This window comes from Prionailurus viverrinus, chromosome D2 (assembly GCF_022837055.1).
Source record: "Prionailurus viverrinus isolate Anna chromosome D2, UM_Priviv_1.0, whole genome shotgun sequence".
Classification (NCBI taxonomy): Eukaryota; Metazoa; Chordata; class Mammalia; order Carnivora; family Felidae; genus Prionailurus; species Prionailurus viverrinus.
In genome coordinates, this window is record NC_062571.1 from 40194224 (window position 1) to 40311858 (window position 117635).

Here is a 117635-nt window from a genome sequence, read left to right on the forward strand (position 1 = left end):
AGTTCCACCGGCCTCGATCTTCTGAACCCAATTAAAACTTTTATGGTTAATCTGATTGATCACATTCGACAAATACAATAAACATTCACTGTGCCTGGCCCTAGAAAAACAGGACCAAAAAAGAGACTTTGTCCCTGTCCTCTGGTCCCCCTCTGGAGGACCAACTGGGGAGAAGGCAGCAGGTGAGCACTTTATTAAGTAACTCTAAGCAAGACAGACTGAGAGGTGTCTGCAAAAGAAACACAAGGGCTGAGGCTCAGGGACCAGATCTGACAGTTACAGGAACTTGTCATGTTAATGGCCACATCTTTGAAATGCCTGTCACATCCTTGGGAATGTTTCCAGAAAAAAGTATAATTTAAGCGGAGCCATGGACAATGATAGGGACTTTAAAAAAATGTTTATTTTTAAGGAGCATGGGTTGGGGGGCGGAGATGGGGAGGCGGACAGAGGATCCAAAGCTGGCTTTGTGCAGACAGCAGAGAGCCCGATGCAGGGCTCGAACTCGTGAACTGTGAGACCGTGACTTGAGCCAAAGTCGGACGCTTCACCGACTGAGCCACCCAGACGCCCCAGGACTTTTTTTTAATTTTTAATAGGTTTTTTTCCAATTTAAAAGTAATATATTATCCTAAAAGAAAATTTGGTAAATACATAGAAAGATAAGGAAGATAATGACAACCCTACTTAATCCAGAGATACCACTGTGAACATTTTAGTGAGTAACCTTCCAGACTTCTTACCTAAATCTAACAACATTGAAATCATTGCATACATAGATGTGATTTGGCCTCACTCCCTTTTTTTCATTTCATGTGTAAAAAATTCTTTCCCATACCGTTATTCTTCAAAAGCATTTTTTTTAAAAGCCCGTTGATTTTATACTTTAATCATGTGTGCAAAATGCCTTCACAGTAACGCCTGCATTAATGTATGACAGAGAAACCAAAAAGCTTAGACCCGTCATATTGACACATCCACCAGATCATCATATTGATGGTAAAAAATATGTTTCCAGAAAAGCTGAGGCAAAGTGAAAAATACAAAATGAGGCAGACATTAAGCAAGTCCAGCCAGCATAATTAGGAAGCAAGAGAACTTGAACGTACCCGAGAACAAAGTGTCTATATACTGGTTTATAGTAAACAGTTCATAAACTGGAAAGCACAGAACCCAAGTCATATTTGGAAGGATTTTATGATAGATGCAAAATTACGCAGTAGAATTTGTACTCTCACTTAAAATTCAACTTCCCCTTCATCCGATTTCTTCAAAAGTCTTTCTAAAGACATTAAACAATTAATGACACAATTAAATAGAAAGGTATTTAAGAAATGGGTGGGGCATCCTAGGTCTTATTAATACTGTGTCTTGGGAGATGCTTAATGGGCCAGCAGTCTCTGGAACGTAGGTGACTCTCTTTTGTTCAGCACATCAAATGATTAAGTTCCCCTCAGCCTCTCTGCTGTTTTCCTTTATGATGCCAAAGGGCTTAATTACTTCCCAGAATTTGGGACCGTTTAAATCACAGCCATGATCGGAGGGACAGGTTTTTATTTTATTTATTTATTTATTTATTTTTTCAACGTTTATTTATTTTTGGGACAGAGAGAGACAGAGCATGAACGGGGGAGGGGCAGAGAGAGGGACACACAGAATCGGAAACAGGCTCCAGGGTCTGAGCCATCAGCCCAGAGCCCGACGTGGGGCTCGAACTCACGGACCGCGAGATCGTGACCTGGCTGAAGTCGGACGCTTAACCGACTGCGCCACCCAGGCGCCCCAGAGGGACAGGTTTTTAAATGGTAAACTGGGAGTGGCGATTGATGAGTGTTTTGAAACTAGATACTGGAATTTCAAATGTAAGATGACAGTTAAGGGTCCCCTATATGAATGAGTCTTTAACCTGAAGTGTTATTTTAGTTGGAGGAAAAAATGGAGTTCTTCGTGTTTTATACTTAATTTTCTTAAACTGCGTTATTTATTCCAAAGGACCATCTTTTGGTACATTAACATTTAAGTTTTTTCATGATATTTACTTGTTTCATTTAGTTTCGTGAATTTTCCTAGTTTCTATCGCTTCCTCTTTTCTTTGCATGTAATACTGTGGATTTGCTGTACTCTCTTGCTTTGCACACTTACATTGTTGATTACCATCCTTTCCAAAATATATGTTTGTACTAATATGTCCATGTTAACATGGCTTAATCTGTATCCCTAAAGTAAAAATAGATAGTCGTTATTATATGTGCAGAATATTAGATGTGCAGAATAAACAAAGTATGTGCTCACACCAGTTTTTAATTTTTTTTTAATGTTTATTTATTTTTGAGACAGAGAGAGGCAGAGCATGAACGGGGGAGGGGCAGAGAGAGGGAGACACAGAATCTGAAACAGGCTCCAGGCTCCGAGCTGTCAGCACAAAGCCAGATGTGGGGCTCGAACTCACGGACTGTGAGATCATGACCTGAGCCGAAGTCGGAAGCTCAACTGACTGAGCCACCCAGGCACCCCTCACACTGCAGTTTTTAAACTGTAAACCTATCCTTCATTCTCCTTTATCACTTTTTTCTTCATCAGACTCATTACAAAGAGAGCTCAGCCCAGGAGGATTGTTTTGAACCCGAGACAATAGGATACTCTCCAGTCACGGTGTGAACAGAACCCCTTTCCCAGAATAGCTCCCCGGGGACAACTGGTTAAAGAAACCGGCATTCTGGGGTCTAGAATTCAGGTTGGCATTAATTGCTATTTCATTCTCCCTCAGAGTCAAGGTAACAAGAAAGCTATGCTAAAAATATTTGAGCAATTCTTTTAGGTCAACTCTTTGCCAACAAGTTTTTTTTTTTCCTGTCGTCTAATGAAAAAATAGCACACAAAACCAAGAATTCTGCTTATAATTTTTAGTAACAGTGGAAACATTGCTTGTGTGTATTCACTGATGGGGGAGGGATAACAGACTGGCTCAGGCTTTCCCCATAGGAGAGAATGAAATCATAGGGATTATAGAATTATAGAATAGAGATTATTGCATCAGCACGATAATGATGCGATGTCTTTAATGATTATATGTAGCAAAACAATTAACATTATAGTTTTGAGAAAACCAGGGAGTAAGAACTCCTGAGAATTCCCAGTTGATAGGCTAGTCTTTTTGTAGTTAATGTTTCAAACATGATTCACAAGAGTGTTTGAAATAAAATTCTATACTGAATTATTCTGAATAAAAGTACTTAAAAAAACCTTTTTGTAATGCTTGCAATTTTCTCTCTTCTCTCCCTCTCTCTCTCTCTCTCTCTCTCTGCCCCTTCCCCACTTGCATACACTCTCTCTCTCAAAATAAATAAATAAGCTTAAAGACAAGAAGAGAGATGATAATATCATTCCTAAAGTGACATTCCTAAAGGATTCCTAAAGTGATATTCCTAAAGGAATATCATCCCTAAACTGCCTATCTCTTATGGATACTATCCCACCAGGAGATGCCAAACCAGTTTTGTCCGATTGGCTGGATGTTTGGAGTGACATAGACCGAGTGACTCACATTCTTTTCCACTTAGATTTGGTTTGAAAACCCCAGGGACAGGACGGCGTCATCTTAGGACTCACTGTAAGAACTCTTCAGTTGTAATGCAGTTCAGCAACAGCGCTCCTCGAGAGGGTAAACAGTTCTGCATGTTTTCCAATTTTCCGTGAAGAATGCTTAGCATAGGAACCAATAATAACATATTTCGGGCTTCCTAGTGTCAGAGGTATATAACATTGTCCCACTGTGTGCTGGGAAAGGCAGGTTCTTAGCAAGAAGGCTTTGGATTTTCTGTTTCTGCTCTTGCTAAGTAGTGCCACATCCTGGTCTTTTGTCACCTCCAAGGTTTTATCCAGAAATTTAAAATCTATTATATTTCTATACATGAGCAATGAGCAACGCAAAGTGGAATTAAGAAAACAAATCTATATGCAGTTGTATGAAAAATACTTAACAGCCGATTTAACTTGCACAACGAAAACTACAAAACGTTATTAAAAGAAAGTATAGAAGCTATAAATAAATGGAGAAACATCATGTGTCCCTGTAAGGGGAGACTTCATATTGCCAAGACGGCAACACTCCCAAAAGAAATCTACAGATTCAGTGAATTCGATATCAAAATTTCAATTGCCTTTTTTGGCAGAAACTGACAAGCTGATCCTTAGATTCATTTGGAAAGTCAAGGAATCCGGATTAGCCAAAACAATCTTGAAAAAGCACAATGTTGGAAGACTTACACTTCCCAATTTCAAAACTTACTACAAAGCTACATTAGTCAAGACGGTGTGGTCCTGACACGGTTCTTATATAAATCAACTGAACGGAATTTTGAATCTAGAAATAAACCCACTTATCTATGGTCTATAGAGTTTGATGCCAGTGCAAGATAGTTCAACTGAGGAATGTCGACTTTAGGGGCACCTGGGTGGCTCAGTCAGTTAAGTGTTGGACTCTTGGCTTTGGCTCAGGTCATGATCTCATGATCTGTGAGCCCCACTTTGGGCTCTATGCTGACAGTATGGAGCCTGCTTGGGATTCTGTCTCTCCCCCCTCTCTCTTCCCCGACCCCACTCATGCTCTCTCTCTCTCTCAAAATAAACTTAAAAAAAAAAAAAGCATAGACTTAAAAAGAAAGGGCGTTAGGGGAACTTGGATATCCACATGGAAAAGAATGAAAGGACACCTGTCTCACCCTCTATACATAAATTAAAAATTAAATTATTCCAATTGGCAAATATCAGATTCGTTTTCGTAACTTGTAGAACTCTTTCTACATATATGCTGCAAATCCGGGAAGGGGTCTTGTGAGTGTTATGCCAAGAGCTCCCACCTCTGACCTATCTTGAGAATCACCCCCCGGGGAACAGAATCATCCCAGGAAACAACTTAAAAATAAGACTGATGGCACGGTATCCATGGGGTCAGATAATCACATCAGAATCTTTTCAGGTAAATCTGTACCATTAACATCTGGGTGTGCATGCACATCAGCACATGCATGTCTGTTTTCATTTCCTAGATGATTGACGAATGTGAAGTTTACATGAGGCATAATAACTATTGCCGATTGGACTTGGACAATAAATACTACAGTTGGGATATCCCGCCGCTTCTGTTTTAGCGTATAAACGCTTGCACACAGGTGCGCACAGATGCACCGTAAACGATATCTGCTGCACGCTGTTTGCAATGGTGTGAAACTGGTATGTTTGCAGATATAAGCGATGAGCTAGCTAGTTCTGTGTGTACTGGCCTCATCCTCACGTCTTCAGCTGCAAAAAAGAGAAAGCAAAAGACTGAAAAGGTTGAACAGTGGGCAGAATGCAATTTGAGAACACGAAGTAATATTTATCTTTCAAGGATATTTTTGTTGTGCAAAGGTAGAGCCACATACCCCTTGCTGTATGCAAGAATGTATTTTGGAAATGATCACTTCCAAGGAAGGGAGAAAGTAGAAAATAATGATTAGTTTTAAAAATTGAGATATCATTGGGGGTGCCTGGGTGGCGCAGTTGGTTAAGCGTCTGACTTCGGCTCAGGTCATGATCTCACGAGGTTCATGGGTTCGAGCCCTGCAGCAGGCTCTCCGCCGTCAGCACAGAGCCTGATTCGGACAAATCCTCTGTCCCCCTGTCTCTCTCTCCCCCTCCCCCACTCTCTCCCTCTCTCTCAAAAATAAATAAACATTTAAGAAAATAAAATAAGTTGAGATACAATTGACATGCAGCATTGTGGAAGTAAGTGTCAAGGTATAATGCATTGAGGTGATACGTTTGTACTGCGGTAAGATTGCCCTTGTAGCAGTAGATAACGCCTCTATCATGCCACATAATTATCATTTCTCCTAGTGGTAGGGACGATTGAAATCTAATCTCTTATCAAGTTTAAGGCTTACAGTAGAGTTTTGCTGTCTGTATTCCCTGTACTGTGAATTAGATCTTCAGGGCTTACGTATCTAGTAGTTTCCAATATGTACCCTTAAACCCTCCTCTTTCCCGTCCTCTCCCTGCCCCCAGTCTTTGGTAACCACCATACCACTGTTTTTTCCTCTTTTTTTTTTTTTTTTTACTGTTTATTTATTTCTGGGAATGAGTGGGGGGGGGAGGGGCAGAGAGAGAAGGAGACAAAGAATCCTAAGCAGGCTCCGGACTGTTAGCGCAGAGCTCAGTGTGGGGCTCGAACTCACAGACCGTGAGATCGCGACCTGAGCTGAAATCAAGAGTCAGATGCTTAACTGACTGGGCCACCCAGGCGCCCCAAGACACTCCTATTTTTAAAGCATAGCCTACCTAACACTACCTCCATCCGTGCGTTGATCATGAAATTTTGCTTTTCTCTGCAGCCTACTTTCTTGAGGAAGCAAATGAAATCGTGTGATATTTGCAGATATAATTCTTTCTGATTATTTTATAATCTGTCTCTGTTGAAATCTCATAAATGCCAAAAACAATGTTCCCTTATATGTACCATATAGTGTTTGAAGAGTGGGGGTGGTTTTTTCTTTGCCTCTGGTAGAATTTTCCACTGTTATTTAATTTTCTGTGCACCAATCGATTTTATCAGCTGATTTCTAATTCTACTTCTAGGTATTTGTGGGCCTCCCTAGGCGTTGTTTCCAATTCTAACAAAAACTCAAAAGATGTTTGCGAGTAACGTGGCCTTTGGAATTGTGTTCCTTTCCCAAACTTGCGTTGGGATTTCAGGGAACTCAATGCCGCTCGTGGTTTATGTTCATATTTCCCTAGTTGACAGATGCCAGAAGAAGACCACAGATAATATTCTCACCCATCTGACTTTTTGTAATATGGTTATCGTAATTGGTAGAGGCGCCCCAGAAGTGCTGTTTGCTTTTGGAGTTAAGTGTGCTCTAGATGATGGTGGATGTAAGGCAGGGATGTTCACTTACAGAGTCACACGTGGATTTTCTATCTGCTTCACATGTCTCCTGAGTATATCCCAGGCCAACGCTGTCAGTCCCAGCACGTGCAAAAATGTGAAATATCCAATTTGATTGTATCTTCTTTCTTCTTCAACATGTGGCTCAACATCAAGGTCATCAGAGGTAGTGCGGCACCAAAAAAAAAAAAAAAGTCACTTTTCTTGGACATGATTTTCTCTGAAATGCTGCATAACAGAGGACTCCATGTTACATTTATAAGTATCATACCCACCTGTGACACTCTCTTTGTGTTCCTTACGGTCTCGACCAGTATTTACGTGGTGATTGTCCTGCACAGACATCAGAAGAAAGTTCAGGGCTGGCACAAGAGCAAGAAAGCCAAGAAACTGTCCCCAGAGAATAAAGCTGCCCAAACCATCCTTTGGCTGGTGACATGGTTTGTTTTCTTTTATTTAGGCACTTCCTTCCTCATCGCGCACCTATCCTTTTCACATTACAAAGATTTTAATCAACAGAACACTGGTGAGTTTTTCTCATCCTGTTACCCAATGACCTGCCCTTTGGTGCTGATCAATAGTGACAGTAGGGTTTTCAAAGTGCTTTGTGCTCTTCCAAAGAGAGGAAAGACCTCAAAAGCAGATAATTGATGGATGATACCCAAAATATGTTACACTTAATGGGTCGGGAGCAAAATTCTTCTTTGTCATGGTAAGGAAAAGTTCTGTACACAGAATTCTAATGCATAGCCCTTTCCCTAATGTCTCTGTTTATTTAATTCCAATAGAGATGTTTTCATGAGGTTATTATATTTTTCACTCGCCGACAGAATTAAAGGTAAATTTGGGGAATGGTACAAGCAATATTGTCTGGGTAGCCTCTTTGAAGCAATTGAGCGAAATATTTAAAGGTTTTATTATTTTATGTCAGTGGAAGATCACCTTAGATAAATTGTTGCATCATTATTGAGTTATGGTGAGAAAGGACTAATTTAGTGTTCTCTAATCTTACCACATAAATATGCGTCAGAGTGTACATATATGTATATATATATATATATATACATAATTTTTAATTTTTAGTTATTTTAAGAGAGAGATAGAGAGCAAACAGGGGAAAGGAAGAGAGAAAGGGAGACAGAAACCCAAGCAGGCCCCATGCTGGCAGCGCAGAGCCCAATGCGGGGCTTGAACTCGCAAACCATGAGATCATGCCCTGAGCCGAAATCAAGAATCAGATGCTTAACCGACTGAGCCACCCAGATGCCCAAGGTAGACACAATTTTTAAGGAAATACTAAGAATTTTTCAGAACTAACAAAAGAAATCAAGCCACAGATTTATGACAAAAACAATTTCCATTTTAGTGAGGATGCATGTGAGAAGGCTGTTCATAGAATTACTGACCTTAATTTTTTTCTTAAAGACAAGAAATCACACATGCACACACATCAATAGCTACCTATCAATAATTACTGATGTTTTCCTAAGTACTTTAATCACTTTGATACTAATATAAATGGACTATTGCTTGATTTCATTTTCAGATTATTTATTTATTTATTTATTGCTAGTGTATAGAAATACACCAATATTTGTATATTGATCTTGTAACCTGCATCCTTGCTGAACTAGTTTATTACATGGTTTTTTGTTGCTGTTGTTCCTTAGGATCTTCTGCACATTTGATCACAGCATCTGCAAAGTAGAGACACTTTAACTCTTTCTTTCCATTATGAATGCTTTTCATTGAGGAATCAAGAAAAAAGCTTTCAAAAGGGAAGGCTGGAAAAATCTGAGCAACAAAGTAAAGAAAGTAGTTGGACTACAACTCAAAGTACACAATAAATATACATGAGTCCATATTGATGTAAATAAATGATTGAGTAAATAAATGGAGAATAGACAAATATCCCATGCAGAAGAATTATAAACAATTTATGTAGATACTCCATCCTCAAGGAGGTGAATCATAACCCTCTACGTCTTTTAAGTTTTTTTTTAATGTTTATTATTTTGAGAGAGAGAGAGAGCAGGAGCAGGGGCGGGGCAGAGAGAGAGGGAGAGAAAGAATTGCAAGCAGGAACTCTGTGCTCACGCACAGAGCGCGACACAGGGGTCGAACCCACGAATCGTGAGATCATGACCTGAGTTGAAGTCAGGAGTCGGACGCTTAACCGACTGAGCCACCCAGGCACCTCTGTAACCCTCCACTTCGTAAGTGTGGGCTGCTAATAGTGATATTCTTCAAAAGAATACAGTAAAGAATGGAAACAATAGTTACTTTTCAGTTAAGAAACCTGAGAAACCTGACTTTAGCCGGGTGATCAGAATCACCACCAACAGTGAAAAATCCTGTTCATAGTAAGTACCTTGGAAACAATATGATGAAAAAGGTAGTTTACCTCTACAGTATTCCTCCCCAAAAGTCATTAGCCCAAGTCTAATCCTGAGAAAAATATAAAAATATGCAATAAAGGGACGTTCTACGAAAAACCTGGCTAGGAACTCTGAAAACTGTCAAACTCATCAAAAACAAAGAAAGTCTGAGAAACTCTCACAACCAAGAGGAGACTAACAAACCTAGGCATGACTATGAAAACAATGACGTATCCATGGTGAGCCCTAGGGATACAAAAATAAAATTACTTAAAACCTAGGGAAAATCTAAGAGTGTGGACTTTAGTTAATAATGTATCAAATTGGTTCATTAACGGTAACAAATGTACCGTGTGAATGCAAGATATTAATAATAGGGTAGACTGCTGAGGAGTAGATGAGCATTCTCTGTACTAACTTTGCAAATTTTCTCTAAATCCAGAACTGTTCTAAAAAAACAAAGTTTGTGTTCTAAAAATGGTGTATCTTGTACAAGTGAAAAGTAATATATTGCAGTCCCTGTTTTTTTTATGATCAAGGGATGTTGGTCTTTATCAAATGCCTGTTGTCTGTCCATTGAGCGATCATGCAGTTTATGTCCTTTGTCCTGTAAATACATTAACATGTTAAAATTATAACAACCTAGTTTGAAGTGATACCAAGGTAGTTTCAATTGCACACCAAAACTCTGCTCCTATACAGTCCCATCCCTCCTTATTTATGTTCATTTTGTAAATTACATCTTTATACATTGTGTGTTCATTTACTTATTTTATGATGATTATTTAATATGTCTTTTATAAACATTTTTTTGTAATGTTTATTTATTTTCAACAGAAAGAGGGACAGAGTGTGAGTAGGGGAGGGGCAGAGAGAGAGAGGGAGACACAGAATCCGAAGCAGCCTCCAGGCTCTGAGCTGTCAGCACAGAGCCTGACGCGGGACTCGAACCCACACAATGTGAGATCATGACCTGAGCCGAAGTTGGATGCTTAAGCGACTGAGCCACCCAGGCACCACATTTGGTTCTTTTTTTATAATCCCAATCTCTTTAGTAAATAACTCCTTCTGTTCATTTATTTTATTCTTGAGTTCATTGAATTGTCTTTCTGAGTTTCCCTGTAGCTCATCGAATCTCTTCAAAACAGCTATTTTGAATTGTTTATCAATTAGATTGCAGTATTCCATGCCTTTGAGTTTGGCTGCTGGAGAATTATTATTTTGTGCGTGTGTGATACTATATTTCCCTGAATTTTTCAGTGTTTGAAGATAGGTGCTTCTGCTTTTGTACTTGAAGTAGCAGACGCCTTTCTTACTTAAGGTTTTATACTTTTATTATTGCTGTTCATACAATTCAACAAGCTGACTTTTAGAAGCCTTTCCTCTGAATTCCAGAAGGTGGCCCTATAGCTTAAGTTTGTGCATTCTTCCTACATGAGAAGGTGTTCACGCGTGCATTCTGCATACACAGGGATCAGCCCTTGGGGCTTTGAGGGTGCCGTGGGCCTGGTGGGAGGATCCTTGAGTGGCCACACACTCACCCCCCATCCCCACCCGTGTGCTTGTGAGTGGACCTCCTGCTCCTGTCTCAAAGCAGACGGCAGGAAATGCATTCCCTCAGTGTTCTTTGATATTCTCACCTGCTTCCTTCCCTGTCCTCTCTCTCCATTTCAGAGGTCCCTCCTCCGAAATCTGAGTGCTGGTGGAGAAGAGCGGATCTTTCCAGCCACAACCCACGCACCTGGAACAGCCGGGCAGTCACTCGCTACGTTTGCTTTCCACTTCCTCTATGGGAGAGGTCAGTGCTTTCCTCCCCTTCTCCTGAGGGAGGTGGCTGCTATGCTGGTAAAAGCCTTGTAGTGTTGCACTGGGGAGGGCAAGGAGGTGGGGGGGGGGCTACCTTGGTGAGTTCCTCCCTCTCCTCTGCCTCCTGTTTGACTCTGTTGGCATACAAGACTCTCCCATCAGTCAGGCTGGACCTCCAGAAACTCTTTCTCTAATGGGTGCTCATTTTAGTACTCTCCAGATGCCCCTTTTCTTCCCCAATTGCAGTGAGTGGGGTGAGGCAGGCTCAAGGACTCCTTTGGACCCACTGCCCCCACCCAGGTCTTACGCTTCCACTTTCAGATGCACGGGTGGGTAGAAACCTCTCAGGGGTCCTGCTGTAACGAGCAGGGGCACTTTTGTTTGGTTATGGATGTTCAGTTAGTTGTTAATAAAAAAAAAAAAGATGGGGTGCCTGGGTGGCTCAGTCTGTTGGGCGTCCGACTTCGGCTCAGGTCATGATCTCACAGTCCGTGAGTTTGAGCCCCGCGTCGGGCTCTGTGCTGACAGCTCAGATCCTGGAGCCTGCTTCAGAGTCTGTGTCTCCCTCTCTCTCTGCTCCTCCCCCGCTCATGCTCTGTCTCTCTCTGTCTCAAAAATAAATAAAAACATTTTTAAAAAATTTAAAAAAAAAGAGGGCAACTCTTGCCACCATAATGCTGACATCACTTTTCTTGAATGTAAATTCTCTTAAATAATAGTAATCAACAATTGTGTTTTCCACTCAGTTTTGTTTCCTATTTTATTGAACTATAATTGACATACAATATTATATTAGTTTCGTGTGCACAACATAGTGATTTGACACTTGTGTACATTACAAACTGATCACCACCATGTTTAGTTACCATCGGTCATCATACAAAGTTATTACAATATTATTGACTAGACTCCCCATGTTATACTTTACCTCCTGTGACTTATTTATTTTATAACTGCAAGTTTGTACCTCTTGATTCTCTTTACCCATTTCACCCTCCATTCCCTACCCCTCTGGCAACCATCTTCTGTTCTCTGAATTTATGAGCTTGGGTTTTGTTTTGTATTGTTTACTTGGTTTTTTTTAGATTCCACTTGTAAGTAAAATCTTGCAGCATTTGTCTTTGTCTGACTTATTTCACTTAGCATAATATTGTCAAGTTCCATTCTTGATGCTGCAAATGGCAAGATTTCACTATTTTTTAATGGCCCAGTAGTATTCCACTGTATGTATATATACCACATCTTCATTCATTCATTCATTCATTCATCTGGCTGTTTTCATGTCTTGGTTATAGTTCATGATGCTACATTGAACATGGGAGTGTATATATGTTTTCAAATTAGTGTTTTGTTTTCTTCAGAGAGATAACCCGGAAGGGGAATTGCTGGATCATATGGTAGACCTATTTTTAATTTTTTGAGGAATCCTCATACTGTTTTCCATAGTGGTTGCGCCAATTTACATTCCCACCAACAATACTCGAGGGTTCTTTTTTCTCCACATCCCCATCGGTCCTTGTTATTTCTTGTCTTTGTGACACTAACCTTTCTTTTTTTTTTTTTTTTTTAATTTTTTTTTTTCAACGTTTATTTATTTTTGGGACAGAGAGAGACAGAGCATGAACGGGGGAGGGGCAGAGAGAGAGGGAGACACAGAATCGGAAACAGGCTCCAGGCTCTGAGCCATCAGCCCAGAGCCCGACGCGGGGCTCGAACTCACGGACCGCGAGATCGTGACCTGGCTGAAGTCAGGCGCTTAACCGACTGCGCCACCCAGGCGCCCCGACACTAACCTTTCTAACAGGTGTCGGGTGGTATCTCATTGTGGTTTGGATTTGCATGTCCCTAATGATGAGTGATGTTGAGCATCTTTTCATGTACTTGTCGGTTACCTGTATGTCATCTTTGGGAAAATGTCTATTCAGATCCTCTGCCCATTTTTTAATTGGATTGTGGGGTTTTTTTGTTATTGAGTTGCATGAGTTCTTTATATATTTTGGATATGAACTCCTTATCAGATATATCATATGCAAATATCCTCCCCCATTTAGTAGTTTGTCTTTTAGTTTTGTCGATGGTTTCTTTCACGATGCAGAACCTTTTTAGTTTGATGCAGTCCCAATTGTTTATTTTTGCTTTTGTTGCCCTTGATACGGAGTCAGACCCAAAAAACAAAACAAACAAACAAAAAAAAAACCAATCAAATCCTAGCGCTGAAGAATACAATGGCTGACCTGAATAATTCAAGAGATTCAACAAAAAACTTGGCCAAGTACGAGAAGAAATCAGTGAACTTGAAGGTAGATCTTTTGAAATTACCCAGTCAGAGAAGGAAAAAAAAAAAAGTGTAAGTAAGTAAGTAAGCCTATAGGATCTATGGGACATCATCAAAAGAAATAATATATGCATTGGGGGAATCCTAAGAAAGAGAGCTAGATGGAGAAACAAAGTCTATTTAAAGAAATAGTGATGGAAAAAAAAAAAAAACCTTGCCAAATTTGGGGAGAGAAATGGAATCCCATGCTGATCTAGATCTCTAGGAGCACATGAACATCCTAGAATGGAGAGGGTTGTGTGTTAATAATGAAAGAGTTCTGTCATTAGGGGCTCAGGTAGCTCTATTATGGATCCTGCCTCAAAGAAAAAAATTCAGCATAGGAAACAGAAGACCTTTCCCTATGAATTGAAGCATTATAGATTCAGCAGTACACAAGGGGACGCCACAGGAGCATCAGAAGCCGAAAACAAATCAGCACCACCAATGGAGGGGCCAAAAGAGAAGCTTGGACACATGGGGATGCTGGCATGTGGATCTAGGAAAAGAATTCATGCAAGAGATAAAGACACAAGAATCTAGAAGCAAGCAGAGATGTCCTTTGCTATCAAAGGCAGGAGGGTGGGCAACTGGACATTAGAGTTTCTTTGGACATGGCTACAACAGTGTACCAGCAACTCAGGAGTCCAAACTGGTCACCTGAGCAATGCACAGGGCAAGCTCCAGCCAAGAAGGTGGGAGATAAGGTCAAGGAAGTTAAGGGAAGGCCATCCCCTAAAAGGCAAGTGGGGGTGTCTCCAAGATCTAAAGTAGGAAGCAAAAGAGTGACCCTGCAAGAGTGGCCCCACAGGCTGCAGCCTCCACAGCCCCTCCACTTGCCCCACCCCTGCCCGGATATGCCAAGGAACTGCCAGCTCTTTCCCAATATCTGGGCAGTAAAGTTGAGGTGAAGGAGGAAGAGAAGGGGGCACAGCAGGTCCTGGATCTTGGAATCTGCAGACGCGGGGCGCATTGACAATAGACATAGATCATTGTGCCGCTTGCCGGTCTTCTCTGGAGCTCAGATTTTCGGACATCTGTAAAATACAGACACTAATAATGCCATTTAACTCACAGGGCTCTAGGGAGGTACAGGTGAGATCACGGACTGAGAGTGCCGTATAACATTTAAGGTGATATGTGTGCAGTGTTATGAATATCAGTGGCAGGTTTCCAGAACCCAAGTGGGGTGAGAGTGAGTCAACAAGGAAGAAATGGCCCCACTTCTTGAAAAGAGCTCTTCAAAGACCAGGGCTGGGCAGCTCAGGTGACAGGGCAGGCATAAATAGCCAGTGCCTGCCAAGGAAAGGCTAATTTGCCTGGAGATCCTGGAGTCCGAGAGGCAGCATCTGTGAGTCTCTATACTTGCCTTCATTTTGTTTTTTTTCAATGCCCGATGAATATCTCTCCGCCCATATGGCTGGTTTATCCAACTGGTGCTGTGGAGGCAGGGTCTGGTCTGTTCTGGTCTAGGAAGTGTGAAAGGTGGGGGACGGGGTGAGGCGATGAGGAGTGCTCTTTCGCCCCTCACTGCTCCCTATGCTCAGTGGGAGATTTGCTCTCCGGGCTGTGGAAGGCGGTCAGTTGGATGATACCCACCCAGATGCCAGATGCCATTGTCTGGAAGCCCCAGGGGAACAGTCAGTTTCAACTTCTCTCTTGTTCCCCTCCATTCCTGATTTCTTTAGAAAGGAGGGTGGTAGAGGAGAAACAGACCACAATTTTAAGCCCATCCGGGTACCAACTGCCTGTAGGACGTGGACATTCATGCTTCTCCCTTAGCCTCACATCTTTACTTTAAAAAAGAGACTGACTGGGCTAAGTCACTAATTTTCCAACCAGTTTTCAGAGGAGTCATTTTTTTTTTCTCAATAAAATCTGAATCAGAAAGCTTGGCGTGGACACCGTGGGCTGAGGGGGCTGCAGCTCTGCCTACTCCCTCCGTAGCCCCAGCTAAGATGCCGCGTCTGAATTGTGGGTCTGAAAACCTGTGAGTCACCTCTCTTCACGGCCCCTTCCGGCTACAGTGGGTGCTGGTGCCTTGAGCTGCTGGGCAGAATGTCGATTGTTTATCATTCTTCCTCCGATTCGGGGCGCAGAGCCCCAGAGGTGCTGTAGCTGCGGACCAGGGGACAATGCCCTCGTTCTGGCCTGGGTCCTTCAGTGCTCATGACTGAGCCTCTGCCGCAATAAGGGAGCTCACCTGGGTGTTTCTAGAGATTCCCAGGAAGCCCAGGCAGGTGGTGAATTCACAACTGAAAGAGGCTCCTGCAAAATAGGGATCGTCCAGCCCAGGGTCACCAGCAACCTGGAGAAGGCACTTCTCTGGCCAGGAAAGCCCCTCCCCTGCCACCACCTCAGCCTGCCTGGTGACCCCCTTCTCCTTTGCACGTGTCCCCCAGGCTTTGTCCCTAGCCTCTGCCACTCCCACAAACTCTTCCCATGCTCATAACCTTACCGTTTCTCTCTGAGAGAGGAAAGAAGTCCAATAGTGGAGGTGACCGAGGCCCTGTACCTGCCCCGGTCTCACTTAGTCCCTAAGTCCCAATCAGATGGTGTCTGGACGCCCTATTGGACATCTGCTCTCCCTATCCCCGAACTAGCCTTCCCTTGACTGAACCCACCTCACGTGGCCCTTTCCTCCATGAGGGCCTTTCTCTCAAGTTCTTTTAGGTGGTCGGAGCAGAATGCCGCATGCCCCAGGGGCTCTCCAGCTGCTAAGTTAGCTTCTCTGAGAACTTTCACTTGGGTTCTGCGTGTGAATTTCCTCATGGAGATGGTGTCCAGTCCAGGGATGGCAAATCGCTTGGAAAACACGCAACCACACACCCATCCTGTGCTCAGGACAGACATCACTAAGCGTTCAGGATCCTAGCTCCTTTCCAGAACCGCACTGCAGACAGCAAGAGTGTTAGTCCATCCAAGGCAGCAAGTGAGAGGAAAGGGGGTTGCCTTGTCAGAGCTAAGCCAACCACCTTGACGGTATAGACAGGGAGCTGGAGGTCCAAAGACGGGAAAGGTCCTTCCCGGAAGCACCCAGTGAATCCTTCCTGATGTGACATGTGGCCTCAGTGAGGATTTCTACATCCTACCCCTGTGCCGACGGCAGTCCCCAAGGGAAGTCACAAGAAAGGACAACACGGGCATTTGAGAATAGGTGGATTCTCCTGCGAACTTATGGTTGAGTTCCAGCTGGGTAACTCATGCTTTCCCAGACCAGACCATATGCCCACCTGGTCCCTAAACTGCTTTGGGAGACTTGCTTCTCTCAGCCCCATGGAGGGAGGGCAGGTGGGGAGGTGCTTCTCCTGACCTTCAGGAGCTGGGCCAAGCCCTAACCCATGTCCTGGGACCAAGAACATGCCCTTTCTCGTTCTGTTCACCTGCCTAGGCCATGCTTCTCCTCTCTCTCTCCGTGCTGATGCTGCTCACACAGCCCCTGAGGTCACTGGGAACAGAAATGAAGACCTATTTCCAGAGAACAGCAGCCAGCGCCTGCACCTTGGTCATGTGTAGCCCCATGGAGAACGGCCTGCCTGGTCGCGATGGACGGGATGGGAGAGAGGGCCCCCGGGGCGAGAAGGGGGATCCAGGTAGAGCTGGGACCACTGGCTTGTCCTAGTGGAAAGGGGTGGGCATTGGAATTGTAACCAACCCAGAAGTACTGGGATGTTCTGCTATGGAAGGCTCAGAGGTGGACTTCTTCCTGAGCAGATGGGTTTCCCCCAGATGTTTGGTCCATCTGAAACACTGCCTTACCGATTGGAAAATGCTGCTCTGAGCCCCCAGGTGCCTCCCTCCATTGCCAGCTGCCTTGTCTCCTTCTTTGGCACCTTCTCCTTCCTCCCACTCCCAAAATGAGGAAATGGTGGGTAAATCGAATCTGTGGCTCTCCAGAACCCTGCTCCAGGACTTAACAGTTGGTCGCCTGGATTAAATAGGGTCGGTGCAGGGTGTCAAATATTTTCAGTATCATATGCCTTGACTCATATGTGGAATTTGAGAAACACAACAGATGAACACAGGGGAAGGAAAGGAAAAATAAGATAAAAACTGAGAGGGAGGCAAACCACAAGAGACTCTTAAATACAAAGAAGAAACTGAGGGTTGCTGGAGGGGAGGTGTGTGGAGGGATGGGTTAAATGGGTAACGGGCATTAAGGAGGGCACTTGTCGGGATGAGCACTGGGGGTTCAACGTAACAGATGAATTATTGGGTTCTGCTCCCCAAGCCCAGACTCCACTGTATGTTAAGTAACTTGAATTCAAATTTTAAAATATATATTTTTTTCAATAGTCATGAAGGACGGGAAAGAATGAGGTTCTGTGACCCCATACTCAGATCTGATCACAAGGATCTGTCCTAATACATTACAGAGAGAGTGAAAGGGAGCTCACGTTCCTTTGTCCAGCCTTGTGCTTGGGCGTTCACTGAGTAATTCATTTAATCCTACCAGAAGTCTTACAGGGAACATAGGAATCTCATTTGACAGGTAGGAAAATTGTGACACGGAGAGGCTAAATGACACCCAGTCTGGAGGGGAAAGGACACGGGCTTCTGCATCAGACAGATCTGTGCTTGACTACCAGCTCCATTTCTACAGCAGGGACCCACCCTGGGACAAGCCAGTGCCCCTGAGTCTCAGTTTGCTCATCTATAAATGGGAATAATATCTACTACATAGTGACAAATAACGGAGCCAAGGCTTTCTTTTTTGTCAGGTTGTTAGGATAAAGTTACATCTTTCTGCTGGACCAATTGGGTGAATTCTCGTGAGGTTTCCACAGGTACTGATTCTTTAAGGGAATCATCTGAGAAGTACTGTCCCGTAGGGGAGGATCTGGGTCCAGTGGCAAGGAGTCAGAATTCAGTGAGCCAGCATCTAGGACAAGGGACCCCCAGGTTCTGGGCTAGGGCTATGGAGCTATCAACCGTGGTCTTTATCTTTTGGGAGTTGGCATTTTGGTTGGGGAGGAAGGAAACTAACAACATTTAGGTTGGAAAGAATAGGTAGCATCCCCAGGCTTTGTAGGATAAGGGACAAGTGAGTACCTATCTGTCCTTTACAGACAGAAAGTGGCTACCGACATGAATGGCCCGGGGCTCAGGCAAGGCCCCTGGAAGTGAACTCGGAAGGCGTATTCAAGGTGTCAGCATCTTGGAGAATCCCCACTCTCTCTAGCTCTCAAAAGGGCCCTGAACTGAATCCTGGGGGGCCCTTTCCTATGGTCACACTGTGAGCCTAAGCATAGAGTGTGGCTGAGACCTCCCTCTCTTCTGCAGGTGGTTCACCCCATGCACATTCCAAACCCGGCCTTGGGTTGGTGCTTGGAGACAGAACCATGCACAGATGGGCCAGGGGACCAGTCTGCACTCTGGCTCCTGAATTGCAGGCACGTTAGTCACTCAACCATTATGGGTCTGAGAATTTCCTAGCGAGCTTGGAGCATCTCAAAATCCTGACCCATGTAAGTCTGACTGGGGCCAGAGTCTGCCCTTGTGACAATGTCCCCTGCAGATTTTGATGCACAGGGTTCCAAGAACCTGCTGTAAAGGACAAGATAAGCCTGAGAGAAGAGAGCCTTGAGCAGAGGTAGGGGGTGGAGCGGGCTCAATGCGCTAATGCCTCAGGTGTATCATGGAGGTCCAGTAAGACCCCACACTGCTTTGCAGCCTGTATTTCCAGGGACAGTCCTCTTATTCCTCAGCATCTCCAAGATTCCTGCCCAGAAGTATTTGGTGTATATAGGCATGTATCTCCCGGAGTAGAACCACACACCCCTCAGCAGCTCACAAGGACACTCTTCACCCTTGCATACTCCTCTGGCCACACTGGCTCCTTGCTGGTCCCTAACCACATCCAGCCCCCTGCCACCCCAGGGCCCTATCACTGCTCGTCCCATAGCTGTCCCTATGGGTCACTCCTCGGCTCCTTCACAGCCTTACTTACAGACCACCTTCTCCACGAGTCTGTCCCTGACCACCCTACTTAGAAGACACTACCCCCGCCTTCTGACACTCTCTGTGCTTTATTTTTCCTCACTGGCACTTATTCTGCTCTAATAAACCATATGTTGTACATTTTAATTTTTATGATCTGTCTCTGTGCAGTTGGGTTTCAGCCCCAAGAGAAAGAGGGATCTGATGTTGTGTCTGCTTTTTTCACTGTTGTATCCCCGCATTGCCGATGGTATCTTGTGCACAGTAGAAGTTTCGAGTGAGTACTTGTGGAATGAGTGACTGTAAGATATAAGGAAAGGAGGAATTTAGTGCAGTTCAGACTGGCCAGACTGCGGGTCCACAAAGCTTCACTTCAGGTGGCGTTAAGGCACAAGGCTGGCCTTTGGGGGACACCGGGATGCAAAATTAGCGCTTCGGGAGGCATGGGTGCTTGCTGTTGAAGAGGGAGTCCTTTCATGGTCTCCAGGACTTCTACACCATGGATGGGAGACCTCTAACACTCTTTCTACCGGCTGCCATCCCAGCCAGGGTGGAGCCCAAGGGGACCTCAGCCTAGGGATGGGACATCTCTGCCCAGCATGATGCCCTATTGGATATGGGGTGAGGGGCCCATCCTGTAGCCCTCCATGCTTCCATTTCATTCCTGGTGAGGATCATAACTACAGGCAGGATACAATGCCCAGCACAGAGCCTCTCAGTCACCCATCACAGGCACCCACCCCACCACCAGCACAGTGTTACCCAGGCAGGCCTGGCCCCTCCTGGAGCACAAGTCTCCAAGTCTGACATGTCCTCTTCCCTCTGCGAGTCTCTCTAAAGCCTCCTCACCCTGAAGTCCCATTTGCTCCCTCAGGAAGACAGCTCTGGCCATATGTGTGTGCACTGGGGTGGGGTGATGATGTGGCAGGACAAGGGGCATCTTGCGAATCTTCTTCCTCACTCATTACTTGTGCCTCACCGTTCAAAATCCTATTGCAAATCTCTTGCAGACCGGGTTCTGATGCTAATATTTGCATCTTGCCCGGTTATATTCCACAGATGGTTTCTCAGTGAACAGATGAGTGAATGAACAAGTCAGCGGCACCTGTCAGGTGTCATTCCTTCTCTTTTTGCACATGAATGTTCATAACAGCTTTATTCCCAACAGCCTAGAGATCGGAACAGCCCAGATGTCCATCAACTGATGAGTGGATGAACAAGACGGGTTCTGTCCACACAGTGGAATACTACTCAGCCACACAAAAGAATGAAACCCTGAGACACACTGCCAAGTGGATGGACCTCAAAAATGTCACTCTGAGTTAAAACAGCCAGACATAAATGGTCATCTATTGTCTGATTCCATTTATATGAAATGTCCAAAATAGGAAATAGAGACAGAAAGCAGAGTAGTGCTATCCAGGGGCTGGGGAGAGGGGAGGTTGGGGGTGATGGCTTAGTGGCTATGGGTTTTTTTTGGGTGACGAAGTGATTTTGAACTAATTGCACACCACTGCGGATGTGCTAACTGCCAATCAATGGTATACTTTACAACAGGCTAATGTTATATTATGTGAATTTCACCTCAGTAAAAACACAAAAAACAAACAACAACAACAAAAGAATTACCAAATGAACAGAACTGAGTGTAAAACTCTATTTTTAATTTTTTGGGGACCCTTCATTCTGTTTTCCACAGTGGCTGCACCGATTTACGTTCCCATCAATAGCGCATGAGGGGTTCCCTTTTCTCCACATCCTAATCAACACTTGTTATCTCTTGTCTTTTGGCTAATAACCATTCTAACAGGGGTAAGGTGACATCTCATCGTGGTCTCGATCTGCATTTCCCTGATGATCGGTGCCAGGTGTCATTTCTGACATAAACTCTGGTTCTGGGAAGGGGAGAACAAGGAGTCCATGATCAAGGCTAAATCAAGGCTAAGACTGCCTGCTGTATATACTGTAGTCTTGGGGCAGGGGGAGGTGCCCTGCATGGAAAGTCAGATGGGTCTTGGCTTGAGTTCACAGCCAGCTCCAGCAAGCCTGGTTTCTCACCTGTAAAATAGGGGTGTGGACACCCATTTCCTGGATCACCACTGTACCAAGGAGTGTGGAAGTGGGACGTCTACACCCTGTAGAACCCTGAAGGAATGCAAGGGGCCCGACCGTGCACGCAGCTGGCTCGTCTCTGGGCCTAAGGTTTGTGCCCATTTCTTCTGCTGCTACAGGTTCACCAGGAGCTGTAGGGAGAGTGGGGACGCCTGGACCGGCTGGCCCAGTTGGGCCCAAAGGGGAGAATGGCTCTGCTGGAGAGCCTGGACCAAAGGGAGACTCTGGACCATCTGGTGAGCAGCTGGGCATTCCAGCAGGTGGTGCTGCAGCCTCTAGAACATGCCAGTAGATATTCACAGATCCCACCCCAGGAAGAAGGAAGAAGGTTGTTCTGAAGGTGGTACCGGGTTATTGCAGGGGAGACTGAACTCCTGTTGACATCACCTTTTATGACGATGCTGCCTCTCTTGACTTCTATCACTGCTCTCCTCTCTTTGGACGCTCCCACTTCCAGCAGGATTTAGTGTCACTGACCATGCTGGTCCTTTTCCCCAGGACCTCCGGGACCTCGAGGTACGCCTGGTCCAGCTGGCAGAGAGGGTCCCTCAGGGAAGCAGGGAAATGTAGGACCTCAAGGCACACCAGGCCCCAAAGGAGAGGCTGGGCCCAAAGGTAGGTGGTTGGTAGGTGGCCGGTCTGGGAGGGAGAAGGGAGGAATATGGCACAGTCCAGGGTGTGACCCAAGGCCGGCTCGAGTGCCGGGAAATGCCCAGACCATCAGCGCTGGGCAGGCCTTGTCGTGGCCCCTTCTCCCCCACATTCCCACGTTGACTGCGTTTTCCTGCTCGCCTCCACGGAGGAACCCCGGCCAGTAAGCAGCACCTTCTTACCGGTTCTCTGTCCCCTTGGAGCGAAGGCTGAAAAGTCCACTCTCGGCAGCTTTTGCTCCAATTTGTTCCTTCCTCAGGAGATGGGGGTGTGCCTGGCATGCAGGGCTCTGCAGGGCCGAGAGGCCCCCCAGGGGTTAAAGGAGAGAGAGGTGCCCCTGGTGAGCGTGGAGCCGCTGGAAATGCTGGGGCAGTGGGTGAGTGACGGAAGGAGCTAGGACGGGGCTCCGGTTCCCTTGTGCATCCCTGATGCTGGTGATGGCCACCCCTCCCCCACTGCCACTCATCAAGTTGGAGCTGGTGTTACTGGGTGGTAGGGAAAGTCTATGTCCAAGGAGGGTGCATGGCTGGGTTCTGGGAGCAGTCTGTATCGGGGAGGGGGGACCACAGGTGGACAGCCCATGTCTTGGGAGGGTGACAATGCTGGAAAGTGGATACAGAGCTCACCCAGTTCTTCTCTGATCCCAGGGCCTGCTGGAGCCACGGGTCCGCCAGGACTTCCAGGTGCCAAAGGGCCCGCAGGACCGAAGGGGGACAGAGGTGCTCCTGGGGACAAAGGAGCAAAGGGAGAGAGCGGGCTTCCTGGTAAGGCAGCATCTGCTAGATCTGGGAGCTGCCACAGGGTGGGGACAGGGGGAGGGAGGTGGCCTTCTTTATCTCAGGACAGCCTATTTGGGCCCCATTAACCGCAGGGAGTGGGTGGGAAGCAGGGACGCTAGAGGGCAGGGAGGCAGGGGAATGAGGCTCTGGTTTTAGACTCTTACTCACAGGAGGGCAGCTCTGAGCAGCTTTTCCATTCGATCACCGGAGAAAACACAGCTCCCTTCCCAATTCAAAGGATAGCTCTGACTATCAAATAACCCAGTGGACAGGAAGTACTGATGAAAGTATATTCCTGCCCCCCCCCCAAAGAAGGTGCTGTGAGATCCCCAGAATATGGAGTTAAATTTTCACAGGGTTCAGTGTCAGTGATGTGCAGGGACCTGCTCCGGGGACAGTTTGTTCATAGAAGTATAGGAAATCTGGGGGCAACAGGGGCTAGTTGTGTTAGTGGATATGGGCTTGCTAGGGCCTGGTCCCAGCTCCTTATCCCGTCCCCTATATGTGCCTGCAGCTGGGTACCTTTCCCTTAAGGCCCAAGCTCTGAGCTGATCCCAGGCTATGCTGGGCTTGCCTTCACTTGACCTCTCTCTTCTGCAGACATCACTGCTCTGAGGCAGCAGGTGGAGACCTTACGTGGACAGGTCCGACACCTCCAGAATGCCTTCTCTCAGTATAGGAAAGGTACGTCCCTGGATCCGAATCGAGCCAGGCACCAAGGCTAGGCCTCCGACTGGGCCTGGGCCTTGGTTTGGAGTTGGCTGGGTCTGGGTCTGGGATTGGAACAGGTTGGGACCATATTTAGAGCCGGATCTGGCTCTGGGGCAGGGTCTGGGGCTGAGAGTAGTGCTGAGACAGAGCAGGCAGCCCTATACTCCAGGATCTGGAAGTAGATGCAAGAGACAGAGAGGAGGGTGTAGCCATATCACCAGTTCAATGGGGGTGATGGAAGCCTGGTGGAGGTTATCAGGCTCCAGGATGCCCCCCCCCCCCACATCACAGCCACCTATGACCCGATCAGTGCCCTGAGACCTGTGCAGTTCAACAGACCTTCACTCCTGCCTGCCCTGTGCTGCTCCCTGTGATAGACAGGGGACATCCAACCCAGGATGCATTTCTTACCTCTGTGGGACCCGGCGTGTGGGTACCCAGATATTGTTTCACAGCCCAAGGCAGCAGAGAATCCGGACACTGTCCTGAGGGCTGGGGCTGGGGTGCTGCTCTCGGGGTTCAAGGCTGGTGGGGGCCTAGCCTTGCTATGTGGCCATCAAGTATGTCACCTTGGACATGCCCATGGTTCTGGAAGGGGACTGGCCGCCTCTAGGCTCCAGCCAGTGCTGGGCTCTCCCTGCACACTGCTGGGTGTTTAAATCAGGGATTCTTCCTAATCCTGGAATCATGCAGAGTACCCTGTGCCTTTTGGAATCTCCACCTTGGTCCTTGACTGGCCCTCCTCATCAGCTCTCCCTGATGTCAGCTTTGGGTCTCCATCATTCATCAAATCTCCCTCATCCAAAAAAAGAAGCGATTTCCAAAGGAGTAGATCCTAAAGGGGCCTCACTGGGTAAGACACAGGTTTGGCTCCTAAGTACCTAAGTACCAAGTACCTAAGTACCAAGGATGGGAGTTTCAGGTATTGGGTATGTCTCACTCCCTCCACAACAAATTTGCACATGTGTTCACTCACCCCTTTGCACTCCGCTGCGAAGTGGAGCATGTCCAGAGATGCCAGCCACATGTGTATACTCAAATACCATCACTCACCCCACACCATGACATACATGAGCACACGCATACGTACGCGCACACGTCCAGACGGTAAGTACTCCCAGGTACCTCCAGACAAATACAGGGACATGTTCATGTATGCACACGTGTGCCCACCCAGATGCATGGAACATAAAACCCAGTAGCGGCACACAAACTCTTGCACTGACCTTGTCCAGGGCTGCTCTGAGTGCCGTCTGTCCTGAGCCTGTGGAGAATCTGCCCCCGAGCCCTAGTTGAAGCTACTCAGAGAAGGGCAGGGGGTCGGGGTGCACCCTGAGGTCTAACCAGCCCAGTGAGGCCAGGGCACAGCCCTCTCGGGGGCCCTGAAGATTTCCGTGCCTGAGCCCAAAAGCCAAAGGGATGGGGATGGGATGGAAGATTAGACACGTGATATGTCACATAGTTGATGTTTTTGTGAAGCGTACCCCCGCTTCGGAAATGAGGAATTAGAAACCCTGAAAAGGGAAGGAACTTTCCTTTTTCCACCTAAGCAGTCATTGCCAGGATGGGGTGGAACACCTGGCTTCCGATTCCCAAACAGGGCTCTCCCAGAATTGATCCCCTCTGCCCCCTGCCACCTCTCAGGTGCCTTCATCCCCTCACCCAGCACCCTGGAGAGGCTGACTGGCTGGGGCATCACCCACATGCATCCCGAGGGGCCAACACCGGGCTGCAGTGAGTGCAGAGATTAGCACAGTGAGGCTCTCAGATGCCCCTGCCCCACCCCCAGCACACGCACATCAGAAACTGCCCCAGCCATCACTCACCAAAGTCATTGCAATTCCCACTGACCCCAGCACACAACGTGGGGTGAAACAGAAAGAGCACGTTCCAGCTCGAGCGTCCCAGCAAACAAGGTTCAGTCCTAAACGTACATTTGATGGGTATGTGACTCCGGGCCCCTTACTTAACCTCTCTGGGCTCTAGTGTCCTCATCTATAACTACGGACCACAGGCGTTCCTCCCAGGCTGCATTGTGAAGCCAGTGCACTGGAAGCAAGTGCCTCAGTTTTGTCCTATCTGGTGCCCTGATATCCCACATGGGTGCTGGGCGGGGCGGGTGGGGGCTGTCACACAAAGGTCACAGAGTCGCGGAGCTCTGGCCTGGTGCTGCCATAACCCCAACCTGACTGTCCTCTTCTCCTAGTGGAGCTCTTCCCCAATGGCCGAGGTGTCGGGGAGAAGATCTTCAAGACAGGAGGTATTGAAAAGAGTTTTGAGGACGCACAGCAGGTGTGTATACAGGCCGGGGGACAGATGGCCTCCCCACGCTCTGCGGCCGAGAACGACGCCCTGCAGCAGCTGGTCACAATTGAGAACAAGGCTGCTTTCCTGAGTATAACCGACATCAAGACGGAAGGCAAGTTCATCTACCCCACAGGGGAGCCCCTGGTCTATTCCAACTGGGCCCCAGGGGAGCCCAACAACAATGGCGGCGCAGAGAACTGTGTGGAGATCTTTACCAATGGCAAGTGGAACGACAAGGCCTGCGGAGAGCAGCGCCTGGTGGTCTGCGAGTTCTGAGCCACCGGGGTGGGGGGCCGTGCTCCACCCGGGAGCCTGGCCAGCGAGTGGGGGCCTGGCCAACGAGTGGGGGCCCAGACCTGTGTGCTGCCGATGCCCCAATAAAATGGCGCCGCCTCTGCTGGCCAGGGCTTCTCCACAGAGCAGTCGGGGAGGTCCCTGCGGAAAGCCTCTCTCAGAGTCAAATGGCTTCACGTGGGAGACTTGTCAGAGGAAGAAGGGGCCAGCTGCTTTCCCAGTCGCAAGGGATAAACTTGGGTCCCCAAGACCTCCCCGTGGCAAAATCGGGTGACCCCTCTAGGCCCCTCCCCCTCCCTCCTCCTCTCCTTTCCCCCCTCCTCCCCTTCCCCAACTGTCAGCCATGTTTGACCAGCTGACCACCCCCGGACCTTCACTCTTCCTCCTCTGGGCTTCCAAGGCAGCACTCTTGCTTGCCTTGGTCTCACCCAACTACCTCTTTTCCTCCTCTCTCCTCCCACTTGACCACTTAATGGTGCAGGGCTGGCCTCTGCTCTCCATTCTCTTCAGGCCGGACTCTCCAAGTGGAGCTCGTTTTGTCCAAGGCTTCGAATTCCTTCTCCTGACAGCTCCCCCATGCACATCCCTCTTCCGGGCCCCTCCCTGAACTCCAGGCTCCTCTAGCCAAACGCAAGCTGGGGCCCCTGGGCTGACAGGCCTCAGTGGCTGCCTCTGGCTTCAAGCCCGGGGCTGGGGAAGCAGCAGTGGGATGGACGCCTGGCAGGGAGCATCTGCCTCCCCTGGCTGCCCAGCCTTATGCCCAGTAGACTGGTCCTCATCCTTGCACGGCCCAGGATCTCTCTCTCTCTCTCTCTCTCTCTCTCTCTCTGTGTGTGTCATACGACCACCTCTTGGTTCACAGGAGGGAGTTCCATCCGCACCACCTAGTTCCATCTGAGGTCTCAGGCATGGAGGGTGTCCAGCCATGCTCACATTTATCCCCAACCCTCCTCTTGCCTGGCGGTTGCAGGAATGTCCTTTCCCTGCTTTGCGCCAGAGGTAATCTAGTCAGAGCCTCCTCATTTTGTGGACGTGAAAATCAGGGCACAGAGTGAGCAGGGACTTACACATGGGCACAGTCAGTATCAATGCTACAGCTCGGTCATGACAAAGGACACTGACCTCAAAGCTTATACTTTTGGCCTGTACGTTTTTAGGTCGGAGCTTAGTTTGATTTTACTGACACAGTAACGGCAAAATTTTTTTTTTTGTTGTTATTTTCGTTGTTTTAATGTTGGTTTATTGATTTTGAGAGAGAGTGAGAACGGGGCAGGGGCAGAGAGAGGAGAGAGAGAGAGAATCCCAAGCAGCCTCTGCACTGTCAGCAGAGCCCAACTTGGGGCTCCATCCCACGAACCACGAGATCACGACCTGAGCCTGTATCGAGAGTCGGACGCTTAAGCGACTGGGCCACCCAGGTGCCCCTTCTTTTCTTTTCTTTTTTTTTAATGAAGTATTTATTTTAATTCCAGTTAGTTAACGTGCAGTGTTATATTAGTTTCAGGTATATAGTATAGTAAGTAATTCAACAGTTCCATACATCACCCCATGCTCATTGTGACAGGTACCATAAAAACGTGTAACGAAACTGGAATGACACCTGGGGTGGAGCACAGGCTCCTAGGGGAGGGCAGCAGATGCCCTTCCCCTACTCAGGAAGCCAACCACTCTCTCCCTTGTTTCCGGGACCGTGAGATCTGCCCTGACCGGCCTTCCTGAATGGATCCCCCAGTCCTCTGCCCACCACCCCCGTAGCCTCATCTGGTAGGTAGGACAGGGTGCCTAAAAACAAAAGCAGGCAGGTCAGGCTCTCTGCCAAGATCTTTCTCCCCCACTCCTGGCGGCTTCTGCGATATGTCAGTTCCACAGGAAGGCCACACCGGACACACTCACTGAGGGAGCTTAGAAAGGCCTTTTATTAATTATTCTTATTATTACTATGATTGCAAATGAGAGCAACTGGATCCAGCTTAAGCGAAGGAGAAGCATTTTTTTCTTGTCGTTTATTTTTTTGAAAAATGCTTATTTTATTTGGGGGGAGAGTACAAGCGGGGGAGGGGGACAGAGGATCTGAGGCAGGCTCTGCACTGACAGCAGTGAGCCCGGTGTGGGGCTCGAACTCACACACCATGAGATCATGACCTGAGCCGAAGTTGGATGCTGAACCGACTGAGCCACCCAGGCGCCCCAGAAGTATTTTTTCTAAGAACAGAGAGCTCTGAATTGGCCCAGGGAGGATGGGGGCGGGGGGGAGCGCAGGCAACATCGAGCTGTCTCCTTGGCTTCTACCCCTCTCTGCATCGTCCTCCTTTGTCCTCCTTTACACACCAGCTTCCTCTTCTTCCCAGTCTCTCGACCGCCCAAGCGTGGGGAAACGTGTGTCACACAAATTGCCACACGGAGATTAGAAACTCTTGCTTGATATCAGTTCAAAACTCCTGTAAAAATAAGTCTGTCTCAGATGCCCACCTCCAGTCCAATGACCTAGTCCCGGAAGGTGGGACCGCACAGGGCAATATGGCTCCCGGGATCCATGCAAGGTCATGGTGGTGTGGGCAGACCTTCTAAAAGTAATCACTACCCATCCCAACACTTAAGCCCAGCCTGTTTCTTGACAAGAGGGAAGGAAAGAAGAGTGCAGAACTATGTGACTCAGTAGGAAGGAGGGAAATCTCCTGTGGTGTTGAAGGCCGGAGATGCTGAGACCCCACACCCTATGGGAGGAGGCTTCAGATCCACTGTGGGGCTGCGGGGGTCTGGTTTGCTCTCCAGCACAGAGAACAAGTAAGGAGGTCCAGCTGGGCTCTATATGCACCGCTTGACTAAGGCAGAGAACTGAGGCAAGTTTTTCAGAAAATTCAAGCCCTAACCCATGCCTGAGCATAGAGGCCTCCCTTGCACCTACATCATGGGCAAAGGTCAACACAGATTTCAACCATTCTCGGCCTCGTCCCAACCGTAGTAGCCATGGTCCCTGGCTTGGCAGCCTAGGTGCCAAGTAAAGCCAAGGCTGTGTGACTCTTAACGCTGTCGTATCTTGTGACCCTCCCAATGCCAGGTCACATCACGGGAGCAGGCTGGGCCCTTCCACGTGTGGAGAGGTGACAACCATACATTTTCTTAGGGATGCCCCTGTTCGGTTTGATAGAAGATTCTCAAGTTACCGCCTGGTTCTCAACCCTCCTGTCACCAAACCAGCCCCCATCCCCCAACGACCAGGCAGTGGGGAGCCCTCTGCTGTTTGCCTTTCCAGGATCCTATCTTTGTTCGGAATCCCCTTGATATAAAACCCTGACAGTGAAGTTGTTTAAGTTCAGGGCATTCTCTGTCACTCTTACCTTCTGGATGCCCTCAACCCAAGGCGAATGGTGTGCTGGACTTTTCAAGTTGCCTCTGCCTTTGACACAAGAGCAGAGAAACCAGGTATCTATTAGGAGGAGTAAAATACGAATTTATAGGTCAAATATTTGTCCAGGCACTGGGTACAGAGGTGGAGATGGCTACTTATGCCCTCAGAGACGCTGTAGCCCTGCACATCCATGACATCAGAGATAAGCTGTAGAATTGTGTCCCAGCAACAGGCCATCGAGATGCTCTATAAGTAGGTGAAGAATGAATAGGCAATAATAACACCCGTGAACCAGGGCAATAGGGAGCCGTCTTCTGTGCAGTCCCCAGGCTACTCAGACACTCATCGTTCAGGCAAGTTGTCTGTGATTCTTAGGCCTGTCAATGGCTACTAGCAGGTATTTTGTGGTAGATTTTACTGTTTTTCACCAATATTTCGATACAAGAGGCTCTATGAAGGCAGGCCTGTGACATGTGTCACTTCTGGGTAGACACAGATGAGGACCAGTGTCCATTTCCCAAATGGCCTCCCTTCTGCTGCCGCCATGATCACAGAAGCATTGGCGGATGTAAAGTCGCGCAACCCAGCATTCTGGAAGCCTGAGCAAATGCACGGAGAACAACTATCCTTGTTGACCCAAGGGGATCACTTGGATCCACTTGGACTCTGAGTGAGATTTGGGGGTTGTTACTGCAGCGCTTGTCGCCCACCCTTATCCATGACACTTTGAATATTAACCTCCTTGCCCCCCATTTACTTAAGCAGTGTGGTCTCTCTCGGACTGCCTGGCTTGAACGACTCTGAGCCACAGAGGGACTCGTGAGGGCCCTGCCTGAGCAAAATCGTACTTTTCATATATTTTAGTACCTTGACACAATGAACGGAGTAAGTAAATGAAAGAGTTGAGTGAATGAAATCCTTAATTCCTACTTGTAAGTCTGTTTGTAGGGCTGAATAAAGTGTTTTCAGGATGTTTCCAGGCCCTTTGATCTGAGGAAATAGTGCCGTGCCTTCACCGCCAGCCTCTCTGCCCTTTTATGATTTCCCAGAACATGGCATTTCGGGTGTGAGTGACTGGGCCCAGGCCAGGGCCGGAAGGTCAGGTGGAAACCTCAGGCCAAGCAAAGGCACTCTGTGACCAGAGGGCTGGGTCAGCACAAGAAGAGGAGGAAAAACCCGAGCTGGGTTTTGAGCAAGCCCGATGCCTGGCCGCCCACATGCCTGACCTCCCGCCCACTCACCCAGAGAGATGTGAGTTTTCCAAAGACGCGATCCCAAGACTTTTGAGGAGCTCATCAAGTGATTCCCAGGCTGTTGGGAAAGTATAAACATTCTAGAAGAGTGAGGAAAATTACTTCTAAAAATAATGAGAATGGACCTGGTCATCTTATGTCAAAGGGTGTTGTATAGCTAAGCTTTGTATAATACTGACACAGGGATAGACAGAACAATGTAAAAACCCACAAAGTCCAAACCGAGGTCCGAGGATGCACACATATACGAGTATTTCATCTACGCACGATAAAAATAGAAGACCGAAATAGTAGGAAAATAGTGATGCTCAATGAATAATGCTGAGTTAGATGGTTAAACACTTAGAAGAAAAATAAAATCAGATTCTTTTAGTTACATATAAAATCAAAACCAGAAAAAAATGCAAGCGATGATTTATATAGTCTTAGAGGGGACAAGAGCTATCTAAGAATGACGTCAGAGGGGCACCTGGGTGGCTCAGTCCGTTGGGCATCTGACTCTTGATTTCGGCTCAGGTCATGATCCCAGGGTCATGGGATTGAGCCCCGTGTTGGGCTCTGTGCTGAGTGTGGAGACTGCTTAAGATTCTGCCTCTCTCCCTTTGCCCCACTCCCCTGCTTGTGGGCTCTCTTTCTCTCTAAAATTAAAATTGAAAAAGAAGAATGATGTCAGAAAAGAAAACCCAAAACAATAATTTTGATACATCAGACCACACAAAAAATTACATAAAACTTTTCTGCCGAAAAGTAAAACCCAACATACATGAAAATTAAAAATGTTGATTTATTTGCAAAGCGCATAATAGGAAAAACAGTAAGAAACTGATGAGTAAGTAGGAAAAAAAATGGGATAAGAATGAGAAGCAAAAATCCAGTAAAGAAGGAATACTGATGTCCAATGGTATTGAAATGTCCAATAGAATTAAAATGCACAATCTTAGTAGTAATTAAAACAACTAAATTCAACAACAGTAAGTGCCCAAAAATCTATGAACTAGAATTAAAGCTATATTCAAAGGACAATATACTTCACTTTCATTATTTAAAAAAAATTTTAAAGCACGAACTGAAAATAATTGAACTAAATGTTCATCTCTTTATTTTTATTTAAAAAAATTTTTTTAATGTTTATTTTTGAGACAGAGAGAGAGACAGGCAGAGTGTGAGCAGGGGAGGGGCAGAGAGAGAGGGGGACACAGAATCTGAAACAGGCTCCAGGCTCCAAGCTGTCAGCACAGAGCCCGATGTGGGGCTCGAACTCAAGAACTGTGAGAGCATGACCTGAGCCAAAGTTGGACGTTTAACCAACTGAGCCACCCAGGCGCCCCGTAAGTGTTCATCTTTTTAATTTTTTTTTAAAGTTTATTTATTCTTGAGAGATAGAGAGAGACAGAGCGCAGGCAGGGGAGGGGGAGAGAGAGGGGGAGACACAGAATCTGAAGCAGGCTCCAGGCTCTGAGCTGACAGCACAGAGCCCAGTGGGGGCTCGAACTCAGGAACTGCAAGATCATGACCCGTGCCGAAGTCAGACGCTCAACTGAGCCACCCAGGCGCCCCCCAAGGCCATAGGTTCTTACGTGAGCAGGAAGCTGGACGTGTCAGGAGCGCGAGGCAGGGGTGGACATTTTCCGCACACCGTCTCAGATCCCTTGGTAACAACCACAGGGCTAAACGGCTTTCAGGGTCTCATCCAGGCCGAGGAGGAGGCAGTTGATTAGTTTTGTCTGCCACCAACATGAGGGAGGAGAGGGGCAGCCTGCGCGCTAATGGTTGCCATTCTTGCCTTAAGAGAACGGCGCTCTGCACGCCCTGAGGGAGCCCCACAAGAAGTCTGCCCCTGAGCCCCATCAGCGAGCCAAGCGAAGGCCCCTCCTGGGACCTCTGCAAGGATCCTGGTGCCTCCATCAGCTGGGCTTCCAGCTTTGGGAGAACAGCATTACCATACAGATTGACAGGCAGCAGGACGTCACTGTCTTCTCTGTTTGAAACCTGCAGGAGGTCCCCCATCGCTGTGTGCTGGGGTGCTCTGCTGGTGCCCAAGGGGCCCCCCAGGCAGTTTCTCAAGCCTCCTGACTTACAGGTCCTCAGCCTGATTTTGTGGGGTCACCACCAAAATCACAAGTAAACCTCTCTGCTGATAGTGGATGGGGGGGGGGGGGGGCAATAAAAAGCCCAGGGCTTGATTCTTTTTTTTTTTTTTTTTATGAAAGGAATATTTTGTTTATTTTGTTTTTTATTTTTTAATATGAAATTTATTGTCACATTGGTTTCCATACAACACCCAGTGCTCATCCCAACAGGTGCCCTCCTCAATGCCCATCACCCACTTGCCCCTCTCCCCCCCCCCCATCAACCCTCAGTTTGTTCTCAGTTTTTAAGAGTCTCTTGTGGTTTGCCTCCCTCCCTCTCTGTAACTTTTTTCCCCCCTTCCCCTCCCCCATGGTCTTCTGTGAAGTTTCTCAGGATCCACAGATGAGTGAAAACATATGGTATCTGTCTTTCTCTCTATGACTTATTTCACTTAGCATCACACTCTCCAGTTCCATCCACGTGGCTACAAAAGGCCATATTTCATTTTTTCTCATTGCCAAGTAGTATTCCTTTATATATGTAAACCACATCTTCTTTATCCATTTGTCAGTTGATGGACATTTAGGCTCTTTCCATAATTTGGTTATTGTTGAAAGTGCTGCTATAAACATTGGGGTACAAGTGCTCCTATGCATTAGCACTCCTGTATCCCTTGGGTAAATTTCTAGCGGTGCTATTGCTGGGTCATAGGATAGACCTATTTTTAATTTTTTGAGGAACCTCCACAGTTTTCCAGAGCGGCTGCACCAGTTTGCATTCCCACCAACAGTGCAAGAGGGTTCCCGTTTCTCCACATCCTTGCCAGCATCTATAGTCTCCTGATTTGTTCATTTTAGCCACTCTGACTGGCGTGAGGTGGTTTTGATTTGTATTTCCCTGATGAGGAGTGACGTTGAGCATCTTTTCATGTGCCTGTTGGCCATCTGGATGTCTTCTTTGAATGAAGTGTCTATTCATGAATAGAAGGGTCTATTCACATCCTCTGCCCATTTCTTCACTGGATTGTTTGTTTTTCGGGTGTGGAGTTTGGTGAGTTCTTTATAGATTTTGGATACCAGCCCTTTGTCCAATATGTCATTTGCTTGATTCTCATTGGACTGGAGAGAGATACCCAGAAAGTCCACAGGGAGCCCCGTGAGAAGTCCACAAACCCAGCCTCCAAAGGGCTAGCAGTACAGTCTCGTCCTTGATGGGATTCTGAAATTGCCCTGGACTCCGAGATCTGAGACGCAGACAAGGAGGAGGGTGGGGGTGGCCCGCGGGTCCTGCCTCGAAGAACTCACAGTTAGGTTTGGAAATGAGACAGACGCACAGACAAGGATTAGAGAATTACACTAGTACTAAGGGCTTGCCGGACACCTGTGGTTACCCAGAGGGAGTATGGCCCTCCGGATCCATCTGGATCTGGCCCTAAAGGGTTAGCGGCATTTAGGAAAGGCATTCAAGGTGGGGGTAGCAACCAGGGCAAAAGAGGAGGGAAGGAAAGGAGGAGCGTCCTGAAGTTGCAGGCAAAAGCTCATGAGGCCCCCGCTCCCAGAACTGTCTACACGATTTCTCCATTTCTCCGGGTTTGGTAGCCCCGTCTTGGGGACAGCCAGCAGAGGGCAGCGTGATGCCACAGCCCAGGGAGCACAAAGCCGCTAAACTGGGCAAGGGAGGCCGTGCCCACATCCACGTTCCAAAGTAAGTCTGGCCGCTTCTCTCTTGGGTTCAACTTGGAGCTGAATCAAGTTCCAGAGAAGGGAGTCTGGCCACACATTTGCAGGGAGGACTGAGATTCAGTCATTCATTTGTTCATTCATTTGTTCGTTCAACGGCCACTGAATGTGTTTGCGGTTTCCAGCCCTTCCACAGGCCCTGGGACCGCAGGGGTGGATGATACGGTATTGCGACAGTCACAGTGGTGGCAAGAAGAAATGTTTGCGCGGTGCTGACTGCAGGCCAGGGCCTCCCTAAAGTGCCTTACTTGTATCAGGTCATTTATCCCTCACAGCAACTCTGTGAGCTGGATACTATTATTATCCCGGTTTCACCAAGAAGAGGACTTAAAGGCACAGCATGTATGTGACTCGCCCAGGGTCACACGGCCACAGAGTGGTAGAGCCAGGGTTTGAATCCAGGCCATCTGGATCCAGAGTCTTCCTAATGGCTTTGCTGCACAGATATAACTTGAACAAGTACATGGCTGAGGTGAGTTCAGTGACTATGATTGCTAACAAGAAAATAAAAGGGAGCATTGTAATGGTGACAGGGGTTGAGGCAATCTTAGATTCAGTGGTCAGATAAGGACTTAGGTGGAGAGATAGTGGTGACAAAGGATCCAAGACCTGGCAGGGGAGGAGGATCATATTAGCATGTAGACAATCTCTGCTGAGTCCTAGGGGTCCCAGCACATAGCTCAGGGCCACTCGTGGACCATTTTTGTCTGGGACCAAGCACCCACACGCCTCAACCAGAGCCCTAGGAACCCCCAGAGCCAATGCTCCTCAGTGAGGGGTGTGCAGAGAGAGGCCTGGATGCAGGCTGGGGGGAGCCCCCTAACAGCTGGATGCTGGGTCTTTCAAGAACTGGGTCTGTTGGCTTCTATTTGATATTCACACACTCGCACAGGCACAAAAATACGTATAAATACCCCCAAATCCATGTACACACAATTCCCCATTCGGTCTCACCTGCCCAGTGCCTTGCCTTCTCTGAGCTCCCTAGAGCTGTTCCAGGCCCAGACCCACTCCCTAAAGTCACACCCTGGAAAGTGAGACCCTGGAAATGCATAGGGAAGGATTGGGGTCAGAAGTTGCTTTTCACTAGTGGGGCATCGATCACTGAAGGAGATTATTTGGACTCTGACAATATGCAAGTAAGCAGGACGTCTGTCACTTCATGAAGGGCCTGCAAGGAATGGAGAATCCCTGGCTTCCTGGCTCCAGCCCTCCGTGCAAAGTTGAGGTACAGGCAGAAAGCGCTGTAGTGATGATACTTCTTGGGCCAGTGAGTTTCATGCAGATCACCTAGGGATCTTGAGAAAATGACAGATGTCTGGAACTTTGATTCACCGGATCCAGAGTGGAGCTGAGATCCCATGATTTTGTCAAGCATTCCAGGCAGTTCCGCTGGTCACTACCCTGAAAAGCTGCACGAAGTGGCACGAACACTCTGTCTTGCAGGACAGGACACGCTGGACCTTGGGTTGGCGCTGGCCAGCCTAGCCCAAGGCATTGGTTTAGCAAATAAATGGCTACTTGCATCCCACTTCTTTAGAGCACGACCCCTGTGTTTGGCTGGATAAAGCACTGTTCCACAGTTGGGGACACTGTCTCCTCCCCCGCACAGGCTGCTACCGGGGTGGGGATCCCTCCTTCCCAAACTCCTTGCCCGGAGCTCCTCCTACCTTTCCAGCACTTCACCAGCCACTCAGGGTCACAGGACAGCATCGCTTTGCAAAATCCACTTCCCAACATCTCCAGCTCAGGCCCCACAGTGACATTCAATCCTTCCTGGTTAATGAGAAAAAGGAAAAACAAAAAAACAAACAAAAAAAACCCCGATTCCCGGCAGGCTCCAAACCACAGATCAGTTACACAATCATGAGCAAATAACCTTCCAGGTCAGAGGCTGTCTCCATGACATGTGGTCTGACTGACCCCTGGTGCTGGTCGATCTCTGACAGCCACAGAGAAGGGAGGCAGGCTGGTCCCAGGCAGGAAGGGGATTTGACGAATGTGAAAGCCTGGTCTTCGGCTGGTACCCCAAGTCCCCAGCTTTGGCTTGGGGGTGGCTAAAAGTAAGAACAGCAGAGCGGTAGGACTCTGAAGAAAGACTGTCCTACAGGCCCTGCAATTCCTGGATCTGGAACTCAGGCCGAAGCCTGGGCCTTGAATGTTGTGAACTTTTGTAGTTGTTTTCATTCTGGCCCAGGAAACAAGTCACAGTTACGTTGGTTGTGTCCAGTCTTCCACAGGAGACCATTGACTTACAGATGTAATTTAAATTCAAAGTTCCCGTCCTGAAAGCAAGGTGTATTTGTCCTTCTAACTTACTCAGACTGGCTTTCAATGGACTTGAGAGATGGGTGGTAAGTGTTTAGGCTACAATTCCTTTGGACAAAATTGATTGACAGGTAGCAAAAGCTGAAAACAGTTCTCAGGCCCTACGGCTTTGAGCTCAAAATAGGCCCTGCAGATCTGAACCTCTGTGTAACCTTTGATTCATCCAACTTTCCAGGGAAGAAGCCATTACAGACCAATTTACAGATAGGAAGACTGAGGGCCACTCGATGCGTTAGTCAGGGAGCTGACCTCAAACCGCAAGCTCCCGGTTCCAAATCCTGAACCTCCCACCCACCAAGCGCCTCTCCTTTAGCCCTAACAGGGCACACAGAGAGTCAGGCCTCTTTCCTCCCCCAGGCGTGACCCCGGGGTCAGGGCCCCAGCTCCCCAGAGGTGTGAATACCAGCTTCGTTTCCAGGAACACTCTGATGTATGACCTTCAGGTTTGTGCTCCTGGCATGAGTCAGCAAAGGAAGATTGCAGCTTGGAGAAGTCTCCCAGTTCCCTGGTCCAAAAAAACCCAGCCTGGGAAACGCGATGGCAGAGAACAGACATCAGAACCGACAACAGGGCTCGAGAGGAACGTGCTGCCTGAAGCCTGTAAGGTCTGTCCTTGGAGCGCCTCGGTTCATTCTGTCCCTCGTGTGAGAGAGATCAACGACTGACTGCATGCTCCTTAGTAAAGGAGACTGCCTGTCCTCAGCCCTTGAATGAGAGAGACCATCTGGCGAGTCACCGCAAATCCATAATTTCCCTCTTGTTCCAGGTCCTGGGAAGCCTGGAGAACTGCGGTTTCTATCTTTGGACTCTCATGAGAATCCTAGATCTTTTTTTTTTTTTTTTTTTTTTTTTTTTTTTTTATCAGTGTTTAAACATTTATATCTTTTTGAGGGAGAGAGGCAGAGAGAGAGGGGAACAGAGGATCCGAGAATCAGGCTCTGTGCTGACAGCAGAGGGCCTGACCAGGGGCTCGAACTGACGGAACCGCGAGATCATGACCTGAGCCAAAGTTGGACGTTCAACCGACTGAGCCACCCAGGTGCCCTGAGAATCCTGTATCTTTAGATCAACTCCAACTCCTCTGAGCTAACTTGCACGGCACCCCGCTGCCAGCTGATGGGGTACAGGGAGCTGGGGCCTCAGTTCTAGATCAAGGGAAGTAGGGCAGCAAGGGGTTACCTTTAGAGAGGAGCTCTGAAGAGACATCAGTTTCTAGATCAGGGAAGAACAAGCGAGGAAGAATCCTAAACGGGATGGAAGAATCTGAGCTTGTCCTGTAGATTTTTATTGCCTTTCCCTGAACTAAGGAGGCAATCAATCGGTAGACCCTGGGGAACAATCCATGTGAAGTACATGACTATACGTTCTACCACTTTCCAGCTGGACACCACTGGCCTTTATGCACAGTGTAAACAAAGGGTAGACACGATCCCCACCCCCCTACATAAAATAGAAGGAATTACCTAATGGTTACCTGTCCGTTTTCTCATTTTTGTCTCAGCCATGAGAAAATCCGGGTGTGACTTTCATGCCTGCTGATGGGAATTCTCTTGTTTGGAGCTGTTCTATGCGTATCTTCTTTCCTTCTCAAAAGTTTCTGGTCTTTCCTTTTTCTAGTTGCCATACCTGTGGTTCCACATGTGCCTCTAAACTGTAAGCACTCCCCGTTCTTTTGGTAAGCAGTGTGGATTTGCACTGAAAATAGAGACCTGGTCTGTTCTACACCACGAGAATATTCTTCTCGGTGCCCCCGGGTACAGTGTCTGAAGAAGCGCCTTACTAAAAATTCAGTGAAGAGCTAACCCTTAGAGGCAAGGACCCAGGTCCTGCCACCCTCCCCCTGCCAGTGCCAATGAGGCAGTAAGTCCCCTCCCAGCGGTCCCCCCTCCCCCCCGCCCTGATGGTCCTGCTCGCCTGGGAGAGAACCCTACCCTCTATTCACTTCTCAGTGTCCAATCCTCTCATCTATTTGGTAATTCTTTGCTGTACCCGTTCAACAAATACGCATCCAACACTTACTAAATATGAAGTGCTCTCTCTTGGCAATTCAGATACAAAGAAAGCTCATTTTTACATAAATATTTCAGTAGGTTAAAGTGGCCCTTGGTCCATTCGTGAAATATTTTCTGATCTCATTTTGTGAATGGCATACATTGAAGCTGGAATTCGCTTTCCTTCCCCAGTTTGCTGCATGGGCTCCATATAACCTCAGCTCCACCTACCCCGAGGTTGCTGGAAACCAGTCCTGGTCATGAGCAGCGTTGCTGGCCAACAGGGCAACAGAACCCTGCTCGGAGGGGGGTTTTACTTGCTGACTGGGTGCCTCTGCATAATCCGACAGGGTGGCACCCGTGATCTGGATGACACTGCACAGTTTGACAGGGTGTGAAACTCACCTTTGGGGAGTTTTCCTCTTGTCTCCATAATAATGGATAGTGTGGACCCGTGTTAAGGCGAGGATGTCACAGAAGGAAGGGGGTGCTGAACATGAAGGGATTGAGACCTGCCCTGTGGAGAGGGACACAGCCTGCCTGGCCATCGCCTCCTCCGTGATGCTGGCATACGTCACAATGTCAAATCATTGTCCTAAAAGTAAACAGGGAGGGAAGGCTTCCCTTTGTCCTCAAGATCACCCTAGTGATGATAGGGAGGCCACGGCCAGTTGGGCAGGGTGAAGGGACTCCTGGTCTAATCCTTGTTACCGATGTGGGACACCGCCGGACATTACACTCTGGTGGTGAAAGATTTCCTGGTGCAACTCACGGACAACTAAAAACAGCACCGGGGGCACCTGGGTGGTTCAGTCCGTTGAGCGTCCAACTTCAGCTCAGGTCATGATTTTGCAGTTCGTGGGTTCCAGCCCCGCATCAGGCTCTGTGCTGACACCTCAGAACCTGGAGCCTGCTTCGGATTCTGTGTCTCCCTCTCTCTCTGCCTCTCTCTCTCTCTCTCTCTCTCTCAAAAATAAATAAACATTAAAAAATAAAAATAAAAACAGCACCCACGTCAGACGGGGCTGGCCTAGCCATGGGAAGGCACGTAGGGCAGGAGAGCTTGGCAACATGCCATAGTGGCAACATGTGGGGGAGAAGGAGCTGGGTCTCCCGGAGGCTGAGGTCTACTGCTCTGATGCAGACTGGCCTCCACTGGCCTCCCTGGGAGGCTGCGGTGTCCTCACTGCAGAAGGAAGGGTGTGATTTGGCCCTTTCCATGGCTGACTCTGACCCGATGCTGTGCTCTTAGGCAGGACAGAGGGTGTCCTTCACTACAGACTGGACCAGAAACCCTCGAGCCCGGCTGTCAACTTCTTGTCACTTCCTCATCCCCATAAGCACATCCCTTTATTTCCCTCCGTCCCCCTGAAGGAATGAGTCAACACCGTGGTGTGCAGTGGGGAAATGGGCCATGAATTCTCTTTCGGAGCAGCAGAGAGCTCAGTGGGAAGCCAAGGAGGCGACCTCCTCCTCAGGCTGGGAATTCACAGACGGCCAGGAAGGAGGAAGAGCAGGAAATGTCATTCCAGAGCCCGTCCTGGAGGAGGATCACACAATCCTCCCCTGAGCCGTGGTCGTTAGGCTCATCCCTCTTCCAGTTGCTGTAGGCAAGCCTCCCTCCCGTCACGTACATAAACCGGCCTTCAGTCACTTCGTCCGTGATGCCCAAGAAGGCAGGGCTGCCGGCCATATCCTGGATGGCTTTATTCTCCTCAGCGTTCTTCGGCGTGGCCACGGTGCCCTGGAGCTCGGCGCACTGGGCCTTCACTTTGAAAAAAGGCATTCTTTCACCGTTGGTCACGTAGAACTTCTTCCCAGGTGTTTTGCCCAAGGAGAAGGCTTGCACTGAAATCACAATGGAAGGGATAGGTTGACTGGGCTTGGAGCTCGGCCCGGGAAACTAGGCGAAAAGCCCTTCCCTGGAAACTCAGGACTCAGAGAAATAGTCCCGTGTTCAACCATGGAGTCAGATCCTAGCAAGGGAGCACTCCTCAGCTGCAGAGCAAGCCCCCGGCAGAAAGCTTGCACTCTCCCGGGACATCCCGCCCACGAGAGGAACGTCTGTATAAACCGTCCCAGTACAGGGGACATAGGGAAGGGTGTTTGGGCCACCCTGCCAGGCTCGGGCACCAGACGTGGATGGACTGCCATCTGAGACCAGGGATTGCTAGACAAAGAGCCAGGATTCTGGAGGCGCAGAACTTCACGTGCAATCCTTCCTCTGTTACTTCCTAGCTGTGTGACAGCGAGTGAATTACCTACACTTCCCGGACCTATTGTTCCTCACCTGTAAACAGAATGGGTATAATATGCACAAATAGGGCCACTGGGAGGATTGAATGAAACCATATTACGAGATAATGCTAACCTAGCGCAGGCCGCGGTGTGTGGTAAGTGTTCGTAAATGTTAGCTTTTGGGCGCCTGGGTGGCTCAGTCAGTTAATTGTCCCACTTCAGCTCAGGTCATGATGTCATGGTTTGTGGGTTCGAGCCCCGTATCAGGCTCTGGGATGCCAGCTCGGAGCCTGGAGCCTGCTTCGGATTCTGTGTCTCCCTCTCTCTCTCTGCCCCTCCCCTGCTCAAGCTCTTTTTCTCTCTCTCTCTGTCTCTCTCTCTCAAATATAAATAAAAACATTAAAAAAAAATTTTTTTTTTTTAAATTTTTTTTTTCAACGTTTTTATTTATTTTTGGGGCAGAGAGAGACAGAGCATGAACGGGGGAGGGGCAGAGAGAGAGGGAGACACAGAATCGGAAACAGGCTCCAGGCTCCGAGCCATCAGCCCAGAGCCTGACGCGGGGCTCGAACTCACGGACCGCGAGATCGTGACCTGGCTGAAGTCGGACGCTTAACCGACTGCGCCACCCAGGGGCCCCCAAAATTTTTTTTTTTAAATGGTAGCTCTCGTCTACCCTCCCCGAAACCTAGGGCACTCTGAAGAAAAAGGTGACAGCCAAGAACACACGGGGGGCAGAAAACAAGCTTACACTTTTTGACATGGTCCAGTTCCGATTTCAGTCTCCTCATCTCTGCCTCCAGGTTAGCCAGCTTAGTCTCCACAACTACAAAGCAATAGGGAGAAGGGTATTTATTGGGAAGAGGAACCCTAAATTGGAGAGGAGAGTATTTTGCCAAAGCGGAGTGGGGGAGGAGAAAGCTTTACTGAAGAGTATGCTTATTCTAAAAAATAAGAAAACAAAAAGAAGCAAAAAACCCCTGCATTCCTGCCTTCTGAGATATACTTAGTAGCTCTTGTAAACTGTGACTTAGAACTAACAATAGTAATAATAATAATAGTGATAATAATAATAATCAAAACTGGGTGGTTCAGTTGGTTAAGCCATCTGACTTTGGCCCAGGTCATGATCTCATGGTTCGTGGGTTCGAGCCCCGCATTGGGCTCTGTGCTGACAGCTCGGAGCCTGGAGCTTGCTTCAGATTTTGTATCTCCCTCACTCTCTGCCCCTCCACCACTTATACTCTGTCTCTCAAAAATAAATAGACATTTAAAAAACCTTGTAAATTATTAGGGCTCCGGATCCTGTTGTTCACATATTGCTTAAAATGTTGCGGTATTATCGTTATTTACAAGAAAAAGCCCAACTCATTATTCTCCTTTTTGATAACTTTTTCTTAATCATTCTCTTTCATTTCTTATTCTAGGCAAACTTCTTTTTTTTTTAATTTTTTTAAATATTTATTTATTTCTGAGAGAGAGAGAGAGAGAAAGAGAAAGACAGAGCATGAGTGGGGGAGGGGCGGAGGCAGAGGGAGACAAAGAATCCGAAGCAGGTTCCAGGCTCTGAGCTGTTAGCACAGAGCCCGAGGCGGGGCCCGAACCCACAGACCGTGAGATCGTGACCCGAGCCAAAGTCTTACACTTAACCGACTGAGCTACCCAGGTGCCCCTAGGAAAACCTCTTAATACTTTTATAATTTTGATGGGCCAGCTGGCAGATATTAACAAGAGGTCATCATTTTACTTTTGTTGTCACCGAATTTACTTGATTTTACCCTGAACGGGGGTTGCCACCACATTCCCCAGGATTCAGGGGTCCTAGGATACCCACCGTTTCCACGCCACGCTTTTGACGATAGACATAAACCCCACTCTCGAGAGGACATTGTTCCTGCCTCTCAGCCTGGAGCTGCTTGCAGACTACATCCGCTGAGGAAGAGGCAGGCCCGTGTCCCACAGAGGCCTGGGGTTGGAGGGGGGTGACCCGGCAGGATTGGGAAGGCTGCATTCAGGCAGCACGTTCACAGAAACGCGTGTGCTGGATGGGCAGGAGTCGAGCGTCTTCCGATGGGGCAGCAGGAAATGGGCCACCTCCCACCTGGCCCAGGAGTCCCCAGGGTCTGGGGTTCCCTAGGCCCACACTGTGCTGGGGTGAGCTCCTTACCTGAATTGTCTCCACGGTCTCCTTTGGTGCCCTTTACTCCTGGAGCCCCAGGAGGCCCTGTGTTTCCTGGAGGCCCCATTTTCCCCGGAGGACCCTGCAAGCCTCTGAGCCCCTGCCCTGTTGTAAGAGGAAAGAAAAGTGATCCAGGGGCTGTGGCTCATTCCCTTTTTCCAGAAGTTCAGTTCGATTTACAATGACCCCAGAAAACCTCCAGTGAACCAGTGGTGACCCAAGAAAAAAGATCTTCCTGCATTCCAGGGGACAGCCTGTCCTCCGGGCCAGCTCCCTGAACAGGCAGGACACCTGCTGTCTGCAAATAACCATGCATCACGGATTCTGGGGTGGAAACGTGGAATCCTAGAGAACCAGAGAAGCATCTTTGCTTTGGAGAGAATGACCTTTCACAGGAATGATTCTGAGTGAGTCACTACCCAGCACAATGACAGGTGAGCCTCGTCCTGTCTCCGCTGGGTCCCTTACGGGGAACAGCCTGGTGTTGGGGGTAAAGATTTAAGCGGCCCGTCCTGTACCTGGTTCCCCCTTTTCTCCCTTGGGTCCATCTCGTCCATCTCTGCCTGGGATGCCACAGGCGATCGCTGAGCAGGTCTTCAGGGCATCCTCGGAGATTTTTATTTCTGAGCTGGATGCTGTCAGCATACACAGAAGGAGGACAGGAAGTGATGAAGACGGGAACATGGTCCTCACCTTAGAGTGGAGAAAGTCAAGGAAAATAATTCTGTCTCATCTTGTTCAGTCAACCTTTGCTATCACCTCTGGTGCGCTGGACCCTGTGTTGGGGGCAGCAGACCCACAGGGGACTAGTATAGCCCTCGGCTCTGAGTTACTCTCACACCACAGGGGAAACACACAAGTAAAAAGTCGTAGAGGTGCTAAAACAAAGGTAATGTAACAGAGTCATATACACAAGAGTAACACAACAGGGGCCCATTCTCCCTGGGGCTCCAGTGCCCCTGTGGGTTCAAGCCTGGGTAGCTTAGGCCACCCTGTGCACGAGGGCCCATGGGATCTGGAAATCACAAACTAGCCCCGCTCCCAGTGGCCTGGCAAAGGCAGAGAGCTGATCGCCTGGCAGAGAGCTTTGACTCTCTTTCTTGACTCCCTTGAGGAGTCTTGAGGGCCAAGGGAACCTCAGTTTCCCTCTTCTTCCCCTTCCCATGGGCCCTAAAGTTAGACAAACTCCAGCAGATGACATGAGGCAGGACCCGGTTTATGACATCCGTTCTCTCATTTCATGTAAAAAGTCCGTCTTTCACTCCAGGCCCCATCCGCCCTCAGGATCGTGTACAGCTGTTTCCCCCACAGCTTGTCAATCATCTTGTAGCAAGTGTGTCTTTTGTGACAGGCACTTGGTGGGGGCTCAGGACCCAGAGTGCCCTGAGGCAGGGTTCTGACCCTCAGAACAGAACCTCTCTCGGTCCTTGATCCTGGCCAGATGAGACGGATTTTCTCCTTCCCTTGGCTTGAGGTTTTCCACTGAGAGGTCACGTTTGCCAGCCAGAACCCAGGCTCCTAAAATTTCTGTTCACGCTGGAGCTGGCATGCTGTCCGGTCTGTTCCTTCTCCTGGCAGGGTCCTCTGCATGCTGCCCAGACGCCTCCCCAGCTCTGTGCCCTGATCCCACCGCCAGATTCTCATCCAGCTTTTGCTCAAGCTGGCCCCCTTTCCAGGAAACCTTGGCAGCCGCTGGGCTGCCCATGGGCCTCTCGAGGCTCTAATCCCAGTGTCCCCGGGCCTTGCTCCCTAACTCCTGAATCTGCCCTTGCCTTCCCTGGCCTGTCAGCCGCCTTAACCCTTCCCTTCCTCCAGGACTCAGTGAGAAGTAAGTTGGAGGAGAACTTTTTTTTCTTTTTTTCTTTTAAATTTTTTTTAATGTTTTTATTTATTTTTGAGACAGAGAGAAACAGAGCATGAGCAGGGGAGGGGCAGAAGAGAGAGGGAGACACAGAACCCAAAGCAGGCTCCAGGCCATCAGCACAAAGCCTGACGCGGGGCTCGAACTCACGGAGGGTGAGATCATGACCTGAGCTGAAGTCAGATGCTTAACCGACTGAGCCACCCAGGTGCCCCTGGAGGAGAACTTTCTTGATCACGTTCTTCTCCTCCATTCCGCTTTCTATCTTTTTTTCTGTTTGTTTGTTTTTTTTTTAACTTCCCCTAATTACGCTGGAGGCCAAAGTCAAGGCTTAAACATGTTGCTGGCGGACACACCCCACTTCCATTCTTCTCTTTGGCTGGAAAGACCACCCTTTAGTTCACAGAAGGTCAAGTGGACCCTGGAAGGATTCAAATGCCCCAGGTCAGCTGGAGATAGAGGCCCCGAGTGGACCTGAACCCCCCACCAAAGTCCCTGCCCGGACCTCACACGATCAAGTCGAGTGGCCAGACCCCTGGCCCGGGGCCTTTACCTCTGTCCTCCAGGAATGACTTACTAGGGCCTCCTCAAAGCACTGAGGCTATGGCAGGGAAGCAGGTCCTCCAGCCCAGGGACGTCAGGCCCAATTAACCTGGTGACCAGGGACAGTGCCGGACTGGCCTTCAACCCCAGATTAATAAACAACTGTCCTTAGAGCCGCTGTGCACTGGGCAGCTCTCCAGGGCTGCTGGTGGGGTCGGAGGCTCAGCACTGGACAGCTCACCATTTTAATACCCTAAAGTCCTCCCTCCGTTGCCCCCTCCCATGGGCCCACCCCCACAGCTCCACCACTCTGACTCTCCAGACTCAGAGTCTAGCCGCTGGTTTCCTCCAGATATTCATTTCTAGAAGAGACACCGTTAGACGCTCTACCAAGCATGTGACCTCACGCGTATGCACACGCACGTACACACACACCTACGTGAACAGGCGCACACCTCTGTGTCAGCTGCTCTGACGAGTTCACCCTTCCATTTGTGTTAGGTTTACTGCGGTGGGGGGGGGGAGGGTAACCACTGAGTTCCCTCATGCCTCCCTTTAAATGTCATCTTTGGGGGCGCCTGGGTGGCTCAGTCGGTTAAGGGTCCAGCTTCGGCTCAGGTCATGATCTCACGGTCTGTGAGTTCGAGCCCCGCGTCGGGCTCTGGGCTGACAGCCCTGAGCCTGGATTCTGCTTCGGATTCTGTGTCTCCCTCTCTCTCTGCCCTTCCCCCTGTTCACACTCTCTCTCAAGTCTGAATAAACGTTAAAAAAAAATTTAAGAAAAAAAAATGTCATCTTTGGATGAGGCACCCATGTCACAGAGGGAGCCACAGGGGAGGAAGTATTTGTAAATCACTCAAGTTCAAAGTTGAATGCGGGCACTTGCACTGCTGTTCCAGCCTAGGACACTTCCCTCTACCTCTGCATGACTGTTTGTTGTCATTCACATTTCAGATTAAATACTATCTCTGGAGCAAGGGCTTTCCTTTACCATTTAATTTTAAGTGGCCACTCTATCGTGTCTTCCTGGTTTAATTCTCTGCCTATAATTTCTCTCCCTGTAAAACTGTCTTGTTTACTTAATTGTATACTCCTTGACCACCGCACTCCTTTAGAACAAGAACTTCTCCAGAACGGGGCTGTGGTTCTCAGTTGTTGTGGCCCCACCCAGAAGGGTGCCTGGAAGCAGAGAGAGTGCTGGATAAACAATTACAGATGAACGAGTTCTTCCGCATCACCTCTTCAAAGCAGCCTGCCCGACTGCTCTCCAGCCATGGCTCATGTCAGTGCCCACTTTCCCAGATACCTTCCTGGCTTGTCTCCCAGGGCGCATCCCAGGGCTGGGCACACAGGAAGAGTCCCCTGAGAGAGTCTCCTGGGAGGAGCAGAGACCCTGAGCAGGAGCAGGCACCAGACCAATCCACAGTTCCTCCGTGCTTGGGTTTCCAGTAGCGTCAGCTTCTTATCTCCCGAGCCTGATCAAGTGGCCTTTTTCAAGTCCCTGACCTGACCTTTGATTCCCGCCCTCCCCGCAAATTTACACTCACTCTTTGAAACACTTAGCCTTACCAAACAGCTTGAGAGGTTTGCTTTTTCCCTGGTGAGGAGTCGGGGCGGGGCCACTTCCTCTTGACTCTGCCTTGTGATTGGTGTTCTGGCTTCTCAAGGGTCTTCAGCTCTGTGTACTCCCAGATTCCTGGGGCCCATTGTACAGAAGACCCCTCTCAGGGCTGTGTTTCCTGGTGCCATTGACACAACTTTGAAGGGCCCCGAGCTCAGAGGACAAAGACTATTCCACCCATGCAGCAAATGGGCAGACCTCCCAGCAAGGTGGGAATTTAAAACCGAGAGAATTACATAAAACCAGAACCCTACATGCTTCAGACTAGAGGAAAGGTGGCTTGGGAAGCAGGGGGAGAGAACACGAGTGGAGGAGGGAGGGATGAGCAGAGGGACAATGAGAAAGCCTTAACTCCGGTGGGGAAGGTCTTCCCTTGAAGATGCATATTCTTATGTCTGTCCTCTTGTAGGTCCGTGTTTTTTTTTTTTAATTTTTTTTTTCAACGTTTATTTATTTTTGGGACAGAGAGAGACAGAGCATGAACGGGGGAGGGCAGAGAGAGAAGGAGACACAGAATCGGAAACAGGCTCCAGGCTCCGAGCCATCAGCCCAGAGCCTGATGCGGGGCTCGAACTTGCAGACCGCGAGATGGTGACCTGGCTGACGTCGGACGCTTAACCGACTGCACCACCCAGGCGCCCCTAGGTCCGTGTTTTAATGTATGCTATTATTATTATTCTGCTATGATGACGATGATGATTTTTTAAGGTTTATTTATTTTGGGGGGAAGAGAATGAGTGGGGGAGGGGCAGAGAGAGAGGTAGAGAGAGAATCCTAAGCAGAGCCCCACTCAAGGGCTCCAATCTCACAGCCTGAGCAGAAATCAAGAGTCGGACGCTTAACTGACTGAACCACCCAGGTGCCCCCATGATTATTATTGAATTTTGTTATTAAGGCCAAGACGAAACATAATTTTTCATCTTGAGTTTCAAGATGAGTTTCAGCTCATCACAACCTGGTGCACCATAGGGACGTGCATCCTGGGCACCTCAGGATTTTCTCAGTTGGAGATCAGGTAAGTTTGAGTTCACTTTGTGAAAATCACCCAACACAGTAGGAAATAAGCAGAAAGAAAGCTGCCTGGTGCAACAAGCCTCAAAGCTAGTCCTCCAAGTATGGTTGACTCTGTGTTACAGATAAATTGATATTTTTCATTTTTTATTATTTTTAAGTTTTACTTATTTATTTTGAGAGAAAGAGCGAGCAAGGAAAGGACAGAGAGAGAAAGAGAGATTCCCAAGCAGGCTCTGCACTGTCGGCACAAAGCCCGATGTGGGGCTCGAACCCAAGAACCATGAGATCATGACCTGACCTGAAATCAAGAGTCGGATGTTCAACGGTCCGCACTACCCAGGTGCCCTGATGAATTGATATTTTTAAAAAGATGGTGAAAGAAAAGAAAAGAAAAGAAAAGAAAAGAAAAGAAAGGAAGGAAAGGAAGGAAGGAAGGGAAGGAAGGAAGGAGGAAGGAAGAAGGAAGGAAGGAAGGAAGGAGAAAGAAAGATTTAAATAATGAAATCAATGAAGTAGAATAAAGAAATCACTCTGAAGCTAATAATACAATTTTTAAAAACGATTCTTTGCAAAAACACAATAAATAATCTTGGCAAATCTGACCATGGTAGTTTGGATTATTGTTCCTGCTATTTTACTTCTCCATGTCATAGAATTCTATATCCATGCCCTTGGCCATGGTATTTTGCAGAGCCTCCATTGGGGTATGTAGAGTCCCCACATCCCAACCCCTGTGATATTTGGCTCGGCCGTGTGAGGGTAAGCAGACACAAAGGAGCGGTGCTTTAAATGCACGTGCAGGTTGAATCCGGCCTCTTCTTGGCTTTTCCAATCATGGGAAGCATAGTCCCCGCTACCACTAATATCAGAATAATTAGGTGATGTGGAGCACACACAAACCCACCTGAAAGCCAGAAGTAACTATTAAAGTCCAGCCCTGCATCACTGGTTAATAGCACAGTCTCTGGAATCTGACTTCCTGTATTCATGGCCCAGGTCTTCCTTGAACTGGCCGCATGACCTTTGGCAAAGCACTTTAACCTCTGTGTGCCCCAATATTCTTATTTGTAAATTGGGGATAACAACAGCATCTCCATAGTAGGGTCGATGAGGATTACATGAGTTAACCCAAGTGTAGAATCTGGCACCAAGTAAGTGTGATGAGAGTATCAGCCACTAATTTGACCAAGTAAGGTGTATCCCAGGAATGGAAGGATGGTTCAATATCAAAAAACAAATCCATGTAACTCACTAATTTAATATATAACAAGTTTGATTGAGAGTCTTTTTTTTAAAAATTTTTTTTTCAATGTTTATTTATTTTTGGGACAGAGAGAGACAGAGCATGAACGGGGGAGGGGCAGAGAGAGAGGGAGACACAGAATCGGAAACAGGCTCCAGGCTCTGAGCCATCAGCCCAGAGCCTGACGCGGGGCTCGAACTCACAGACCGCGAGATCGTGACCTGGCTGAAGTCGGACGCTTAACCGACTGCGCCACCCAGGCGCCCCTGATTGAGAGTCTTAATGCAGACGTGTACAATCTGGAAGCTTGAAGCTCACCCTGTTCTCAAAACTAACACATGGTCTTACAATTTTTCATACTTTTTTTCCCCCAGATGCCGGCAATGCAAACTTTCTAGGGCTGATTTATTTTATTTTATTTTATTTTATTTTGGGGGGGGGGAGAGAGAGAGAGAGAGAGAGAGAGAGAGAGACCCAAGCAGGCTCCACACTTAGTGTGGAGCCTGATGTGGGGCTTGATCCCACGACCTGGGGATCATGACCTGAGCCCAAATCAAGAGTCAGATGCTCAACCAACTGAGCAACCTAGGTGCCCCCATAGGGCTGATTTAAGACCCAGTCCAAATGATTATCGGCCTCCAGTTTTGTCACTGGGATCTCCATTTCACCTGTGATTCATCACCACGCTGGCCAGAGGGTGTTGGCCAGGCTTGAGGCTGGGGTTTCTTGAAGTGAAGGGTGGGCAGTGGCCTTCTCTCTTGCTTCTCTGAGCAGGTAGGGGGTGGAGAGAATGATGGTGCCAGAGGTGGTCAATAGCCACTCGCGGGAGGAACCACATGTCAGTGGGGACACTGCTGCTTCTTAGCCCGCCCCTGACTGCTTGTTAGATCCCTTTGTATGACTGATTCCCAATGACAGTTCCTCTCAGAAGCTGGGTCTTCAAGAAAGGACTCTGTGAGAGCCTCCAGCTGTGTGCTCCCTACCCTTAACATCAGGTCAGTGGATATTTCACTTCAGAGGTTCTTGTTCTTCGTGTTCCCAGGGGCAACCTGCTCATAAGTAGAGTTTAAACCTGGCTTGCTTCCATGACACTGACATTCATACAGGCCCTGGGAAACCCCATCCAAGTGGTGGCAATCCACATTGCCCTGGAACACTCCTGCTCACGGGTCCGTTCTCCCCTCCACCTCCCCGTGCCCCAGCCGGGTCAGCACATCAGCGATTGTAGAACCGGAAAATTTCCCCCTTCGCATTCCAGGGAAGGCGAAGCAATTTGGGCATCCCTACTCGCTAAGATTAGGACGCTAGGAGAGTCCCCTCCCCACGCCTATGGAAGGGATAGTTTCCACTATGGAAGTAGGTATGGCATCCAAGGTGGGTCGGCCTCCTTTCCCCTCTTTAGTCCTTCTTATACTGACCAAAAGGAGGAGAATCACCAAACCACCCATGATGAGCCCTCTCAGGTTCCATGGTGCCATTCCTGGGATGTCTCTCCAACCTTAAATGGTGAGGCACGTAAAACCTCTTATTTTCATCTGTGGGCTCTAGATGCCAGTACCCAGGTGGTGTGGGAAATGACTTAACTGCAATAAATGACTTTCAATGTTAACAGATTAAGTGAACACATGCTATTATTAATGGTTTTCCGTATACACTTAGTGCCCCCAAAAGATATTTATCGTTGAGCATCTTCAACAATGTATGGGGGCTCTTGACCCATACAGAAGATTAAAATGATGTTCAAGACATATAAATATTATAAGGAACAGGCAGAATTTCTGTCATCTGTAACAACATTCATAGAATTTACAAAATATAAGATAATTATATCAAAAATATTAAGGGCAAATGAGAATCCAAAAAGATGTTTGTATATAAGATCAACAAAAAATCAATGGCTTCCTTATAAACCAGGGATACTTACTTTAAAGTGGTAAAAAATAATACAGTAACCATAGCAAATAAAACCATAAAGTAAATAAAAATAACACTAAGAAGAAAGGAGAAGACATCAATTGCCAGAGGCTTAGATTGTTCGTCTATAAAATAGCAAAAATATGCTTCCCTTTTTTGCTTTTTTGAATTTTGGGGAAGCCCCAATAATTCGTATGCTGGGCCCTAAGCCCACGTGGCAAGGTGGCCCGATGAAAACTTAACATTTAAGAAAGATGAGAAATATTTCTACTCATTTCCACCTGGGCTGGTGGGGTTTGATCCACAGCTCTCTTTTGCCCAAGAAAAGATGCAGTGAGCGAGAGCATTTGAAGATGTAAAGGTAGGAGAAGGGGGGACCTTTCTGGAGATGGGGCACATACGTGTCTCCTGCCCCCTCAAGCAAGTAGAGACGCAGTCTGATTCCCACACATCCCTGGGGCACGGGGACATGGTCCCTTTTCATGTAGACCTGAGGCTGAGGTGGCTCACAGAGGCTGGGACAGAGCCCCAAATGCCATCATCTTTGGGCTATGGAAAACATCCAGGTGGCTAAGCGGAAAATGGAAGGCATGATATTACCACCCACCAAGGGACCATGAGGACTTAGATCCGGCATTATCTTGACACCAGCCCTCAATGATGATGCCCATATGTTCTTCCAGGTGTTTTTTTGTAGCTCACCATACGCTCGTACCATATGTGTGTACAACATATAGCTGCACCAGTTGGAAGCAGGTCACCTCTCCCATCCAACAAAGAAGGCATTTACCTGAGACCCCAACGGTCCATTTTTCAGGCAAGTGGGGGCTTGGAACCAGAGTTCATTTGATTTACAAAAATACAGAAATGTGTTGTTTCTTTTTCTTTCTTTCTTTCTTTCTTTCTTTCTTTCTTTTTTTTGAGACAGAGAGAGGGCACAGGTGAGTGAGGGGCAGAGAGAGAGAAGGAAGGAGAGAGAGAGAAGCAGGGCTCACCTGAAATGGGGTTCATGTTCACCCAATTAAGGGCTCGAGCACACCCAGTGAGGGACTCTACGTCACCAACCGTGGGATCATGACCCGAGCTGAAGTAAGATGCTTAATGACAGAGCCACCCGAGCACCCGGAAACGTGTTATTTCTTGAAACCAAAGCAATGAAAACTCACATTAACGCAGTCATGATTTATTACACGGAAATCGCCTCTGTCCGGCAAGAGGTGACGTGGTTGTGAGCATAAACTTCAGGTCCAGGTAGATAAGTGTGAATCCAGCCTCTGCCACTTGCCCCAAGTAATAAAACTCAAAACACTTAACTTCTCTAAGTTTCAGTGTCCTTGTATAAAAATGGGGAAAATAAGGCTGGGCCTATGGTGTTGGGTAAAGATGAAATCATACTCCAAAAGATGTATTAGAAGTGCTTGGCAAGTTTCTGGGTACCCAGACTCGGCACATACACTATTTACGTGCTCGATAAATAGCTCGTGGTGTGGGTGGTGTGAGCAACTTATGGAGACCCAAAACGGTGTGGGGATATGTTCATCGGCAGGAAGGAGCTTGGATTATGTCTGGGGTCAGGGATGAGATCTTCCCTAGTGGTGTAAACTGGCTGCTTTTAGGTCAGGGAGTTGAGCAGGCAACCCAAGACTCAAGGAAGTGGATAATCCGTGCCAATCGTCAGGGTTAGGTTGGCCTCCACCACGCTGGGACACCACCTTGCCCTCTGACCTCACGGAGACAGAGACCGGATAATCCCAAATGGGTCCTTAGCTCCCGCATTTGGAATTCCCCAGAATTCCACCTGTCTCTATCATTATGCTTGACCAGAACTGCTAAATCTTGATGAGGCTGGGCAGGTGGTAGTCTGCAGAGTTAAGAGTAGGGGAAGCCAGGAAGCAGCCACCTTCTGTGTGATTTTGGAGGGAACTTCCATCCCGGGGCCTCACTGTTGCCATCTAGAAATGAAGGGACTGGACAAGAAGAGGAAGAAGGAGGTCTCCGTCTCTTCCAAAGGGCAAAGTTAGGAGTGGGGCCCAGAATGCATTACCGGGAAGGGCTCAGGGGGAGTGTCAGACTGATTCATGATGTGGGTGGGGATTCAGGGCCTGTCGGGGGAGTGGAGTGGCTAAGCATGCCTCCTGCCCTGACAGTCACAAATACAATTTTGTTGAAAAGGAGCATCTCAGAGATCAGGTGCATCTTCAGGATGGAGGCCGAAAGGCAAGGCAGGGCCCTATCTACTCTGTGGCCTGGGCGCCCGCTCAAAACTCACAGATGGCCAGGCGGTACTGCAGGCAGTTTTTGTTATTCCACTGCCCGTCTGTGTACATCTCCACGCACTTCTCTTTGCCCCCACCCCTGGGCTCCCCTGGGTACCAGTTGGTGTAATTCACGGGGGCCCCATCCAGGTAGCGGAAGTCTCCAGGGCTGGGGCCCTCCTCCAGGCCCAGGTAGGCGTAAGTGTTGTGCTTCCTCACGATGCTGGCGATGGCTTCGTTCTCTTCTGGGCTCGTCGGGACAGCAACGCGGCCACCTGCTCTGGCACATGACTCTCTAATGACATCAAAATTAACCGACTGCCCATTGGTGGAGAAGACCTTTTCTCCCACTACCAGCATGGACTCCTGCAAACTTAGGACTGGAGCAGAAGAACCGAGTCAGGCCACAGACCGCTCTGGATCTAAGTCCCTTCCCTCACTCGGGCTCTCGGCCTTCACGCCCTCTCTGCCTCTCCTCCCTCCACCAACCCCAGTCTTTCCAAATTCCCCTCCATGCTCTCATCATCCCATTCATTTGTTCACCCATTTAACACCTACTTATTTTCCACCCATTTAACAACTGCATTTTCCTGGGGCTCGACAGAAAGCAACATAGGCAGAGACCTTGCACTCCCCTGACATAGGGGACTGATCTGTGTCTACCTCTGGCTTTCTGAGTCATTCAAAGACATCAGGAAAGGGAAAGTTTCATTCTTTTCCCCCAAGACCTGCATATCCATGCCTGTTTGTCAAGTCTCTAGGGTCTGGGGGCACCTGGGTGGTTCCTTCTGTTAAGCCTCCAGCTCTTGATTTTGGCTCAGGTCATGATCTCACAGTTCGTGGGATCGAGCCCCGAGTTGGGCTCTGCACTGACAGCATGGAGCCTGCTTGGGATTCTCTCCCTCTCCCTCTCTCTCTCTGCCTCTTCCTTGCTTGCTCATGCATCCTCTCTCTGTCCCTCTCTCTCTCAAAATAAATAAATAAACTTAAAAAAAAGGCTCTAGGGTCTGGAGCCTGATGCTGGGCAGCAGAGGAACTTATGGGAGACCCTCTGTGCTAGAGTCCCTGGGGAGCCCCCTTACCTCCCATGGCCTGCTGGATCTGATGTCTCAAGTCACGGAGCGTGGTTTGGAGCTCCTCATCTAGAGAAGCTGGAAGCCCTGTCAAGAGATTCCCACCCAAGATGAGGGCGAGCCAACAAAGAGCCCCCCCCCCCCACTAGCTGCCAAGCAGGCACGCTGCCAGCTGCAAGCCTGGCATTCTGCCCTTTGCTTGTCCGTACCCACCACTCAGGCCCTGGAGTATGGGTCCACACGCGCTGCATCCTTTGACGCAGCCCTGCACCTGCTGGACCCCTCCCTGCACGTCTTTCCTGCCTGTCCTTTAATGGCTCTGTCTGCCCACTCCTATGGATTTTTCCGGTTTGGACGCAAGCTCCCTTCCCTCACCCTCCACCAAAAGCAAACCTGGCTCTTTCTGCGGCCTCCTGATTGACCTTGGTCACCGCTCTGAGCTTTGGAGTTCCACTCTGTGTGGGGGGCTCCCATTCACCTCATCTGCCTGGACCCCACCTGGCTCCCTACACCTTTCACAATGCCCCCCAGTGCCTCAGCCCTAGGAAGTGCCTTCCCTGCCTCCCATGCTGTCCCCACCCCACCCCTCATGCCCTGCCTGTCCCAATGTGTGGAGCGCTCTCGGCACCCACAGTCCCTCCCTGTGGTGCACTACTTAGGCATCTCTGGCTCCTCTCCTCGGCCGCATCTTCTCTTACTTAGGTTGAGCGCCATGACTTTCGGGGACCTCCACGGTTCTGTCTGATCCCCATCATCCCGCATGTAGCTGGTCACGTGGGCGCAGTGCCCGTGTGGATGCGGCCCGCTCACCTGGAGGGCCTCTCTCGCCAGGCTCCCCCTGTACTCCAGGCTCTCCAGCGACACCAGGGGCTCCGGTCAGCCCATTAGGCCCGGAGCAGGCTGGTGTTTCTCCAGGCGGGCCCATCGGGCCTGGAAAGAGAAGGGGACACTGATCTGTCGTATCTACCACCCACAGCCGGGCTGGGGCTGATGTGAAGTGACCTCCCTTATCAGCCGAGCTGACTCACCTGTCACCTCATAGGCAGTTTGAGGGTAGACTCTTCTAGGCTGCTCTAGTCTAAGGCCCCCCAGGGACCGCCCACCATGCCCACCATCCGGCCGACCGTTGGACCCAGCCCAGAGCCCTGGACGGGTGGGCCTCCTGAAGGCAGGTCACTGTCCCTCGGCTGAGGCTCGGCCTCTCACTCAGTACCTGGAGGCCCAGGGTCTCCTTTGATGCCGTCTCTCCCATCTCTGCCTGGCAGGCCGTGGGATCCAGGAGTGCCAGGGATGCCAGGACTTCCGATACAGACCTCCTTCACCTTGTACTCAGTGCCGGAAGCCATCAGCAAGGCCAGAGTGAGGACCAAAGAGGACAGCAACATGGCTTCTGTTGCAGTGGTTCCTCCTGCAGAAAGAAAGGGCCCCTGGCCCATCTGAAGCATTTGCAAAGGTTTCCCCTTTGCTGGGCTTTGTCAAGATTCAGGCACAGGGCCAGGCCCGAGGGCTCGGGCAGGTACAGACAGGACTTTGAGAAAGACCCCAACTATCCTTGGAAACCCCCGGCCTCCTCTGCAGTCTCATGCCTCACCTCTCGGGCTGGAGGCCGTGTGGCACCTGGGCTGGTGGGGAGGGCCTGGGCTGTCAGGGGGCCTGGCTTCTAATGCAATCTCCGGTCATACCTCGCTGTGTGACCGCAGGAACTCGTGTCACCTGTCTTGACTTCTGCTAAAACTTCTGTGCCCTGGAGACAATCCTGACCTGTCCCTCTCAGGCTTTGGGGTTCACTCCCTCTGTTCCTATACTCTCAGCTACCCTCTTGCGGGGTCTAAGGGGCCATGTTCCTGAGGATAAACAATAGATGACCAGTGTCGATGATAGGACATCCCATGCCCCCCCCCCCCCGCCCCGCCGCTGCTGGGGAGTCCCCTTCTCCTTGGCAGGCTGCCCTCTCCCTCGCTGGCAGGGAGTTTCCAGGGAGAGTGGATCTGGCCGAGGAGCATGGCAGAGTATAAGGATATTCTCAAGCCCATCTTCCTGCATCCACAGTTATGATTCTGGGAACAACTCCCCGTGGTGCATGCGGAGGCCCCCTTCTTCCCAGGCTGACCCTTAGTTGCGCTTGTGATTGCTGGGCTGGCTCTCATGGCCTGTAACCCGTGCACTGGGTAAGACGGGATGGGGCTAAACTTACCCATCCAACAGAGCCCACGGGGATCTCTGCCTTCAGGTCAGAGTGGAGAGGTGGGCAGCACCATTTATACTGATGCAGGCTACCAGGCTTCCTCTCCACCCCAGAGAGGCTCCTGTCACAAGGGCCTCTATTTGGGGAAGGGCCAATCAGGAAGCGGCCATCTTGTTTACACAGCAACATTCCCTCTCAGGGCACTCAGGCTGGAGGGGCACTTAGAAAACTGGCTAAAGAGAAACTTCAGGCCCGTAAGCAGGGAAATGTCTCATGGGGTGGGACTCTGACTTCCCCAGGAGTGAAAGGGGAGAACACTTACATAGGCACCGGCGGGGGCACGCAGCAAAGGGAGCCTTCTCCCTCCTGGTCCTCGGCCCCGTCCTGGCTGGTGACACATTCGTAGAACCACCACCACCATCCCCCAGATGCCCACCAGCAGGAGACGACATACGAGGGTTGTACTCTTTTCCCAGGGGAGCAAAGACCTACAGGAATGTCTCCATGTGACTCCTTCCCAGGGCCATTCTGGTTCCAAAGCCTCTTCAGCTCTTGGGAGGGGGCCATTTGGTTCCAGGCAGTACAGAGGCCATGGCTTAAGAAGAGGGTGGTCAGGTGGAGCTAGGACAAAGTGTATGTCATGGGACACGCCTCACCACCGAGCGGCCCATACACATTCCCTACTCCCCACCCCAGCCTCACAGCTCCTGCTTCTGGAGCCCATGGCTAAGTCAGTGGGCACATGGATCAGAGTCGCAGGCAAACCCTTTCCATGTTCCCCTTTCCTCTGTCCTGGCAGGCTCAGCTGTGGGGAGGCAGGGCCGTGCCTGGAAGTCACAGGAGAGCAGCAGTTTCTGGTTTTGGCCACGGGTGATGTCTGGTAACCTGCAATGGAGATTAAGTGATAGAGGAGCATATGAAGCCGTAAGTGATGAGATCCCCGATTCAAGGCACCCGATCAGCAGGGAATCTCTACCTGTAGGGGTGCTAACAATGGGGAGCCAAGGCAAGAAAAAATCACCGTGCTTCCTTGTAAGCGGTTTGAGAAATCTCGGGGTCTTTGGGAAGAGTGCGAGAACAGCCAGAGCTCCCCCGGAGCCCTGCGGCTGCCTGCTGTGCGGTCCCACCGCGGGTGCCGGCTGGCGGGATGGGGGAGCTGGAGCCAGCACAGGGCTGGGAGGGGAAAACAGTTCCTTTGAGAGGACCTCAACGCGGTTTGGGTGAGGGACGACTGTTCTGCAGGTGAAGGAACAGGAACCGGGGTCTTGTGGGGTAGAAATACAAGGACTTGGGGGAGGCAGCGGGGCTGTCCAGGGCCACGTCGGGGAGGGTGGGGATTTACAAGTCAGACGCACCTGCGTTGCAGTTTGGGCCAGCCACGTATCATCCATGTGGCCTTGGTTGTGTTACATAACTTTATCCATGTGGCCTTGGTCGTGTTATATAACTTTATCCACGTGGCCTTGGTCGTGTTATATAACTCTCTGAGCCTTGATTTGCTTTCTTAAATTATTATTTTGTCTCAATAGCAAGCTTACAGAAAAACTGCAGGGACTGTACTATTTTTTTTTTTTTTTTTCCTGAGCCCATGAGAACAGGTTGCCAACAGGACACTCCATCACCCTGGTCTTTAATTTGCCTTTCACACAGACAGGTTTGCCTCTACAACCTCGATGTAGTCATCAAGGTCAAGAAATCCACACGGTTGCAAATACTGTTTTTAAAATATTTAAATATCATTTCATCCTTTAAGTCATTTGTGCCGCCCGATGCCGATATTTTAAAATGCGGCATCCAAAAGTCTCATAAAATGATCCGTCGTTACCTCATTCTTCGTCTCATTACCGGGGTCCTGACCCTTCCCCTTCTGCAACTTTCTGGCAGAGAATGCTCCAAGTTCCCCAAACTGGGGGTGCTTTTCCTGTGTCTCTTTGATCATGATTTCTCTCCTGTCTGGAGCGTTCTGAATGCCTTTCTGCCACAAAAAAAGAGAGGCAGAGAGAGAGAAGAAGGGAGGAAGGGAGGGAGGGAGGGAGGGAGGGAGGAAGGGAGGGAAGGAGGAAGGGAAGAAGGGAGGAAGGGAGGGAGGAAGGGAAGAAGGGAGGAAGGGAGGGAGGAAGGGAGGGAGGGAGGGAGGGAGGAAGGGAAGAAGGGAGGGAGGAAGGGAAGAAGGGAGGAAGGGAGGGAGGAAGGGAGGGAGGGAGGGAGGGAGGAAGGGAGGGAGGAAGGGAGGGAGGGAGGAAGGGAAGAAGGGAGGAAGGGAGGGAGGAAGGGAGGAAGGGAGGGAAGGAGGAAGGGAAGAAGGGAGGAAGGGAGGGAGGAAGGGAAGAAGGGAGGAAGGGAGGGAGGAAGGGAGGAAGGGAGGGAAGGAGGAAGGGAAGAAGGGAGGAAGGGAGGGAGGAAGGGAAGAAGGGAGGAAGGGAGGGAGGAAGGGAGGGAGGGAGGGAGGGAGGAAGGGAAGAAGGGAGGAAGGGAGGGAGGGAGGAAGGGAAGAAGGGAGGAAGGGAGGGAGGAAGGGAGGGAGGGAGGGAGGGAGGGAGGGAGGAAGGGAAGAAGGGAGGAAGGGAGGGAGGGAGGAAGGGAAGAAGGGAGGAAGGGAGGGAGGAAGGAAGAAGGGAGGAAGGAAGGGAGGGAGGAAGGGAGGGAGGGAGGGAGGGAGGAAGGGAGGGAGGAAGGGAGGGAGGGAGGAAGGGAAGAAGGGAGGAAGGGAGGGAGGGAGGAAGGGAAGAAGGGAGGAAAGAAGGGAGGAAGGGAGGGAGGAAGGGAGGGAAGGAGGAAGGGAAGAAGGGAGGAAGGGAGGGAGGAAGGGAGGGAGGGAGGGAGAGAGGGAGGAAGGGAAGAAGGGAGGAAGGGAGGGAGGAAGGGAGGGAAGAAGGGAGGAAGGGAGGGAGGAAGGGAGGGAGGGAGGGAGGAAGGGAAGAAGGGAGGAAGGGAGGGAGGGAGGAAGGGAAGAAGGGAGGAAGGGAGGGAGGGAGGGAGGGAGGGAGGAAGGGAAGAAGGGAGGAAGGGAGGGAGGAAGGGAGGGAGGGAGGGAGGAAGGGAAGAAGGGAGGAAGGGAGGGAGGGAGGAAGGGAAGAAGGGAGGGAAGAAGGGAGGAAGGGAAGAAGGGAGGGGGGGAGTAAGGGAGGGAGGAAGGGAGGAAGGGAGGGAGGGAGGGAAGAAGGAAAAGAAAAATTAACACTGATACCATAACTCCACATAACCTTCAGGCCCTGCACAAAATTTGCCAAATGTGCCCCAGTAGTGTCCTTTATGGCAAAAGTTTCCAGTTTGAGATTGCGTGTTCCATTTAGTATTCATGTCTCATCTCCTGAAATCTGAAACAGTGTCAAAATTTTTCCTTAACTTCCAGGACCTTGACACTTTTTGGTGATAACAGGTTAGTTGAGGATGTCTCTCGGTTTCTGTTTTTCTGATGTATTGCCTCAGGATTAGAGTCAGGTCCTGCAACACCGGCAGGAACATCAGAAAACGATGCTGTGTTCTAGCAAGTGCCCCGGTTTCAACTCAGCTCGGTAACGACGACGTCACTCGGATCATGTGGTTAAGATGGTGTGGGCCAGACTTTCCCCCCATACCGTTAGCTCTGTCTCTCTTTTTTTTAATTTTTTTTAATGTTTATTTATTTTTGAGACAGAGAGAGACAGAGCATGAACAGGGGAGGGGCAGAGAGAGGGAGACACAGAATCAGATGCAGGCTCCAGGCTCTGAGCCATCAGCCCAAAGCCCGATGCAGGGCTCGAACTCACGGACCGTGAGATCGTGACCTGAGCTGAAGTCGGAGGCTTAACCGACTGAGCCACTAATACCCTTTTGTGGAAACTACTCCAGTACTGCGTAAAGATCCCACTTCTCCTCAAACTTGCCCTTTTTATTTCACGTATGTATTCATCTCAGCGTGGAGTCATGCTTGAGGCACACCAAACACAGGCCAGACGGAGGAGGATGGGAGGCTGTCACCTCAGGACCCAGGTGATAGGGGGGTGCGTTATCCGTAGAGAATTTAAAAACATTATTTACCGAGAATGTGTCAGCACGTTGCTAATAATGATGTCATCACCCAAACTGTCCTCCCCCTTAAAACACATTTGTTTCTCTTGGTTCTGAGCCCTGTTCCGGGACCCCCTCTTTGTGAGGACACTCTCTTCACCCTGCCGGGGCCTGGCGGCCCATACGAAGCCACCTTCACTCCACCCTGTCCTCCCCGTGACAGGACACCTTCCTGTGCGGTCATCTCCTCACTCACCGTGGTTGGAGCCAGAAAGCGAACACTTCCGGAAGGATGAGCCAACCCCTGAGGTCTGGGCGAGCAGTTCCAGGCAGATGTGACACCTCTACTGACTTACTGCTCAGGAAACTCCTCACCACCCCGTCCTCTCCCGCTGCCTGGGTTCTAGTTGAGTAAGGAGTCCGTAGGGCTGCCTGGAGCCAGCTATCATTTTGGATCATCCGTCACTAAAGCTCTCTGAGATGTACAGAAGTAAATCCTCACTTGAGAATTCCTTCAGCTGAGGCTGAAGGAGGTTTTGTGAATTTTCTAGGTCTGTTTTTTTTTTTTTTTAATGTTTTACTTATTTTTGAGAGAGAGCATGAGTGGAGGAGGAGCAGAGAGATTGGGAGACAGAGGATCAAAGGCAGGCTCTGCACTGACAGCAGAGAGTCTGATGCGGGGTTTGAACTCAAGGGGAACCATCATAAGGTGACCTGAGCCAAAGTCGGATGCTTACTAACTGAGCCACCCAGGCGCCCCCTAGCGGTCAGTCTGGATCATCACAAAAAGTCTCTGAGATCTACAGGAAGTAAATCCTCACTTGAGAATTAAGTCAGCTGAGGCTGAAGGAGGTTTCCTGAATTTCCTGGGGCACCCCCACAGGGTTATTACCCACCTCTCTTTTCATCCATTTTAAATCCTCTGCCATAATATTCTCACAGAGGGATGGGCTTATTTTCCTTGTACCTACAGGCAAAGAGATTGAGAAGCTAATTTACTAGCTAACCATATAGGTCAAGGTCTAATCTCAGGAATCCAGGGAACAGCTCAACAACATGAAGGAAAGAGAATTCAGGCTATTGTTTCCTGAGATCGTCAACCCATCGCACACACGCACACACACAAACACACACACACACACACATTGGTGCCTTGCCAATAAATGTCATTTCATTTAAAAAAAGAATTTACATAATAAATGAATCTATTTCTATCACCTAAAAATTCCACTTTGTTTAAAAATTCACATTACTTGTTTTTTTTCTTCACACTCTGTCAGCATAGCCTTTCATCCTCCTCTCCACCATCAGCATTTTAATACAATTTTGTGTGCCTTATGAACTCTGGAGAAGCACATCATGTTTTAGGCTCTTTTTTTTTTTTGGCCTTTATTGGAATATACTTGACATATAACCTTGTGCGAGCTTAGGTGTTGAGACACTCACATGTTGTGAAATGATTGCCCCTGTAGCCCGGGCTAACACCTTCATCCCTCACATATTTGCCATTTCTTTTTTTGTGGTGACAACATTTTTTTAAACATTTATTTATTTTTGAGAGACAGAGCATGAACAGGGGAGGGGCAGAGAGAGAGGGAAACACAGAATCTGAAGCAGGCTCCAGGCTCCGAGCTGTCAGCACAGAGCCCAACGCGTGGCTCGAACCCACGAACCGTGAGATCGTGACCTGAGCTGAAGTCAAATGCTTAACCAGCCGAGCCACCCAGGCACCCTGGAGACATATAACTTTTTAATATAAGTGTGTCACATGCAACATTTGGGACTTAGACTAAGAAATTATTTGTGTTTATCTGACGTTTCCGTTTAATTGGGCATCCTGTGTTGTACCTGGCAAACCCTGCCTGTAGAAGCTTGGGTGTGATCCACCTTCTGTGGGCGTGTCCCGATTCAGCATGCGATCAAGAGTCCTTATCATCCCCAGGACACACAGCCAAGAGGGGTCTGCTGCTGAAAGAGAGAGAGAGAGACAGGGAGAAATGCTGATGATTGACTCTTTCCTTCTAAACGATGAACTGAGCCCTCGTGGGATCCAGGTCTGGCACTGAATACCTGTCATCTGCAGTGGACAGAAAGGGGCACGCTTGGGGTCCCTTGGAGAGGGCAGGGACACACGGACACAGGCTGCCCTGTACGAATTCCACCCTTTGTAACTGCTGGAAAGGAAACCCCTATTATGTCAACAGCAAGAGATGGGACTGGGCTTAATATATTAGTATGTTCAAGATCTAAGAAGTGACTTTAGGCTGACTTGGAAGGGTGAGGGGCCCCATGCAAAGAGGCCTGGGTCTTGGGAGGGGCGGCTGTGGGCAGGCTAAGCGGGCGGATATGCGACACGTGTGTGGGCCACACGGGAGGAAGCTAAGTGTCCGGAGGAAGAAGATAGCATTAGGGGACCCACTTTAGGAGGGGTGTCTGGAAAGGAGTCCCCTCAGAACAGGTGACACTTCAGCTGAAGCCTGCGGGGCGAGAGGCAGGTGGCCATTTGAATGGAGCGCAAGAGCATCCCTGGCAAAAAACAACGTGCGGGGCGCCTGGCTGGCTCAGTCCGTTAAGCAGCCAACTTGATTGCAGCTCAGGTCATGATCCCGGGGTCATGGATCAAGCTCCACATCGGGCTCTGTACTGAGCATGGAGCCTGCTTAGAATTCTTTCTAAATAAATAAATAAATAAATAAGAAAGAAAGAAAGAAAGAGAAAGAAAGAAAGAAAGAAAGAGAATGATATATGCAAAGGACCTAGAACAGGAATAAGGAATTCCTAGAACAGGAATAAGCGTGGCTGGGGTGTGGTGGGAGAGGGAAGAAGAACCCAGAATGAAGGCAGAGAGAGATGGGCACTGGCCAGTGCAGGGGGGGCCTTGGATTTTATTCAGAAGGAGAACTGAGTTTACTGTGTCAGATATGAGAGCAATCAGATTCATGCTTCTTTTATTTTTATTCATTTAAAAAATAATGTTTTATTTATTTTTTAGAGACAGAGAGAGACAGACAGAATACGAGTGGGGGGCAGGGGGGTCGAGAGAGAGGGAGACACAGAATCTGAAGCAGGCTCCAGGCTCTAAGCTGTCAGCACAGAGCCCAACGCGGGGCTTGAACTAACGAACCATGAGATCATGACCCGAGCCGAAGTCAGACGCTTAACCGACTGAGCCACCCAGGCGCCCTCCTCCATGCTTATTTAAGAAAAAAATTTTTGGAGGGGGGCACCTGGGTGGCTCAGTCGGTTACACATCCGACTTCAGCTCAGGGCATGATCTCGCGGTCTGTGAGTTGGAGCCCCTCTTCGGGCTCTGTGCTGACAGCGCAGACCCTGGAACCTGTTTCAGATTCTGTGTCTCCCTCTCTCTCTCTGACCCTCCCCCACTCACGCTCTGTCTCTCTCTGTCTCAAAAATAAATAAATGTTTAAAAAAAATAAAAAAAATTTTTTTCACATTTATTTATTTTCGAGAGACAGAGTGAGAGAAAGCGTGAGTGGGGTAGGGGCAGAGAGAGAAGGAGACACAGAAGCAGGCTCCAAGCTCTGAGCAAGAGGTCAGCACAGAGCCTGATGCGGGGCTCGAACCCACAAACCGTGAGATCGTGACCTGAGCCGGAGTCGGACGCTCAACCGACTGAGCCACCCAGGCACCCCTACATGCTTATTTTAAATTACTCTGCCTCTATCCGGTTCATCCGAGACCTCCCGGGGACGAATCAGGGGGCCGTGCCCCTGCCTCCTGTCGTGGGCCTTCGGCATCACCTCACGTCGGGCCGTGCCCCCTTTCCTGGAAGCTCTGCCCTCACCTCACTCCTGGGCACAGACTCCTCACACCTGGCCGCCACTCAGGATGTTCACGGGGGTGGGTCTGACGCCCGGCCGGAGGCCCCTCCTCCACTGCCACCCTCCGGAGCCCGCTGGCCGCAGTGACAGGTGGTTAGCATCTCGTGGCTGCTCTGGCCACACCCTCGGGGTCGCGTCCCAAGGACCTACTTTCAAGGATATCACCTCTCTTTTTGCTGTACTCGCAGTTCAAGGAACTGTAGGAAACTGTCAAGCGAGGGCCACACAGTGGATTTCGAGAAGGCTTGACCATTTCCGCCATTCGCATCCCAGGCCCATGCCACCCCTCCTCCTAGACCAGATGGACTTCACCGGTATTTCCCGAGTGCCTGCCTGGTACCAGCCTGGGTGCGAATGCCCACGGTGAGGAAGGGGCGGCAGAACAGGACACGGGCAAGGACTCAGGAGGCAGGTGCACAGGGCAGGGCAGGCTCTGGAGGAGACAGGGGCCCTTCGGCAGGACCCTAAGCCTCATGGAGACGCAGACTCTCACCTATAAAGTGGCGATAGCAAGCCTACCCATCTCATTGGGCTGAAGAGGTGATAAGTGGTGGTAATTCACACCGAGGCCTGGCGAAAGGACCGGTGTGGGGACATCTGCCCGCACCTACAAGGTGTCAGGGACCCACACACGGGCTCAGGGTTCACCTTCCGCCGGGGGGAAGCAGGGCTTTCCTGGCATCTGTATTATCCCTAACGAGGATCTTCTGGGACCATGCTGTGTGTCACGCCAGAGGGCCTTGGGGTCGGGGCCAGAGCCGGCAGTCAGTGACCCAGGGGTTCTACAAACAAACAAAGACTCCAGCCTCCGATCAGCACTTACCCGAAGCAACTTTAAGCGAAGACATCTTGGTTTTCTGGGGAATGGTGTTAATATAAAAAGTATGAATAAGAATATAAATAGAAAAAACTGGATTTGTGCTTCACAGGTGGCCGGAGCCAGAGGAACTGAGCCCCCCCCCCCCCCCCCCCCCCCCCCCACCGAGGGCAGGCCTGGTCTCTGCTAGAGCCGGGACTCTAATTCCGAGCTACATGGCCGTGCTCCCACCTGAGACCTGAGGGGACACACTGGGCCCTGGGCCCCACACTGCCCGAGGCCGGGGGCCAGGCTTGGAGGGACTTTCAGCGTGGACCTTCAGGACAACGATGGCTGGGGACTACTGCAGGGACATCGACCTCTAGCCACGTGTGCTTCCACCGAGAAGCCTTGTGCAAGCAATTCAGCAGCACTGTCCCTAAGCCATGTCCTGAGGACATGTCTGTGTGTCTGTGTGACTTTTGTGTCTGGGGAGTTAGGGGTTGCGTGGAGAACACACATGTCATATCAACTGTGTGTTTGTCCACGTGTGTCTCTGCCTGTGTCAGTACAGGAGTGTCTGAGTCGGGTTGTGTGTGTGTGTGTGTGTGTGTGTGTGTGTGTAAAATGGCCAATTCCCCAGGGAGGGGCCACCAGCCCTGGAGAAAAGGATGCCACCGGCTCCCTCTGAGTCTCCCTCTTGCTCGGGAGGAGTAGAGAGCCTCGGTTGCCTCAGTGGATGTGTCCCGGGGCCCACGGCCACCTACATGCCCACTGTGGTCAAGGTGGACAGGTCAATCCTGAACAGGGGATTATAGAGCTCTACGAGTGACAGGCTAGGCCGTGGTGGGGACATGGGCTTGTGTCCTCAAGCGGCAGGGTCCTGGGGGCTTCATGCAAGGATTGCTTTCCAACCCTGCAGCCCTCCCCCAGTAAGAGGAAGAAGTATTTTAGACCCAGCCATCACCTTTCCCAGTTCAGCAGAGCCTGATGCCAGCCGCCTCTTCTCCCTGCCCCTGAGTGCCCGGCCATCCTTCCCCATCTCCCATCAAGGTCATCGGCCATTATCACACCAAGGTGGGGTGGGGAGGGGGCGCGTGGAGAATGCACACACACGATGAATTCCACCCCACACTCAACTGGGGCTCTGGTCTCATTGATAACAATGACCTTGCAATGGGACTCAGTTTTTATACCTTTAAAATGGGCATAAAGACACCTCCTGGCTGAGAGACCCTGGTTGCAAGCCCTGCGTGGGATAGGATTCACGCGCATGATCCTTCACCCCTGAGAAAAGTACTTTCCTAACAAAGAAGAAATGGGGAGCACTCCCTGGGCAAAGACGGGGCACAGGCACACCAAAGCCCTGAGAGACCTGGTCAGACTGATATATGAATACCTGTCTCATCTGGACTGTCCTGTTCTAGAGAGATGGAATATTGGGGAGGGAGTCCTGACCTCTCAGGGGCTCTGAATGGCCTCTTGTTGCCATGGTGAAGGAGGGAGGTCCCTGAGTCCTGAGGCTCATCATCCCCCATGGAGCACTCAGAACTCCCAACAGGAAGCCCGTTTGCCAGCCCACAGGGTATGTGCAAGTCAGCTCTGCCCTCTGGTGGCTGCATGAAGAACTGCAGCCAATGGAAAGGCCGGTCAAACGTCACTCATTACCCCACCCTCTCTGTTCATTCATTCCACCCTCACAGAGGGCTACTTTGTTCAGGTGCCGTGAGAGAACAGGAGACACAGTTTAATGCTCTGACTCTCCCAGGCTATAACCCTGAGAATCCTCCCCTGCTTCCCCCGCTTTTCTCATGTCCTAGTCTGATAGATCCAGAGAATTTGCCCTGAGTTGCCTCCCCGTGTCAGGGTTCTCCTGGCTAATTGTCCCACCTCTATTTGTCCACAGAGGCTGACTCAGTACTCTGTCCCTGGAGAAGCCTAACGTCAACTGCTGCTGTTTCCTGAGCAACCGCCAGGTACCAGACGCTAGCTGGACCCTTTACATCGACTCTCTGGCAGGAGAGGGTCTGTCTTTATTCCCTTATAAGGGGAGGAAGCGGGCCCAGTGACCTGCCATAACTTACCGCAAGTGGCACGGCCTGGAGGTTCTAGAACCTGGTTCAAACATTGTTCCAGCTGACCCCAGAGCATCTTAAGCATGGTGTCCCTGAAGAACCCAGTGCGTTCTCTGCCCACAATACCCACAGCCGTGGATTAAGCCCTGGACAGCCTCTGCCAGGACTATCACTCTGCATGGCGGATCTTGTCCAAGCATCAGGTCCCAGGACTGCTTACTGTATCACCCAGAGGCTCCAGCTTTGCTTTGGCCATAACCCGCATCCAGCCCTGGACACGCTTGATCCTGGCTCAGCCGGGCTGCCGGGCACAGCAACTCACACCCAACCCCCAGTCCCGAGGCTATAGACGCCCCAGAGCTTGGCACAGGCTGCCCCCAAGGTCCCTGGCATATGCATTATACAGGTGGCGGTGACACTGGGGCAGGCTCTTCAGTCTCGATGAAAAGACTGAGGGCCCCAATGGCCCAGATGCCTCTCCACCTGAACAGAGCTGGGAATCCCAGCCTGTACTTACCTTCTATTGCCTTGAGTAGCTGAGCTCAGTTCAACCCTGGCCCAGGGCCCCGATATCAAGAAGGCAGTAGCCCTGCTGGGCCCAGACCACCAGGAGCACCCTGGGCCCCTCACTCCACACACGTGCCTTCCATGCAGTCAGCAGGGTCCGGCCATTCTTTTTTTTTTTTTTTTTTTTAATGTTCACTTATTTATTTTGAGAGGGTGTGAGAGCATGTGTGTGAGTGGGGGAAGGGCAGAGAGCGAGCAAGAGAGAATCCCAAGTTGGCTCTGCACTGCCAGTCTGGACCCCGACATGGGGCTCGATCTCATGAAGTGTGAGATCATGACCTGAGCCGAAATCAAGAGCTGGACTCTTAACCGACTGAGCCACCCAGATGCCCCAAGAGTTAAAAAAAAAAATAAAAATAAAAACAGATACAGATAATTTTTTTTAAAACCGCATTTGAACAAAAGAAAGAGATTTCATGGTGATTCGGGGTTTGCACCAGCAGACTCGTGTTGCAGGCCCAGGGAAGCCAGGAGGTAACTCATTTCCATTTTCTGGATGAAGGTGTCCCGGGAAGCCCCTGAGGGAGGGCGAGGAGGATGGCGACCCCTCGTGGTGAGGAGGAGAACAAAGTCAAGAGAAAGGCAGCTGAAATTAAAGCTTACAACTTGCAGCCCATTGATAAATCCCTGAGGTGTGCAGAATATGACATTCTTAAGGACCTCACGGCTGCCTTAGTGTTGATGTTTCTTTAGAGACTAAAGGCAACCTTCTCTTGACAACAGCCAGACCTCCAAGGTCCCATAGACCCTCGTTTCAGCACCCAGAAATTCCTTAGAGACGTACATTAATCCCTAACACCTGCTAACAAAGAAGTTTATCATCAGTCACTCCTCACCAGCCCAGTGCACCTCTTTCTGCCCACGGGTCCTGTCCCTGTGTTATAAAAGGCATCTTTGTGCACCGTGCAATGTCTCAAGAATTCTCTCTTGACCATCTTGCTCGACAACCTGCATCAGTGGGAAGCCAGCTCCGGGATTCCCTCAGGGTTCCTGGAGGCAAGGCATGGAAGAAAACATCCTTCTTCTGCCATGACCTCCACATGTGAGCTCACCGGAAACACAGCCTTCGGGAACGGAGGAAGGACAGGGGCCAGGGGACCGCCTGGTGGCCAAAGGAGGACAAAGTGACAGGGAGCAGGTGCTCCCAAGGTGTTCTTGGTCTCAAGTCCGCACCTCCTGTCTGGAGGTGACGTGGCTTCTCTCAGCCTCCTGCTCTCTGAGCCAAACCATCATGAGTTTTCAGCGCAAGAGACGGAATCTCTTACAAGAAGAAAGAGTTCTTTCCACTTTTCTTCAAGATCTTTGAATCACTTTTGGTAGCTCCGGCCTATTTGGGACACGTCCAGGACACCAGGTACTTCTGGGCTCTCATCTTCTTCTAGGGCAAGACATTTTTCTGGAACTCACGCAGAACTGCTATGGGCATGTTCCTCGTCCCTCTGTGCACAATGTCTTTCTTTCACTGGTAGAACAAGTCTGTCAAAAACAAGAGAACTCTTATCGGGGCACCTACTACAACACCCCCCGCCATCTCCCACAGAAATTCAGGGAGACTTAGTCTCACATCATAAAGTTCTCCTGCCACAAAACTCCACGGCATCTCCCGGGTCCACTGCTCTAATAGCCCAGTTCCCGGGCTGATGAAGAGTCCCTGTGGCCCCCACGGCCGGCTGGGCCACGACAGTGAGGAGACAGAGGACTTCCACCAGAGCCACCCTTGAGCCTGGCCACTAGGACAGACCATCATTACGGGGTGGGGGGGACAGCAACAATAAAGTCACACACCCTCAAACCCACCCCGTATACGGTCCCAGTGGACCCACCTCATCCTGTGCCCACACTGTTCCCTCTGCCTGGAAAGCCCTTCCTCTCACTGGCCATGTGGTGAGCCCTCACGTCACCCCTGGGCTCCTCGGTCCATGTCCCCGACGCCCTCCGCAGGGGGCTCAGTGCTCCACAACTGTCTCCGGAAGGCAAGAAGGAAGGAAAAGAGGAAGGGAAGGAAGAAGGCAGGAAGGCAGAAAGACAGGAAGGCAGGAAGGCAGGCAGGAAGGAAAGACAAAGCCGTAATTTGCTATTGCATTTTTCTCCTCTCTTGCCAGCCGCTCCTAAGGAAAGCTTAAAATTCGTGTCCATAGAAATACCTAAATGACAGAATGTAAACTATAAATACATTCTGTAATTTTAAAATATTTAACATATTGATATAAATGAAAATCTACATCCTGATAACGCCAGGTGACAACATAACGCTAAAGTTCACCATTTTGGCCTGCAATGAAAACCTCAAACTCTTTTGAGAAAGTACAAATGACAGATTATTCTAATTGTCTATCACTGAAACTAGACACAAGTGAAAAAATTGAAGGACAAACAACCACGTGGAACTTTTACAGCTCCCTCTCGAGTAAAGTTTGGATCTAGAAGCTGCACTGGACCCAACGTGCAGCTCAGAAAGTTAGAAATGGGACATGAGGGGCGCCTGGGTGGCTCGGTCGGTTGGGCGTCCGACCCCGGCTCAGGTCATGATCTCGCGGTTCGTGAGTTCGAGCCCCACATCGGGCTCTGTGCTGACAGCTCGGAGCCTGGAGCCTGCTTCGGATTCTGTGTCTCCCTCTCTCTCTGCCCCGCCCCTGCTCACACTCTGCTGGGGTCCCGAGGCTGGTCCTGCTGCTGGAGCTCATAACTGAAGGGGAGGCTGGACCTCGGGATCGTCATAACCCTGGGAACCGTCCCTCGGGAGCAGCAGGCGTCCCTCGGGAGCCCCAGTGCCAAGTGGGGCTCAATCCAGCTGCTTCCTTCAGTGAAGTGGAAGGGAATCGTGCCGGCCACGCCTGAGGTCCCCGTCCTGCCCTGGGACAGGGTCTGCCCTTTCCTGAGTGGGGCTCCTCAGAAGTGGCCTCGCCTGCCTGGGCCTCAGCTTCCTGTTCTGTAACCTGGGGATCTCAATGGGCCTCTCAGGCTGCCATGATTGCCTCTGCATTTGCAACCCCTGCTTCCCGGGGCCATCCCATGGGGGCTCCTGCAAACACCCCAGAGGGAGCCCCTTCAACTTGGCAAAAAGAGGGGAGCCCCGCTTTTCTGTGGCCAAGAACAGACCTGGGCTTTCCCAAGAGTCTCCCCTCCACCTCTTTACCTCGATTCGGCACACACTGGCCTCACCTCCTGCCCTCCTCAGGCCGGGGCATGACACCTGACCCACTCTATCTTGATGCAACCTCTGACCCAAACCAGGCAAACATGACATTCAAATTTTTTTAATGTTTATTTATTTTTGAGAGAGAGAGAGAGAGAGAGAGAGAGACAGAGAGACAGAGCATGAGTGGGGGAGGGGCAGAGGGAGAGGGAGACACAGAATCCGAAGCAAGCTCCACACTCTGAGCTGTCAGCACAGAGACCGACACGGGACTTGAACTCACGAACCATGAGGTCATGACCTGAGCCACAGTTGGACACTTAACCGACTGAGCCACCCAGGGGCCCCTAAATTTTCAGAATAAAGAACCAAAGTTCCGTCCAGAAAGTTCATTCCAAGTCACCTGTATTTGGGAATGCCCACTCTCTTACCTCATGGCCAGCTCTGGATTTTAAGAACTTTTTAATGTTCAGCCATCTGTTTGCCAAAATACAATATTGCATTTTTTAAAGTGTGTATTTCTTGAGACGTGTAGTTGAGCAGTTCTCATTTCTTGCGGTTTGTCCCATTCCTTTCCTTCCATCTGTGTACCCCTGTCCTCGTACCTTTTCCATTTACTCCGGGCATTCTGTTGCGTCTCATTGATCTGATTCCATTAAATGGAAATTGCCAACAGTTCTTCGTTCGTCCCTTCTTTTGCCTTCGCGTTTTTTCTCCAGTGCACGGAAGTTTCATTTTTATGAAATCAGATTTGGCGACTTTATTTCCTTTGCAACTTCTGAGTTTCATACTGTCCAGTGAGAGCCACATCAGATGGGTCCAATGCAGCCTCCTTCTGTTAGGGGACGTCCACTACACTCCTTGATGCAGATGTTGGGGCTGTGAAGTCTCCCGTTTCCCATGGCGAATTGTTCACATTTTTCTGCATCTGGGGCTCCATGAACCAAACCCGGAACGCAGGGCCTTTTCCTTATTTCTTCTAAATCTCTCTCATGAAGGCGTCATGGTAAGAAGGCAGAAGACCTCACAGCCCAGGGACCAGGTGCCTGTCACACTGCCTTTCCCCCGCCCCCCAGCTTTAGTCAGATATAATTGACAGGTATCATTGTGTAAGTTTAAGGGGGGCAACATGCTGATTTGATACTTACGTACTGCAAAATGAATGACGCCTCTAACACATCCATAATTACTGTTTCTGTGATTGTGTTGACAACATTTAAGATTTAGTCTCTTAGCCACTTCCAAGTCCATGATACGGTATCACCAGCTATAACCATCGTGCTGCACAATAGATCCCTGGAACTTATTCATTTTTCAACTGGAAGTTTGTCCCATGTGACTAAGATCTCCCCTTTTCCCTCACCCCACAACCCCTGGTAATGACTGTTCCGTGTCTGTGGGTTTGGTTTTTTAAGATTCCACATAAAGTGATATCGAAGAGCATTTGTCTCTCTCTGCCCGGCTTATCTTAGCATAATGCCCTCAAGATTCATCCCAATTGTTGCAAATGGTAGGATGTCCTTTCTCATGGCTCAATAATATTCCCATTGCACATCTGTACCCCATCTTCTTTATCCAGTCGTCTGTTGATGAACACTTGGGTTGTTTCTACCATACCTTGGCTGTCATGTCCACTGCTTCTTACATTATGCCTGGGTCCCGCCTACTCTGGGGAATTTGTCACAGGCAGAAATTTCCTCTAAAGTTCCCACCCCAAGCCTCTCACCCCAACCAACCACTGCTGAGATGCTAATTCTTTCTAATTCTCATTTCCTTCCTCCTCCATCCTTTGTCGACTCCAAAACACCTTTCGGACCAAGCTCCCTCCTCCCCATCCTCAACACCTGCCACAGGAGTGTCCCGGGTGCCTCCCGCCTGATGTCACCTTCCTCTGGCATCTCCGTGGGAAATGGAGTTTGTCATCTTGTTTTCACCCCACGTCCACATCTAGTGTCAACATGCTAAAATGCCGAGTGACTGTTGTAGAAGTCGTCACAGTCACAGAGCTATACTCTTATAAGCAATGCTTTGAAAAAATTCTGTTGAATGATTGTAATTTCTATCTCTGGGCACCTGAGCCTGGCACGGACCCTGCCGGAGGGCAAGTAGGAACCTCATCTCTTACAAAATCTCTTTGCTAAGGGGAGCTCAGGGGGCAAGAGCGAGGGACACATCTAGAATCCATTCTCCGCTATGATCACATTGAGCACCAACCCCGGGCCGAGCCCTGCACGGGACCCAGGTATGAAATGGCAAACAGAGCGGATGAGGTAAGACCCCAACAATTCTGAGTCCTATGGGGACAACAGGCATGAACAATCAAGCACTAACATCCATAAAGAATCATAGCTTTTCATAGCCCAGCGGCAGGTAAAGATGGTGGGCATAATTTATGGAGGATGTTTGAGAGAGTTTTTTTTTTTTTAATGTTTATTTATGAGGAAGAGACAGAGCATGAGCGGGGGAGGGGCAGAGAGAGAGGGAGTCACAGAATCCGAAGCAGGCTCTAGGCTCTGAGCCGTGAGCACAGAGCCCAATGCGGGACTCGAACTCACAAACCATGAGATCATGATCAGAGCCGAGGTTGGATGTTTAACTGGCTGAGCCACCCAGGCGCCCTGAGAGTGTCTTTCTGGAGTGTCTTTCTTGAGGTTGGAAGGACTCAGAGGAACCACGATGGGAAGAGAAGGAAGGGTGGTAGGTATGGAAGGAGTCATGAGGGGGGGTGGGCCCCAAGGAGGTTAAAGAAGGAAACACATATTTGCACATTGTGTTAAACACTGAACAAGAAACTAAAAATGGGAGTACAGATGGGAGGTTATCAAGGAAGGGGCTTTTCAGAAAGACAGAAGTTTCATCTGAAACCTACGGGATGAGATGGAGCATCCATTCGAAGACAGAAGAGTATCATAAAAGAATGGCGTGTGCAAAGGGCCTGAGGCAAGAAGGAGCTGGGCCTGTTTGGGGAAGCCATGCCAGCTAGGGAGTCTGGAGTGTGGTGGTGAGGAGTGGAGTCCAGAACAAGAGCAGACAGACGGACACTGGGCAGGCACGTAGGGCAGTACAGCTTAGTTAGTACTCTAAACTTTATTCAGAATGCATCAGGGGTACCAAAGGCTTACAATTGAGGTGGGGAATACGGCCATATTTACATCTTCCTAATGACTCTCCTTCCTTTTCCCAGCCACCACCCACCTCCACAGGGTGATGTCCGCAGACCCTCCAGGCCTCTTGTCATCGAACCCATCAGTGTTTCACATGGGTGAGCCCTCCCTGGTCCCAAACCCACCATCCTCACTTGGCTTCCAAGAACACTACACTGTCCTGCCTTCCTTCTACCCACTGGCCGCCCCTCCCCACCCCCAATTCACCATTGCCACGTTTCCACGACACTATGACACTTGAGGGCTTTGTGGCCCAGAAGTGGCTTCTCCTTGCTCTCACTATTCGACCTCTGGTGCCAGTAAAGCCCAGTCCTTCACCACCTCCCCTCTCAGGCAAGCATTCCGATGTTTCTCGTGCCTTTTTGTGTTCTTACAAAATGTGGATGACGTTCTAGAAAAAATATGTCGCGGAACGGCCCATGTAGTGACTGCTCACGTCACAGACGGTCTCAGAGAAGACGGTGGCTTTGACTTTCTCCTCTCCGCCACATCCGAGGTCTCTGCTGCTCTTCTGCCCTTCCTGGCACCCGGGACCAGCCCGTCTCAAAGCCTCCTCACGTGGCTGTCCCCTCAGCCTGGACCCGGATGTCTCTCCAGAGCGGATTCCTTTCCTCACGGCCTGCTTGGAGCAGGAAGTCCCGCCCCTGCTCTCACCAACCCTCAGGACTGCCTTTGCAGGGCCTTCCTTCTGCTCCGACAGTCTTCTAATAAAAATTCCATCTGTGAATTCTCCTCACACAACGTGTGAGAAGGAAATGTGCCCATTGACACCCACTTAAAGGCTTGGCTCGTCTCTCTGCAGGCCAAACCCCTCATTCACTCACTTCCTCTGACTTCGGTTATTCAGTCATTGAACAACGATGGCCGCAGTGCCCCCCTCACGACGGTCTGACTGCAGCTGACTCCCATGCAGGGAGGGCAGACGAGGCCCTGGGTGGCAACATGTGGTGATGGAGAGAGCACACTCAGGAGACTGGGATGCCACTTCCCAGACAGGTGCCCTTGGTCACATCCCTAACCCTCTGGGCCTCAGGTTCTCTCCGTGAAACTCAGCAGAGTGCGGTAGGGAATAAGTAGGGAAATGCCGTGACTTAACACAGTAGCTGGTGGATGAGGAAAGCTTAGTGCATGCTGGAGAAGCCCACCCGGACGAGAACAGAGGGCTCCAGTGGTGGGGGGGGGGGCACAGAGCAGAGGGCACCTCTATGCTGGGGGGATAGAGATGCTCCTGGTGAGGTACGTCTGAAGGTTTGCAGACAAAAACCCAAGCACAGAGTAGTTGTTTATTCACTGTCCCAGCAGGAACTATTAACACATAAAGGTTCGAGTTTCATATCAACAATGTCCAAAAAAAGGTATTTTATCTCCGGGGGGGAGGGGCAACCATGCAATTCTGAATTTTCACTGTGAATAGGGCTTGAGTGGGAGGCATTGACGGCCTGCAAGCTTGTGCCTCCCTCTCCTGGAGGGAGCTTGAGACTTGCTGGGAGCGGACACGAGCTCTAGGTCTCTGTGGTAAATCGGCCTTCTTTTTCTCCCCTGAAGAGCTGCCTTTTCCCTGACGTAAGGAGAAAAGCTTGGGGTCTTTGTGCGTCAGGCCTGGAGCCCAGATGCAGGCCGTCTGCTCCCCAGATGAGGGTTCTTGGGCTGCCTGGTTCAGCCAGAACCAGCGCCAGGGATCCTGGACCAAAGCCCAGGCCTCAGTGCTCTATGGGACCCTTGGGGGCCCCTACCTGATCCTGTGGTCTGGGCAGCTAGGGAGAAGGCAGAGACACTGCTGTCAGCGGCCCAGGCTGACAGGTGGGGGAGGCAGGGCTGGCCAGGGACGGAAAGGCAGGTGAACGTACAGCTTCCAAGACCTTAGCGCACCGAGGACCACTCAGGCCCCTTGAGGGCTGTGCCCCGGGAGCCCCCTGGCAAAGGCAGAATCTCCTCATGACACCTCAGCCAACTTGTCTATCGCTAGGAGTTCAGCTCCGCCACCTGGGGTCACTACTTAACATTAGATATTCGGCCCTTACGAGTGGCCTCTCCGGAAGGGGCGTCTGAGGGGCTAACACACTTATTCCAACAGCATTCAGACCAAGAGGCCAAAGAGAGAAGGGCTGGAAGCTATGGGGTTCCGGACCCATCTAAGGGGCTGGCCACCTGAGCTGGGACAAGCTGCTTCTCTGTCCTGACTTCGCATATCCCTGCCCAGGGCTCACCAAGAGGAGAGCAGCAAGCTCAGGTCTTCAGGACAGAGGCCACAGAGCTGCTGGTCATTGCTCAAGCCTCCGTCCGGCATGAGATGGGAACAGGGTTGGGGGCTGCGTACGGGCTCCCGAGTCAAAGCCCCTGGATCATGTGTGGGTCCTGACACATGTGGCTGTAGGACCTTGGGAAAGTTACCTAGGCGGTCTGCGACTCAGTTTCCCCATATGGAAAGTGGGAATGAGGTGTCACCTCACCGTGTTGCGGTGAAGAAGAAACGAGGTCGGTAATTGGCTCGGGCCCTCGAACACCATAGCTGCTCAGCAGGTGTCAGCCCCTGTTCCTGTCCCCGCCGGATGCCTAGCCTGAGATGCCTCTATGAAGGCCCTTGGCTCAGGGCACAGGCCACAGATGGGAAGGGCACAGCCAGCACACCCAGGATCCCTGAGATCTGTGAGGGAGGAGGGGACCAGCCATGGGGGAGGCGTGGGGGGATTTACTCTTCACAGGGGTGGTTTTTCCACTAAATTAACATTGCCTCAGTCTGAGGGAAAAGCAGGGGGACAGTGTGACTACCTCCATGAGGAGGTCTGACCCCAGGCACCAGCAAGCCCCCTGCCATTCACAGTGACGACAGCACAGGGCTAGCCCTAGGGGTGCAGCTTGGTCCAGGAGGGGGCAGTGGGTGGGGAAGGCACTCCATGCAGTGGCGGGGGGGGGGGGAGCGGTCAGGGCCCTGGTTCTGGGACATCTGAGAGTTGGGGTCCTGGACAAGAGGTGCCAATCCAGAAGCTTCCAGGGCGAGGCAAGCCCTGCGCCCACCAGCTCTAAAACACGAGCTTCTTGGGAATTTCCCATGGGAACTCGTTTCTTCCAAAATGGCCATAGCACGCCGTCTTCTGGTAGATGGGCTTCTTCAAATCCAAGTCCCTGCACAGTCAGCAGAGGAAAGGGTCATTTTCAGTGGAAAAGGAGCAGAGTTTCTCTGAATTTTGAGCACAGGAGTAACAAACAGAGTGTGGACTGTCACTGCTCAGAGCAATTCCCCATACATTTCCTGTCTACGCCATACCACATCTCATGAGGTGAGTCACTGGCCCCTGGGAAACAGGCTCAGAGGTTCGGGGACAGCCTGGTTACACAGACACACCCAGGACTCAGAATCTGAACTCTGGCCTTGCTGTGCCTTCCTCCTCTTCTCTCCTCTCCACTCTACTGGCCTGGTGCAGACCAACCACACGGCCAAGCTCCACAAGGCAAAAGCGGCCTCAGAAACACGGGCCGATGGGACCAGACCTGCCAGCTCAATTCTCAGCATTCAGCCTTGTGATTACTTTCCTACAACCCCCCACCTGCTCAAAGATGGCCCCCCTGGATGGTCAGCGTCTCTGGGCCAGCAGGGACCTTAGACACCCCCTTCAACCTGAAAAGCAGACATCTTGCACTTAGGGTGTGCATTGAGCTGGGCTAGGAGCTTGGAGGCCCTCCTGCTCCGGGGAGGCTGAAAGTCCTTTTTTTCCCTTTCTCTTTCAGAGGAGCCAGACATCTGGGGGAGGGGGGGAGGAAGGGCCCGTCTGGCAGCGATGGGGCCATGATTTACCTGACGATGACCCCGGGCCGAAGGTCGAAATTCTTGTTGACCACATCTAGCAGCTCTCTCTCTGTCTTCTGAGAGGTTCCATAGGTGAAGATGGAAATGGACAGTGGCTCAGCCACACCGATGGCGTAGGAAACCTTCCAGAAGAGACGAGGGTCAGGGACAAAAGCCTCTGTGCAGGGGGTCTGCCCTTCACAGAGATCCCGATGCCCTCAGAAAGGGGCAGCTGGAACCACCCATCCCTGGCCCGACGTGCTCCCCCACCTCGTCTGTCTAGGAATCTCCACCATCTTCACAGCGAGCAGATTCAGTATGTGTCCCTCTCCCTGAACATTTTTTCCCTCCCTGAGGTTTTCAGGGTACATGCCCCGGTGCCCCATGCAACACACAGTCACAGCCTTTGGCAAGGAGTGTGCCCCCCCCCCCCCCCCGCAGGCCAGCACGGCCTCAGCCGGGGCAGAGGTGGGGTGGTCGGAGTGGGGCTGACCCACCTGCACGAGCACTCTCCGGCAGAGTCCCGCTTTCACCAGGGACTTGGCCACCCAGCGGGCAGCATAAGCTGCCGAGCGGTCCACCTTGGTGTAGTCCTTCCCAGAGAAGGCCCCTCCACCGTGCGCCCCCCAACCGCCATAGGTGTCCACAATAATTTTGCGGCCAGTGACGCCCGCATCCCCCTGCAGACAGAAAGGAAGAAATGGAGGGGGGTATGAGAACCAGGGTCCCCACAGGGCAGGGCGGAGGGGCGGCTGCCGCACCGTGATGGCCACCGCACTAACGGGGAAGGGGGGCCCTGAAGCTGCCCGTGGGCACTTTTCAAAGACCCGCCTCCCCCCACTCCCCGCCCCCAAAGCTGGGAGTCAGCCAGAAACCTTGCTCCCAGTTCAGTCACTGACCCATTACAGCACCCAGGTAACCTGCCAGAGCCTCATCAGAAAGTGCAAACAAGGGGACAGAGGTTCCCTGGAATCCTAGCCAGCTCCTACTTCAGCCTGTTTTTATGAGTCAGTTGTGATGGGGAAATCCGAGCTGCAGGAGGGCCCTGAGCCTCGACACACACACCCTGGGCCGTGGCCCTGGCTGGCGTTTCCTCGAGTGTCTGCTCTGTGCGACATTGGGCAGTAACGATGGTTTGTTTTTTGTTTTTTGGAAGGGGGGGAGGGGCAGAGGAAGAAGAAGAGAGAAAGAGACAAAGAGACAGAGAGAGAGAGAGAGAGAGAGAGAGAGAGTGGGGGAGGGCAGAAAGGAGCGGGGAGGACAGAGGATCCAAAGCAGGCTCCACACTGACAGCAGAGAGCCTGATGTGGGGCTTGAACTCACGAACCACCAGGTCATGACCTTAAGCCAAAGTCGGCTGCTTAACAGACTGAGCTACCCGTGCCCCGGGAGAGACAGAATCCCAGGCTCGGAGCCTGACTCAGGGCTCGATCCCATGATCCTGGGGCCTTGACCTGAGCTGAAATCAAGAGTCAGATACTCAACCAACAGAGCCACCCGGGGGTCCCAGTAATGATGTTTTAAAAGGGCAGGGGCTCCGTGTCGAGTACTTTGGGGAAAGACCACGTACTCTATCCCTCTGCTTAGAGATCCACACTTCCCACTAGCACATCTAGGCTTTGGGAAGTCCTGCAGTCCTGCAAGAAATGACAGTAAGCTTTGCCTTTTTTTCCCCCTGTGTTTCTGCACTACATTTGGTCACGGAACCCGTTACGGGGGCTCCGCTCTGAGTAACGCATCCCCTCTGAGGCGCCCCTGGCAGAGGTCAGCAGCCTCTCAGACGTGCTCTGCCGATCTCTACATCCTCTCTCCTGCCGTACAGGAGGAAGGGGACAGCAGGGGTCCCCACCTAAAACCTGCCCCAACACGAGTTGAACATAACCTGTGGCAAAGACCCAGTGATGCCACCTGGGAAAGGCCAGTCATCCGCAAAGGTGAGCTGGCATCTCAGCAGGGCAAGGCGGCAGCATGGGGCAGTATGACATGTCTGGAGAGGGAGGGCCAGGCTGCACGAGGTGGGAGAGTCCTGGGGACATGTCCGCAATTCCTCCTGCACTGACACATGGAGAGCAGGCCCTACAGAGTGTGAGCTGACCTCATGTTGTGTCCAGGGCCGGACGTGGCTGAGTCACACAAAGCCACCTCCTCCTTTGTGCCCAGGGAGGTGAGCAGCCCCAGTAACAAAGACGAATCAGGAGAGATCTGCTCTGAGGCAAGGGCGCACCTGGGGACCTCCGATGACAAACCGCCCGCTGGGCTGCAGGTGGTAAACGGTGTCTTCGTCCAGGTATTTGGCTGGCACCACGGCCTCGATCACCTGCTCTTTCAGGGCCTGGCGCATGTCTTCCAGCGTTATGTCTTCATTGTGCTGCACGGAGATGACGATGGTGTGGATGCGCACGGGGATGACCGCACCGTTGTCCTGTATGTACTGAACTGTCACCTGTCGGGTCACAAGGGCAGGGGAGACGTTGTGAGGCCCTGCCCTGAACTGAGGACACACTGTGGCCAGGCACAGACACTCAGACGGCAGGCGGGGCTCCCAGGATCCAAACAAAGGTGGGGGGGGGGGCTCCTGTCCTCCAAGGACCTCCAGAAAAGTTAATCTGACACATCCTTGTATTTGAGTAGCTGCCCAGTGCCAGGGGGTGACTGGGCATGAGGCATAAGCTATTCCCAGCTATGGCCACAATTAGTGCCACTTAGAGACTCAGGGTTGCAGAGTTTCCTCTCTATTTGTGACCCAGCTAGCCTCCTCCCCTTCTATCTCAGCGGGTTCTGGGTGCCACGAATCCCCCTGGCCAAAGCCCTTTTCTGACCCTCCGTGGCGCAGAGCCAAGGTATCCTGGCTCCTGCCAAGGAGCACAGGTGACCATGAGCCACGCCGGCTGCCCTAGTCCCTCAGTAGAGGAGCTCTGGAAGTGTGTGGGGCCAGAGGACTGGCCTGCTGTAGGGACAGGGTGAGAAGGGCTCAAGTCAGGCTGGCAGAAATGGAGCAGCAAGCTTGGGAAGGCCAGCCTCCGGGTGTTTGAGCAAGAGAAAGGAAAAAAAGCTGAGAGCACATTGGAGGGAAGGAACCCGCCTGCGGTGCCCTTGCAGGTCGAGCCACGGGGGCAGTTCTAATGCTCGCTTCTACCCCGGTGGGGCCATCTGCACATGATCAATTCACATTTCGGCCATCCCGGCAAGACAGGCATTATCTCCACTTCACAAGTGAGAAAAAAACCAGGCCAGGAGAATCGAAGCAATTCATCTGAAGTTACACAGCAGTCAGCGGAAAGCCAAAGAGCCAGACCCGGTTCTGCCTGATCCCAAAGCTGGTGTCATTCTCGTAGCAGCACAGACAAAATCCTTCCTCAGAGACCCTGTGCTATAGTGACACGTCAGTGAGTGTGAGAACCCGATGCCACAGCCTGGTCTGACTGGTAACAGAGGACTGCGGTCTGCGCACCCGGGCTTGCGGAGTGAAAGGGAAGGGGACAGTGAGGATGGCGGATGAGGCTGGAGGGAAACCAGCTCAGACTGCAGTGCTCTGTATGCGGGAAGCCACGCCAGAAGCTGTGAGAAGCTGCTGGCAGCCCTGTGTTAAAGACGGGAGAGCTGGGGCTTCAGAGCATGAACACCTCGGTCAAGACCACACAGCCAGCAGAGCCGGGCTCTGACCTGGAGCTCTATGGCCTGGTAGCCGGGGCTCTGCCCAGCAGAAGGCTGTCACTCAAGACCCCGAGGGACACATGGGAGCCCCAGGCCCGAGTGCCACCGGGGCCGTGTGGACCCACAAGAGCAGTGCCCAGAGGAGGCCTGGGGGTGTGTGGGGCCTGTGGGAACGCGGCTACGCCAGGTGTCCCTGGCTGGCAGCCTTACTTCCTACCCCAGGGCCTTGAGAGGACCACGGGACAGCAAACAGTGCCTCCCTGGGGACGTGCCTGCAGCAGGGTCTCTGTCTGCCTGAGGCCCCTCGGATATCCGCCAAACACTGGGCCTGCCTCAAACTCCCGCTCTGTGCCCTGCCTGGTTCAAAGAGCAAGAGGGTGGGATCCGGAAGAAGGAAGGGAGAGAGCCCTTCCCATGTGATGTCTGACCCTCGTTCGAGGGGCAGGTGCACAGTGACATCTGTGTCCCGAGACCAACCTTTAAATCCTGGGCTACGTGCACACAGCTGTGACAGGCTGCTGGAGTCGGGGCGGGGGCCCCCAAGAGGGGAGGCCCTGTGACCAGCTCTGGGACCAGATCCACGGCATCAGCATCAGGCCCTGGGAGAAGGCCTGCCTCCTCCGCTCCCCCACTGCCAGCTGTGAGCCCAGGCAGCGTTCCTTCCACGCAGAATCACAGGGCTGTGGCTGAGCAGAGGGTTCTGAGCATGCTTCTTCGCTCATCATGTCAGCAAGATGGGCGGGGGGGGGACACACCACGGAAAACACAACTCTGACCAGGTACAAAAATAGCCATCCGTACTGCTGCTCGGTTCTCAATATCAGCAGCCAGAATTTGCTCGGGTGGAAAGACTCGTCCTGTTCACAGTTAACACTCTGGTCAGATGATGAGAGTCCTTCACAAACAGGCCATGGAGCCGGCCTAGAAACCGGTCCTGGCACGGTGCCGCTCACCTGCAGGCAGCTGTGTGCAGGGGCCCTCGGGCGGTGGGGCCAGACCCGCACCCCTGCCCCTGAGATGCCCGGGGCTTGGCCCCCCCGCGGCAGGGGAGTGAGGCGGACTTTGGTATCCAAAGTAGCATTAAGAGAATTCCATGTATCCCTGCAGGAGGAGAAACCCTCGAGGAGCACACCCCTGCCCCCACCCTTCCACTGCTGAGCGGGATGACACGGCCTTCCCTCTTCAGCCGGCCCCACCGCGGTGCCTCTGGGTCTCACTGCCACACGAGGAAAAGGAGAGCCCCAGCGCTCTCCTTCCTCCAGCCTCTGTTCTAGGCTTCCGTTTTCTGCAGACGTGCCTCCCGCCTCCCGACACAGCGCAGCTCTGGCGCACGATGGAGCCAGGCACGCCAGCCGCCGTGCACCCCGTTCCTTTGATACCACTGCAGTCTTCGTATTTGAGCTCTCCCGCCCCGGGACCTCGAAGAGCAGCCGAGGAATGCTGATGATGGAGGCATGTGGAGAACACCAGGAAAGGTCGGCTGTAGGCCACAAATGCAAGTCCTTGTCCCGGGTTCAGACAGTTGCAACCTGTGCCCCGCGTGGCCTCGCACCTGCGGTCAGGTGGACGCGCCTCTGTGCAACGGGGGCGACGGGACGGTCACGGTCACGGTCAGCCATGCTGAGCTACACAACCGCACGCGCCAAATTCCAAGTACGGGGGCAAGAGAAGGCCCCGTCTGGTGGTGGCCACCGGGGAAACCACGGGAGGTGGGAGCTTCCTGGCCACTGACGGACAGGAGGGAACCGAGCAGATCCCAGGAGAGGCGAAGGGCGGGAGCAGAGGCACAAAGCACTAAGGAGTGAAGTAACTCAGACTAAGCAAGGACTGGGGTGGGGAGGTAGAGGATGGTAAAACTGGAAGACCATAAGGGGTTTCAATGCCAACATAACAAGCAGGGGGTTCTCCCCCTGCGGGAAGCAGAAAACTGTAAAGGATTCCGAGCCAGTATTAGGAAATTAAAAGTCCAAAGGGAGTTAAGTGGAGTTTCCAGGCAGGGAAAGTCCTTGGGAGGGCACGGCGCAGATCCCTGCTGTGGCCTGGGAACCAGGCTGAGCAGAAAAGGTGCTCTCTAGGCAAAACATGGAGTGAGGCTGGGTGGAGACAGAGGGGGTGCTGAGCAGGATGGGGGGGGGCACCATGGCCCTCCCTGGAGCCGAGGAGGAGGTGACCGTGAGGCTGCACACGATGGCTCTCCGGCACACATGTGTGTGGGGGGAATGAGAAGCAGGGCTGCTGGTCCAGACACCCTACAGGTGAAAGCTTTGGGTGCTGAGTGTGACAAAGTAGGAATTGGGCGCAAGCATGGGTGGAAGGGGATAGGGTGTGCAAAAGTGCCAAGGACCCGTTGGGGGGTGGGAGACGAGCCAGGGGAGGAAGCCCCGGGAAAGGGGCCAACAGGGCCGCCAGGGTGACACGGGGCAGGGACGTGGAGAGGGGAGGTGGACGGGGCGCCTCTACCCACATGCGCTAACATTTGCATCATCGCCGGCCTTCACATGTGGACTCCGGTGAGGATTTCCCCACGGTCCAGAGCAGAGAGGTCAGGGCCCATGGGAACAGAGAGTCCAAAACAGCAACGGGAAAGCCTTTTTGCGAGAAACAGTGATAAAGGGCCACAGCGAGGCACGGATGGCCTTTGTCAACTCGGTGTTCAGACCTTGCTCAAGGTGTGGAGACCTGTGGGTGTGGACGGGCAGTGACCTAAAGTGTGAAGCCAATTAAGAAGTAAATGTGTGGCAGGAACCAGGGAACCACATTGCCAGAGTCAACATATGCTAAGAAGGCAAAAAAAAAAAAAAAAAAAAAAAAAATCCAGAACCGTTCTTTCCATTTTTCTGTATTTTTGAGACTTTTCACAATAAACATTAGGGCAGAAAACATGTAGACCTGAAGAGTTTTCAGATAAATAGTTCTTTTCACAACCAACAATATTTTGAGTGCCCGGACTGACCATTTTGATGCCAACAATGACAAGTACCAAGAGGACCCAGAGGGGTGTCTGGGTCCCCAGTGTGTGTCTGGGGCTCCACGGGAGGGGGGCAGGAGGAGGCTCACCTGGGTCTTGGAATCAGGCCTCAGCCAGGGGAGGACCCCGGAGCGTCTGAGTTCCGCCATTCGGGCATTGAGTTTGTGGGCGAGGATAATAGTGAGGGGCATACACTCTTCTGTCTCGTCGGTGGCATAGCCGAACATCAGACCCTGGAGGAGAGCGTCAATGGAGCAGTATGCATTTTATCTTCTCATCTAAAGCGTGGCTGTATTGGGTGCCCTGTGCATGTATAACATCTGCACGGGGAGGCGGGGGCACTTGTGGACAGGAAGACAAGACAATGCTCTGGGAGGGGGGGACAAGCCCAAATTGGGCATCGGCGACCACAGTCTTCCACAAGCAGGCCGTGCCCTCAAGTCGCTGCCCTGAAGCAGGGGTGTCCTAATTTATTCCAGGCGCACAGACCCCTCCCCCCGGGAGCTCCTGCTAGGATCGGGGCGGGGGGGGGGGGGGTCCACCCCACAGCGTGTCCAATCCATTACTCATGAACTTCCCAGCTGTCAACTCAGCGCGGGTCAGAGCCAGGGCTGACACAGACAATGCTATCCTGACCCCTGACCCTGCACTCCACGTGTGGTCACCTGGTCTCCGGCCCCGACGTCTTCTTCGTTTCTGTCCAAATGTACACACTGGGCAATATCCGGGGACTGCTGCTCCAGAGCTACCAGCACATTGCAGGTCTTGAAGTCAAAGCCTAAGCAGAAGGGAAAGCAGGCCTTCGTGGGGACACGTGTCAGACAGAGGGTGGCTTCCAGAGTCCTGGCAGACCGCTCAGCTCCCGACACGGCATTTCGTGTGGGGGGTGGGCGGTCTCTAACCAGCTGGGATCTGTCTGGGACCTGTTGGGCGGAGCTGAGGCCCAGGATGGGGAAGGCCATGTGTCCATCCCATGTTATCATCTGGAAGGCTGGTCGAAGAAAATCCTCCACAGTGCATTTTACTACATTAAATTATACCTAGATTAGAAATCTATATCCTACACAGAACGGCAAGATGAAAATCAGATCACGGCTGCGGCTGCGCTGGGTGACTCGTGGCCCTGCCCCCTTACCCTTCTGGAGGCACGTTCCAAGACCCAGGCTGAAAATCACCTTCCAGCACTGCTGTTCGGAAGCCCAGGTGTAATCCACGTTATGAAACACACTGAACAAAGACAGTGCACGTGAACTATCCAGAGAGGCTCCCAGAGCTAGAGTCCTCTGATCCCAAGCTCTGCACAGGGCCTGAAGCCAAATGGAAAAGCCACACCTCTGGAGGCCGCGGCCACGTCTGCCCACCCCCAAAGTTCAGGCACACACGTGGAAGCTGTTCTTCCCAGCCCCTGGGAAGAACTCGTTGTGGAAGCTGTTCTTCCCAGGCTCCCTGCCACAGGCTCGGAACTGGTTGGCGTGGGGAGTGGGGGGGGGGTTGCTGGTGAGTGGCAGCCCCGCCCCCGGAGCCCCAGAAGGGGCCGCTGGGCACCGACAGCGCCATCTTCTCCCTGTGGGCCCTCGGGCCTTGCTGGGCCCGGCCGTGGGCACTGCGTGACTGAGGGGCTGAAACTCACAGAGGCTCTACTACCAGGCCAAGTATTGGTGACGAGCCGAGTAACCGTCCCTCTCTTTCCAGTCTATTCTACCTACGCTGCCAGTGTGAGCTTTACTAAAACCAACCAACTGACCCAGATCCAGGCTGCTGTCTATGTCCATGCTTCACGTGGGGCCTGCTGCCCGGTGAAGGAGAACTGAGACGCCTCGGGTCCACCCAGCCCCTCCCAGCTGAACTGCCCCAGCCAACACACGCTCGCTCGGGGCTAGCCTTCCGCGTGGCACACTTCCCTACCTCCGCTAGGTCTCTATCTAGAATGCTCTTCCTCCGGCTCCCCATCTCCACACGTCCAAATCTGATCAGCTCTCAGTAAACGTCCCTGGACCTTCCCCCCTCCCTCCCTCCCACCGACTCGCCGCTGGGCACCCCATACTGCGCCATTTAATGCCAGGCAGTGCCCCCACTCCGGAAGCACCAGGATGCCTTTGTCCTCTGAAGGTTCCTGTGCCCAGCGAATGTTTTTGAACACACACACCAATGAGCCATCTTTAGAGGCCTACCAAGGACTCACCGATTGTGCATTAAACATTTTGCATTTTCCCTAATCGCTCTCTGGACAGTGAAGCTTCTCAGCCCTGAGAATCCATCAAGGGCTCCAAGCGATTTGGAAAAACAGAATTCAGGGGACCAAGGGGAGAGGAGCAGCGACTGTGCAGCCAAGAGCAGTGCGGGGCGGTTAGCCCGGGGCCCTCTTAGTGCAGCCACCGCGCTGTGTCGCTGTGTGGGGCCCTCTGGGTGCAGGCACAGTGACAAGCTGGGCGTGCCGAGATGCAGCCAGCAGCAGAGCTGGGCTCTCTCTCGCTCTCTCCTGCCAGCACACATTGCCTCCTGGGAAGTTTCCCTTCCACCTAGTGCAGAACAAGGCTTGCTCTTGAATAAGGTCTACACGTCTTAAACAACCGCCTTTTCCTGGTAGAACAGGTGTAGCTGTGCATGGTGACATGTTGGGAAGCTGCTGGTCCGGGACAATGTGTTTCCTCCAGAACACTGTGCCGACTGGCAGAATGAGCCTGTGCTCATTGGTTCTGTGTCCACTTCCGTGTGCTGAGTGAGTACTCTAGGCGGGTCAGAAGGTGGCTGCACGGAGCTTGTGTGTCTGCACCCTCAGCGGCGAGGGATTCTCACTCACACACATGCAGCACATCGTTCCAGCCTGCCCCGACCCACAGAGGTGGCACACGTCACCCTCAAGAACCCATAAGTGGCAAGCCCGTGTGCACAGGCCCTCAGCATCTGACTCTTGCACCCTGTCCTCTGGTGCCTCTCCAAACCGGACCCTTTCCCACCCTGCCCTGTCTTAGATGTTGGACTCTGCTGCTAGTCCCCCGGTCCCCCATTCTTTCCAGCTGTCACCCCGGCCTGATCACGGCGCTCCTCCTCGATTCCTGCCAGGGCCTGGGTCCCTTCCCTGGGATACAAGCTCCCACACTGCCTGCCACTGGGGCCAACCTCGGCCAGCCTGTCTCCTTCCACCTGCCACGAGTACCAGTTCTGGACTGAGTCACTTTGTTTTTCCTGGTCTAGAACGAGAAGCAGCATCTTGAAGCAGCAAGCGCAGGAATCTGCAAAGGGCCGCCTACTACTGGCTGTCACCTCGTGCAAATTATTTACGACTCCAAGCCTCAGTTGCCTCGTCTGCAGGAGTACGGCAGAGGCCTCAAACGATGAAGAGGACAAACAAATACAAAGACCAGGGCCCACGCCCGGCAGAGAACATCTCCCCAGCGGAGGGTGGCTCCCTTTACTCGGTGCTTCTCTCTTCCAAAGCCTTTGCCAGCACCAAGACCAGAGGCGACAACAGATGGACACCGGCTAGTTCAACCGGGCGCCATCCCGTGGGCCGCCATGCTATGGCCAGAGACCGTGACTCCTGACCTGCCAGGCGGGCCAAGGAATGTTCTTTTCTCCCAGTTGGTATCTGCACTGGCAGAGGACAGAGAGCCTCGGATCTGACAGGGCAGCGGGGGCGCCCACACATTTCAGACCCGGGGGCCCGCCTCACCCTTGGCGGAGTCGTCGTAGCCGATGTGCCTGATGGTGCTTCTCACCACCCGCTGGTAGTCCACTGTGGCCGTGGAGGTGATCTCTCCGCAGAGTAGCACCATGCCCGTCTTACACACCGTCTCTGCGAGAGAGGGGGCAAGGTCAGCGGCCACGGGCCAGCCGAGGGGAGCACCACTCCTGGACCCCCGCACAGTGCTGATAAAGGGACTCACGAAGAGTCTTACGAGGCGTGGGTGCCGGAAATGAAGGAACAATGCTAACAAGCAGAGAAAATCCCGGCAGAGTGCTGACCGTGTGTGAATGCTGCCCGGAGAGCTACGCTTTGGACAGACCCGGTCACACCTTGCTTTCACAGTGACCCCGTCCTTCTCACATGGTCTTGGATCACTTATTTAGCCTGAATCGGCTTCCCCAACTGTACATGAAGACAACGTTACGACTGCCGCGTGGCTCAAAGTGAGACAACGGTGGCAGGTGGTTGTCATAAAGAATGCTGTCAACATGACTCCGGGAGGCCTCTCCCGCCCCTTGTTGCTAATATTCCACCACAGGCTGAGGTCCTGAGATCAAGGAGGGCCAACCTTCTCACTGGCCATTCACAAAAATATATCTCAGGGTGAAGTGTACCCTCAGAAGGCACAGGTCCCAGTGGTGCTCAATGCAGGGGCTAGGGAGGCACCGGAGAGGGAAGGAGCCGTCTGTGCAGCACACAGTGAGGACAGAGGGGCTCTGGTCTCCCTTCTGGGCACCCCTGCCCCATGACCTTGGTCAAGGCCCTGATTCGGCTACAACCGTGATCACCTCGGGGGTCCTCCAGGCACTGGAGCCCCTGGCTCTCTGTTGTTCCGAGGGCCTCAGCACAGGCAAAGACCTCGAGCCCAGCCCACTGAGGTCTTTAGCAGGGAGTAGACATCTCTTACCACAGGCCACCTTGGCATTGGGGTCCTGCCTCAGATGGGCATCCAGCACGGCATCACTGATCTGGTCGCAGATCTTGTCTGGAGGAGAAGGAACATGTATAAGAATCACAGAGATAGTGGGTCTAACAGACTGAAGTATCAAAATAATCAGGTATTTGGTAAGCTTACATATGAAATCTATCTACCAAAGAGGACACTTCTTTAAATAAACATAATTAGGAAATTTTGAAATTTTTATTTCATCCCATTTCTGCCTAATTTTGGATGATGTATATTACATGAAGTCGTAGCATTCCCCCCAAAAAACATACGTTCCAAAATCAGTTCTAAAAGACTATAGCAATTTACACAGACACACACAGATACACACACACACACACACACACACACACACACACACACACACATTCTCCTACTAAAAAGTCTCTCATTCTTTAAGATATTCCCTTTAAGTCTAAAATCTAGAAAGCTCCTAGAAATAGAAGTTAAAATATCTGGGGCGACTGGGTGGCTCAGTGGTTGAGTGTCTGACTTCAGCTCAGGTCATGATCCCGTGGTTCCTGAGTTCTAGCCCCACACAGGGCTCTCTGCTGTCAGTGAGGAGCCTGCTTCAGATCCTCTGTCTCCCTCTCTCTCTGCCCCACCCCTGACTCCCACACTCTCTCTCTCTCAAAAATAAATAAACATTAATATGTATATATATACATAGATAGATACATAGATAGATAGATAGATATAGATATCAAAATATTTAAAGTGGATATGATCATTAAAATGTATAATTATAAAAAAAAAGAAGTTAAAATAGCTAATGATGTCAGTAAGATTAGGTGCCAACACGTAAAATCAGATGGGACAGATACATTTCTCTGCAGATTCCATGAGCTGAAATATACTGTGTACACAACACCAAGCCCGAATCCACCACCCCAGCTGTAGAAATTCCATAGGAGAACCTCTACACATCATTGCTGTTCTACTGAACATTTCCACAGGCAGCTCTCAGATCATCCCCACTGCCACTCAGCCCCCTGAAGGCTAGATGTTCTAGCTGGGTTTGACCTCAGTCAAGGTGGGGCTGACCACAGCTCAACAGAAGCAGGGATTTGACCTTATTTTTCCACCACTTGCCTTAAGAATTCCACATGGTTGAGCATGCAGACCCCTCAGTGGCACTCTGGAAAAGTCCGCTCTTGCTTTGGGGTTGTGCAAACAGTCAATGTTCACAGATTCAGAAATAAAAGCGACACCTATTTATACATATTACATCTCATTTAATGTTCAAAATACCCGCAGAGTTGACTTTTTTAATGTTTAGTTACTTATTTTTGAGAGAGAGAGCAAGCTAGAGGCTGAGAGAGAGAGAGGGAGGGAGAGAATCCCAAGCAGGCTCTGCACTGACAGAGTGCACGGGGCTCGAACCCACAAACCATGAGATCATGACCTGAGCCAAAGTTAGACACTCAACCAACTGAGCCACCCAGGGGTCTCCAGAGTTGGCTGTTAATAAATTAATACAGTTTTTCCCAGTTTTAGTGAGGTATAATTGGTGTATAAAACTTATCTGCATAAAATTAAAGTATATAATTTGAGGAGTTTGGACATGTGAGTACTCTTACGTTATCATCACCATAAACAAGGTAAGAAACATATCTGTCACCTCCAAAAGTTTCCTTGTGTCTTCCTATTCTGTTTTTGTTTTTTGGTTTTTATATGAAGAATCTAGATCCAGAATCAAGCGCTCTGCTGTCCTAAGCGCATCATTTAAAACATTCACGTGAATGTAACTTAAAATGTTAATCTGCCATTAAAGGTGAATTCTCTAATCTTTCCTTGAGAAACTGCCACTAAACTTTCGGGCTTTCTAGGCACCCCACTCCAGTGGCAGATCCCTGCTGTAAATCCAGGTTTGTCTGATGCCACGGCCTCTGCACACCCCTACCAATGAAAGCCTGCTACTAAAATATCTCCATCAGGACTCCTAGGGTTACTCACATGCTGACCGCAGATGACTCTGCTTGTTTCAAGGACGCAGGTCACATGTCCCCAGTCCACACGGGGGACTGGGATAAGGGGTATTAGGGATAAAGCCGAGATGAGCAAGGGTGTTGAGACAGCTCCGCAGACTGAAATAACGTGTAAGGAGGCTCTTTCTGAACTGTTTCTTTAGGCTTTCAAAATTTCTATTAGTATCACTCAGTGGCTGTAAGATAGCTCATAGGTGGTTTTCTTGGAAGTTGAAAAAGCATTCATTTTATCCTGCTGGTGGAAGAATTCAGCACTGGAATGACAAGCAACAAGTCCTCAAGCTTAGAGGAAGCTGACTTACGTGGACAGTTAATTGATTGTGGCAACCGAAAGGAGAGTCAGACAGACCAATCATTAAATAGACAACACGGCCATTTGATTGGCTAGAATTTTTCTTCTGTCCACTGAGCACACCGCGGTGTGTACTATGGGACCTCTGGCCACTGCGTGCCCAAGCACCCGGAGACTTTATAAAGTTACACACAATGAAAGGGGCTATTTGTTTCGAACTGAGCTAAGTCACATACAAAACTGAGTTTAAACCAAGGTTTCTTAACAGCGGTAAGAAACTGTTACTAACATTGGGAGCCAGAAAATTCTTTGCTGCAGGGGGGATGGTCTTGTGCATTCAGGATGTTTAGAAGCACACGTGGCCTCTATCCACTAAATGCCAGTGGCACCCCCAACCCCTCACAGCAGAGTTATGACAGACAACCAAAAATGTTTTCAGACATTACAAAATGTTCTTGGGGGAAGGGGGCAAACTGCCCCCAGTTGAGAACCACCAGCTAAAGCATATGGAAGGAGATGTCTACAGCTGAATTACAAGCTCTGAAATAACATGGATGAGGCAGATGAAAAGAAGGTAGCCTTGGTGATAAGTTACCAAAACTTTAACTTCTCAGATGAATTTTGAAAAAGTGCATAGAGAATAAGTCAGTGTGCCCAGCCCCCAAGATTCTTCTTGAGCAGTTCACAAAGTGTGGTTCCCACAGCAGCAGCAGCAAAAGCATCTCCTGAGAACTTAGTAAAAATGCAAACCTTGAGCCTCACCCAAGATGTACGAAATCAGAAAAGTCTGGGGGTGGGGTCCGGCACTCTGCCTTAAGAAGCCTACTGGGTGATGCTGATGCTCCCTGATGTCTGAGAACCACTGACCTACAGCCTGAGGCTCTGATCATGGTCCTCACGTTCGCACACGAGCCTCTCCCATTTCCCCACAGCACCAGAAAATACTCAAATGTTCTTCCTCTTCAGGAGGTCATTTGTACTTCTCATAGATAATATACCTGAGGCTTTCAGGACCTGGAGATCTGTCTCAGAGACTACTGGAATGTGCTGTTCGTTCCTAGACTATACACGCTTTACGTGCAACACTTAGCGACCACAGTCTTGTTGGAGGGAACACTGGAACATTCTCTGTTGATTTAAGTTGCTCAATGATAAAGCTTTGTCTTGCCCCCCAATATATAAAGCTGATATCCGATACATGTTAGACGTGTAATATGTTTAGTCAACCCAACGCGTGTTCCCTGTAGCGGCCTCATCGTGCAGAGATGCTGGCTGTGGGTGGCAGCATGAACCCTTGGCTTCATTAACTGACAACTTCTCATTTCCTAATCAGTGACTGTTTTCCAAAACTAGTAAATTAGTAAATTAATAGAATTAAAAGACGCCTCCAATGGTGCCTCCAGAGACCCCTCACGGTAACGATCACGGATTGGTTTTAAGGCCCCGGGGAAAATGGCTCCCCCGGCACAGGCTGTCCTCGGTCCACAGCCACCTACTTACCCGGGTGTCCCTCTCCTACAGACTCCGAGGTGAACATGAAGGCTCCTTCTTCACTTAGAGAGTGGTCACACAAGCCGTCCACCGGGCCATTCATCTTTGCACACTTCTCCACTGGGTTTCTTCAAGGTAACGATTTCAACGCTGTTGACTTTGCCTGAAGTGGTTTTGTGTGGTTGCCTTTTTTTTTTTTTTCTCTCCCGGGAACCCAACAGGCTTGTCTTTGGCAGAGCTACAGGGCTCGCTTCTGGGGAACTGCCTGTGCGCACGTGAGGGGAAGGTGGGGAAGGTGAGGATGGTGAGGAGGGCGGGCCTGAGTACCGACGTGTCACTCTCTCCGGCTGGTCATGGCTCGCTCCTGAGTGACTCCTATATATGGAAAAGTGAAAGGGCCTGAATAATCATGTGAGAAAATTGGAGGAGTCCATTTCCTGGGGGGGGGGGGGGTGTCTTCTTACCTTGAGGAATTCCGGTCCTCAGCTCGGATTTCCCGAGCCCCAACGTCTGGTCAGTGCACAGTGAAGAAGGCTGTACAGATTCTGTAGAACCGAAGCTCCTTTGGGACTCTGCTTCGGCTCTGCAGCTAATCTCCATATTGGGCCGAGGTTAACATCCCACGTTGGAGGGTGGGGGTCTGTGGTGACTCAGGGATCCAAACAGGCAGCAAGGAGCCCTTTCCCAGAGATGCGGTTTCGGCTAAGGCTGCGGCACAGGGTGGCCTTTGCTACCGGGTGCTCCCTTTCCTCCCCCACACCTTGTCTGGGCTGGGCTCTCCCCCTTCTTCTGCCTTCTCAGAGCAAGAGCACGCACCTGTATTCTGAGTCAGCGTGGACGTTACACAACACGTTCGTTTAGGGGACAAGCTTTCGAGCCCACATTTCTCTGCTGATAGAAAGCACCTAAGCTGTCAGCTTCTCTAAGACACTGGCGGTCACATTAAAAAGTATCTGGACAGGTTACAGAAGACAATGCTTTTTTATTTTTTGTTTTTTGCTTTTAGAAAAAGACTCTTGAGAGATGGATTCGTTACAGGGAAATTATCCGAGTCCAGCTTCCATAAGATACATTAAACTTTGACCTATTCAGTCCTGTACACTCGATCAACATTCTGATCACATGATTCCCGCACTTTTTTTTTTTTTTTTTTTTTTGCTTTGACCAAGAAAAGAAGTGGACTGGGTTACATCTGTAGCCAAATTCATGCTCTACATGACAGCGCCTCTCTCTTCCTTCTCTCCCACTCTCAGACCTCAGGCTGCAGGAAGAGTGGGGAACTGAGATCACAGACGGTGAGAATGGGTGGAGGAACCAGTTCCCACTAGAAAGCAATAAAACGTAAGCAGCCAAAAGCTCATGCATCAAAAATATTGGACCATGGGAAGCAAAAGGTAGGATGCGGTGGCCCCAAATCCCCTCTCTACTTAGAATGTGAGCATTACAGTTCTCTTCCTGGTGCTCTAAACTTTGAGTTTTGCCACCTGGTCAGTAGCAGCAGCACCAACTATCCAGGGAATTTAAACTATATTAAAGTGACCTCCTCACAGGATAAAGTAAGAGGTTTTACATACACCTATTTCATCATTTAACAAACAGCGAGCTGGACCGCTCAGGCACAAGACTGCTGAAGGTTCGAAGAGAAAAAGCCACCGGGAAGGGATGGAAACATGAGGATCAAACAAGGACTTTAGACAACATAGCCTTGTCCTTGTCAGCACACAGGCGTCCTCCTGTTTGCACTTAAAATATTTCAACATCACTGTCCCTTTGTAAATTTCTTCTGGGTACACTGGTTTCAAACCTGGAGGCAATATGAGCTAATGTTTAATGTGAACTGTAGACCTAGGTTAGCCTAGCAGCTAGAACTATAGCCATTACGTTCTAACTCTGCTTTAAGAGCGAGATGGGGTTTAAGTAGCAAGTACTCAACAGGGTCCTAGAGCTGGCAGTAAGTCAGAGAGCAAAGCCCAACTGCCCTCTGAGTTCCAGAATGACTCAAAGCATGGAGTGGAGGGGCATGTCCTACACAGAGAAGTGGTGTTTCCAGAAACATATGCAGGAGGCTTCTGTAGCCTGGACACAAATTCAGAGTGAGGGAAGGATCTGGAAGCACGGAGTTCAGTCCCCATCTTATGTGTGAGTCTCGTATGACATCCCCACAAAATCTAGGCCACCTTATATTCTTTCAGCAGACAGAGGTTAGTTAACAAGCAGCACACAGAAAACCGTGGATGAGAGTGTGGGCTTCAGGGCTGGAGTCCTGTGTGACCTCTAACCCACTGTCCACCGTGGGGCAGGCTTCCTAACCTCCCTCATCTGTAAAGCAGGTTAAGTAAGCATCATTGTGAGAAACAGATGTGGCCATTGCGGTAGGATGAGTATTGAGCACAGAGCTGGTGCACGATAAGACTTCGATAAAGTATTCCTCAAGCACCTTCCATGTACGTAATACGTGCCCTTCTTTTTTTTTTAATTTTAATGTTTATTTATTATTTTGAGAGAGACAGAGACAGAGGGTGAATGGGGGAGGGGCAGAGAGAGAGAGAGACAGAGATACAGAATCCGAAGCAGGCTTTAGGCTCTGAATCGTCAGCACACAGCCCAACGTGGGGCTCAAACCCACAAACCGTGAGATCATGACCTGAGCCAAAGTCGGACGCTTAACTGACTGAGCCACCCAGGCGACCCAATATGTGATCTTCTTATGTAAAAAGATAAAATGCAAGGCCCTAATAGTGCTGAATCAGTCGAAAGATATCCCTTTTGTACTAAATGTTACCTGATTTTGTACTAAATGTACTAAAAGAAATAGCACTTGAACCGAGAGTTAAAATAGTGGTTTCAATCTGCTCCCTTTAGAGAGAACTGGCAGACCTTGGCCAAGATCTAATACTTAGAAAACTGAATCTATGGGGACTTTGTATCCCTAATTTGCCATCATAAACTCAAATTAAAACCTCCGTGGCGCACAGGCTGTCCCGCTCTCCCTTACGCATGAGTTGTCCTAATGTCCCCCCACCCCCACTGATTACCTAAGTCCAATTGAAGGTGTCAAAGGCCCACAGTTGATTTCACTTCTATGCAGCAACCTTCAACTCTGAAGCTTTGCTGACAAGCCTGTGAAGAAACTTGGCTTTGAAAACAAATAACGTTTTGGTCAGATTTACCCCTGATACTAAAATATAAAATACCAAATGAATATAAAATACCAAGCAAACGGCTGTGTTTCCAACGAGCAGTCTGTGTAAGCCACACTGACCAGTTTCATGAAGGGGCTTGGAGGGCACCCGACCCCCAGGTAACTAGTGGAGAGCACCTGGTCTGATAGTGCCTTTGGCCAGCTCCTACACTGTCATGCCTGATGGCTCTGCCACAGTGCGGAGCCTGATGCAGGGCTCGATCCCACGAACTGTGCGATCATGACCTGAGCCAAAATCAAGACTCGGACACTTAACCGACTGAACCACCCAAGTGCAAACATTTCTGAACCTTGGTGAGAAACTCCCTTAAACATCAATGACATAATAACCACATGGGATATTTTCAAAGGACTTACTACTTTTGCCCTCATTAATTTAAACACAAAGCCTTCCCACATACATCATCCGGAACGTGAATAACTTATTTACGAAAGAGAGATAAATAGATTCAGACTGTATATATATTTTTTTAATTTTAGGTAATTTCAACACCATATGACTTTGGTTCAGTAAAAAAAATCCACATATGCACTCCGTATACAACAGCTCTTCTGAAAAGGAAGAAAGAAATGTAGAAAGGTTTCATGGAAAAAGCAGAACTTGAGCTGGACCCCAAGGCAGCAGGGAGGCAGTAAGGACCTGGGGGCTTTACCAGCCAAGAAGCCACAGTGTGGGTTAGAGCTGGTGCAGCGGGGCATTGCCCCAACTTTACCTGGGGGGGTGTGGGGTAACTGGGCAGGGAAGGGGAGGGCCGGGAAAGCCAGGAGCTGGGCTTCAGGGCAGGAAGTAGCCATGCAGAGAGGCAAGGGAACGGGAGTTTCTATCTGACAGGAATGAAAGCTAGATTACAGAGGAAAAGGATTCCAAGATCAGAGAGAAGAGGTAAAACTCCTGCCTGGATCCAGGAGTAAACTAAAGAGGAACAAATGCTCAGACATTCATATAATGTGAATCTTGCTATGCATTGTCATTGTTCAAAACCCTGTTGCTTTTCTAACTGGAATCATCCCTTCCCCCAAACACATACACCCCAGCTTCTGAGACTTGTGATCCTGACACCTTATTTCAATTTCCGATCCTTTATCATCTGTATCCAATTTCCCACAAAGCTTGCCAACGATTCTTTCTCAGTGGTGTTTTTGGAATTCTCCCCTTCCATTTTCATGTCCACAAACAGTCACCTCTACGCCCATTGTTGACATCTCACATTTGAGTTAGGCACCAGCTGGGCCCACCCTCCCGTACCAACATACCCTTCAGTGGTGGTACCATGCTACACATAGTAGGTGCCTTAAAGCAGCCTTCCAATTGGTACCTAGAAAAAATGAGCAGTCTCGTACACTACCTCACCTCAGTTAAGCTGTGCAAACAAAATATTTACACAAGAAGAGCTAGACAATCTCCCAGAAATACTCCTATGCTAGGATACCACTCAGCTGTCAAAACATTAACCACGATGTCACCTGCAAAAATATGGATGAATTGAAATAATATTCAGTGAAGCAGGGGCCAAAAGAGAATATACAATATCCCTTTTAACAAAAATAAAACAAGGTTTGTAACATTTACTTTTTAGGAATAGGTAAAGGTTCAATAAAGGATTCAAAAAGGAAAAGCAGGAAGTGATATCACTGAAAATGGTGGAGAAGAGAACCCAAAGCTTCCATCCTGTCACAAAGATCAACTAATAATGTGGGGGAAAAAACTGTTTGAATCAACTTTTGCAAAATTCTGGAATCCAGTCAAGAATTTATAGGAAGCTTGCTAAAGAAAGAGGCTGTCACACTTACTGTGATACTTTGTATTGTCACACTGTAGTTAAGAGAATGCTGTTGTATTTTAAATTTCCCACCTTGTCCCTCACTCCCCAGATTGATGGTATCCATGAAGATGGTAACCCATACCCCCAATGCAGGTTGCTAGTACAAAGGGAGCAAAACAAACCTTATTCTCAAATAACTGAGGTTGTGTTTTCTGTTTGTTTGCCTTTTTACCTGTCTAGCAGCTCCCTAAAGGACTGGTATAAGGGCTGGCTTTTGTTTTGTTCCAACCCAGAACATTCCCAAGCGAGAGGCAGCTTCCCAGCTGTCATCTGCAGAAAGCATTTCAAGGCAAAAGTGTTGGCCACAAGCGACTAAGGCAATGGATAATACATGGACAAGTAATAAAAAGACCAAAAAGCCTGGAAAGAAAGAGGTTGGAAAGAGATACATGGGGAAAGTACAGGATTTTCTTTTAAGCTACCATGGATACCAGGGAATTAAGAAAGAAGATTAAATTATTAAAATCAGAAGTAGGGGTGATGGCATTACTACAGACTTTACAGAAATAAAAAGGATTATACTATGAACAGCTGCATGCCAATATCCATCTAGATAACCTAGATGGAATGAATTTCTAGAAGAACACGAACTACGACTGACTCAAGTGGCAATAGAAAATCTAAATGTAACTATAACAGGTCAAGAGATTGAATCAGCAATTAAAATACGTTCTAACAAAAAGCTCAGGACCAGATGGCTTCACCAGTTCATTCTCCCAAACACTTAATTAAAGAAGAATTAACACCAGTCTTATCAAACTCTTCCAAAAAATAAGAGGAGGCAACATTTCCTAATTCATTCTACTTGGCCAACATTATAATGACACCAAAGTCAGACAAAGATATCAGAAGAAAACTATAGACCCATATCCCTTCTGAATATAGATGAAATAATCCTCCATGAAATGCTGGCAAACAAATTTCAGGAATATATTAAAAGGATTATGCATCATGACCAAAGAGGATTTATCCCAAGAATGCAAGGCTGGTTAAAAATAAGAAAAGCAATGTAATATGCCATAGTGATAAAATGAAGGAGGAAAAACACACCTTTCATTTGATGCAGAAAAAGAATTTGAAACATCTGATTCTCTTATATGGTAAAAATATTCAACAAACTTGGGCTAGAAGGAAACTTGCTCAACATGACAAAGGACATTTATGAAAAATGTACAGTTAACATCATACTTGATGGTAAATAATGGAAAGCTTTCCCCCTAAGATCAGGAACAAAACAAGTATGCCTACTTTCATGACTCTTATTCAATACTGTACTGGAAGTTCTAGCCAGAGCAAATCAGCAAGAAAAGAAAAAAAAAAAAGCACTGAAATTCGAAAGGAAGAAGTAAAACTATTTATTTGCAGATAACATCATCTTGTATAAAGAAAATCCTAAGGAATCCACACAAAATAAACTATTAGAGCTTATAAACTAATCCAGCAAAGTTTCAGGGTACATAATTAACACACAAAAAAATAAGTTGATGTCCATACACTATCAATGAACAATTTGAGAAGGAAATTAAGAAAATTCCATTTGTAAGAGTATCAGAAAGAATAAAATACTTAGGAAAAAATTAACTAAGGAGGTTCAAGACTTGTACACTGGACCCCACAAAACACTGCTGAAATGAATAAAACCAAAGTAAATGAAAAGACATTCCATATTCATGGATTAGAAGACAATATTGTTAAAATTACATATCACTGAAAGTGATCTACAGATTCAGTGCAATCTCTATGAAGATCTCAGTGGCCTCTTTTCCAAATATGTAGAAGTTTATCCTAAAATTAATATGGAATTATAAAGGATCTCAAATAGCCAGAACAATCTTGAAAAAGAAAAATAAAGTTGGAGGACTCATATTTTCCAACTTCAAAACTTACTACAAAGCTCTGTAGGATACCTGCATAAGCAAAATGTTATCCAAACGGGAAAGCAATTAAACATCCCGAAACCTCTGAGCTTTCTGAGGCTGGTTCCTAAAATAAATATGAAAGTAAAATGTTTTGTGTTAACTGGTGCTGAGAGCTTCTAACTACAACATTCAATTGTATTGGGCTTCTTTTAAAAAACAACATTTATTGGGTCTAATGCTGGTGTAATCTATGGTAACTGTGGAAAAATTTGGAAAATGGAAGAAAAAAATACTATGGTCCTTCCATTCATAGGTTGGTAAGCATAATTAACATGGTGTATTTTCCTCTTGAAGGAAACAGATTCATATGTTTATATAGGGATAGGCCCCGTGTGTATTATTTAGATAAAAATTTTATTTTTTTAAATTTTTTTTATAAATACCACATTTGTTGGTTGTTTTGTTTTGTTTTAATTTTTTTTTCAACGTTTATTTATTTTTGGGACAGAGAGAGACAGAGCATGAATGGGGGAGGGGCAGAGAGAGAGGGAGACACAGAATCGGAAACAGGCTCCAGGCTCTGAGCCATCAGCCCAGAGCCTGACGCGGGGCTCGAACTCACGGACCGCGAGATTGTGACCTGGCTGAAGTCGGACGCTTAACCGACTGCGCCACCCAGGCGCCCCTAGATAAAAATTTTAAAGTTAATGAAACATTTAGAGTTCCAGTTCCAGGTGGGATAGAATAAGCACAACATATTCCACCTCGACTCTGCCACTGAATACAGCCATAAAACCTGGACGGAATGCATGGAGTAACTATTTGCAGACTCTGAAAAGTAAACAGTCGTAAGCAAATAGGGGGGGTGACCAAAAATGCAAAGTGACACTGAAAAGGCAGTGAGGGTCCCACTGTTTTCCTCCCATATCCTGGATCCAAGGGCATGCCACCCCAGAAGTGCGCATCTGACCACACAAAGAAAGTTGCAGGAGAGGCTCCCTTTCTCTGACCGCAGGGAGTGGAGGGAAATCCTCTGTATTTCTTTTTCTTTCTTCTATTCTCTTGAGCCCCAGCTCCCAGACAATTCCTTGGTGACAAAATTGGCAGTGGGGGTCTGCAAGCAACTAAAATTCTGAGGGAGGTGGAATTCTCTCATCAGAGGAGCTGTGATTCTCAAGAAAGTGGTGACAATCCCTACTGCTCTTCTCCATGCGTCTCCCGCCACTTGGCCACGGATGCAGGCATGGTCGTGGAAGGTGCGCAGCAGAGGAGAGTAACTGAAACCCAGCCTCTGGACAAAGGACCAAAAAGGGGGAGGCCCAGAGTGGGAAAAAGGTGGGAAGCCCACAGAGAGATAGAGCTCAGGAAAAGCATCTCATGACTATAGTTATACCATACTAACGTAAGACGTTAATGATAAGGGAAACTGGGTCCAGGGTATACAGAAACTCTGTGCTATCATTGTAATAATTCTGCAAATTTAAAACTGTTCTACATTTTTTCTTTTATTTGAAAAAAAAAATATTTTGAGAGAGAGAGAGAGAGAGTGAGCAGGGGAGGGGCAGAGAGAGAGGGAGACACAGAATCCGAAGCAGGCTCCAGGCTCTGAGCTGTCAACACAGATCCCAACACGAGGTTCGAACCCACGACCCATGAGATCATGACCTTAGTTGAAGCCAGACACTCAACCGGCTGAGCCACCCAAGCACCCCTAAATTTTTTCTTTTAAAAAACGAAATATTTGCCTTGGCTCATTCATTGCTGTATTCATTCATGTAACTCACTGAACTATGGACTGAGCACCTACCATGTCCCAGGCACTGCTCTAGTCTCTGGAAATACAAACAGCAAACAAAACCCACCAGGCTTCTTGCCATCAAGGAGCTTACAGTGCAGTGGAAAATGAAACAAACAACATTAAGGGGTTTAAGGAAGAAGTCTCTACTTTCAAAGTTAAAAATTATCTTCTCGAATCATTATAGAAGAACAATCTTTGAGAAGTTAAAAACCTGAGCTGAAGACTATACAGTCCGGCAATTCGACAACCAAGGAGCAGGGTATCCAAGGAGGGGCAAAAGGCTTGGCTCTGGAGCCAAATAAGGCCAATCCCTAGCAGGAGACCCGGCTTCCTGGCGGGAGCAAGAATATCTACCCTGAGTCTAGGCTTATGGCACAGAGCCAGGTTACCTGTCGGCTCCCCGGAAGGCAGAGCAGTGCCGGGAGAGAGATGTGACTAGAAAGCACTGTGCCCTGCTGGGTGCTATCTCAGCGGTAGCTGCACACATAGGACAGGCTGTGCTCCACTCACACAGGGCTCCACACATCCACCCACCCTCCCATCCTCACATTCCACTCATTCATTCTCTGGACACGAATTAAACACCTACTGTAGGCCGAGAACAGGGAAGGCCCTCTGCAGTGTTGACAAAAACAAATATGCCAGGCGATACGGGGAGAAGATGTTCCAGGCAACCGAAAGAACATTTACCGAGGCCCACGAGCTAGCAAGGGCATGAAGCCTTCATGACACTTTAATTTTTTTATAATGTTTATGTATTTTTGAAAGAGAGACAGAGCACAAGCAGGGGAAGGGTAAAGAGAGGAGGAGACACAGAATCTGAAGCAGGCTCTGGGCTCTGAGCGGATAGCACAGAGCCCGACGCAGGGCTTGAACCCACGAACAGTGAGATCGTGACCTGAGCTGAAGTCAGACACTTAATCGACTGAGCCACCCAGGGGCCCGCTTCATGACACTTTAAGTTGTTAGTGAGGCTGGGGCATGGAGCCTGGGTGGAAGGACGGCAAGAGGGAAGACTGGAGGTGGTGGCCGAGGCCAGATCATGAAGGGCTCGGAGGGTCCTGCAAGGAGTTTAGACTTTTTGCTAATGGCAAAGGGAAGCCAAGGAAGAGTTTCAAAAGCAAATGATGTGCACAGATGGGGCATGTGATCAGATGTAGACTTTTACCGAAACCAGTTTGCAAGGTACTGCTGTCGTGTGGAGACCGGACTAGATTAGATCCACCCTGGAGTCCCGGAGTACATGACACAGTCAGAAGGTGGAGGCGGGACCTGAGACCTCACTGGATGTAGGAAGAGAGCAGTGGGAGGACTCCCAGGTGACGTCTACGTTTCTGGCCCCGGGTGAATACTCGAGATGCCAGGGTAGAGTAATGACGACAACGAACACAAACACTGTGTGTTCCCAGGGTGTGTTAGATGCTGAGTCTAACTGAGTGGGTGCCAGCGCCCTCGGGAGAACTCTGGCCCCCCACCCAGCAAATACTAGTGCTGCCTTTTACGTGCACCCCCAGGCCTTCTTCCAAGTAAACGTCTTGCTCAACAGGTCAGGATGGATTCAATGAGCATCCAAGAAGTTTAAAGTAAACATTCCTATAGATATAGAAACATGAAAAGGATCCCATACCCTGATAAATACGGCGATTTCTGTAAGGGTTTCTATACATACGGGATTCTATGTTATATATGCAATATTCTGACGGTTGTCATCACCAAGTAAACAGCACTTAGTTTACATAAGCAAACACAGTCACCAAGGTAAATATCCAACTGAAGTAAAAATGGAACCAACACGGGTGTGTTTCTAATTAGCCAGTAATCTCAGAGGACAAAGCAGGAAGTTGGGTGGGATGGGAGGGCAGCGTGTGATTGGCCAGTTGGTCTCCCAACACAGGATAACCCCGGTGACAGGGAAGGCAGGGGTGGATTACACAAACCCAGTTGTCCTTAGGTGGGAAATCACCACCTGTGAGTACTACGGAATCCTCTACTTGGCTGGTAAGAGCTTTGCTGTACAATGACTTTTAGTATTTTTAAAGTAGAAAGATACTGAATCAAATACATGAGGCAACTCGTAGCCAACAACATGAATGTCAAATATAGCGTATAGGGCTTCAAGGAATCCATCACCCCTCAACTCTAAACTTAGACCATGGTTAGGATGCACTTTGACATTTGTCAGCCCCCCTAAAGACTACATGTATGCACACACTTTCCACTGTGAAATGAATTCATAATGGCCTTAGCCAGTCCGTGTGAATCAGTTTTATTTTAAAAACTGAAGGTGGTCTCAATCGGCTTTGTTAAATTCACATCAATTCCACATCGCCATCAATTCAACAGCACAGGCAGGAAATCCGGGATTTGGGATTGACAGAGAGCCATGTGACGTCAGTCCACACTTTACTTAGTGGGGTTAAATCACGGACCTGAGGTTTCACAATACAGACAAAGGGTATGGTAGAGACAGAAGTCAGGTTGTCTTTTCCCCGGAATACAATTTCTTCACTAAATAAATCTCTGTCCCAAACAAGTAAACTGGAGGCAGAACATTTTAGAGGCAAAAATCGTAGAGAAAGAAAACTAGAGTCATAAAATAAGCTGGCTTTAGTTTTCTCTTGATATTTTGCCTTCCCTTATTGGCCCTAGAAAAATATTTTCACACGAATGATGTTAGTGGGGTCTAAATATTTTAAGTGAAATAAGAAACTAAAATAATTATGTAGGTCATTTGGGCCAAACAGACCCTCCCATTCAAAAATAAAATTTAACCAGAAGTGTTTCACGTTGGGAAGTGTCTATAACACTGTCTCATTTGGGGGTTGGAGCCTACATGGGGGCACCTGGGTGGCTCAGTCGGGTGAACGTCTGACTTTGGCTGAAGTCATGATCTCCTGATTCGTTAGTTTGAGACCCGCATCAGGCTCACTGCTGTCAGTCAGCACAGAGCCCACGTTGGATCCTCTGTCTTCCTCTCTCTGCCTCTCCCCTGCTTGTACTCTCTATTAAAAAATAAAAAAAGGTTTTTAAACATTAAATAAAAACCTATGTAGGGGCTGCCTTCCATCCCTACTCTGTCTCCGATACCAATTTTCCATGTTGATAAACACGTATAGACAATCTCGCCATTTACAAAGCACTCCTCTACAAATGTCATTCAGCTCTCACGATGACTCAGGCAGGGCACTGTCCCCATTTAACAGAGGAGGAAGCTGAGGCCCAGAGAGGTTCAATGATTTATTTCGGGTCATAAGTGCTAAGTGACACCGCACTCAAACTTGGCTCTCCCAAGGACCCTCTCCTTTTCCCACACTAAGATGCCTATTAAATCTGCTTCAATGTTTTCCTAATTCAAAATAACAAAAATTACCAACAATTGTGGTTACTTATTTATCTGCTGCCAGCCGCTCTAATGCTTCCTGCTACCAGAGCTTAGAAGAAGCTTTTCCTAGCTTCATTTGCAGAAAGCTTGCTATTGAATGCTCCAGAACTATACCCAAAGGGTGCTTAGAGGGTGAGACAAACACATCCCTAATTCCACTGTTCGGTGCGATCTGCTTCCGCTGGCTCTGGAGCCATGAGGGATTGTCTCCTGAAGCTCTGCGCCCAGTGAATCGTCAGATGCCATAAAGGAGAAAGTGACGCTGCCCACTTTTTTGCCTGTGCTCAGAATCTACAGCGTGAGCCAAAGGCACTGCCAGCACTGTGCCCACCACCCACCCACCCCCACCACCCAGGGGCCAAACAGACCCTCCCATCCTTAGATGGGAGCCACCTTCCTTAGAACTGCTGCACAGCTGCTCTGTCCTCAAACTCCTCCAGCCACCCAAGGGTCTAAACACTTTTCCTTCCCCCCCGTCCCCTGTCCAGCACATTCTCCACCATACACGGCCAAGTACGAGCCGGGCCCTTGGTATTCAGTGTGGTCCCCTAACTAGCAGCCTCGGCCTCACCTGCCTGCTTGTTAGAAATGCAGAATCTGGGAGGCACCTGGGTGGCTCAGTCGGTTAAGCGGCCGACTTCGGCTCAGGTCATGATCTCGCGGTCTGTGAGCTCGAGCCCCGTGTCAGGCTCTGTGCTGACCGCTCAGAGCCTGGACCTTGTTTCAGATTCTGTGTCTCCCTCTCTCTCTGACCCTCCCCCATTCATGCTCTGTCTCTCTCTGTCTCAAAAATAAATAAACGTTAAAAAAAATTAAAAAAAAAAGAAATGCAGAATCTGGGGGTCCACCCTAGACCCGGGAATTGGGGGTCCACCCTAGACCTGAGAATTAGAATCTATACTTTAACAAAAGTCCCCAGTAACTTGCGGGAAACTAAAATTTGGAAGCACCACCCTAGGAAAAAGGGCAAAGCCAGTGAACTTCCTCTTGTCTGGTTGCCCACCCCCTCCCCCCGTGCCGTCCGCAGGTACCAGTTCTTTAGGCTCTCAGAAGGTGTTAAGGCCAAGTTCAAACCCTCCAGCACCAGCCCACCTGCTCAGCTATTCCCCTCGTACATCCAATTCAACTAGCTTTATGCTTTATCAAAACAGCTTCGGCTGCTTTACACTAAAATACGAGTAACTAATAATACCTACAAAGAGTAGGCTCTGGAGAAATGTTCCTGAGAGAACGCAGTGGTAACCAGAAAATTTTAAAGCCAGAAAAATCTGTGTTTGCATATCAGCTCTCTCAATGATCAGCTTGGAGAATCTCAGAAGCTTAAATAGCTCTCTGAACTTCCATTTCTGCTTCTGTAAAATGGGGATAGTATCTACCTTACAAAGGGATTAGAGGCAGTGCAAAGCATTTTTTGCATACCACGCAGGGCACATGGTAAGTGCTGTCTCTTCCTCTTGAACAAATAAACCATAACGTCACAGTTAACTGAATTCCAAAATAGTGTTGATGCAAATAAATGTCTAGCTGGTGTTGCCCCAGCCGGGGTGAGCACAGGGAGATAACCTGAAACGGGTCAGCATTTCTCGTGACTCATAAAATCGCATCTGCGGACCACCATCAGCCTAGCTACGCTGGAAGTCACTCCCTGTGTACCCTTCCCTCTTTTACTTCTCCTGCACTAACTTAGACTTTGGAGACTTCTGACCAAAAGCTCTTCTTCCTGTGTCCTTGAAGAAAGTGTTAATCATTCAATTAAAAGGCCAAAAATATTAACTGGGAGGAAAAATAGGTTGTGATGTTTAGACTGCAATAGATTCATTTTTGGCACTTAAAAAATCATTCCGGCATTATCGCTGATGTACAAGCAATGAACTAGAATTGTTTTTATTATTCTAACTGATTAATTATGCTTTACCTGATTTTTTAAATGTTTGGGTTTTTTAAATTTTTTAGAACATTTTTATTTATTTTTGAGAGACAGAGAGAGACAGAGCGTGAGCAGGGGAGGGGCAGAGAGAGGGAGACACAGAATCCGAAGCAGGCTCCAGGCTCTAAACTGTCAGCACAGAGCCCGACCCAGGGCTCGAACCCACAAACTGTGAGATCATAACCGGGCGCTTAACCGACTGAGCCACCCAGGCACCCCAAATGTTGGTTTACTTTTGAGAGAGAGAGACAGACAGAGACAGAGACAGAGACAGAGGCATGAGTTGGGGAGGGGCAGAGAGAGGGAGACAGAAACCAAAGCAGGCTCCAGGCTCTGAGCTGTCAGCACAGCAGGGCTCAAACCCACAAACCCCGAGATCATAACCTGGAGCCAAAGTTGGGCTTTTAACCGACTAAGCCACCCAGGCGCCCCCTGGGGTTTTTTTTTAAGATTTTATTTTTAGCTAATCTCTACAAACCTGACGTGGGGCTCCAACACACAATCCTGAGACTGAGTCACACACTCCACTGACTGGACCAGCCAGGGACCCCATGCTTTACCTGATGTTTAAATTGTCAGTTTGATTATTGACTATACTTGAAAGCAATTAATTTGAGAACTCTAAAATACGTGAAATCATTGTTATAAAGATAATCTTTAAATCAGACTGACAACTAATAACGTTTCATGAATTTGTTAAGATAGTTTTAAAAAGCACAAGGCGTAAATGGGAAAAAAAAGGGGTACATTTAACTGAAAACTTAACATTTTTGCCCAACAATAAACACCATAAACCAAGTTAAAAGACAACCCACCACCTGGGAGATTTCCCAACACATATAATGGACAAAGAAAGTCAATAAGAAAGGAGGCAAGCAAATCGATAGCAAATGTAAGCAAATAACACAAACACACAATTCCCAGAAGAGCAAACCCATTGTCCAAGGCACACAAAAAGATTTGTAACTTTGCTACTAATCAGGGGAAATGCAAATTAACCCTCCAAGAAGCCACCGCATTAGACATGGGCAAAAATATCCAGTGATGGGCAAAAATATCCAGTGCGACATTACCCACTACTGGAAAGGAAATGGCACACTAGGAACGCCCGTGCCCTGCCAATAGGAGGACCTAGGAAACCCACGTGACCCCTTTGGAAAGCAATCTAGCTTTGTCTAGTGGCTGGAAAGTGGGCGCCGGGCAGAGCACAGGCTGGCCATGGCTACGTCAGCACGTGTTTTCCAATGTATGATTGCTGGCAGCAGCACTGCTGGGGAGCTGGTTAGAAATGGAATTCTCTATGGGAACGCAAGCTGGTGCAGCCACTCTGGACAACAGTATGGAGGTTCCTCAAAAAACTAAAAATAGAACTACCCTACGACCCAGCAATTGCACTACTAAGCATTTATCCAAGGGATACAGGTGTGCTGTTTCGAAGGGACACATGCACCCCCGTGTTTATAGCAGCAGCATTATCCACAATAGCCGAAGTATGGAAAGAGCCCAAATGTCCACCAATGGATGAATGGATAAAGAAGATGTGGCATATATCTACAATGGAGTATTACTCGGCAGTCAAAAAGAATGAAATCTTGCCATTTACAACTACGTGGATGGAACTGGAGGGTATTATGCTAAGTGAAATTAGTCAGAGAAAGACAAAAATCATATGACTTCGCTCATATGAGGACTTTAAGAGAAAAAAACAGATGAACATAAGGGAATGGAAAAAAATAATATAAAAACAGGGAGGGGGACAAAACAGAAGAGATGCATAAATATGGAGAACAAACTGAGGGTTACTGGAGGGGTTGTGGGAGGAGGGATGGGCTAAATGGGTAAGGGGCACTAAGGAATCTACTCCTGAAATCAGTGTTACATTATATGCTAACTAATTTGGATATAAATTTAAAAAATAAAATTAAAATTAAAAAAATAAAATAATAAAATAATAAAAAACAAAACAGAAAGAAAGAAAGAAAGAAAGAAAGAAAGAAAGAAAGAAAGAAAGAAAAGAAAGAAAGAAATGGAATTCTCTAGTCCCAGCCCAAGACTGCCTTCCTTCCTGGGGGTGCATTTTAAGAAGCAAGCCCTCCAGCACATTGCGGCCCATGCCCAAGTTCAGAACCGCTGTCCCAGAGAAACTCACACCTCAGCTCCCACCTGTTTCAACAGGACATTGCTAGAATACTGGGGTCATGGTTCTGGATACATTGTCTACAAAGGTGGTCTGACAGATCTTGGCTTTACTGGGACAGAGTGTCATTGAAAGTTAAGGGACACTGTGAAGGCAATCCAGGTTTCCTCAAATGCACACATTTGCACAAAGAGATGTGTACAAGGATTAACGTATAAAAAATTAAGCATTTAAAACAGTGTAAACAGTGGCCAATAGAAGAGTAGGTACTATGGGACATTATAGAGCAGTTAAAATTAATGAGATCTACATGAATCAGCAGGGGTAAATCTTGAAAATATAATGCTGAACGAGAAAAAACAAGTGGCAGAATGACACCTACAGCAGGACACCACATAACACTAAGTTAAAATCTCACCCAAAAATCTACATTGTCTTTTGAGAAATACACAAACCCTCGTATGAAGACATCAGGGATGTATGTCTGGAAAGTACACCTGCTGATCTTATTACGATAGTGGTTATCTGTGGGCAAGATACGAGACGGATGGGATACAGGAGTACAAACAGAACATCAACTGTAAGATTTTTTTTTTAAGCTGTCAAATAGGGTAGAGGGTTAATATTTGTTAAACCTGAGTTGGGGTAAAACATATGGCTTATATTAATGTGTGTGCTCTTGTGCATATTCAAAGTATTTCATCATACTGATTTTAAGATTTGAAGTTCATTATATTTGTGAATACTAGAAAACCTTATCTCTGTACAAAAAGAAATCTTGTAAAGCTCAGCCTCAAGAGGTAGAGCTTTTAAAAACTGAATCTTTGTGACACCTAGTGGCAGCAGAAGGTTACAATCTAATACACATTTAGAAACAAACTGGATTCAACATACCACAGATACCTGAATTCTTGGTTTAATTAACCTTTCACAAAATTTTTAAAGCTTGTGCTATTTGTTTTGATTTGTGTTCTTAGTGGACCACATTTGAATATTAAAAAAAATTTTTTTAATCTTTATTTTTGAGAGAGAGAGAGAGAGCGAGCGAGCAACAGAGAGAAAGGGAGACACAGAATCCGAAGCAGGCTCCAGACTCTTGAGCTGTCAGCACAGAGCCCAACACAGGGCTCAAACTCACCAACCACGAGATCACGACCTGAGCCAAAGTCGGACGCTTAACTGACTGAGCCATCCAGGTGCCCCTGAGTATCTTTAATGACACTTTGGAATATGGTATTGTCTTGTACACATTAGTCATGGGGCTCAGACTCTGGTCTCCTAAAAAAAAACATCAATTATGTCACTTCCGGTGTCTCCCACACAAGCCCCCACTCCCGCCCCCACCCGGCCCTGCCACCCCACTCCCTGGGTCAGTGAGAGCAGCAGAGAGGAGCTCCGAGCTACACACTCAGCTGGCCAGGTGTCCATCCCTACCTCACACCAGTGCCCCCGCCTCATCTCCCCGAGCCCTCAATGGCCCTGTCAAGGTTCCAGATCCAGGTTTTTCCTATGCCCTCCACGTCCATTCAATCAGCTTCCAAGTCCACCTCTGGAATGTGTCAGACCCATCACTCACTTTCTCCCTGTGAGGGACGGGAGGCGGGACCATCAATCGCTCACATTCATGTTCCCCATAAGAACCTAGTTCAGTTCTTGGCGCGTGCGTGGTCAACCCAAGACAAATGTTCATGGAGTAGATTTCCACTGCCACGACCCAGGCTCAGACCCTCATTACCTCAGGCCTAGACTAGGACAACAGCAGCCTAAATACCATCCTTTAAAACCTCTTAAAACTTCTCCCTGTGACAGAGGGCCACATCCTCATCCCTCATTCCCAGTGAAGTTTGTCCACGTGCAGATCTCATTTCCACTCCCGTTGTCAGCAGACACGGTTTAAACTTCTTAGCTTGGGATGTAATGTGCTTCACAACCTGGTCCAGACCTGACGTTGCTCAACCTCCCTCCCCCAGACCCCTGCCCAGACCTACTATTCTTCAAGCTTCCTGAGGGTATTCCCATCTTCACTGCTCTGCTCACATGTTCCTCCTGCCCACCCACCATCAATTCTGCACCTTTGTTCTTGTGTGGGTGTCGTTTGCTCTGAGTCTTTCACTTCCATGCAGTTCTAGGTAGCGTCTCTCCATGTAAAAAGTTAATGGCACTACCTACCAAACTGGCCCTTTGGAGCTTGTGTCCTGATTTATCTGCTTGCTTGTGCCTTTGCCCGCCATCTGGAAGAGTGCATTTCAATGGTACTGACCGCCTCTCACACTGGTTTGTGTTCTCAGAAACTAGCACAGTCCTCAGAGGGAAGCCAGCTCAGAGGGATCTGTGGAAATGAGAAGAATTAGATAAAGGGTGAATGGCCATTGGTTGCAATTGGGATAAGCCCTTACAATCTTTAATCTGGAGGTAGCTGGCACAGGACTCTGAACAATGTGTTATACAAGCTGATCTCTTATATTTTGGCTAAGAAACCGATCACCTGTGGCTGTGGAACATGAGAGAAAAAGGAGTCGGTATCAGGCTCCCTGTATTGGGCTCGAAATATAAGAAGCACGGAGGGTCAAGGATGACTCCCACCTTCTAGATTGGGCACTTGGTTAGTAACAAAGCTACCTATCGTGCTGAAGAAATGAGGAAGGGAAAAAGCTACTAAGAAACCAGAGTCAACTCTATTTTAGACAAGGCTATTTTCTAACGCTCTTAGTATCCCACACACATTCAGTAGTTCTGTCAAACCGCATGGGGCAGCAAGGCCAGCTCCAAGGCTCATTAGTGAACAACTCTGCGTAGTTACTTTCTGAAACTTCATTCCTCCACGCATTCAAACACAAGCTCATACTCACAGTCCCACGAACTCCTGATAGAGCCTCCGGCATTAAGAAGTGCTCCCTGTTAGTCCTCTCCCCTCTCCACCAATTTCAAGCCTTCCCACCCAGTCACAAGCCCCCTTCTGTCTTGCCCCAGTCCTTCCAGTTGGGATCAAAGCTGGACAATGGGCATTGACCCTGTTCCTAATTTATGGTCAAGTTCTTTGTAAGGGCCACAGCCTTCCTAAACACTGAACTCTTGCAGACGCCTCCCATGAGTTATGCCCCTTCTTGTCTCCTCACCTACCTTGAGCACCGCTGCCCCCCATCACCACCTTTCCCTGGCTGGGAATCTGCTTTGAACAATGCCACTTACCTCCTTGCCTAGAGCCAAGTGCTGACACCCAGCTAATGGTGAACATGGTAGCCACACACTCCACTGCTGCTCGCACTTGACTTCAGATCCCGCCGGTCTTGTGACAGTCTGCCAATCCCCAATTCTAGTGTGCCTCCATTACCCATGGATGCTGTTCTACCGTTGAGTTTGTTATGGGGCACTGGGGAATAGGACTGAAGAGCTCTAATGCAGACTCCACTTACCTAGCACAGTACCTGGCAGGTAAGACAGCAGCAGCAACAACTTCACTACCTGTTGAGTGCTTACTAAGGGCTAGGCACCCCTATGAAAACTTCACATGAATTGAGTCACTTCATCTTCGGAGCAATACTAAGAGGCAGGCACTATTACTTATTACCCAGATGCGGAAACTGAGGCAGAGAGTAAGCATCTATTAAGTGCTTTTTTATTTATTTTTTTAATGTTTACTTATTTTTGAGAGGGGCGGAGGGGCAGAGAGAGATTGGGAGACACAGAATCCAAAGCAGGCTCCAGGCTCTGAGCTCTCGGCACAGAGGCCAACACAGGGCTCGAACACACGGACCGCGAGATCATGAGTTGAGCCAAAGACAGACGCTTAGCTGACTGAGCCACCCAGGCGCCCCTATCAAGTGTTTTTTGACTGAATGAACTTCCATTGGGCCCAAAGAGTTGTCCAACATTAATTCTGTGGTCCATTCCCCCGGCAGATTTTTTTTTTTAATTTATTTTTTTTAAGCATTAAACAATAGATACTCATTAAAGGCTAAAATATCAACGTTCAGTTTATCCAAGGGTCATCAGGCCCTAGGATATATTAGGTCAAGATGCCCAAAAGGCAATGATACCAAAAGGCAATTATACAATTTACAATGAAAAGCACAACTATTAAGTAGGCTGGTCTTTGTATTGGCTGGGTGACACGTTATTGCCATAGGGAAGAAGCTTTTTAGGGGAAGCAAGTTTAAAATTACAAGGTGTTTGACCCCCACCCCCCAGCCGAAAGGCTTCTCCTCCATTACCTTTCCTCTTTTGCATTGTCAATTTTTTAAATATAGTCCAGCCTTGGGGCGCCTGGGTGGCGCAGTCGGTTAAGCGTCTGACTTCAGCCAGGTCACGATCTCGCGGCCGTGAGTTCGAGCCCCGTGTCAGGCTCTGGGCTGATGGCTCAGAGCCTGGAGCCTGTTTCCGATTCTGTGTCTCCCTCTCTCTCTGCCCCTCCCCTGCTCATGCTCTATCTCTCTCTGTCCCAAAAATAAATAAACGTTGAAAAAAAAATTAAAAAAATATATATATAGTCCAGCCTTTATTAAAACTGGGATGCTCTTTAAAATGCACATTTCTGGGGCACCTGGGTGGCGCAGTCGGTTAAGCGTCCGACTTCAGCCAGGTCACGATCTCGCGCTCCGTGAGTTCGAGCCCCGCGTCGGGCTCTGGGCTGACGGCTCAGAGCCTGGAGCCTGTTTCCGATTCTGTGTCTCCCTCTCTCTCTGCCCCTCCCCCGTTCATGCTCTGTCTCTCTCGGTCCCAAAAATAAATAAACGTTGAAAAAATAAAATGCACATTTCTGGTTTTTGCTAAAACTAAGTTAGAACTTCTAAGACTGAGACCCAGAAATGTTTATATTTTAATAGCTTCACCACTCCATCCAAATGATTTTAATGCACATTAGAGAATCTTTTTCATAAATCTGTACCCACTTCCTCACTTCATGCTGTTTATTCATTTCTCTTTCTTCCTTTTTACTTAAATTGAAATCCAAGTTAGTTAACATATAGGGTTATAATGATTTCAGGAATACAATGTAGTGATTCATCACTTACATATAACATCCAGTGCACTTTGGAGGCTGGTGTTCAGACCCTCCCCGGTCAGGTTCCTGCCCATCTGTCTTTGGCCCAGTTTCCTTCACATTGCCATGAATTTCACCCACTGAAAACTTACCTCTCCTTTAAGGTTCCTTTGGAAATGTTCTTGCTTTCATGAAGCTTGCTCCAATCTCATTCCCCTAAATTCTTAGCTTCTATTTGCACCAGGTACTTAGTTCCTATTATATGTGCACACAAGCTGTACTTGACCCAAAAGTGCTGTAGGGCAAAGGTCATGCCCTATTCTTTTTTTTTTTTTTTTTTAATTTTTTTTTTTCAACGTTTATTTATTTTTGGGACAGAGAGAGACAGAGCATGAACGGGGGAGGGGCAGAGAGAGAGGGAGACACAGAATCGGAAACAGGCTCCAGGCTCTGAGCCATCAGCCCAGAGCCTGACGCGGGGCTTGAACTCACGGACCGTGAGATCGTGACCTGGCTGAAGTCGGACGCTTAACCGACTGCGCCACCCAGGCGCCCCGGTCATGCCCTATTCTTATTCCCCATAGTAAATGGCAGGGCCAGGAGGAGGGCAAGGCAATCAGAGTTCCCCACAGCAAAATTTTAGAGGCGCTCATTCTCAGGTTCATGTTAACTGCAGAGATGGCACTTAGATTTGGTTCTCTAGGGGCCACACTTATGCCACCCTGGTGACTACTTATGACCCTTTGACATAGATTGAAAATAAATGAATCTATAAACCAATGAATCAGTAAGACGACAGTGTAATGATTCCTTATCTTCTTTGTGAATGAAATTGGAGAGAATAAATGTAGAATGCAATCATAATCAGTGAGACAGAAAGGCAAGTCTGCCGGGGAGTTTCTAGGAATATAAATAAAAACACCAGGCGGACTCTCCCCTCTTCTTCCATGAGGTGCTGTCATGGCTGAATATAGCACCTGGAATTATTGACGGCAGCCATACTGGGAAGAGCCCAAGGATGAGACCGGTGGAGACCAGAAAGGCAGAGCCAAGAGAGAGGGTGCCGGAGCCCTGACCCATCGCGTCTGCGGCCTGCCCATTCTCTGGACTTCTCGTGGGAGACAAGAGATCATTTGATCCATTAAGCCACTTGCATCAAGGGTGTCAGCCTGTTTCCAAGTCAGGGTTTTTGGTCACTTAGGTCAAGCAAAATAATACTGAGAAGTGTCATTTCCCAGGAGAGAAGCGTGTGGCAGAACAGGGAGCCAGGCAATTTCTGCACCCTCTTCTCTTCCTTCTTTCAGGAGATGGGTGAATGGGTCTGGGTAAAGGCCCCACGCTCAACCTGGCCTCTCGAGCTCTCGCTCCTGAAGGTCTCGGGGATCAGGACCGGCCACAGCCCCACCGTGCTTCGGTCCTCCACGTGAGAAGCAGATCAGGCGGGCTCTTCAGCTGACACAGAGAGAACTATCATTCTCCAGCGGCTTCTCTTCAAACTAGCCAGGAGGAACAGGATACTCAGCTTTGGCCTGGTGTCCTGCACTCTCTGGTGGCCTTTTAGCATCTGTAAAGTTGATTCTTTGATTCCCGCTTGGCCCTTTCGGCCTGGTTCCAAGCAGGTTAAGAGACACAAGTCATTCGATACTTCCCAAACCCCCTAAATTCTTCTCAGAAAGTAACCACATTAAATTTCGCCAAATTAGGCAAGTTGAAGAAGCAAAGGAACAGGGATTTTCATGAGAAAAAGTCTGTGGCATCTGAACTCTGGTTTCAGGCGAAGGTGGACCGACAGAGACAGGCCTTGCCCTCACCTGTGAAACGACGAAAAACCAGCACCGTTTGGTGCGAAACAACAGCTGTTGGGACAGTAAACCTGAGGCAACAGAGGACAAAGACCTCTGAGGAACGGGGAACAGTGTTCCCTGCAACCGCATCAGCGCTCTGCCTTGTGGGTGAAGCCCAGTGGTCTCAGAGCCCGGAGTCCAGGGGTACCTCCAGAGGGTCCCCCTGAGTCTTCAGCTGAGTAATAAATGCATGGGGAGGAAGAAGTGATAAGAAGCCAAGGAAAGAAACTCTCAGATGACTGGAGGGCACACGAGCTCTCTCAAAGAGAGCTGGGAATAAGTTACCTTTCTGTCAACCACACCTCAGTAAAGTGGTCTAAAAATACAATGAAGATAGTGTCTCTTTCCACAGCCAAAGTGACAGTTCTCATAATTCACGCAACATGGGGCAGTGTCCCTAGAGTGTGTGGCCTTAATAATGGGACAAAACTTGCCCTAGACTCAATTCTTCTCTGGTCCCACCTAACAAAGCTTCTTGAAAGCAAGACCAGAAAGGATCAAATTATTCCTGAGTACCTTAACGGCATCCAGAAACAAAGCTCACAAATATTTACAGGGATAAAAATATCCAACACCCAAGAAGATAGAATTCACATCTCATCCAAAATTACTCGGCGTAGAAGAAGGTTGAGAGAAAAAGCATCATCTCCTTTTTCACCCCGTTCTACCTCCTCCCTCTTATGCCCAGATCTGGCTGGGGATGCTTCCAAGAGGGCTACCCTGTGTCCCAGAGCCACAGTGATTCACCCCGCGACTAGCGGGCACTCACAGACTCTTGCTGTCAAGCCCCAGCACCAGACTCCCTGGGCTGCTCTGAGCCCAAGGGCCCCCTGAGCCCGCCCTTCCACCCCCAGCCCTCCACGAGGGTGCCCTCACAGGCCCAGGCTGGGGGGCAGGGGGACACGTGCTCTCTTGCTGCCTTAGACACCTGCCTGGCAGACTGAGACAGGTCATCCATGCTGGGGACACAGTGCCTGGTGGCCCAACTGACCCAGAAACCATCTCTCCAGGGTACCTGGGACTTCTTTCTAAAGAATATACAGAACTGATACAAGATAGCATTTCTTTTTTTTTTTTTCAACTTTTTTTTTTTTTTTTTTTGGGACAGAGAGAGACAGAGCATGAACGGGGGAGGGGCAGAGGGAGAGGGAGACACAGAATCAGAAAGAGGCTCCAGGCTCCGAGCCATCAGCCCTGAGCCTGACGCGGGGCTCGAACTCACGGACCG

At 49.5% G+C, this 117635-nt stretch overlaps 4 protein-coding genes across 6 annotated transcripts; 1 reads left to right on the forward strand and 3 right to left on the reverse strand.

Annotated features, from left to right (window-relative positions):
• The first annotated feature begins 16817 nt into the window (after positions 1-16817).
• On the forward strand, positions 16818-26199 carry SFTPD (surfactant protein D). The gene is made up of 7 exons (XM_047826213.1): positions 16818-17016; positions 21595-21711; positions 21974-22090; positions 22386-22502; positions 22774-22890; positions 23506-23589; positions 25823-26199. The coding sequence occupies exons 1-7, from the start codon at positions 16818-16820 to the stop codon at positions 26197-26199; spliced, it is 1128 nt and encodes a 375-aa protein (XP_047682169.1).
• A 14222-nt stretch (positions 26200-40421) lies between these two features.
• On the reverse strand, positions 40422-44048 carry MBL2 (mannose binding lectin 2). Its single transcript, XM_047826232.1, has 4 exons — positions 43883-44048; positions 43353-43469; positions 41937-42011; positions 40422-40795 (listed from the first exon to the last, which is right to left on the reverse strand). The coding sequence occupies exons 1-4, from the start codon at positions 44046-44048 to the stop codon at positions 40422-40424; spliced, it is 732 nt and encodes a 243-aa protein (XP_047682188.1).
• A 9770-nt stretch (positions 44049-53818) lies between these two features.
• Positions 53819-56291, reverse strand: LOC125148139 (pulmonary surfactant-associated protein A-like). Of its 2 annotated transcripts, none has more exons than XM_047825915.1 (4): positions 56102-56291; positions 55699-55818; positions 54898-54975; positions 53819-54195 (listed from the first exon to the last, which is right to left on the reverse strand). In XM_047825915.1, the coding sequence occupies exons 1-4, from the start codon at positions 56271-56273 to the stop codon at positions 53819-53821; spliced, it is 747 nt and encodes a 248-aa protein (XP_047681871.1). In that variant the 5' UTR covers positions 56274-56291. The 2 variants fall into 2 exon arrangements, with proteins under 2 accessions (XP_047681871.1, XP_047681870.1); XM_047825914.1 differs by having other exon boundaries at positions 55699-55758; positions 56189-56273.
• A 19616-nt stretch (positions 56292-75907) lies between these two features.
• Positions 75908-94361, reverse strand: MAT1A (methionine adenosyltransferase 1A). 2 transcript variants are annotated; one of them, XM_047825454.1, is made up of 10 exons: positions 93919-94361; positions 93464-93829; positions 89645-89722; positions 88723-88845; positions 85715-85827; positions 85139-85282; positions 80652-80870; positions 78925-79107; positions 78437-78570; positions 75908-77766 (listed from the first exon to the last, which is right to left on the reverse strand). In XM_047825454.1, the coding sequence occupies exons 2-10, from the start codon at positions 93555-93557 to the stop codon at positions 77664-77666; spliced, it is 1191 nt and encodes a 396-aa protein (XP_047681410.1). In that variant the 5' UTR covers positions 93558-93829; positions 93919-94361; the 3' UTR covers positions 75908-77663. The 2 variants fall into 2 exon arrangements, with proteins under 2 accessions (XP_047681410.1, XP_047681411.1); XM_047825455.1 differs by lacking the exons at positions 93464-93829; positions 93919-94361 and adding an exon at positions 91640-91715.
• Positions 94362-117635: the final 23274 nt, after the last annotated feature.

What these genes read in the sequence shown, in the direction of transcription:
- MAT1A (XM_047825454.1), bottom strand. Translation starts at nt 93,557, where the DNA reads ATGAATGGCCCGGTGGACGGCTTGTGTGACCACTCTCTAAGTGAAGAA. An exon ending in TTGTCATCGGAGGTCCCCAG is followed by an intron (nt 79,108 to 80,651) that starts GTGCGCCCTTGC and finishes TTCTGTCTGCAG; the next exon opens with GGGGATGCGGGCGTCACTGG. An exon ending in GCCGGAGAGTGCTCGTGCAG is followed by an intron (nt 78,571 to 78,924) that starts GTGGGTCAGCCC and finishes CTCTTCTGGAAG; the next exon opens with GTTTCCTACGCCATCGGTGT.
- SFTPD (XM_047826213.1), top strand. Translation starts at nt 16,818, where the DNA reads ATGCTTCTCCTCTCTCTCTCCGTGCTGATGCTGCTCACACAGCCCCTG. An exon ending in GGGCGAGAAGGGGGATCCAG is followed by an intron (nt 17,017 to 21,594) that starts GTAGAGCTGGGA and finishes CTGCTGCTACAG; the next exon opens with GTTCACCAGGAGCTGTAGGG. An exon ending in TGGAAATGCTGGGGCAGTGG is followed by an intron (nt 22,503 to 22,773) that starts GTGAGTGACGGA and finishes CTCTGATCCCAG; the next exon opens with GGCCTGCTGGAGCCACGGGT.
- LOC125148139 (XM_047825915.1), bottom strand. Translation starts at nt 56,273, where the DNA reads ATGTTGCTGTCCTCTTTGGTCCTCACTCTGGCCTTGCTGATGGCTTCC. An exon ending in AGGAGACCCTGGGCCTCCAG is followed by an intron (nt 55,819 to 56,101) that starts GTACTGAGTGAG and finishes TTCTCTTTCCAG; the next exon opens with GCCCGATGGGCCCGCCTGGA. An exon ending in GATCCAGCAGGCCATGGGAG is followed by an intron (nt 54,196 to 54,897) that starts GTAAGGGGGCTC and finishes CTTCTGCTCCAG; the next exon opens with TCCTAAGTTTGCAGGAGTCC.
- MBL2 (XM_047826232.1), bottom strand. Translation starts at nt 44,048, where the DNA reads ATGTTCCCGTCTTCATCACTTCCTGTCCTCCTTCTGTGTATGCTGACA. An exon ending in GGGAGAAAAGGGGGAACCAG is followed by an intron (nt 43,470 to 43,882) that starts GTACAGGACGGG and finishes CTCTTACAACAG; the next exon opens with GGCAGGGGCTCAGAGGCTTG. An exon ending in ACTGGACCATGTCAAAAAGT is followed by an intron (nt 40,796 to 41,936) that starts GTAAGCTTGTTT and finishes TTGTGATTTCAG; the next exon opens with TGCAAGCCTTCTCCTTGGGC.